Here is a 144179-nt window from a genome sequence, read left to right as displayed (position 1 = left end):
TAAATATTAGCTTAGCTGCTGTTTTATTATTTATTCTATATGGCACTGCTATACTGTGGACTGTTTTAAGAAAATGTATATAAGCCTCTCATGGCGAGTACACTACCCTTATTTAGAACAAAAGCATCTTAGGCGCTTGATCTTTTATGAAGGACAGATCAGGTTAACTCGCTCCTTATTATGGGAGATTTCTGTTGTGTAAGAGCCACTTTCCACATTGCCTTCCCCCAGGCAAAAAGATCTCTGAAAGAGCACAAGATGGTGAGGACCCACAGTTAAATGCTTGCATAACAATTGCCACCCACCTCCTAATGGTCTTGTGTCTCTTCTGAGCAACTACCTTTCCATGTTGGCAGCTTTTCAACCTGCTGATGAGGCCACCCAGGAACAGAGGCATGTATGGACTTCCCAAGGTTGTTTCCCGGGACGTGGTAAGTGGTGTTGGAGTTGGCGAGAGAGGCAGTTCAAGGAATAGGTCTGATCACAGATTCTAGAAAGTCTGGGCACAGGCATAGAAAATTGAGCATAGACCAGATGGAGGGTGTAGGCTAAGTGTGAATGAGAGAAGAGAATGCATCATGAATTAAGTAGACAAAGAAAAGCTGGGATAAATAAAGAATATATTTTTTTTTAATTCCATGGATAGAACTCTCACGTAAAGTACAAGAAATCCAAAAACTTTTCCTCAAGCTAAATAAGACTACAGAAAAGAAAAGATTGAGATTTGAGGAAGATGACATAAAAAGTTGTAGTTATTGTTGCTATTACGTGCCATTGAGTCGGTTCTGACTCATAGCAACCCTGGGTACAACAGAATGAAACACTGCCCAGTCCTGCACCATCCTCACAATTATTGTTATGCTTCAGCCCATTGTTGCAGCCACTGTGTCAATCCACCTCCCTGAGGGTATTCCTCTTCTTCGGTGACACTCTACCAAGCATGATGTCCTTCCAAGGGACTGATCACTCCTGATAACATGTCCAAAGTATGTAGGACACAGTGTTGCCATCCTTGCTTCTAAGGAGCATTCTGGTTGTATATCTTCCAAGACAGATTTGTTCGTTTTTTGGCAGTCAATGGTATATTCAATATTCTTCACCAACACCACAATTCAAAGGCATCAATTCTTCTTCGGTCTTCCTTATTCATTGCATGCATATAAGGCAATTAAAATACCATTGCTTGGGTCAGGCGCACCTTAGTCTTAAAAGTGACATCTTTGCTTTTCAACACTTTAAAGAGGTCTTTTGCAGCAGACTTGCCCCATACAATTCGTCTTTTGACTTCTTGACTGCTGCTTCCATGGGCATTGATTGTGGATTCAAGTAAAATGAAATCCTTGACAACTTCAATCTTTTCTCCATTTATCATGATGTTACTTATTGGTCCAGTTGTGAGGATTTTTTTTTTTTTTTTATGTTGAGGTGTAATCTATACTAAAGGCTGTATAGTCTTTGATCTTTATCAGTAAGGGCTTCAAGTCCTCTTTACTTTCTGCGAGCGTGATTGTGTCATCTGCATAACACAGGTTGTTAATGACTCTTCCTCCAATCCTAATGCCCTGTTCTTCATATAGCCTGGCTTCTCAGATTATTTGTTCAGCATACAGATTGAGTAAGTATGGTGAAAGGATACAACCCTGAGGCATACCTTTCCTGATTTTAAACCACATGGTATCCCCTTGTTCTGTTCGAACAACTACCTCTTGATCTATGTACAGGTTCCTCATGAGCGCAATTAAGTGTTCTGGAATTCCCACTCTTCATAATGTTATCCACAATTTGTTATAATCCACACAGTCGAATGCCTTTGCCTAGTCAATAAAACACAGGTAAACATCTTTCTGGTATTCTCTGTTTTCAGCCAGGATCCATCTGACATCTGCAATGATATCCCTCTTCTGAATCCAGTTTGAATTTCTGGCAGTTTCCTGTCAATATACTGCTGAGCCACTTTTGAATGATCTTCAGCAAAATTTTACTTGCATGTGATATTAATGATATCATTCAATAATTTCCAGATTCGGTTGGATTACCTCTCTTGGGTATAGGCATAAATACTAATCTCCTCCAGTCGGTTGGCCAGGTAGCTGTCTTCCAAATTTCTTGGTATAGACCAGTGAGCACTTTCAGTGCTGCATCCATTTGTTGAAACATCTCAATTGGTATTCCATTAATTCCTGGAGCCTTGTTTTTTGCCAGTGCCTTTTTCAGTGCAGCTTGGACTTCTTCCTTCAGTACCATAGGTTCCTGATCATATGCTACCTACTGAAATGGTTGAACATCAACTGTTTCTTTTTGGTATTATGACTCTGTATATTCCTTCCATCTTCTTTTAATGCTTTCCACGTCGTCTAATATTTTCCCTGTGGAAACCATCAAAATTGCAACTTGAGGCTAGAATATTTTCTTCAGTTCTTTCCTCTTGAGAAACACCGAGTGTGTCTTTCCCTTTTGGTTTTCTACTTCCAGGTCTGTGCACATGTCATTATAATACTTTGTCCTCTTGTGCCACCCTTTGCAATCTTCTATTCAGCTCTTTTACTTCTTCATTTCTCCCTTTCTCTTTAGCTACACTGCATTCAAGAGCAAGTTTCAGAGTATCTCCTGACATCCATTTTGGTCTTTTCTTTCTTGCCTTTTTTTTTTTTTGCTTTCTTCATGTATGATATCCTTGACGTCATTCCACAACTTGTCTGGCCTTCAGTCATTAGTTTTCAAAGCATCAAATCTGTTCTTGAGATGGTCTCTAAATTCAGGTGGGATATGCTCAGTGTCGTACTTTGGCTCTTGTAGGCTTGTTCTAATTTTCTTCAGTTTCAACTTGAACTTGCATATGAGCAGTTGATGGTCTGTTCTGCAGTCGGCCCCTGGCCTTGTTCCGACTGATGATGTTGAGCTTTTCCATTGTCTTTTTCCACAGATGTAGTTGATTTGATTCCTGTGTATTCCATCTGGTGAGGTCTATGTGTATAGTCACCATATTTGCAACATAGAAGTTGTTGGTCTTGCAAAATTCTATTATGTGATCTTTGGCATCTTTTCTATAACCAAGGCCATATTTTCTAACTACCAATCCTTCTTCTTTGTCTCCAACTTTTGCATTCCAATCACCAGTAATTTTCAAAGCATCCTGATTCTGTTTAGCCAATTCCAGACTACAGAAGCTGGTAAAAATCTTCAATTTCTTCACGTTTGGCCTTAGTGGTTGGTGCATAAATTTAAATATTGGTCATATTAACTGGTCTTCCTTGTAGGCGTATGGATATCATCCTATTACTGATAGCATTGTACTTCAGGATAGATCTTGAAATGCTCTCTTTGACGATGAGCACAACGCCATTCCTCTTCAATTTGTCATTACCATCACAGTAGACCATATGATTGTCTGAGACAAAATGGCCAGTACCAGTCCATTTCAGCTCACTAATGAGTAGGATATTGATGTTTATGTGTTGCACTTCATTTTTTGATGATTTCCAATGTTCCTAGATTCATACTTTGTACATTCAACGTTCCGATTATTAATGGAGTGTTTGCAGGTATTTCTTTACATTTTGAGTTGGGCCACATCAGCAAATGAAGGTCCCAAAAGCTTGACTCCATTCACGTCATTAAGGTCGACTCTACTTTGAGGAGGCAGCTCTTCCTCAGTCATCTTTTGAGTGCCTAACAATCTTAGGGTCTCATCCTCTGGCACTGTATCAATGTTCCACTGCTATTAATAAGGTTTGCACTGGCTAATTCTTTTCAGAAGTAGGCTGCCAGGCCCTTCTTCCTACTCTGTCTTGGTCTGGAAGCTCAGCTAAAACCTGTCTGCCATGGGCGACCCTGCTGGTATCTGAATACTGGTGGCATAGCTTCCAGCATCACAGCAACACACAAGCCCCCACAGTACAACAAACTGACAGATGCATGGAAGATGACATAAAATAGATGACATTAAAGTGACAAAATTGAGCAGAAGAAAAAAGAGGAAGGTGTTTAGCTAAGAAACAAGGTTTTTAGAGATTTTCTCTGCCTAACTTTATGCCAGTAACAGTCTGTTTTTTGTAAGTATGTGTTATATATGTGCTATATTCTTATAAGTAGTTTTGAAAACATATTTTTTTGTTGTTGACATCTCTTCATGTGAAAAACAATAAGAACTTAAAGATTTGATTATTCCTCCTTAAGTCACATTCTTTGACTCTAGTCAAGCCTCACAAAGAGTAACAGGCTATAAATTCCAGTCTTTTCCAAGCCAGACTGACTCTGAGGTGGTGGCTGTTTGATTTCCATTAGAAACATTAAGACATATAAATTATTTTAGACTCATGGAAAAAATATCTTCCAATGATCATGATGACACAGATACAAATTTTCCAAATTTGGAAAATATTTAGCGGTCTAACAGCTAAAATAATAAAAAATCTATTGCTTTTCTCAGTTGCTGAGAGAGCATAACTGATTCTTCAAATTTAAACCTCTTAAGAATACAGCCAGTGTGTAACAACTACTGTTAAGAGTTGCATTGTGTCCTGAAAAAGGTATGTTGAAGTTCCAGTCCAACTCCCACTTGTGCATATGACTTTATTTGGAAATACGGTCTTTGCAGATGTAATTAAGTTAACATGAGGTCACAGCAGAGTTGAGTGGGTACTAATCTAATGACCAGTGTTCTTAGAAGAAGGGACAGACCCAGAAGGAAGAGAGCCATGTGAAGACTGAGACAGAGACTGAAATGATGCAACCACTAGCCAAGGAACACCTGGGATCACCAGAAGATGGAAGGGACAAGCAAGGATTCCTGTCATAGAGCCTTCAAGCACAGCTCTGCTGACACTTTGATTTCAGATTTCTAAACTCCAGAACTGTGAAATAATAAATTTCTGTTGTTTTAAGCTACCCAGTTTGTGATACTTTGTTGCAGCAGTCCTAGGAAACCAACACAAATGCCATTGCAATTTGTTTTTAACAGACTTGGCCTTCCAGTCAGGTAATAACAGTAAACATTAACCAGTGTCCAAGATGACTCATCAAAAACAGCACTTCTCAGCACTGGCTGCACACTGGAAGCAACTGAGCAGCTTTAAAAATGTCTGACACCTAGCTCCCAGCCCTAGAGATTCTGATTTAATTTTGATGAAATGCAGCTTGGGCATTGGGAATTTTAAAAGCTCCCCAGGTGATTTTAATATGCAGCAAAGTTTGAGAAACACTGTAACCCTTGCTACTGAAAAGTGTGGCTCTTGGACCAGCCACATGGGTATCACCTGGGAACTTGTTGGGAATGTACAATGTCAGGCCCCAACCCAGATCTACCTGTCGTTGTTGTTGTTAAACAAAAAAAAAACCCGAGTGCCATCAATTCAATCCGACTCATAGCCCCATCAAGTCAGCTCTGACTCATAGATCTATCCACTGAATCAGAATATGGATTTTCCCAAGACCTCCAGGGAGTTCATATGCACATTAAGTACTGAGAAGTGCTGCTCTAAAGTAATTCTTGTCTTTGATAATTTTTTCTTTCTCTGATGTTAAAACCAAAAAAAAAAAAAAAACCCTTTGCAGTCCAGTCGATTCCAATTCATAGTGACCACACAGGGCAGAGGGGAACTGCCTTATTGGGTTTCTAAAGCTGTAAATATTTAGAGAAGTCAACTACCACATCTTTCTTCCGCAGAGCAGCTGGTGAGTTCAAACTGCCAACCTTTCAGTTATCAGCCAGGTGCTTAACCACTGCACCAGCAGGGCTCCTTTCTCTGACATTAGACAGTAATTACATGGTTAATAAAAGACGAAAAGAAAAAAAAAAAGACTCAACTTTTGTACTTCTCTAAAATTGAGGAAAAGAGACTTTCATTTCTATAACATTCTGCACAATAGTAAAAAGTGGATGAAATGAAGTGAGAGTTATATATTTAGGGTTGCCAGATAAAATATAGGAGACATGGTTAAATTTTAATTACAGATAAACAATGAATTTTTTTTAGTAAAAGTATGTCCCCAAGTATTGCATGGGACATTCTTATGCTAAAAAAAAAAAAATTCATTGTTTACATGAAATTCAAATTTAACTGAGTATTCTAGCTTTTTATTTGGTAAATCTGGCAACCCTACACATATTCCCAGAAGGCTCTCTTTCTTCTCTAAGCTCTCTCACTAAAGAAAGGGAAAAAGAGACCATAAATGGCCAAGTGGCTGCCCCCTAAGCTGTCTAGACTAATTGACTGTACTATTGTTTCATATCCAGCCCAGACAGCCATGACTCTGGGTTACTTCCGTAAGCTGGGTTGATGACTCATCTAGCTAAGAGAGTAATGGGAAATTTACTTGCTGACTCAGGAATGCACAAACCTTGGCAAACGTTTCCTTCATTTTAAACCAAAAGTAAAAAATTTCCAAAGTGAATGTTAAATACAATAAAATATATTAAAAAACTTTAACTTGAAAAAAACAGACAAATTCAAGGGCTGGTAAACTCATGCTTCCTTTTTGTTGACTAAAAGACATTTTCATGGTTTATTCGGCTATTACACTCTGAGGTTGGTATTTTTCTTATAAATTACTGTTATTTAATCTCCCTCAGAGGCCACTTTCCAAGAATACATTTTAAATCACTTTCTAGATACTGCATGTAGTTTACAGTGGCAAATTCTTGGAGCAGAGATGTAGGTGTGGATTGGATGGTGGCCCTGCCTTTGTCACTGGCTCACAGCAAGCTTTGCAACCATGGGCAAGCCTGATATCTCAGTCCTTACTTCTGAAACAAGTGTTTAATTTTATATTCCAGACCTAACTTCTCAGGTCGACTTCAATCCTTCTTTATTCTCTCTCACCATTTTACCATTTTAAAATTAGGCCTTTGCTGTTATCAAAATCACTAAAGGATAAGCTCTGGTAGAAGAGGAAACTAAATTCACATTAACCAATTCTGGCTTTTTTTCTTTTTTTGCATTTGGAAAGTTTTTCATGGGAAAAACCTGAATAAGATATTTGTGAAAAATATGCAATTCTATTATATTAATGATTTTTCTTAAATGATTCCACAGTTGTTTTTGAGTAGGTTCAAAATGGGGGTATAGGTACCAGCTCTTCTTTTTGAGCTTCTGAATCTTTTCTGTGGAGGTTGGACCCTTATATTTAATGAGACTGTTGTTGTTGTCAGGTGCCGTAGAGTCAGTTTGGACTCAGTGACCCTATAGGACAGAGTAGAACTGCCCCATAGGGTTTCCAAGGAGCAGCTGGTGGGTTTGAACTGCTGACCTTTTGGTTAACAGCTGAACTCTCAACCACTATGCCGCCAGAGCTCCTTTAATGAGACATTAGCCATGATATTGACATCCCAGTTTCAGAACCTGAAAGCAAACCAACCTGTTTCTCTAACAAATATAGGCAGAAACTTCCATTTGAAAGCAAAGTCCCCAAATATCATATTCTAGAAGTTTCATAACCATTTCAATCCTTGCAAACATGAAGTTGAAAGCTAAATGTATTAAGTACCATATTTAGCAATACAATGTGGTGTGTGGGGAAAATAAATACAACCACAAATTCTTTGCAGCTGCCTCTATCAAGAGATGGAGTCTATTTTCCCATCCTTTGAATCTGGTCTGGCCTTGTAACTTATTTTGACAAACAGAATATGGTGAAAACGATGTTATGCAAACAAGCCTATGCATCAGGAGAGCTTGCACTTCTACCTTTCTGTCTTGGAACACTGCTCCTAGAACACCATGTACATTCTCCCAAAAGATATGATTAAGTCCTAATCCCTGAAATTTGTGAATGTTATGTTATTTGAAGAAAGGGTCTTTAAGGATGTTATTAGCTGACATGAGGTCATATAAGAGTAGGATGGGCCTTAATCCAATATGACTGGTTTCCTTATTAAAAAAGAGGAGACATAGGCCCAGGGAAGACAGCCACTTAAAGACTGAGGCAGAGATTAGAATGATGTAATGATAAGCCAAGGAACACCTGGGACCACCAGAAGCTAGAAGAAGCAAGGAAGGAGTCCTTCCCCAGAGCCTTCAAAGAGAACATGGTTCTGCTGACACAATGGACTTCTACCCTCCAGATAGTGAGAGAATACATTTCTGTTGTGTTAACCCACCTAGTTGTGGAACTGTCTTAGGCTGGGTTCTCTAGAGAAGCAAAACCAGTAAAATGTATAAGTATACATATAGAGAGATTTATCTCAAGGAAGTGGCTCATGCAGTTGTAGAGGCTGGAACATTCCAAGTCTGTGGATTAGGATAGAGGATTCTCCTGCTTCACATAGCCACAGGGGCTGGCAAATCCAAGATTGGCAGGTTGGAGAGCAGGGCTCTTGCTCACAGGCTGTGAAGATTGACAAATCCCAAGATCGGCAGGCAAGACCGCAAGGCTTCTCCTGATTAACATAGCTACAGGGGCTAGGCAACCCAAGATGGGCAGGTAAGAGAACAGGGTTCTTGCTCACAGTCTGTGAAGACTGAGGAATCCCAAGATTGGCAGGCAAGACCACAGGTAAGCTGCTAGCTCAAGTCCCAAGAACCAGAGGTGAGACAAACAGGAGCCAGCTGCAGGATCCTGCGCAGGCAAAAGCTAGAATGTCTGCTTATATTCAGATGCAGGCCACATGCCCAAGGAAGCTCCCTTTCAACTGATTGGTTACTCACAGCAGATTCCATCATGGGGGTGATTACATACCAAATCTCAACAAGGAAGTGATCACAACATTATACAACTGCCAAAACACTGAGAATCATGGCCCAGCCAAGTTGACACACAATCTTAACCATCACAGGTACCTTGTTACAGCAGCCTTAGGAGACTACTACTAAGAAAACCACTTCAGGCAGCTGAAGGATGAGAAGCCACGGAAGGAGAACTGGGGGACTCTGTTGACAGCAGCATCAACTACCAGACACATGAGTGAGGCTATTTTGGACCTCCAGTCTAGCCTGCCTCCACCTGAATGATGCCGTTTGAGTGAGCCCAGGAGAGACCAGAGGAGAAATGGCCCAGTCAACCCACATAGAATTATGACAAATATGACACATCATTGCTGTAAACCACTACGTTTTTGGTGGTGGTGGTGTTAGTGGTCTCATGTAGTGCCTTAGTTATCTAGTACTGCTATAACAGAAATACTGTAATGGGTGGCTTTAACAAAAGGAAACTTATTTTCTCAGTTTAGGAGGCCAGAAGTCTGAATTTAGGCTGCTGACTGTAAGGGAAGTCTCTCTCTCTTTCCCAGCTCTGGAGGAAGGTCCTTGTCTCTTTGAGCTTCAGCTTCTGGGTGATCTTCACGTTGCTTGGCATCTCTCTTTTCCCATCTCTGCTTCATTCACTTGCTTGTTTAATCTCTTTTATATCTCAAAAGAAATTGATTCAAGACATACCCTATGCTAATCCTATCCATTAACATAACAAAGATAACCCACTCCCAAATGGGATTATATACAATGCATAGTTTGGGGGGACACAAATCAATTCATAACAAGCAGCAACAGGTAACTAAAAAGGGGTATACTCAGACTTCAGTGTGCATAACAATCACCAAAGAAAATTATTACAAAGGCAGATTCCTAGTCCCCACTCTCAGAAATTCTGATTTAGTGCTGCAATTTCCTTCAGCACAGTTTTTTTTTTTTTGCAGAGTAGGTGTGAGGTATGAGCCACCTAATCTTGCATCTCCGCGCTTGTGCATTGCCCCTGCTAATGGTGGTCCTGGAGTTGTGCAATGCACATTTGTATCACCATATGCAGTGTCCCAGGTACAGAGAGAGTTTTTTTTTATGTTGGTATGAAAAGATAGAGCCAACAAAAAAACAATTTTTTTTTAACTTTAGAAAAGTTTATTTCTATTCTTCTCTACCTAAAACCAAAGAAACCCATTGCCATGGAGTCGATTCCAACTCATAGCAACCCTATAGGACAGAGTAGAACTGCCCCATAGGGTTTCCAAGGTTGAAACCTTTATGGAATAGGAGCCCTGGTCGTGTAGTAGTTAAAGTACTCAGCTTTAACAGTGGAAGAAAGATGTGGCGGTTTCTGCTTCAGTAAAGATTACAGCCTTGGTCATAGAAGCTTGTTAGATACATCCAAACACCCTGAGTGACCAAGTTGCTGGGGCTGAGGGCTGGAGACCATGGTCTCTGGAGACATGTAGGTCAACTGGCATAACATAGTTCATAAAGAAAACGTTCTACATCCTACTTTGGTGAGTAGTGTCTGAGGTCTTAATAGGTTGAGAGCAGCCACCTAAGACACATCTATTGGTCCCGTCCCACCCAGAGCAAAGGAGGATGAAGAGAACCAAAGACACAAGGAAAATACTAGTCCAAAGGACTAAAAGACCACATGAACCACAGCCTCCACCAGCCTGAGCCCACAACTAGATGGTGTCCGGCTACCGCCACTGACCACTCTAACAGGGACCACAATAGAGGATCCTGGGCAGAGCAGAAGAAAAATGTAGAACAAAATCCAAATTCACAAAAAGACCAGACTTACTGGTCTGGCAGAGACTGTAGGAATGCCCAAGATTACGACCCCCAGACATCTTGCTAACTCAGAACTGAAGCCACTCCCAAAGCCCACCTTTCAGCCAAGATAAGACAGGCCTATGAAATAAATGGTAACACACTTGAGGAACATGATTCTTAGTTCAGTCAAGTACACAAGATCCAATGGGCAACTCCTTCCCAAAGGCAAGACAAGAAGGCAGGAAGGGACAGGAAAAATGGACAAACGGACAAGGAGAACCCAGGGTGGAAAGGCAAAAGGGGCGAGTACGGACACAATGCAAGGATTGCAAGAAATGTCACAAAACAATTTACATACAAATTTTTGAAAGAGAAAAGTACTTTGTGCTGTAAACTTTTACCTAAAACACAATAATTTTTTTTTTTTTTTTAAAAGGTTACAGCCTTGGAAACCCTATGGGGCAGTTCTATTCTGTTCTATAGGGTCGCTGAATTGGAATCAACTCAGCGCAACAGGTTTGGTTTCGTTCTAGAATCTTTATGGAAGCAGACTGCCACATCTTTGTCTTGTGGAGCTGCTGGTGGGTTCGAACCGCCGACCTTTCTGTTAGCAGCTGAGCACTTAACCTGTGCATCACTAGGGTTCCTTTCCACTTACCGAATATGGGTTAATTGGGGAAGGAATGGGATGGGGGGACAGAAATAGCACAGGCCTCCTAGAGAAACAAAGATTTGATGGGAGATTTTGAAAGAAATTTATATGTCTGAAGTCTTAAAGTAAGAGGTTAAGTGTAAAAAATGCAACACAGTTAAGGCAGAGGTGGAAGAGAAGTGTGCAGAGTTCCTTGACACCCTAAAGTGAGGAGACAGGAGAACAGGGACGGAACATGTTCAGGGCATTTTATTTTAGTGGAGAATCATATAATCTGTAGGTGAGTATTCTGAAAACACTAAAGAAAGATGAAGGTGAATCTGCTTGAGAGAAAAGATTAGATCTTTTATCTGTTTGTACACCCTCATCATATCTGTATGTAATAGGTGGTTTATAAAACTAAGCTGGTTTGAAGTTTTTAAAGCCCTGATTTTCAGTTATGCTCAATGTTGGTACTTTGGGAGAAGCTGGATCCTGCTTTTTATCTGTCTTATATATCTGAGGTTTGCTAACATGTCATTTGAAGAGAGCTCCATTGCTAAGAAACATTTGAAAACCAATGCTGTAAAGTATTAAGAAAATGTTATTTAATCAAAGAGAAGATTTAATTATTAGACAAGTGATATTTTAGTTTCCGAGATGGCTATTTTTCAGTGATAGATGAAAGATTCAAACTTAGTCTTCTCAGAGTTTTCTTTTGCTCTCAAGAGGTGATGAAAACCAGAAAACCCTCAACAATTGCCACGGCCTCGTGTGATAGAGAACAGGACCCCCAAGCCCTTTGGTAAGGTTTACCTGCATTTTCTTTGCCAAAATGAAAGTCAAATACCCAGTGTTTGGTATAGTAGCCTAACTTCTTCTCAGTCATCTCATTTTTCAGGAGCCACTGTGAAACTTTACTTGCTGAAATAAGGAGTAAGAGAGAATCATAGATATGTACACATAGTTGGCACAGAAGATCCTTCCCGGAAAAGTCCTCTTTTATGGGCTTGAAGACTCTCTGACACTTACCAAATAATAAATGATTTTTTCCCTTTCTCTTGGGGGAAAAAAAAATGCAACTAACAAACTGTCACTCTCAGGGAAGTTATACAATATTTGTGTTTTTGCCCAGAAGATAAATTATACATATTATAATAAAGGAAAATAATATAGAATGTTCATATAATTACTTTGAGAATATTTTTGTTTATAAATTCAATATATCTGTATTAGTATTATATTGTAGGTTATATTATAGTATCAATTTAACTGACAAATCTTAGTGGCTTAACACAACAAAAGCTTGTATTTTACTCTTTTACACATGAGACATATTTAGTAGAAATATGTGCTGCAAATATCAGGTGTTTTCTATACATATGCCTATATAGCATGAGTAGAAAATAACACAAATTATGCTTTCTAGAGAATAAAATTTCTATAAAAATAAAGATAAGTTATGCTGTCAAGGCTAAAATAAATGTCTCTAAATATAGTATCAACCAGAGTGTGGTGAGCAAATACAATTTTTAAAAAAATAAAGATAAGATATGCTGTCGAGGCTAAAGCAAATGTCTCTAAATATAGTATCAACCAAAGTGTGGTGAGCCTGGGGAACAAACTTCAAACCATCACAACCACAGAACTAGGGTTAACTGAGGAAATAGCCTGGCAGAGTTCCCACAATATCCAAAGATACATTTTTACTTTATACAAAACCAAACCATACCATAGCGATCTTATAGAACAGAGTAGAATTGCCCTGTAGGGTTTCCAAGGCTGTAGTCTTTACAGGGAAACCCTGGTGGCATAGTAGTTAAGTGCTACGGCTGGTAACCAAAGAGTTGGCAGTTTGAATCTGCCAGGCGCTCCTTGGAAACACTATGGGAGAGTTCTACTCTGTCCTATAGGGTGGCTATGAGTCGGAATTGACTTGACGGCACTGGGTTTGGTTTGGTTTTGGAGTCGTTACAGAGGAGTCCTGGTCATGCAGCGGTTAAGTGCTGGGCTGCTAACCAAAAGGTCTGCAGTTCCAATCCCGCAGCTGCTCCATGGAGAAAGACGTGGCAGCCTGTTTCCTTAACAAGGCAGTTCTACTCTGCTTTATAGGGTCAATCTTAGTTAGACAGAATATACTTGATGGCAATGGGGTTTTTTTTTTTTTTTTTTAATCTTTACAGAAGTAGACTGCCACATCTTTCTCCTGCAGAACGGCTGGTAGGTTCAAACTGCCAACCTTTTGATTAGCAGCCCAGTGCTTAACGACTGTGCCACCAGGGCTCCCTTTTTACTTTATAGTAGTGAGAGAAACATTTTGAGCCAACATTGCATTTGACCACAAAAATATTATGCCAGTGATCATATAATTCTCACACTTCGTTTGAAACTAACAAAAATAGATTTAAGTAACAGGAAAAGTGGGGGGCAGGGATATTCCAAAAAACTTCATAATAAAAATAACTGTTTAATGTTGACATTACAATTTTTGGACACGATTGGGTTTATTTATTTTTCCCCTAGATAGGTTCAAAAAGTTATGCTGGGAAAACTTCTTGAGGACAAGACATATTATCAGTCTGTAGTGGACGTATGTTGTATTGTATGCCTGGCTGCATCTTTTCCTTTGTGGAACCATTTCGCCTCCATCCTAATGTTATAATTATCTGCCAACCACTGTGCTATGCCACATCCTGGCCACAGGAGTAATCACCTGACTTCAGCCTGGCCAACCATAGCACCTCACTCTCCTGAACACAGTAATTGGCCCAGGAATGGGCAGTTATTATAAACACAGCCCATAAAAATCATTGCCTGAATTGGTATACTGATTTGAGAAGACAGCAGCTTTTTTTCACCTAGGATAAGATTGTTAAACTAGGACATGTCACCTAAGATTAAAGGTAAACATCTTCCCTGCTCAACTGGGAACCTGAAACAGTAGGAGAGAGTAAGACCAACAGAAAGAAGGAAGCAGAGCTGGGGAAGGAAGTGGGAAAAAGTGGGAAGGAGGGAGAACAAACTGCATTTCCTTGGAATCATTCTATATTTGAAGCCAGTACCTCCTGGTTTTGTGAATCAATCTATTCTCTTTTTGCTTTAGCTAATGTGGATTGGCTAATTGTCATTTGTAATTCAAATAATCCTGACAAACACTTCCTTCCTGAAAGTCCTGTAGAATCTGCCAAAATGCCATAGTATCTAGTATGCAGTACTGAGTCAGTATTTAAATGTTTTTAACTCAGTGAAAGCATAGATGAATCTATCTGGCATCACTGAAAGGTTTGGGTATTATAGTTGTCCATGGCATAATTTTGTTAAAATAATAATTATCTACTTGTTTCTGTAACTCAACTCCAAGGAAAAAATTACATTATTTTTTCCTTCAAGTAACATTTCCTATATTTCATATTGGATCATCACAACATTGGCTGAATTCTTAATTATTAATGTACCCATGTGAAATATCTCAAGACAATCTATATGTATTTAAATATCAAGCTATTTTCATTCACCCTTTTTTATCCTTACATTTTAAATTTTTATATGATTTATTTTCCAAATGCTTGTTAAGTCATTTTTTTCTGAAACTTATGAAATACTTCCCAGTGGAAACATTTTTATAAATGGTGGTTGTGAGATCCTCAGACAAGTACACAAAATCCTTTTTAACTCATAATGGTTATGGCTGTAATATAACAGAAAAATGTTTTTCAGGAGACCTGACTTACAGCCTGAGTAATGCCTTTTATTAATTTTTGTGATGATGGCCAAGTCCTCTCTGAAATGCATTTTTCTTATAGTTACATATTTAAGACACAGGTCCCCAGGCTGTTGAAAATTCCACCGCCTCGAGGAGAGGAGCTTGCTCGCCCTGCCCTGCAACTTAGCATTAGAATCCTAGCTCTTTTGCTTGGCCTGCCTCACAAGTTTGCATTGGAAACCTAGTTCCTTTGCTCGGCCTGCCCCATAAAAATTTTGGGGATGCATGAAGTTACATGTAAACCCCACTGCGCCTGCATAGTATGATTAAGAATGTTGCTGATGTAACCTGTACGAACTCCCAACTTGTAAACACCTTAAAGTAACCTTTCCCCTTGCCCTCAATGAGCAGTCTTCACAGCAGCAGCTCCCATTGACTCCTTTCCTTGGGCAATAAAATAATAGCACCTTTCTGCTCTCCCACCGTGGTTTTTCACTTATTGGCCCATACAAGTCATACCGACCAGAACCTGGGGTTTCTACCCGGTAACACAGTTATGACAGACATCATAAAGTTGGAAACAAAGAAGAAGGATCAGTAGTTGGAAAATACGGCCTTGGTGATAGAAACAATGCCGGAGATGAAATGATAGAATTGTGCAAGACCAACGACTTCTTCATTGCAAATACCTTCTTTCACCAACATAAACGGTGACTATACACATGGACCTTGCCAGATGGAACACACAGAAATCAAATTGACTACATCTGTGGAAAGAGATGATGGAAAAGCTCAATACCATCAGTCAGAACAAGGCCAGGGGTCGACTGTGGAATAGACCATCAATTGCTCATATACAAGTTCACGCTGAAACTGAAGAAAATCAGAGCAAGTCCTCGAGAGCCAAAATATGACCTTGAGTATATCCCACCTGAATTTAGAGACCATCTGAAGAACAGATTTGACACATAGAACACTAGTGACCGAAGACCAGAGGAGTTGTGGAATGACTTCAAGAACATCATCCATGAAGAAAGCAAGAGGTCATTGAAAAGACAAGGAAAAAAAGAAAAGACCAAGATGGATGTCAGGGACTCTGAAACTTGCTTTTGAGTGTCGAGTGGCTAAAGCAAAAGGAAGAATTGATGAAGTAAAAGAACTGAACAGAAGATTTCAGAGGGTGGCTCGAGAAGACAAAGTAAAGTATTATAATGACATGTGCAAAGAGCTGGAGATGGAAAACCAAAAGGGAGGAACACGCTCGGCATTTCTCAAGCTGAAAGAACTGAAGAAAAAATTCAAGCCTCTAGTTGCAATAGTGAAGGATTCTATGGGGAAAATATTAAATGACACAGGAAGCATCAAAAGAAGATGGAAGGAATACACAGAGTCATTATACCAAAAAGAATTAGTCAATATTGAACCATTTCAAGAGCTGGCATATGATCAGGAACCGATGGTACTGAAGGAAGAAGTCCAAGTTGCTCTGAAGGCATTGGCGAAAAACAAGGCTCCAGGAATTGATGGAATATCAATTGAGATGTTTCAACAAACAGATGCAACGCTGGAGGTGCTCATTCATCTATGACAAGAAATATGGAAGACAGCTTTCTGGCCAACTGACTGGAAGAGATCCATATTTATCCCTATCCCCAAGAAAGGTGATCCAGCCAAATGTGGAAATTATAGAACAATATTATTAATATCACACGCAAGCAAAATTTTGCTGAAGATCATTCAAAAATGGCTGCAGCAGTATATCAACAGAGAACTGCCAGAAATTCGGGCCAGTTTCAGAAGAGGATGTGGAACCAGGGATATCATTGCTGATGTCAGATGGATCCTGGCTGAAAGCAGAAAATACCAGAAGGATGTTTACCTGTGTTTTATTGACCATGCAAGGGCATTCGACTGTGTGGATCATAACAAACTATGGATAACATTGCGAACAATGGGAATTCCAGAACACTTAATTGTGCTCATGAGGAACTTTTACATAGATCAAGAGGCAGTTGTTCAGACAGAACAAGGGGATACTGATTGGTTTAAAGTCAGGAAAGGTGTGAATCAGGGTTGTATTCTTTCACCATACGTATTCAATCTGTATGCTGAACAAATAATCCAACAAGCTGGACTATATGGAGAAGAACGGGGCATCAGGATTGGAGGAAGACTGATTAACAACCTGCGGTATGCAGATGACACAACCTTGCTTGCTGAAAGTGCATAGGACTTGAAACACCTACTAATGAAGATCAAAGACCACAGCCTTCGGTATGGACTGCACCTCAACATAAAGAAAACAAAAATCCTCACAACTGGACCAATGAGCAACATCATGATAAACAGAGAAAAGATCGAAGTTGTCAAGGATTTCATTTTACTTGGATCCACAATCAACAGCCATGGAAGCAGCAGTCAAGAAATCAAAAGACGCCTTGCATTGGATAAATCTGCTGCAAAGGACCTCTTCAGAGTCTTGAAGAGCAAAGATGTCACCCTGAAGACTAAGGTGTGCCTGACCCAAGCCATGGTATTTTCAATCACATCACATGCATGTGAAAGCTGGGCAATGAATAAGGAAGACCGAAGAAGGTCTTTTGAATTGTGGTGTTGGCGAAGAACATTGAATATACCATGGACTGCCAAAAGAATGAACAAATCTGTCTTGGAAGAAGTGTGACCAGAATGCTTCTTAGAGGCAAGGATGGCGAAACTGTGTCTTACATACTTTGGACATGTCAGGAGGGATCAGTCCCTGGAGAAGGGCATCATGCTTGGCAGAGTACAGGGTCAGCAGAAAAGAGGAAGACCCTCAACGAGGTGGATTGACACAGGGCCTGCAACAATGAGCTCAAGCATAACAATGATTGTAAGGATGGTGCAGGACTAGGCAGTGTTTCGTTCTGTTGTGCATAGGGTTGCTGTGAGTCGGAACCGACTCGACAGCACCTAATAACAACAACAAAACAACATAGTTATAATCATATAGTATACATAATTAAATGATAAAGGGAATTTTTTTTTTTTCAAAGTCTGGAGTCGGAATCCTTATTAGGGTAAAAATACGTTTTACTTTATTTTTTATTTGAAATTTGAGTTTGAAATATAAGTCCCAAGCATGATCTGAAAAAATAAGGCAAAACAAAGAGAGGCCTGAATTGCTGTGCATAAAAAATGAGAGGGATTTAGACATGGCCTTGGTCCAGATGGATGAAATGGGAGCCTGGAAGTGAGGAGAAAAGAAAGTCTGGTATAAGTGGATGTGAACGATATGATGGGAAGTCAAGAGTCTGAGAAGACACAGCCAGTGAAAAGTTCCCACTGCAGGAATGCCGAGGTCTTTAAAGAATATGGATGTCTAATATTCAACTGTCAGTGGTTAGTTTGCCTGGGCTGCAATGTAACCCCCTCTGTCATTACCCTCAAACTTTCTGTAGAATTCTGTTACCTGTAACTACTTTGCATTTTGGATTATTTTGTGGAATCAAAGTAAAAGGAACTGTTTTATATTTGGGATCACGTGGGATAGGGTAAATGAGTGAACAGCTGAGAGGCAGAAAGTGAGGTGCAAAGGATATTGAGAACTCAGTGTAGACTTAAGCACCTTTGAGAATCTTTGGAAACATCAGGAAGGATGCTGGGAATAATGGGAATTACTTACAGCTCACAATCTCAGATGTACAAGTAATATCACATTATTTTCCCTAAAACAACTTGAATCTGACTCATAACTCTTATTTCTCAAGCACGATGCCATCAGTTTCTGAGGCTTCTTCCAACCGGATAAATCTCTAGTGAATCCGAGAGCCTCTGCATTTAGGGTGCAATCTCCACAGCCTGCTACAGTCATCACCTTAAAAGATGAGAGGGGTGTTCCAGAGGAGAAGGACTGTTGAAGACAGTAAAAGGACCAGTAAGAAAGTTAGAAATGTTGATGTCGGAGCAGCTTCTGTTCTTCCCACTGTCTTTGGCACATTGTAGTTCTGTGATGATGAAATTAATGAAGGACAAAGCAAAGATGCCACTTTGATGACTAAAATGTGCCTGACCCAAGCCATGGTCTTTTCAGTCACCTTGTATGCAATGTAAGCTGAGCAATGAAAAAGGAAGACAGAAGAAGAATTGATGTGTTCAAATTGTGGTGCTGGTGAAGAATATCGAATATACCATGGATTGCCAGGAGCATGAACAAATCAGTCTTAGAAGAAACACAACCAGAATGCTCCTTAGAACTGAGGATAGTAAAACTTCAGCTTACTCCTTTAGACAAATCATCAGGAAAGACCAATTGCTAGAAAACATCATATTTGGTAAAGTAGAGGGTCAGCAAAAATGAAGGAAACCTTCCATGAGATGGACTGACACAGTGGCTGTAATAACAGGCTCAAACATACCAAAGATAGTGAGGATGGGGCAAGACCAGGCAATGTTTCATTCTGTTATACAAAAGGTTGCCATGAGTTGTAACAAACTCTATGGCAACTATTATGGATTGAATTGTGTCCCCTCAAAATGTGTGTCAACTTGGCTAGGCCACAATTCCCAGTATTATGTGGTTGTCCACTGTTTTGTGATCTGATATGATTATCCTATGTGTTGTAAATCCTAACCTCTATGATGTTAATGAGGCAAGACTCAATCTACAGGATTAAGCTGTATCTTGAGTCAATCTCTTTTGTGATATAAAAGAGAGAATCAAGCAGGAAGGAGTGAGACCTCATACCACCAAGAAAGAAGCACCAAGAGTGGAACATGTCCTTTGGACCTGTGATCCCTGTGCTGAGAAGTTCCTAGACTGAGGGAAGACTGAGGACAAGGACTTTCCCCCAGAACTGACAGAGAGATAAAGTCTTCCCCTGGAGCTGGTGCCCTGAATTCGGACATGCAGCCCCCTGGACTGTGAGACAATAAACTTCTGTTTGTTAAGGCCATCTACTTGTGGTATTTCTGTTACAGCAGCACTAGGATAACTAAGACAGCAGCTAACGACAACAGCAAATGAGAAACATGGAAAAATTTGGTGTAGAATGGAACAGAATATGAAGAAAAAAGCTCATTTTTACAGCTGTGGCAATTTAGAGTTAGAAGAGAATTTAGAAGGTGTCAATTCTTAATCTAATTTTTAAACTCTGTATGAATACCATCTATAACTATGCTGTCCAATTTGGGAGCCACTAGCCTCATGTGGCTGTTAAAATTATATAACATTTGAAATTTATTTTATCAGTTTTACTACCCACATTTCAAGCACTCAACAGCCACATGTGGCTGATGCAAGTATTTAGACAGTATAGATGGAGAATATGTCTATAACTGCAGAAAGTTCTATCAGATAGCACTGATCTACTACATCCTTATCAAATGATCATCCAACCTTAGCTTAAATTCTTCTTAACGAATGTCATGAAAGAAACTATTGCATTTGGGGCCAACTGTAATTGTTACTTTACTCTTGAACCTTTCTTCCTTATTTTCTTCAATATACTCACCCTAGATTTTTTTTTCCACATGTATGAAAAGATTTATTTTTTATAGGGAACATTTCATTACAGTAAATGTTTTAAAAAACTGTTAATGATAAAGATATTCTAAACTGGAATACTTAGACTAGGTAAACTTACATAGAATTAAAGTTAGCTTCCTGAAGAGCCTCATTTATGCCTAAAGAATAACATTAATTAATGTAACCATCTCCGTAATAATTATTTTTCAAAGCTCAAAAAATCTAACTGTAGAAATAAATACCTTTGTGCCTCATAAAATTGCTGAAGATAAGCAAAACTTTTCATTCTTTTGTTTCTATGTGCTAAATCTAATGCAATCATGTGATTAAGGGCTCTGTATCAAATTCCTAAGTAAGCATAATCATTTCCTATTAAATCCAAATACTAAACACTTCATGAAAATTCCGTTGCATATTACCATAATGACTGAAAGGTGGAAATCCTCAATTTATCTTTAAGTTTCTAGAGGAAGTAAGAGTAGAGATTTTCAAAAACCCCCAAAATGAATCATTTCAAAGGAACAAACTTGGTGAAGGTATCGGCCCCTGTAAAAATTAGAATATTGCTCACAAGAACTTAATTCATACTTGTTTTATTAATAACAAAAACTGGTTGAGTTTCCCATGGCACACAAAACTCTCTTAGGCATTAAAAAGTAAACTAACTCTGCTTTCTGTAAATAATAATAACCTGTATTGTCAAGAAACTGCCAGATAATGCTTCTGTTTTATTGATTTAAAAAAGTAGGGAGAATGATCAATTCTATCAAAATAGGGAGAGAATAAAAAAAGCATTTGCTACTCCAAAAATTAAGACTGTTGTTTGCAGAATTAAGATGGGGTATCAGTTAGTATTAGATTAGTCAGGATATAACTGAAAACACAAGTAAAAGTAGCTTAAAACAATAGAGTTATTTTCCTCTCACATAATACAGTCTGTAGGTAGGCAGTCGAGTACTGGAATGATGGGTCTGTAGGCACCAGGAACCAGATTTTCTGCTCTTCAATTCTTAGATCATGATCTCTATCCCCCAGTATAACTTATGTTTGTAATAAGGCTGCTGCGGACCCAGTCATCCATGTCCCAAGCAGCAGCCATAAAGGAATTGCAGAGAAAAAAGTGCTCCTGATAGGAGTCCTGGTGGCACAGTGGTTAAGAGATCAGGCTGCGAACCAAAAGGTTGGCAGTTCGAATCTACCAGCTGCTCCTTGGAAACCCTATGGAGCAGTTTTACTATGTCCTATAGGGTTGCTATGAGTCAGAATTGACTTGATAGCAATGGGTTTGGTTTTTTGGTTTTTGATAGTTAAGATAGCACCCTTGAAAGAGCTTTTCTAGAAGCTTCGTATGGTATATGTGTGTATGTTCTCCAATAAACAATATCAACTCTAAATAGCCTCTCTGACACCAACTGCAAAAGTAGTTCTTCTTCTGACCTTAGTCACCAGGATCTAGGTCAAGTCTGCCAAATCTGCCAACTCTGTGCAGGAATTCAGACACTAGCCACAAACTTGTGGGTCTTCAGGGCCCCCTCACTTCTGGCCTGATGGCTACAAATTTGGAGGCTTCCACTACCCCCTTGGGTTTGGTAATTCTCAAGAATGACTCAGAAATAACTCAGGAAAGCACTATACTTACCATTACAGTTTTATTAGAGCAAAAAAGATACAAACTAGGACAGTGTAAAGAAGGGACAAATAGGGCAAGGTCTGGGAGGGTTCCCAAAGTTGAACTTCAGTGTCCCAAGGGATAAATCACTCTCCTGTGCGTTGATGTCTTTCACCAACCAGGAAGCTGACCCAAGTTTCAGCATGCAGTTTTTATTCAGTTTTCATTATAAAGGCATATTTGAGTGGATCACTGCCCACGGGGTCGAACCCAAAGTCCTCACCATATGGACGTCTCCACAGTGCAGCTTGTGTGTTCTCACAGTGTAGCAACTGGCTTCCAATGCGAGAGAGAGAGCAAGAAGGAAGCCTCGGTGCCTTTTATGAACTAGTCAATAAAGCCACACAGTCACTTCTGCTTTATTCTATTCATTAAAAGCAATTCACTAAGTCCAGGCCACACCCAAGAGGCAGAGAATTATGCCCCATCTCTTGAAAGGAGCATATTTTAAAATCACCACATTTATTTTTCTCATATGTTAGGTGGGGTAGAATTACCCACATATGCTAATTGTATTGTTATTAAAAGGCATAATCCATATAAAGCATTTTAATAAAGTAGGTAACACATGATTAATTTGTGTCTGCTTCATAAGCTCCCAATTTTAATTCAAAGTTACAACAAGATAGGAACAACCACAAAATCTTAGATGAAGTTCGTTAGTTTGATACTAATCTTTCCTAGTTATTAAATGAGCCTGCTAGATATTCTTGGGCTTTTGTACTTCTTGAAAGATGCATTCATTCATTCATTCATTTATGCAAGAATATTTGAGTTATTACCTTCATGTACTTAATTTATGCAGGTGTCATTTTTTTTTTAATTCATACATTCATTCATTTATCCTTCAATAAATTTCTTGCTATTCAATAAGAACTGTGTTAGGTAATATATATTAATGACGAATAAGATCAATATGTTTGTTTCCCTCATGGCACTTACAGACAATTCATCAGCAAGTTCTTAGTGAATTTTAAAAATATAAATTTGGCATTGTATTCAATGTAATGGGAAAATATATAAAATTAAGAAAACAGCTCATATTTGTAAGGAACTGATAACTTCATTAGAGAAAAAATACTAAGATTGCTGAAAACATCGAGTTAATACAAAAGAGAATGAATTCAAATGCTGTCAAAAAACACCAAGAAATAAATACAAGAAATTAAATTAAATGCAAGTTGTGATTGGGTTAGACTTAGAAATACAAGGCATTTTAAAGAAAAGGGAGAAAACAAAGCCATATAAAGCTACCTGGATATAAGTCTTGAGCTGAATGCTGAACACTTGCAGGAATTGAGATACGACAGGGAGAAAAAGAATGGTGTTCTAGGATGAAGAGAAAAGAACCTCTGAAACAGAGGCACAGAACACTTAATTGTGCTCATTCGGAACCTGTATATAGACCAAGAGGCAGTCCTTCAAACAGAACAAGGGATACTGTGTGGCTTAAAATCAGGAAAGGTGTGCATTAGGGTTGTATCCTTTCGCCACACTTATTCAATCTATATGCTGAGCAAATAATCCGAGGATCTGGACTATATGAAGAACGGGGTATCAGGATTGGAGGAAGACTCATTAACAACCTTTGTGATGCAGGTGATACAACCTTGCTTACTAGAAGTGAAGAGGACTTGAAGCACTTATTGATGAAGATCTAAGACTACAGCTTTCACTATGGATTACACCTCAGCATAAAGAAAACAAAAATCTTCACAACTGGACCAATAAGCAACATAATGATAAATGGAGAAAAGATTGAAGTTGTCTTGGATTTCCTTTTACTTGGATCCACAATCAATGCCCAAGGAAGCAGCAGTCAAGAAATCAAAAGACATATTACATTGGGCAAATCTGCTGCAAAAGACCTCTTTAAAGCATTAAAATGCAAAGATGTCACTTTGAGGACTAAGGTGTGGATGACTCAAGTCACGGGATTTTCAATCATCTTATATGCATGCTAAAGCTGGACTATGAATAAATAAGATTGAAGAAAAATTGATGCCTTTGAATTATGGTGTTGGCGAAGAATATTGACAGTACCATGGACTGCCAGAAGAACGAACAAATCTGTCTTAGAAGAAGTATAGCCAGAATGCTCATTAGAAGCAAGGATGGCGAGACTATGTCTCACATACTTTGGACATGTTATCCAGAGGGATCAGTCCCTGAAGAAGGACATTATGCTTGGTAAAGTTGAGGGTCAGTGAAAAAGAGGAAGACCCTCAACAAGATGGAATGACACAGTGGCTGCAACAATGGGATCAAACACAGCAACGATTGTGAGGATGGTGCAGGACCAGGCAGTGTTTTGTTTTGTTGTACACTGGGTCACTATGAGTCAGATGGACCCAATGGTACTGAATAACAACATCTAGAAATTGGAAGAAGGGACTGGCAATCTATTTCCAAAAAATCAGCCACTGAAAACCCTATGGAGCACAGTTCTACTGTGACACAGATGAGGTTGCCATGAGTCAGAAAAGACTCGACAGCAATGTTTTTTCTTTTTTTTAGGGTACCTATAGATTTGACTATGAGTCGGAATCAACTCGACAGCAACAGGCTTATACAGGTTATAGGTTAGAATGAAAAACATTTCTCCATTTCATTCCCAATATTCATGGATGTGAGCCAGTTTATCCTCAGTGAACATCATTATTTTGTCCAGTGTGGGAGAAAGGCATTTGATAGAGGTCCAGATAATTTTCCATTTCATGGGGGGCTGTCAACAACCCCTGCCCCAGTCATTCTTGGGGGTTCCCTGAGATCTCAGACTCTAGGGGCTGGGTAAGACCTTGGAGTCATCACCAGCTTCCTTCACTGTCCACAAGGATATAGAGTTAGGAAGAGGTTTAGCAGAGGGAACGTACATATACAATTGCCTCCTCTCTTTCATATCAGCCCCACAAAATATTCACTAAAGATTATTTTCTTTATAGTAAAACTTCAGTAGATCAAGACCACATTTTTGTTCTACCATAAAACCACTGCTCAGTTACACTTTCATAATTTCTTCTTTAACATATCTTGCCAAGTTAATGGTACTTATTTGATGAATACAACTGTCTTAGGTGCTGCTGTAAGAGAAATACCATAACTGGGCAGCTTCAAAAAATGGAAATTTATTTTCTCAAAGTTTGGGAGGCTAGAAATATGGATTCAGGGTGCCAGCTCTAGGGGAAAGTCCTTGTCGCTTTTTGGCTTCTGTTCCTTGATGTGGCATCTATCTTCCCTCATCTCTGCTTGCTTGCTTAATCTGCTCTTGTATATCTCAAACACGATCAGCTCAAAATACACCCTACACTGGTAAGGCCTCTTAATATAACAAAGAAAACCCATTCTCAAATGGGATTATAACCACAAGTATAGGGGTTAGGATTTGCAATACATATTTTCGGGGCACAAGATTCAATCCATAAAAATCAATGATAAAAACTTGATTAAAGTATCTCATAGGTAAACCTTAAAAAAAACCAAACCCAGTGCCATCGAGTTGATTCCAACTCTTAGCAACCCTATAGGACAGAGTAGAACTACCCCATAGAGTTTCCAAAGGGCGCCTGGCGGATTCGAACTGCCAACCCTTTGGTTAGGAGCTGTAGCATTTAACCACTATGCCACCAGGGTTTTCTTATGTGGTAAAAACTTCAGGCAGATTGAGGATAAAGATAATTTGTTAAGTAAATTATTAGATTGCTTTGGATATATTGTATACCTTTTATCTTTATTCCTATATTGTTCTACTATGTAGTTTTATGTTGTAAAAGCCAGCCTAGTGGTAATGAGCGTCCTTAGACCCAGGCTACCCTGTGTTCAAAATCTGACTCTGCCACACTAGCTTCATGATCTTGGAAAAATGATTCAATCTCATGTTGTCATTGGCTGCCATAGAGTGAGTCCCCACCCAACCCTATTCCCATCCCTTTTTCATGGTGACTCCATGCTGCAAAGAACAAAAGTTACACATGAGGTGCATTAGTTGTGAATTAAACCCAGGTCATCCACTTGGAAGGCAAGAATTGTACTACTGAGCCACCGCTGCTCCATATTCAATCTCATAGAATATCAGTTTCCTCATCTTTAATTTGAGAATATGAACAGAATTTATCTTATAGAGATTTGTGACTAATATGTGACTTAATAAATACACAAAGTGCACAGCACAGCACATTATGAGTAAGCTTAATAAAGATGTTATAGTCAAGTCTTTGGACAATGGAATTAATTCCTAAGACCCTGTGTTGAACTGAAAGGACACAAAGACAATAAGGCATGGTTTCCTGTAGAAGGCTTCATAAAGCTGATGATGATGCTGTATTTTAATACAAGTCTTGGAAGAAGAGTAGGAATTAATTAGCCAGGTAGAGGATATTGTGAAAGCTTGTATGTGGCAAAAAGATGAAAGTTGGTAAAAGTGGTTAAGGTAGAAGGCTTATGTTTTCTAGTACAATGAGTCCTATGAACAAAGGCTGCATGACATACTAGTGAAAATGCATTTAATTAAGTACAGCTATTAAAGGGACATTGTGAGGATGGGAGTGGTAAGAGGTAATACTTGAGAGAGTGACAATGAAAATGTTGCCCTGGGGACAGGTTGAATGAAAAAATCAGTAAATCAAGGATAGAAACCTGGGGAATTCTAGCAGTCATAAGGTTGACCAGGAAACAAGGCCTAGAAAGGAGACAAGCTTCCAGGCTTCCTTCTGTTCTCTTCCACCCACCAAGGGACAAGTGATGCTAGCTGGGGATTTTTTCTATACAAATGAGATAGAAAAAGGGAAGGGGAGAATAAAGGCAGAGAGGCCAAGTCAGTTTCCCTAACAAAGTGTTAGGAAGGGAGAGGTAGGAGAGACTAAGACAAACAACAGCAACAAAAACTGTTGGCTGAGTTTGGTGGATTAAAGGCTCTGGAGAAATGGAGAATAGAAGAGGATTTTGAAGGGTTTCCTTGGGTTATTAATTGGATCCCCTTGATGTTCTTCGAGAGGTAAAAATTTGAAAATCCTCTTAAAATTATTTTAGGGTAATAGACTAAGCTCCTTTGTGTATAGAGACAAACCCAAGTGGAGCCCTGGTTTGATTATGGCTGTAGAAGGAATAGTTGGAAAAGTACCATGAGAACTAAGAGAGTATACTAACATAACGGTTACTACTACCACCACCACGACACTAAATTACTATTAGGAGAATTATTAATGTCAACAAAGACTATTCAATTCTATGAGTTAGGTACTATTGTTATTCCAATTTGATAGATTAGAAAACTGAGGTACAGAGTGGTTAAAATGATTTGCCCAGTCTCAGAACTAGTACTCTGTGAAGCCAGGAATTTGATGGCCAGGAATTGAACAAAGCCAGACAGACGATCTGTTTCCAGAGGCTGAAATTACAGAATCCAAAGAAGTCAGGATTTAAACTAAAGGACAGAGGAGTAGAGGTAAAATTTAAAGTAAAAAATTTAACTGTCTAGTATTTTGGGGTTTGTGGGTTGCTATGATCCTGAACAAGTTTCAGTGAGCTTCCAGATTAAGATGAACCGGGAAGAAAAGCCTGCTGATCCACTTCGAAAAATTAGCCAATGAAAACTCTATGGATCACAACAGTGTGATTGACCTAACAGATCATGGGGATGTACAGAACTGGGCAGTGTTACATTCTGTTATGTATGGGGTTGCCATGAGTTGGGGCCGACCTCAGAGCAGCTAACGACATCAGTATTTTATTTGCCTCTGCTAGAAAATGATTATACTTAATGTAGATATATTATGCAGTTCTGCTTTAAGTTGAAAATCATTATAACGTAACTTAAGAATAATGCCATAGGCATGCAGGAGGGGCATAGCTTTCCCTCCATAGAACAAAGAATGCTTTCCCCTCTCCCATGAACACAGTACCTGACACATAGCGGATTCTGGACAAGTGTTGGCTGAATTAATACACACTATAAAAACTCCCTTAATTTGCAAGGCAAATTGCATAGAAAAAAATGGCTGCTCAAGCATGGCTGCCCTGGTAAGAAAGGTTTCAAAAATTTCTACGTTTATAACCCACAGATCCTCAAGTCCCTGGCTGAGCCCAGTTCATTGTCTAACAGAAATGTTTTGTTATAGATCCTGTTTGCAAGATTGCTCACTTGAAATAAAGCAAAGAAGGAAAACAGCAGTAGCTCAAGAATAAAGGCATTTAGTAGCTGTTTTCAGGCCTATTTGTGGGGTATGGTCCTGAGTTCACTCAAGGTTCTGTGGGTATACCTGTGTTCCTATTCCTTTGACGTCTTCCTTTACCTGGTTCTCTCATATTTTCCCCTCCCCTTCCCTAGTCTGTTGGACCTCTGTTCTGGGATTAGGAGTTGAGGTGTGGGTGGGCTTGCTAGGTCTGGCCAAAGTTTAAACCTCTATACTCTCTGCCCTTCTTAACTGGATAGATTTTCTTGGGGATTTTTTCTCAGGCTTTTAAGGCATAAAAGACCCTTTGGGTTTATAGATACACACCCATGGCCTCTGCAGTGTACCCAGCAACATAGCAAGTAGAAGGGTATATTTGTATGTGTCTAAGAATATAAGAAGGTCGCTGGGTGGCACAGACAGTTTGCACTCAACTATTAACCTAGAAGTTGGTGGTCTGAACCCACCCAGTGGCGCTATATAAGAAAGGCCTGGCAATCTGCTTCCAAGAAAGCCCTACAGAGCAGCTCTATTCTGTAACACATGGAGTCATCATGAGTTGGAATCGACTGGACAGCAATGGGTTTATTCTTATAGGATTTCCAGCCAAAATACCGTCTTACTTGGCATTTCTTTTAGGCAAATCCTGGACCACAGCTTGTAAAACATGCCCAGAGTTTTGCTGTATAGGTAGTCCCCAACTTACAATACGGTACCATTCTGACAACTCTGTTGAAGGTTGGTTCTGATGTAAGTTGAATACTTCATTTTTTTATTTTCTTTTTCTTTATTGCTGCTTTTTATTATCAGTATCCTTATAAATCCAATCTTTATTTTTGTCTTTGGGGGTTGGAAATATTACATATACACTTACAGATATATTTTAATACACACATACATTAAAATATACACAAATCATAATCCAATAATGAAAAAGAGTTGGACAATGTTGGTATTTTGTCAGTTGCAGGAATAACTCTACTTGTGGAAGGTTCTGAATCCTCTGGATTATCCCTGGGAACAGGGATGGTATTTCTAGTCAGAAAATTAGTGAGAGTTGTCTGTACGGTCCTTTTCTTTTTTCTTCATGTATTTTGCAGTAACATCTCACTGCTTCTGGAATCTGCCTATCCAGTACAGCAAAGCGATTAGCATTTGGGTCCATGTTTTCAAGCAAGTGAAGCCCCTGATTTAATTTAGAAAAAACCTCAGCTAATCCTTTCATTGTAAATTTTTTTGATAATTTCTCTCCTTCTTTCTAATTATTTCTTTCTTCTTCAGCATTTTGTTCCTCTTCAAAATCCATTAAGTTCTGATCTGTCAGTTCCCCTTCTAGAGCTGTTCCACATTGGCCATTTCAAGTTTTAAATTTAGCAGTCTTGCCATATGGACGATTTTTCCACCGATCTCTTCCATCACATTATCCCGATCAAGTGCTTGGAGTGTGTTCACATAACGCAGCAATTTTTCCATATCTCCTGCATGCATTTTCCTGAAACTTCCTTCCAGGAAGATGCAGTGTTCTGGATACATTGAATATATAATTCTTCCAGAAATCACGTAATGTTACCATACCTCCATCTGTTGCAGCTATTGCCAGAGTAAATGTAGCCTCTAGGCAATTGTACCTTGATCGGTAGGCTGAATCACAGCTGTCATATTGGGAGGTAAATAGACCACTTTCATGATTTGGATCATCTAGGTGAGGAGGATGTCCTGGGGCATTATCAAGTAATGGCTGTGCAGCACCTTTGCAGTTCAATTGTTTTATGTCATATGAGTAGAACATTGCCCAACTTTCTATCAGTTACGACTCCGGACACCAACTTCTTTGTAGACCAGGCCATAGCCTGCTGTATTACAGTGTTTTGAACAGTAAATCATAACACTAAACATCTGCAATTGAACCTCAGAATGGTAACGTTAGCAAATTACATGCTGCAACACAGTATGTAGTATATACTACTAACAGTATATACTACTAACAATAAGATGTATTAAAAAAAAAAAGAGTTGTTAAGTGCAGTCGTCCTAACTTGAATACATTCTAAGCACGGGAATATGTTTATATCTTTTAGTTAAATTGAAAAATCAAAATATTTAGTGTAATTAAATACTATAAATACGAATGAGGCATTTCACTTTAATTTCTATGCATATCCCTTCACAGGATTATTTAATAGCACTGTGATTGAATTTGAATAATCACTTTCGGAAAAAAATCCAAAATTACTGATCCGGTACTTATAAGTTTTTTAAATCCACACAGTACATTTATACTTTCAGTCTTACTCTCCAAGTTCTTTAGCAGCAAATACACAATATAGCCAAGTCACTTCTCTAGGCAAAGCTTACTCACCATTTCATCTGCCATTCATTCATTTATCATTTTATTGATTGCTTATTGTGTGCCCCACAAGGTGCTGGAAATTGGAAATACAAAGAAAACGGTCAAGGTTCATGCCCTCTTGGAAGTCTCTCAGTCTAGTGTTTTCAGGGTGTGGTGGAACATACCACACTCACCATAAACCCTCAGAGGCCTTATTTTAATAGTGCATACCTAAACCAACAAAACCTGTTGCCATCTAGTCGACCCATAGCCACCTTACAGGACAGAGCAGAACTGCCCCAAAGGGTTTCCAAGAGTGTCACAGTGGTTAAAGAGCTACGGCTGCTTATCAAGTGGTCAGCAGTTGGAATCTACTCTGTCCTATAGGGCCGCTATGAGTTGGAATCGACTCAACAGCAACGGTTTGGACTTGGAATCTTTACAGGAGCAGACTGCACATTAGACTGCACATCTTTATCCCTCGGAACGGCTGGCGGATCAGAGCCACCGACTTTTCGGTTAGCAGCTGAGCGCTTTAACCACTGGGCCACCAGGGCTCCTTATGTCTAAGTGTCATAAATCAATGAGTTATTTACCCGATATCATACAATTACAGCTAATAATACACTGGGATTAAAGTTTTGACTAGTCTATGAATTTAAAACTACTGCCAATTCTTTGCCTAGCCAATCCGTTCGTCGACCACTAAATTCAGTTTTGTCTGTAAGAGGCTGTGCTAGCATTCTGAAGCTTATAATTAAGTTCAGTGTTTGTGTGTGGGATGCGGCGGGGAGGGAAACGACCATTAATTATAGAGTTTCGTTTGTGAGAGCCTGCCAGGCTTTTAAGTAGCAAAAACATTAGAAGCGGATAAAGCTTTCCTCATTTTTAAACAAAAGTCGCAAGGGAGTTCCCGGCGGAGCCTGGTGACATGCGGGGCCCTCAGCTCTCCCATGGATGCGGGCTGGGACGCCTGACTATCCCTGACCCCACCGCCTCCTGCCCCTAGGGATCGGTCTGAGGCCCTCGTCTGGGAGCGCTGCCACTGGCGGGATTTCTGCCAGTTCTGGGCCACCGCACAGGCGCCTTGGGCTCGGAACAGGCGGTGACAGCGCGCACGGAAGTGCGCTCGGCTCGCCCTAGTCGGAGGCCAACTCTCCTCCTCCACTTCCTCCTCTCGGCAGTTCAGCCTCCCGGCCGGCTCCTCCTCCTCCACTGCCTCCTCCCCCTGCCCATCGCAGCCCTCAGGCCGGGATGTGCGGCTCTCACCCCGGCAGTCCCGAGCCCGAAACGCGGCGGTGACCGGCTGAGACAGAGGGAGACAAGGGCCGCCCCCTCTGCCGCCACTGCCCCGCGCGCACAGCGCCTCACTTCCCGGGCAGCCTCTCCGAAGTTCAGCCCTCCTGCTTCCCTCGGCGTAGTCCCTACCTCGCTGGGAAGCGAGCGGCCGGCAAGTTTCGGCGCGCACAGGAGGCGGGCCGTGGGCACCGTGCGCGCGGGAGGGGTAGCCGCGGCTTCGGGCTCGGCGTCCCCCGCGCACTTCGGCGATGGCTTCTCAGTCGCGAAGGCGGTGGTTCCTCTGCCTTCGTCGTCTCCTGTTCCTTCTCCCCGGACTTTTACTGCCTCTTTGCGGCGCCTTCAACCTAGATGTGGACAGTCCTGCTGAGTACTCTGGCCCCGAGGGAAGTTACTTTGGTTTCGCGGTGGATTTTTTCGTGCCCAGCGCGTCTTCGTAAGTAGTCGCACTTGGAAGGGGCGTCTCCCCCCCCCCAACCGCGCGCACCCACCGTGTGTTTCCCCCCTCTGAAAAGATCCCCAGGTGGGATCCCGGTGTTTGTGCCCCGGCTGGATGAAATGTGGGAAGATGAACGACCTCAGTACTCGCTTCCCGGTTCCGCAGTCCTCCCCTTTTTAGATTGGTTAGGGGTAGAGGGAGAGCTTTGAAACAGACCTGAGCTTAAAATTCAAAATTCGGGACAAGTGGTAAATCAACAAAGGGTGGTCTTGCCCCACTCTCCGTCGCCTCTGCGCGTGTCAGGGACTTGGTCAATTTGATCTCCTGTCTTCTTTCTTTCCTGTACCAGTTAGCTTTCCTAGTGGTCTTTTTCTGCTTCACACACACTCGGCGGCCGTCCCTTTTCCTCTCCCTAAACAAACCCTCCCCCACTCTTTTCCCCTCTCAGTCTCATTCTGTTTCTCCTCGCTTACCTCTTTTTCAGACATTCACATGACTAAAATGACCATATAGTCGTCTTAAAATACATTGTGTCTTATCTCTGGAAGTATCAGACCTTTGCACATTTGACGTTGAATAGACAGTTTGAATGTGTCGTCTCTTCTCTTTATACTGATTAACTATTTAGGTCATTGTTCAGAAAGAACAGTGTTTGCTGAGTTTCCACTCACAGCAGGTCATTTGAATACCACTGCGTTTAAGAATTCGGTTATGTTTTCAAATTGTCAACGTTCCGCGTTGCAAGGACCGTCAGGATTTGTAACAGTTATTGTCATTATTGGATTAAAAGTTGTCGCTGACTTTACAAAACGCGGACATCACTCACACCGCGCCACCCCCTTATTAGCGTTAGAAATGCTGATTTAATGGACATTTAAGTACATGCATAGCTTCTTTAAATCTTGTTTTCAAGAGGGAGAACTGTGCTTAGGGCTCTTTCTAAGCTTTAGAAATTACAACAACATGCTTTCGTTTCTATTTTTTCTTTAAATTTTTAAGCATTGCTTTTTTGAGGGGAGGAGGGAGGTAATCTTCATGTTTAGTACTTGGATAGGCTCCTTTCTCCAATACATACATGCCTAATTTGAGGGTAGTGTAAATATTTTCCCCTGGTAATAGAGCAACTCAGCAGGATTTAGTCTTCTCGGTTTTTTTTTTTTTTTTTTTGCATGTTGCTGAATATCATTCATTTTGGTGGCAGCCTTTGCAGCAATAGGTAGATTGGATACAGTTAGTGGAAATTAGACATTGTTTTCTGTAACAAACGCAATTTTGTTTGTTGTTTCCAGTTTCAATTCTTTCTGTGTGGCCAGAGCACAGATTTTCCAAAATGATAACATAATCATTAACTTTAGGCAATATTTACCACATTCTTATTTAATTTAATCATCTTAAGTCATCCTTGTCCTTTATGTTTAAAAAAAATTATTTCAAAGTATTTTTAAGTTTATGCCTTTATGGTGCAAAGGATTTTAGTTGTTTCCAATGGTGCTCTTCTAGATTTATTTTATACAGAAATTCTAATAATTTTTTAAAAATTTATCTGTCTTACATCAGAAGTTAAATTACTTAAATTAGAATTAAAATACTTAAATACTTCAAAGTTGATAGAGTATTTTCAAATGTTACTGTTAATTCTCCACAGTACTCTGACAAGCTGATGAACTTTAAGTGTTACTACCATGGAATGATGGCAACAGGCGAAGACCATGGAAGATGCCTTAATATTGAACTGTTGGCATGAGATACTTATTATTGGTTACAGGCATAGTGGCTAATCTTTGACTGGTCATTATAGTCATTGAATATACTGTGACCTCACATGTTTATATGGCTTTGTACGTGGGTCCTTCAATAGTAAGGTAAAATTGAACTGGTTTTGACTTCATACAATGTTTTGAAATTCATCGGGCAACTTTATTACTGACGGACTATAAGTATAGCCTAACTTCAGAAAAGAAAAAAAAGAGTAACACTGGGTTTTTTTAAACTCAGTATTTAAAAACAAGTTTCCAATTACTGAGCTTTTCAAATTTAACAAAAGATTAATGTAAAATTATACTTAATTTTAAAAAGGCACTCATATTTAGCAAGCATTGGAATCCAAAGGTACGTGGGGATTTCATTTATAATACTGCCAGCTGGGTTTATTGTTATTTGATATGATCATAAGTTCCAAAAGGAAAAAAAAAAAAATCCATGTAATAAAAACGCATTTGCTAGTAAAAGGATTTCTTTCTTCTGAGGAAAGGATGTCTGGATTAGTGAGGAAGCAACAGTTATGAAGTGAACTTCTGCCACTACTTCTGGTTTCTCTAAGTGTCCAGATACCTTGGGAGGGTGATTAAATCATGTTATGTCTCATTTTTCTTGTTATAGACTAGTATTATTGAACTATGTCCACATTGTGAAAACTAATGAATCAATTTTAATGAACATGATGGAAAAATAAAGTACTAAGCAAAAATGTTAAGGTAGCCCTCTAAAAAATTCCTCCAGAAGTGAACTTAGCTTTGAAATGAAAATTCACAGAAATAGTGATTAAAACAATAATGAAAAAATAAAAAAATAGCATTCCATGGGGATTGTTTTTTCTTTCAAGCATTAATTTATGGTGACTGATTGCCAAACTTACTTAAAATACTTAACGATCGTATGCGGGCCAAGAATTAAAGTCTTGTTTTTCTTGTGGGGAATAATTGGCGAAATTAAAAATTACATCCTAGATTTAATTACAATATAGTTATAATATTTTACACTGCTAAACCTATTTTTTAATTTACAAAGCACCATCACTTATGTTATCTCATTTCATTCTACAGCAAAAACCACCAGGGGAAGTAGGGAAGCAGATAAAATTATTACTTTTACAGATGAGGAGACTGAGGCACAGAGGAGATTGCAGTGTTTAGTTGTTGTTTGGGCAGGTTGGTGGCTTGTGAGGGGCAAGAGCAGGCTCAAAAGACAGGTTGTAGAATTCGAAGTTAATTTACTTTTTATATTCAAATTTTGTATTTTTAAAGAAAATAATTGGACAATTTCCTTATTTATTCTTAAAATATGGTTACATCATACAGTTTCATTCTACATATACACCCAGACATGTATGTATTGTATGTATTGTTATATGTATAATGAATAACATTAAGCCTTGTTTACTCTCTATAACTCTATCAGAGTTTTTTTAGGCTTTGTGTCCCCTTTTTACCAACGACAAGGTGTGGATGATTGTGCCCTGGTAGCAGAAGGTCCTGTGGAATATTCTGTGGTTCTCAGCCCTGAATTAATATTAGAATCGCCTGTTGAGCTTTTTAAACTACAACTTCTGCCCCAGCTGTATCTTATATGTCAAAGTAGAGCTCTGACTTGGTATTCTAACAGCCTATGGGTCATTTCTCCTCGACTCCAAAACTAAACCAAACCCACTGCCATCGAGTGGATCCCGACTCATAGTGAACCTGTAGGATAGAGTAAAGCTGCCTCATAGGGTTCCCAAGGCTGTAAATCTTTTTTTTAATTTATTTGTTGTGCTTTAGGGGAAAGTTCACAGATCAAGTCAGTCTCCCATACAAAAAGCCATATGCACCCTGCCATGCACTCCTAGCTGCTCTCCCCTTAATGAGAGAGCACATTCCCCCTCTCCACCCTGTATTCCCCAGGTCCATTCATCCTGCTCCTGTTGCCTTCTTCCTTCTCATCTCACCACCAGACAGAAGTCACCCACACAGTCTCAAGTGTCTACTTGAGCCACAAAGTTCAATCCTTAATAGCCATTCCCTGTCTGTAGAGTTGGTTTTGGGAATGATTCCAATCTTGGGCCATAAAAGGGTCCGGGGACCATGACTGTCAGGGTCCCTCTGGTCTCAGTCAGATCATTAAGCCTGGTCTTTATACGAGAATTTAAGATGTGCATCCCACTGCTCCATCAGGGATTCTCTGTTGTGTTCCCTGTCAGGGCAGTGATCGGTGATAGCCAAGGCTGTAAATCTTTAGGGAAGCAGACTGTTAAAACATCTGTCTCCCCCAGAGCAGCTGGTGGGTTCATACAGCTTTCCTTTTGATTAACAGGTGAGTGCTTTAACAACTGTGCCACCAGGGCTCCTAAATAAAAGCCAAAGGATAGTAAAAGATGCTATATGAAGAAATTAAGGAACATAAAAGCAACACATACTACCAAAAAAAACTTGTTGAAGAAAACACTGCAAAAATTACTTGAATAACTTACTTGAAACTTAGAATATCTACAGTAGCTTAATTAGAGTAAGGGACTATCTCCTCTTTATTCAGTTTGACCAAAAATGAACTCATTTTCACCAAGAGATATGAGTGGCACCTCCCTGCTTCTATTAATGGGGCCATCTTTTCTCTGTTGGAAATAATTTTGTATTCCTCCCTCTCATTTTCTATTTTTCTTTGTTTTTCCTCCCGTACTCCCCCAGTATTAGTCACTGGTTACAGTAGTCATCAGGCAGAAAGTCCTAGAAATTCTTCCTTAATGTTTCTTTCATCCATCTCTGCTTTCTACTTCTGTTTGCCCTTTGTCATCGAGTTGACTCCAACTCATGGTGAACCCATGATAAGTCACAGTAGAACTGTGCTCAATATGATTTTCTTTCTTTCTTTTTTTTTTTTAATTGTTTTATTGCGGTAAAAAATATATATGCTCGATAAGATTTTCAGTGGCTGATTTTTGGGAAGTAGAGTGCCAGGACTTTCTTCTGATGCACCTCTAGGTAGACTTAAACTTCCTAACTTTTGGCTAACAACCGAGTGCATTAACTGTTTGCACCACCCAGGGACTTCCTCTTCTGTTGTCTACTGCTGTTCGTTTGGCCCCTGACTCGTGGCAACCATATGTACAGTGGTGGTGAACCCGTGCACAAAGGATCCAAACAGTGCCTGGTCTTGTGCCATCCCCATGATCGGTTGCAGATAGGACTGTTATGATCCATAGTGCTATTTTAAATAATATTTTATTGTGTTTTCAGTGGAAGTTTACATGGTAAATTAGGCTCCCATTTGACAATTTCTATACAAATTGTGCAGTGACATTAGGTATATTTTTCACAATGTGTTGACATTCTCTTTAATATTGTTCTGTTTGTTCCATTTCTGGTACTCTAGTTTCCCTGCCGTCTGATCTGTAGAGTTTTCATTACCTGATTTTTGAAAGTGGATTTCCAGGCCTTTCTTTATTGTCTCTCAGTCTAAAGCTCCACTGAAACCTCTTTAGCATCATAGCAACACATAAGCCTTGACTGACAGATGGGTGGTGGCTGTACATGAGGTATATTGGCTGAGAATTGAACTAGGGTCTCCTTCCTGGAAGGTGAGAGTTCTACCACTGAACCACCAATGTCCCCCTCCACTTCTGTTGTTGTTATTATTGTATGCCATTGAGTCTGTTCCGCCTAATAGTGACCCTATAGGACAGGGTAGAACTGGCCCATAGGTTTTCCTAGGTTGTTATCTCTAGAGAAGATTGCCACGTCTTTTTTCCTGTAGAGTGGAGCAGCTGGTGGGTTTAAACCACAGATCTTTTGGTTAACAATGAAGTGCTTCACCGTTGTACCACCAGGCCTCCTCTACTTCCATTCCCCTCAGAGAAACAAACCCGGTATTAATGAGTCAATTCCAACTCACAGCAGGCCTATGGGACAGAGTAGAACTGCCCCATAGGGTTTCCAGGGCTGTTAATCTTTACCTGCAGAGCAGCTAGTAGCTTTGAACCACCAACCTTTTGGTTCGCAGCTGAGCGCTTTAACTACTTCACCACCAAGGCTCCTCCCACTTGTATTAGAAAAGCTTAAAAAAAAAACCCAAATCCATTATGTGGAGTCGCTTCTGACTCATAGTGACCCTGTAGGACAGAGCAGAACTGCCCCATAGGGTTTCCAAGCTGTAAATCTTTATGGAAGCAGACTGCCACATCTTTCTCCCACACAGCGGCTGGTGGGTTCAAACCGCTGACCTTTTGGTTAGCAGATGAGCACTTTAACCGCTGTGTCACCAGGGCTTCTCTCCACTTCTCTTACTACTCTCTTATTTCAGCTCCAGTCATCACAAATGTGGTCTGTAGCACTCAGGTCCTCATCCCTACACCCGTCATTTGGCTCTTAGACCTGCAAAACATCTTGTGATATATTTTTTTTACTAGTTTTATCTTTCTGAAAAAGCTCTTTGATCCTGGTATTCTGCTGCTAAAATTTCTATAACAGTGCTTTTATGGCCAGAAAGCCCAAACTGTTTAACCCAGATTAAAGCCCTTTACAGTCTGCCCCAATTTGTATGCCCCTTTTTTTTTAACTTTATATCCCATTTCTCCTTTCACCATTGTAACCATCTTCAAAATTCTTTACAAAATGACACCAGCCCATTTTTATGAATTTGTGTGTGACTTTTTTCTGGCTGTACTGGTTGATTTTTTTCTGATCATGACAGTACATATATATACATATATATATATATATATCTCCATAGATTACTCTTAGGTGCCGTCGACTCGGTTCTGACTCATAGCGGCCCTGTGTACAGCAGAATGAAACACTGCGCAGTCCTGCGCCATCATCGTGATCTTTGTTATGCTTGAGCACATTGTTGCAGCGACTGTGTGACTGTGTCAGTCCACCCCATTGAGGGCCTTCCTCTTTTTCGCTGACCCTCTACTTTACCAAGCATGATGTCCTTCTCCAGGGACTGGTCCCTCCTGATAACGTGTCCAAAGTATGTGAGATGAAGTCTCACCATCCTCCCTTCTGAGGAGCATTCTGGCTGTGCTTCTTTCAAGACAGATTTGTTCGTTCTTTTGGCAGTCCATGGTGTATTCAATATTCTTCCCCAACACATTATTCAAAGGCATCAATTCTTTGGTCTTCCTTATTCATCATTCAACTTTTGCATGCATATGAGGCTATTGAAAACACCATGGCTTGGGTCAGGTGCACCTTAGTCCTCAAAGTGACATCTTTGCTTTTTAACATTTGAAAGAAGTCTTTCGCAGATTTGGCCAATGCAGTGTGTTTTCTCATTTCTTGACTGCTGCGTCCATCGGTCTTGATTGTGGACCTAAGTAAAATGAAATCCTTAAGAACTTCGTTCTTTTCTCTGTTTATCATGATGTTGCTTATTCGTCCAGTTGTGAGGATTTTTGTTTTAAGTTGAGGTGTAATCCATAGATTATAATCTTATTATTTAGGAGGTAAATTTGTTGACATTTATGGATCTTATGTGGATTACTCCTGATTAAGGCTAGAGGTTTACTGGACATTTATTATAAAAAAAGAAAGAAAAACAGAATTTATAGTTGCTACTTCTGTTTTACAACATATAATTTTTGACTCTGTAGCATCTTTTTAAATTGAAAAGTAAATCTGAAACTGGATTTATAGCTCTGAAATAATAACCACTGCTATTTTATAAACACTTCTTCCTATATATGTATGTAATAATTTTCCAGGATTTCCTTTTGGTTAAGGTTTATTGGCCAACCCAGACTCAGCTAAGTATATTAAACATGCTTTATCTTGGAAATGTCAGTGCTGAAAGCAGCCAAATAACTTAGTTCATTTGGAGGGTTTGAAAAATGCACTTGTCATTGTTTGGCAAGTTGCCCCTTCTGGGCAGTCAAGGTCACGTTCCCTGAAGCAACTGCCCTTAAATTACACTTTGGATAGGAAGTACATCCAAAGGGTATCTTCCCAGTTGGTTTCTCTAATCCTCTTATCTTTCTCTCACTCTTCTCCTTTCCCTCCCACCACCTCTTTCTCCCTATTTATTTCCTTCCTTCTATCTCTCCCTTTTTCCTTCCTTCTCTCTCTCTTTCTCTTCTCTTCCCACCCTTCTGTCTTTTCTTCTTGATGTGACATTAATAGCCTTATCTTGGATGTCGGCCTTAATTCTGGAGTCCTTTTTAAAAAATGATGAGGATGGGGAACATGATCATAGTCTTGGGCAAACTTTTTGGAGGGAGATGGTCTGCCAGGAGAAAGGTCCAGGCACATGCAACTAAGGTGTTCAGTTTCAGATTTTCACTGATAATCAATGAAATTTCTTGTCAACCTCACCTAATCCTGAGTATACTCCCCAGCTCCACTATTTTCAGAAAATGTTACAAGCCAGCTATTTCCTACTCATCCTTCTTCTTTTCCTTGTGATTTGCATTTGAATTTATGGGTTGTTGTTACTGTGTGCCATGAGTTGATCCCCTCCTGCGTGATAGAGTTGAACTGCCCCATAGAGTTTCCTAGGCTGAGCAGGTTGCCAGGTCTTTTCTTCTGTGTAGCTGCTGGTGGGTTCTAGCCAGTAACCACCCTTAATGACCCTTAGAGTAAACTGAGGAAAGAAAAGTCTTTTTTAATCATATTTAACTTTTTTTTGTCTACTTTATTATTTTATTAATTGTTGTGTTTAGTTCCAGTGCCATCATCTTGTATTTTTATGTTGCTTTCAGATTTCCTAAATTGCTTCTATCTACTGTCCATCTCCAGAAAAAAATTTTTTTGTAGTAATTGCCGTTGACATTATGTCCATTCAGTAGAAGAGGAATTGGAGGCTCAGTGATTAATAGTGACTTTCTTAACTGATTCATGGTATTTGTAACTAAGTAGAATCTTCTATTCCCAAACTGTTTCCATTAGACAGAGTTGCCTATATTGCCAATTTTTTTTTTTTTCTGTTCTGTATCACTTCTCTTATCCTAATTAAGCTGTTGTAGACATTCATTAGACCCTCTTAGATGAGCTTCAAGTGACAATTATTTTTTTTGCAGTGTTTTCTTCAACAGGCTTTTTTGGGATAATTTTTGTTTCTTTTATATTCCTTAAGTTTCTCATAGAGAATCTTTTACCATTCTTTGCCCTTTATTTAGGAGCCCTGATGGCACAGTGGTTAAAGCGCTCAGCTGTTAACCGAAAGGTCGGTGGATTCAAACTCACCAGCTGCTCTTCGGGAGAAAGATGTGGTGGTCTACTTCCCTAAAGATTTATAGCCTTGGAGACCCTATGGGGTAGTGCTACTCCATCACAGGCTTACTATGAGTCAAAATCAACTTGACAGCTGTGGGTTTTTGTTTGCCCTTTGTTTTACACAAATATTTAATTTTTCTCTAAACCCTAAGACTTTAACATTTGTTTAAGGCAATTTTCCTTTTTTCAGCTCTCCAGTTTTCTCTTTTCAAAACTTTTTATAATACTCTGAAAAGTAACTCAAGCATGACTTTGCCATTTTGGATGAAGAATTTTATTTCTCAGCCTATACCCCTCTTATCCTGGCATCTGGAAATTGGCATGCTCACACATTCCTACCATTTCTGTGGCATTTTACCAGTATGTTCATGAAGATACGAAACTCTGGTGGCATAGTGGTTAAGAGCTACAGCTGCTAACCAAAAGGTCAGCAGTTAAGATCCACCAGGCGCTCCTCGGAAACCACATGGGGCAGTTCTACTCTGTCTTATAGGGTCGCTATGAGTCAGAATTGACTTGATGGCGATGGGTTTGGTTTTACATGAAGATATGCTCAGGAAAATTTTGCGAACATCTGTATTAGTATATCTAATTACCCTCATTTCATGCCTATAATGTGTAGATGGTCTGATGAAAAGCAGCAGCGTTGTCCCTGGTCTTATGCAAGGAACTTGAGCTATGTGCTGCCAATAGAGTGCAGTTTTCAATAGAAGAATTCTCCTACTGTGCCCTTTCTTCTCTGTCTTTGCTGAAGGCTGTTTCCCCCTAATGACTTCCCAGCCCTCTGTCTTACGGTGCCAAGTAAAGAAAGGATCTGAAACCCAAAATTAAGTACTGAATTAGAGATACTATGTTGTTGAGATGTGTTACATAAAAAAATTATTTTAAGGATAATTTAAATACTTAATTGAATGTTTAATGGAGGATAATTTCTGCATTCTGTAGGGATGGGAGATAGTGGAAAAGACTTATTTATAGACGTGGTTCTTTTAAGATTATTTGAGACCTATAGCTATGGAATTTATGTGCTACTCAGCCTCCAATTTAACAAATTTTTCTTGAGTGCTTATTATGTGGCAGGCATAAAGATGATTTAGAGCCCCTACATTCAGGGAACCAGTTTATTGTAAAATGAGAAGGATAGCTTTGCAAAAAAGTGTTTTGAAGATTTTGTAAAGTGTTATGTGGTGACAGCCTAGAAATGAGTTTTGCTCATAGGGTTCTAGGCAAATTCTGAGAACCAACTCTCCTGTCCTGATCTGGAATCCTGGCCACTTCCCACCAAATGAACACACATAAACCTTTGCTTGTATTACCCTTATAGGTAATGTTCATTTTCTCCCATCAAACACTTACAAAGAATTTAATTCAGATGAAGACGGGTAGTTTTATGTTTTTTTGTGTGTGTGTGTGGGGGGGGGTCACATTTTTGACCTGTTGAAATTTTTCTTTTCGAAGAAAAAATAATTTTCTTTTACAAAGAAGTTTGTAAATTATTTTGCTGTGTGAACCAGATCTGCTCTGGAAAAAGAAATGGGACTAGGTGAAGGAAGGGAAAGGTATTTGATAAGAAAGAGCTACTCTCTTACTCATGGGAAGTGGGAGTTCTCTTACTTGTAATCCTTTTTTTTTTTCCCCCCTTAATAAAAACGAAGTTAATTTTCAACCCAAAATCATGTTGCTGTGATGAGAGAACACCAGCATTGGTTTACTCATGCCAAATATGACTGCATAAAGCTTTATTAATCAGGGTGTGGCTTGGTTGGGATTTTTATCTTTATTTTGAATGTTTTGGTTTTAAATGTCAGAAAGCAAGACTCCTATAGTCCAGTAATTCATGTAGCTAGCTTTTGACCAGTCTGAATGGGAATTGGCAAATACTATGGGAAACCCTGGTGACATAGTGGTTAAGTGCTACAGCTGCTAACCAAAAGGTCGGCAGTTTGAATCCACCAGGCGCTTCTTGGAAACTCTGTTGGGCATTTCTGCTCTGTCCTGTAGGGCTGCTGTGAGTCAGAAATGACTTGATGGCAATGAGTTTGGTTTGGTTTTTTGACCCAGAACTAATGAAATGGAAACTGGTAAATAAAAGTTAAAATGAGTGCATTCTATATTTAAGATGTAGGCTTAAATGAGTGCGTTCTATAAGATGTAGGTTTGTCCATAATTTCACATAAAGGTGAAAAACACTTGTAAATGTTTCCTTTGCCAGAAAAATTGAAGCGACAGTGTTTAATGATAGTAATGGAATAATAATGGCAGGAACATTTATTGAGGATTTATGATGCTTTTGAATTATGCTGTTGGTGAAGAATATTGAATATACCGTGGAGTGCCAGAAGAATGAACAATTCTGTCTTGGAAGAAATATAGCCAGAATGCTCCGAGGATGGCAAGACTTTGTCTCATGTACTTTGGACATGTTATCAGGAGGGACCAGTTCCTGGAGAAGGACATCATGCTTGGTAAAGTACAGGGTCAGCGAAAGAAAGGAAGTCCTCAGCAAGGTGGATTGGCACAATGGCTGCAAAACGGGCACAAAGTATAGCAATGATTGTGAGGATCGCACAGGACCAGGCAGTGTTTCGTTCTGTTGTACATAGGGTTGCTATTAGTCGGAACCGACAGCACCTAACCACGATAACAACATGATGTCTGTGTCTGTTTTTCCTGCTGTATTTCAGTTTCTTCTCAGTCTCCTTTACTATATTCTCTTCTTTGTTGTTTTGCTGTTGAGTTGATTCCAACTCACAGTGACCCTATAGGCCAGAGTAGAATTGCCCCATAGGGTTTCCTGGGCTGTAGTCTTTATGGGAGCAGATGGCCAGCTCTTTTCTCACTTGGAGCTGCTGGTGGATTGGAACTACCAATCTATCATTTAGCTTAACCTTTGCACAATCAGGCCTCCTTTTATCCTCTTCTACCTAGCTCCTAAAAGTTGTTGCTCCTTAGAGCTTACTCTTTGGGCCTCTTTTTTCTCTGTAGCCTCTCGCTGGGTCAGCTCATCCATTCCATGTTCTGATACTCTCAATACCTTATCTCTAAAGCAGACCTTAAACCAAAACCAAGTCCATAGCATTGGACTCAAGACTAAATCTTTACAGAAACAGACTGCCACATCTTTCTCCTGCAGAGCAGCTGGTAGGTTCAAACCACCAACCTTTCAGTTAACAGCCAAGTACTCAACCACCACGCCACGAGGGCTCCAATTTGGTGTCTCACAGACATCTCATACTAATACATTGAGAGCTGAATTCTTGCTTTTCCCCTCAAACCCTAATCTGCCTTCTGCTTTCCCACCTCTAGGGTTTTCTAGCTCGGTAAATGGTTCTGTCACCCATGTATTTGCTCAAGAATCCTAAGTGGTGCTCTTTAATCTTCTCTTTCTCCCACATTGGAGCCACCAACGACTTCTATTCGTTCTACTCCATTTCTCCTGTCTGCCTGCCCATCTTTTTCTACTCACCCTTCTTCTAGATCTCTGTCTCTTCCTCCCTGAGCGCTGTAACAGTATCCTGCTTTTCTTGGTCCATTTTTGCCTTCCTCTAATACTTTCCCCTTAGGTTAGCAAATTTAGTTTTATTAGGTTGCCATCCTTCTGCTTAAAAAAAAAAGAAGATTTTACATTGCCCTTTGGGTACTTCCTTCTAATCTTGTTTTAATCTCTTGGTGAGTTCCTTTGAAATAACCTCCCCAGATTCTTTTATCTAAAGAAGGTCTCTCCTCCCCATTCCTTAAAGATTACTTTCTTAGAAAGACTTCCATTTATCTAAAGAAAGTCTCTCCTCTCCATTCCTTGGAGATAACTCCTTTATCTGAAGATCTCCCCTCCCCATTCTCAAAGTTGCTTTCTCAACCCTTGTTTTGTTTGCTTCACAGCACTGGTAACAGTGAGTAATTTTTTTTTTTTTTGCCTTCTCTCCTAACAGAATATAAACTCCCCTGAGAGCATGAGTCAGAATTGACTTGATGGCGATTGGTTTGGGTTTTTTTATGGAGAGCAGAGACCAAGGTTGTCTTATTCATGATGGTATCTGTAGTGCCCAGACTATGTTTTATGTAGAGGAGGCACTCAGTCCATATCTATACACAACCAAGGAAAAGACCTCTTTATACTTAAATTAGATCTCTAATTATTTTGTCCTTAGTTTATTTTATCCTGATGAGAAATTGAATAATGGTCCTATTCTTTGATCAGGATGATTAATCTTATTAAAATAAATTTATTAGTCACTATTTTAAAAATAGTAGTTCTAAAACAGTAGCCCTAGTGGTGCAGTTTTTAAAGCACTTATTAACTGAAGTGTTGCTAACTGAAAGGTCGGCAGTTTGAACCAACCAGCTGCTCCATAGGAGAAAGATGTGGCAGTCGGCTTCGGTAAAGATTACAGCCTTGGGAACCCAATGGGGCAACTCTACTCTGTCCTATAGAGTCTGTGTTAGTCAGAATTGATTCAATAGCAACAGGTTAATTCTAAAACAAGATTAGTTTTCTAAATGGAAAATAATACCATCTAAAACTACCTGACTTTAGAATACAGTAATTTTTTTTAATCCGTCAGTGTATAGGAAATGGGTGATGAATAATGTCATTGCCACCATTTTTTATTTCCTGTGGCTAATACAGAATTTCATACAGTGTTCCCATTGCCATTCATAAGGTTTTCACTGGCTAATTTTTTTTTTTTTTTAGAAATAGATCCCTGGGTCCTTCCTCCCAGTCTGTCTTAATATAGAAGTTCAGCTGAAACCTGTCCATCATGGGTGACACTTGCTATGCTGGTATTTGAGATATCGGTGGCTTAACTTTCAACATCATAGCAACACGAAAGCCACCATAGTACAACAAACTGACAGACAAGTTGCGTGCATCAGGGTTGTATCTCCTTTCACCATACTTATTCAAACTGTATGCTGAGCAAATAATCTGAGATGTTGGACTATATGAAGAAGAATGCAGCATTAGGATTGGAGGAAGACTCGTTAACAATCTGCGATATGCAAATGACACAACCTTGCTTGCAGACAGTGAAGACGATTTGAAGCACTTACTGATGAAGATCAAAGACCATAACCTTCAGTATGGATTAAAACTCAACATAAAAAAAAAAAAAAATCCTCACAACTGGACCAATAAGCAACATCATGGTAAACAGAGAAAAGATTGAAGTTGCCAAGGGTTTCATTTTACTTGGATGCACAATCAACATCCATGGAAGCAGAAGTCAAGAACTCAAATGGTATATTGCATTGGGCAAATCTGTGGCAAAAGACCTCTTTAAACTGTTAAGAAGCAAAGATACCACTTTGAGGACCAAGGCAAGCCTGACCCAAGCCATGGTATTTTCAGTCATCTCATATGCCTATAAAACCTGGAAAATGTATAAGGAAGACTGAAGAAGAATTGATGTCTTTGAATTATGGTGTTGGTGAAGAATATTGAATATAGCATATACTGCTAGAAGATTAAACAAATCTGTCTTGGAAGAAGTGCGGCCAAAATGCTCCCTAGAAGTGAGGATGGAGAAACTTTGTCTCATGTACTTTGGATATGTTATCGGGAGGGATCAGTCCATGAAGAAAGACATCATGCTTGGTAAAGTAGAGGGTCTGCCAAAAAGAGGAAGACCCTCAACAAGATGGATTGACACAGTGGCTGCAACAATGGGCTCAAACATAGCAATGATTGTGATAATGGTGCACGACTGGGCAGTGTTTTCTTCTGTTGTACATAGGGTCACTATAAATCGGAATCGACTCGGTGTCACCTAACAACAACAACAACCATATGGAATATGCAAGCTGGTGGGGTGGGGGGAGTATTACCATGGATTAGTTATTCCTAACATATGTCAGCTCTTCACTTTCAGCCTACTTGCTTATTATTTAGTGTCTTTTTGCTTGTATCACCTCCCTCATTTCTTCCTCTCTTGCTATGCTTCCATTATTAAAGTCCAGAAAGTCAGTCCCTGAATCCTACATTGTTTTACATTGTTTTCCCCTTCATTCACATCTATGTTGGACAGCTTTAGAAGAGATGCAGCAATGTATCATGATGAAGAGTTTTCTTCTTTTCAGAGACTCTAACTATATTTCAGTACCTTTAGCTCTCCCATACCATCTCCTGCAGGGGGCCTGGTTGTTTGGAGAAGAGAATCTTTGTCCTTGCCATTCTTCTACTTTGTACAGCAAACCACACACATACACAAAGACAAAAAAACCAAAAGCAGAATAAAACTTCCCTGACTCTAGCCAAAATACGTTTTTTAAACAGTTTTATTGAGGTATAATTGACATGGAACAAACTTCACATATTTAAAGTGTACAATTTGACCAGCATAAATTTTTAAATAACATGAAATACTGAAGTTGCCAAGTTCTATGTTATTAAGATGAATAAACTACTGAATAATGTATGTAAGAGAGTACCTTGTGAATAGTGAAGACTGTGCCCTCAGTGAATGGTTTTAAAAAGATAATATTTGTGGGTAATATCAAGAGCATAATTGTTTCTCATAAATCATAAGATCTTGCTTATAGTTTTTGCCATTTAAAATATTGCCTCCTTCTTTTGTATTTTAGTAGGATGTTTCTTCTGGTGGGAGCTCCCAAAGCAAACACTACTCAGCCTGGGATTGTAGAAGGAGGGCAAGTCCTCAAATGTGACTGGTCTTCTAACCGCCGGTGCCAGCCAATTGAATTTGACGCAACAGGTAAATAAATGTTCATGCAGTAGTCTTTTCCCTTAATTTAATACCATTTGATTTTTCTTAACTTTAGTTTAAATGTAGCAGTTTAATAAAGCCATGTATATAAGTACTTTAGATTCCCAGACAAAGTTACATATGACAAATGAGTTATGTGATTTTTTTCTGTACTATTATGAGGCCCTGGTGGCACACTGGTTAAAAGCTACAACTTCTAACAAAAGGTTGGCAGTTTGAATCCACTAGCAGTTCCTTGGAGACCATATGGGACAGTTCTACGCTGTCCTATAGGATCACTGTGAGTCAGAATTGACTCAACAGCAATATGTTTGGTTTGGTTTTCGATTGTGTGTCATATAAAAAGCATTAACAATATATTGTGTTTCCATTGCTTCAGGTATCTTCAGCATTAAACTAATAGTGTCAATCTGTACACATATGGGGAAGATCTATTAAGATGTTTTTGCGTCTCTTCTGAGAAAAGGGAGCTCAAAGGCACAGCAAGACTTTTGTCGTGTCACTGTCTGCTAAATTGAAGTATGACTCATTGGCTACTATAGATAATCAACTCCTAATCACGAATATATCCAAGCCTTGGGTAGTGCTACCAAAACCAGTTTAGGAAATCTTTTGTATTCAAATAGATTTGGGTGACTTAAAAAAAAAAAAAAAACCTTGCCCAAAATTTATTGGGAAAATGATATGTTATGGTTCTGATACCATTAGATTCTTATCTAACGAGGACGAAATTTTATTGTCAGTCTGGATTGTGGTAGTAAGGAGAAAAATAGCGTAAAGAAGACGAGAAATAAGTTTTATACACTTATACGTGTTGTCGTTTGGTGCCATCGACTCAGTTCCAACTCATAGCGACCCTGTATACCACAGAATGAAATAACTGCCTTTTTTTTTTTTTTAGCATGATGATGTTTATTGGTCCAGTTGTGAGGATTTTTGTTTTCTTTGTCGAGTTGTAATCCGTACCAAAGGCTGTAACCTTTGATCTTCATCAGTAAGTGCTTCAAGTCCTCTTAACTGTCTGCAAGCAAGATTGTGTCATCTGTATAACGCAGGTTGTTAATGAGTCTTCCTCTGATCCTGATGCCCCGTTCTTCTTCATATAGTCCAGATTCTTGGATTATTTGCTCAGCATACAGATTGAATAAAAATGGTGAAAGGATACAACTCTGACACACACCCTTCCTGACTGTAAACCATGTAATATCCCCTTGTTCTGTTCCCATGACTGCCTCCTGATCTATGTACAGGCTCTTCATAAGCACAGTTAAATGTTCTGGAATTCCAGTCCTTTGTGATGTTATCCATAATTTGTTATGATCCACATAGTCAGATGCCTTTGCACTGTCAATAAAACACAGGTAAACATCCTTCTGGTAGTCTCTGCTTTCAGCCAGGATCCATCTGACATCAGCAATAATGCCCTACAGGGTTTCCAAGGCATGTCTGGAACCGAACTGCCGACCTTTTACGTTAGCAGCTATAGCTGTTAACCACTAGGCCACCAGGGTTTCCGCGTAGAATCCATCAGTATTTCCACTCACAGCTTGAGTTTTTTCTTCGGTTCTTTCAGCTTGAGAAATGACGAGCGTGTTCTTCCCTTTTGATCTATCTCCAGGTCTTTGTACGTATCATTATAATACTTTACTTTGTCTTCTCAAGCCGCCCTTTGAAATCTTCTGTTCAGCTCTTTATTTCATCATTTTCTTCCTTTCATTTTAACTACTTGACATTCAAGATCAAGTTTCAGAGTCTCTTGTGACATCCATTTTGGTCTTTTTTTCTTCCCTGTCTTTTAAATGACCTCTTGCTTTCTTCATGTATGATGTCCTTCCACAACTCGTCTGATCTTCAGTCATTAATGTTCAATGTGTCGTATCTATTCTTGAGATGGCCTCTGAATTCAAGTGGGATATACTCAGGGACATACTTTGGCTCTCATGGACTTGTTCTAATTTTCTTCAGCTTCAACTTGGACTTGCACAGGAGTAAGTCAACCCCTGGCCTTGTTCTGGCTGATGATATTGAGCTCTCCCATCGTCACTTTCCACAGATGTAGTCAGTCTGATTCCTGTGTATACCATCTGGTAAGGTACACGTGTATAGTTGCCATTTATGTTGTTGAAAAAAGGTATTTGTAATGAAGAAGTCATTGGTCTTGCAAAATTCTGTCATGTGATCTCCGGCGTCGTTTCTATCACCAAGGCCACATTTTCCGACTACCAATTCTTTTTCTTTGTTTTCAACTCTTGCATTCCAATCACCAGTAATTACCAGTGCATCCTGATTGCATGTTTGATCAATTTCAGACTGCAGAAGTTGGTAAAAACCTTCAGTTTCTTCATCTTTGGCCTTAGTTGTTGGTATGTAAATTTGAGTAATAGTCGTATTAACTGGTCTTCCTGGTAGGCATGTGGATATTATCCTATCACCGACAGCATTGTACTTGAGAATAAATCTTGAAATGTTCTCTTTGATGATGAATGCAGCACCATTCCTCTTCACTTTGTCATTCCTGGCATAATACCAAACCCAAACCAAACCCAGTGCCGTCGAGTTGATTCCGACTCATAGCAACTCTATAGGACAGGGTAGAACTGCCCCATAGAGTTTCCAAGGAGCGCCTGGCGGATTTGAACTGCCGACCCTTTGGTTAGCAGCCGTAGCACTTAACCACTATGCCACCAGGGTTTCCATTCCTGGCATAATAGATCATATAATTGTCCCATTCAAAATGGCCAATACCAGTCCATTTAAGCTCACTAATGCCTAGAATATCCATGTTTCTGCGTTCCATTTCATTTTTGATGATTTCTAATTTTCCTAGATTCATAATTCATACAGTCCACATTCTAAATTATTAATGGATGTTTGTGGCTATTTCTTCTCATTTTGAGTTGTGCCACATCAGCAAATGAAGGTCCCAAAGGCTTGACTCCATCCGTGACATTAAGATAGACTCTACTGTGAGAAGGCAGCTCTTCCCCAGTTGTCTTTTGAGTACCTTCCAACCTGAGGGGCTCATCTGCCAGCACTATATCAGACAATGATCCGCTGCTATTCATAAGGTTTTCAATGGCTAATTCTTTTCAGAAGTAGACTGCCAGGTCCTTCCTCGTAGCCTGTCTTAGTCTGGAAGCACAGCTGAAACCTGTCTGCCATGGGTGAACCTGCTGGTGTTTGAATACTGGTGGCATAACTTCCAACATCATAGCAACACTCAAGACCTGACATATGACAAACTAACAAATGCATATCCACTTATACTTAATCATATATATTTGTAAAAGCATAGTGAAACTTCAAAGAAATAGCGTGACATTCTTCTGGTATAATTTTTTTTTTTTAGTAATTTTTATTGTGCTTTATGTGAAAGTTTACAAATCAAGTCAGCCTCTCACATAAAAACTTATGTACACCTTATTACATCCTCCCAGTTACTCTCCCCACAATGAGACAGCCCGCTCCCTCCTTCCAGTCTCTCTTTTCGTGACCATTTTGTCAACTTCTAACCCCCTCTACCCTCTCATCTCCCCTCCAGACAGGAGATGCCAACATAGGCTCAAGTGACCACCTGATGCAAGTAGCTCACTCCTCATCAGCATCTCTCGCCAACCCATTGTCCAGTCCAATCCATGTCTGATGGGTTGGCTTTGGGAATGGTCCCCATCCTGGGCCAACAGAAGGTTTGGGGACCATGACCGCTGGGGTCTTTCTAGTCTCAGTCAGACCATTATGTCTGGTCTTTTTATGAGAATTTGGGATCTGCGCCCCACTGTTTTCCTGCTCCCTCAGGGGTTCTCTGTTGTGTTCCCTGTCAGGGCAGTCATCGGTTGTGGCTGGGCACCATGTAGTTCTTCTGATCTCAGGCTGATGTAGTCTCTGGTTCATGTAGCCCTTTCTGTCTCTTGGACTCGTAATTACCTTGTGTCCTTGATGTTCTTCATTCTCCTTTGATCCAGGTGGGTTGAGACTGATTGATGCATCTTAGATGGCCGCTTGTTAGTGTTTAAGACCCCATACGCTACTCTTCAAAGTGGGATGCGGAATGTTTTCGTAATAGATTTTATTTTGCCAATTGAAACTGTGGTCCCCAAACCCCTGCCCCTGCTTTGCTTACCTTCAAAGCATTGAGTTTATTCAGGAAACTTCTTTGTTTTTGGTTTAGTCCAGTTGTGCTGACCTCCCCTGTATTGAGTGTTGTCCTTCCCTTCACCTAAAGTAGTTCTTATCTGCTATCTCATTAGTAAATACCACCTCCCACCCTCTTTACCTCCACCCTGTTGTAACCACAAAAGAATGTGTTCTTCTCCGTTTAAACTATTTCTCAAGATCTTATAATAGTGGTCTTATAAAATATTTGTCCTTTTGCAACTGACTAGTTTCACTCAGCATGATGCCTTCCAGGTTCCTCCATGTTATGAAATGTTTCACAGATTCATCACTCTTGTTTATTGATGGATAGTATTCCATTGTGTGAATATACCATAATTTATCCATTCATCTGTTGATGGGCACCTTGGTTGCTTCCATCTTTTTGCTATTGTAAACAGTGCTGCAGTGAACATGGTTGTGCATGTATATCTGTTCGTGTAAAGGCCCTTATTTCTCTAGGATATATTCCAAGGAGTGGGATTGCTGGATCGTATGGTAGTTCTATTTCTAGCTTTTTAAGGAAGCACCAAATCGATTTCCAAAGTGGTTGTACCATTTGACATTCCCACAAGCAGTGTATAAGTGTTCCAGTCTCTCCACAACCACCCCAACATTTATTATTTTGTGTTTTTTGGATTAATGTCAGCCTTGTTGGAGTGAGATGGAATCTCATTGTAGTTTTAATTTGCATTTCTCTAATGGCTAATGATCGAGCGCATTTCCTCTGTATCTGTTAGCCACCTGAATGTCTTCTTTAGTGAAGTGCCTGTTCATTTCCTTTGTCCATTTTTTAATTGGGTTGTTTGTCTTTTTTGGTTGACTTTTAGCAGAGTCATGTAGATTTTAGAGATCAGGTGCTGGTCTGAGATGTTGTAGCTGAAAATTTTTTCCCAGTCTGTAGGTGGTCTTTAAATGAGCATAGGTGCTTGATTTTTAGGAGCTCCTGGATATCTGGTTTCTCTTCGGCATGTTTAGTAATGTTTTGTATTCTGTTTATGCCTTGTATTAAGGCTCCTAACATTGTCCCTATTTTTTCTTCCATGATATTTATCGTTTTAGACTTTTTGTTTAGGTCTTTGATCCATTTGGAGTTAGTTTTTGTGCATGGTGTGAGGTATGGGTCCTGTTTCATTTTTTTGCAGATGGATATCCAGTTATGCCAGCACTATTTGTTAAAAAGACTATCTTTTCCCCAATTAACCGACACTGGGCCTTTGTCAAATATCAGCTGCTCATATGTGGATGGGTTTATATCTGGATTCTTAATTTTGTTCCATTGGTCTATGTGTCTGTTGTTGTACCAGTACCAGGCTGTTTTGACTACTGTGGCTGAACAATAGGCTCTAAAATCAGGTACAGTGAAGCCTCCCACTTTGTTCTTCTTTTTCAGTAATGGGCTTCTTTCCCTTGTATATGAAGTTCGTGATTTGTTTCTCCATCACATTAAAAAATGTCATTGGAATTTGGATCGGAAGTGCATTGTATGTATAGATGGCTTTTGGTAGAATGGACATTTTTACAATGTTAAGTCTTCTTATCCATGAGCAAGGCATGTTTTTCCACTTCTGTAGGTCCCTTTTGGTTTCTTGCAGTAGTACCTTGTAGTTTTCTTTGTATAGGTCTTTTACATCTTTGGTAAGATTTATTCCTAAGTATTTTATCTTCTTGGTGGCTACTGTGAATGGTATTAATTTGGTGATTTCCTCTTCGATGTTCTTTTTGTTGATGTAGAGGAATCCAAGTGATTTTCGTATGTTTATCTTGTAACCTGAGACTCTGCCGAACTCTTCTATTAGTTTCAGTAGTTTTCTGGAGGATTCCTTAGGGTTTCTGTGTATAAGATCATGTCATCTGCAAATAGAGATAATTTTACTTCTTCCTTGCCAATCCGGATGCCCTTTATTTCTTTATCTAGCCTAATTGCTCTGGCTAGGACCTCCAGCAAAATGTTGAATAAGAGCGGTGATAAAGGGCATCCTTGTCTGGTTCTCATTTTCAAGGGAAATGGTTTCAGGCTCTCTCCGTTTAGGATGATGTTGGCTGTTGACTTTGTATAAATGCCCTTTATTATGTTGAGAAATTTTCCTTCTATTCCTATTTTGCTGAGAATTTTTATCATGAATGAATGTTGAACTTTGTCAAATGCCTCTTCTGCATCAATTGATAGGATCATGTGGTTTTTGTCTTTTGTTTTACTTATGTGGTGAAAAAAAAATAAAGATTACATTAATTGTTTTTCTAGTATTGAACCAACCTTGCATACCTGGTATAAATCCCACTTGATCGTGGTGGATTATTTTTTTGATATGTTGTTGAATTCTATTGGCTAGAATTTTGTTGAGGATTTTTGCATCTAAGTTCATGAGGGATATAGGTCTGTAATTTTCTTTTTTTTGTGGTGTCTTTACCTGGCTTTGGTATCAGGGATATGCTGACTTTTTTTTTTCATTTTTAATGGTTCTGATTTGTAGCCTTTGACAAAGTGCTTTAAGATAAGCCTGAGCAAAATTAATCTATTTTTCCATACTGTTTTTTCCTAGTAGGTTGATTCAGGGAATTATAGTAATAACATGAAACAGGAATCATGAAGTGGACTGTTCCATTAGACATCATGATTACTGCCAAAAATGACTGTTATCCATTAAGCCAACTCTTAATGGGTCGCAGGTTGCTTGTTATTATTATTTTTCTGTTTGAAACATTGCCATTAAACTCTGTCATCCCTCCCTCCCCCCACATATGATTGACATTGGAAAACTCCAAAACTGTACAAATAGACTTTGTTTTACCACAAATGGAGAAACACCTGTGATTCAGAGCATATGGGTCAGAGCATTTGTATCTTCTGACAAAACATGTCAGGTCAGTTTTGATAGATTGAACTCATGTGATATGTGTGTGTATTCAGCACCATAGGTTGTAGTGCATTAAAAGATAATTCAGTGCTGGGCCTGTTTGAAATTGGGCTTAATATAATTTTTTGTTTTTGAAAAAGTAATATGTAAAACATGGTAAAAAAAAAAAAAAAAATTCTAGCAATCCAAAAGGGTGTATGAAGAAAAATAGGACTCTCTTTCACATCAGACTTCTCAGAGGCAACCGTTCTTGACAGTTTCTTTTATCCTTCCAGAACTTTCTTGTTCCTGTACTTGTATATATCTTTTAATTAAAAAAACCTCACAAATAGGAATGTACTAAATATACCACTGGGCACCTGAACCCCCGCCCTCCCAACAATATAAATCTCTTGGAGATCTTTTCATATTAATATTTGTGTATTTACCTTATTTTTTGTAGGTTGCTCATAGTATTCTAATGTATATATGTACCCTAATTTATTTAACTCATATTTCCTGTTGATGGACATTTAGGATGTTTCCAGTCCTTTGCTATTATAAACGATGGTGTAATGTAAGGCGTATATGCAGGTATTTGTGCAAATTTTGGAGTATGTCTATAGGATAAAGTCCTAGTGGTGGACTTGCTGGATCGAAGCGCATATATATTTAAAGTTTTGATAGAAACCAAAAAACCAAACCCAGTGCCATCAAGTCCATTCCAACTCATAGCAAACCTATAGGACAGGGTAGAACTGCCCCACAGAGTTTCCAAGGAGCACCTGGCAGGTTTGAACTGCTGACCCTTTGGTTAGCAGCCGTAGCACTTAACCACTACGCCGCCAGGGTTACCAAAGTTTTGATAGATGTTACAAATTACTCTTTACAGAGGTTTAAACCCCCAGTTATGTTTTCTGATATCCATACTAACACCTTGTATCACCATACCTTTTTTATCTTTGGCAATTTTATAGGAGAAAATAGTATCTGTTATTAAATGTTAAATTGCATTCCTTTACTAAGACTGAACATTTTTGTATTTGTTTGTAAACCATTAAGTATTCCTTTTCCTTTAAAAAAAATCCTTTTAATATATTTTTACATATTTTCTATTGATTTGTAATTTCTAAAAAATGAATCTCGGTTGATAGCCCTCCATCCTTTCCATTGCTTAGGCCAAAACCTGGAGTCATGCTTGACGTCAAATCTGTCATCGGGTCAAAATCCAATTGTTTCTCGCCACTTCCGCTGCTAGCATCCTGGTCCAAGCTTTCATTGTTTCTCACCTGGATGATTGCCCTAGACTCTTGAACTAGGCAGGGAGCTGCCAAGAGAGAGATTGCATACTTACATTCAGATAGTTAGAGGGGTTTTTAATAAAGGAGCTATTTACAAAGGTTTGGGCAGGATGTTGGGATAGTTAGCACCCTGGAACTAGTTATAATTTGGCCTCAGTGCTGAAGTGAGAGAGGGAAGGGAGCAGTTTCCAGAAACCAAAGACAAAAGGACTAGGTGGAGAGAGCCACGTGATAGGAGCTGTAGTTTTTGCAGTATCCAGCCCATAATGATGGGTAGGGAGGATCAGAGGGATAAAATTTGGATCTCACGCTTTTTCCTCCCTTTGATCTTCCAGGGCTCCTCCTTGGCTAAATCCAATGGACAGCCAGAGGGCACAGGCAATCTGTTTGGCAAAGAGCTGGTAGAGAATAGACATGGAGGGGCAATTGAAAGATAGTCCTTCCTGCTTCTGTCCTGGATACTGCCCACCCCCCCACCCCACAGTTCATTTTCCACAGGGAACCACTGTGATTCTTTAAAATAGCATTCAGATCATAACACTCCAGCTTAAAATCCGCCAATATCTTCCACCTCTCTCACAGTAGACAGAGTCCTAGAGGACTGCGTATTCTAGCCTAGTGTTTATATTTTTAACCTCATCTTCTACTGTTTGTCCCTCATCCACTCTCTTCCAGCCTCACTGGGTCTCTTAGCTGTGCCTCACAAACACTAGACACGTACCCACCACATCCTTGTAAGGGCTGTTTCCTCTGTCTGGAAAATTGTCTCCTCAGGTGTCCATTGGGTCCCCCAACTAAGAGCACTCAAGAATTGCATAGATGCCATCTCTTCAGCAATTCCTTGACCATCCTATTTAAAATTGTAATTCCTGCCTCCCTGCCTTGTTCTTCCATCCTCTTCTCTGCTTTATTTTTCCCTTTAGTGCTGGCATTTGTTGTTGTTATTAGGTGCCTTTGAGTCGGTTCTGACTCATAGCAACCCTCTGTACAACTGAACAAAACACTACCTGGTCCTACACCATCCTCACAATCATTGATACATTTGAGCCCATTATTGAGGGGCAGATCTTCTGCCACAATATGAAACAGTGTTCTGCTGCTATTCATAAGGTTTTCACTGGCCAGTTTTTTTAGAAGTAGACTACCAGGTCCTTCTTCCTAATCTGTCTTAGTCTTGGAGCTCTGCTGAAACCCGTCCACCATGGGTGACTCTGCTGGTGTTTGAAATACAAGTGGCATAGCTTCCAGCATCATAGCAACACCCAAGCCACCACAGTATGGCAGACTGACAGATGTGTGGGGTTGATATTACTATATGTTATTTATTTTTAATGTCTCTTTCGCTCATTTAGGAAACCCTGGTGGCGTAGTGGTTAGGAGCTACAGCTGCTAACCCAAGGGTCGGCAGTTTGAATCTGCCAGGCGCTCCTTGGAAACTCTATGGGGCAGTTCTACTCTGTCCTAAAGGGTCGCTCTGAGTCGGAATCGACTTGACGGCACTGGGTTTGGTTTTGATTTGGTCTCTCATTTAAGATGTATGTTCCCTGAGGACAGTTTTCATCTTTTAATATGTTTTGTTGACTGCTGTAACCTTAGGGCCTAGAACAATATCTGGTGCCTGATGTAAACTGATGCCCAATAAATTGAATAGATGAGCAAGTGAATGAATGAATGAGTCGTAAGAGATTTTTATATAGTGAGAAAATAACTAACATCTTTTAGTTATCATACATGTACAACTGTATATTTTTGTTCTGTTCTTGTCCGTTGTTCTTGTTTGTTATATTTCTGTAGTCTTTTTTTGTAGCTTCTGAGTTTTTTTGTTCCAGCCTTACCCTATGACAAAAATATGCAAACTAAGACTTCATTTTTTATGTTAGAAATTTTGATCCAAATGGTGTTTATTTGGATTAGCTTTCTATTGCTGCTATAACAAATTACTCCAAACTTGATGACTTAAAATAATACAAATTTATTATCTTTAGTTCTGGAGGGTAGCAGTCCAAAATGGGTCTCACTGGGCTAAATTCACGGTTCTAGCAAAGATTTATGTCTTCTGGAGGCTCTAGGGGAGAATCTATTTCTTTGCTGTTTCCAGCTTCTAGAGGTCTGTCAGTGAAGGCTTGCATGTTGTGACGCTCAGCAGGTTTCAGCGGAGCTTCCAGACTAAGGCAAACTAGGAAGAAAGACCTGTTGATCCACTTTTGAAAATCAGCCAATGAAAACCCTATGGATCAAAATGGTCCGGCCTGCAACTGATCACAGGGATGGTGCAGGAATGGGCAGTATTTTGTTTCATTGTGCATGGGATCATGAGTCAGGGGCTGATTCACCAGCAGCTAACAATAGAAGTTGCCTACATTCCTGGGCTTGTGGTCCCTTCCTTCATCTTAAAAGTCAGCAATGGCTAGTTAAGTCTTTCTCACACTGCATCACTCTGACACTGACTCTTCTGCCTCCCTCCTATAATGGCCCTTGTGATTTCATTGGGCCCACCAGGGTAATCTCAAGACTCATTTAATCACATCTTTAAAGTCCCCTTTGCCATGTAAGTTAACATAGCCACAGGTTCTGGGGATTAGGACTCAGACTTATTTGGGAGGCCATTATTCTGCCTACCACGACGCCCTTTTACATATTTGGTTATTTGATACTGGTTGTACTGCAAACTACTTCAGGGCAGGAACTGTGCTTTTATAAGTAGGCGTTGTTCCCCATCTCTTACTCTTTTTACTTTGGCAGCTGTGGTTGTAAGAAATGTAAACTAGACTTAGAAGATACAAGGTTCAGATTCAGGCTCTGACACTTACTAGATGTAACCTTGGACAAGTGACTTCAGTTTACCAGCCTCTGTTTTCCCATTTATCAAGTAACAATAACCCTGTCCATCAAGGTAGTTATGTAGATCAAATAAGATAATGTGTGTGAAGGTACTTCATAAGCAATGAAGCACTATACAAGTGAAGAGAGGTTTGTTTATATCATGTCTACACTGGAGCAGTGGGGAAGTGAATAATTGTGGAAAAGGCAGTAAATAAAGATAAAGTATGGATGGATGTCACCTCTCATTAACAATATATATTATATATCTAGACCTATATATATAGTATTATACTGTACTGTACCATACTATACTGTATAGGGTTGCTATGAGTTGGAATCAACTTGATGGCAGTGGAGTTTTTTTTGGTGCATATAAAGCCCAAATCAAACCCGTTTCTGACAAGTCAGTTCGGACTCATAGCGACCCTGTAGGACAGAGTAGAATTGCCCCATAGGGTTTCCAAGGAGCAGCTAGTGGATTTGAACTGCTGACCTTTTTGGTCAACAGTCAAGTTCTTAAACTGCTCCAACAGGGCTCCATATGTACATATATTTATTATGTAATAAAAGTTATTAAAGAGAGCCTTAAATGGATTATACCTTGGTCATTGAGACCACACCGATTTGCATTTCAACCTCTGTAATGGTAACACTTGGGAAAATCATCTCCTTGCTGCAACATGTTTTCACTTTGTAAGGAAGCAGATGGTACTAACAAACTGATGATTGCCCAGCTTTCTCAATAATATGTCATTTCCAAAAAGATAGACTGCTGATCTGCATTGAGGAAGAACGTGTATCTCCTTGCCATGCCAAAGCTTCTTTGTTTAAAACTATGGCTTACCTGCATGATTGTTAACTATGTCCCTTAAAAAAAGGAGAAGATCCTACCTTTATTTTTCAAATACAGTAATTGATTATCACCTCCCACCAACAGTGTCCTAGACAAGGTCAGAGGTCAGATTATTCTATCTATATCTTTTTCTATATCTATATCTATCTGTAACAACTTACTGGAACAAGTTCCCAGAGCCTGCTCCCGGAAGGGCTTGGCTCTAGGCTGTGGGCAAACCCTGGCCTTGCCAGTTCTTTGTGTAATTTCTAGATGACTAGGCTTTGCATTTAATAGAGAATGTACAACTTTTAGCTATTCTCTGGCCTCTCTGCCGTAAAATTTCCATCTCATTACAATTAAAACAATCAGACTCTAAAGCTCCCAGGTTTGACTTCCTCATCTTCGTGAATTTTCTGTCTAGATAGTTCTACACTTGTGACCATAAGAGGAAAAAAAGCCCATTGCCATTGAATCAATTCCAACTCATAGCGACCCTATACGACAGAGTAGAGCAGCCCCATAGAGTTTCCAAGGAGCACCTGGTGGATTTGAACTGCCGACCTTTTGATTAGCAGCTGTAGCACTTAACCACTACGTCCCCAGGGTTTCCACACTTGTGACAGTCCTATTAATTAATTAAATTAATTAGAAAGTTAAAAAACAAGAAAAATCGTTTGTTAATAAAAACTAAACTTATACTTCAGGGATTTTTCTTTTAATTGAAAATGTTTTCCCTGATATAATCTGTCATCCCTGGCACAGAATTATACAATTAGAGAACCTGTAGACACTATAGAAATCAATATAAATCCCGTATATGAGAAATCAGTTAGTCCAGTTCCCTTATTGCTTCTTGACTAAGACTCATGCAGTTAGGTGGTATTTTAACACTTTTTAAATGTTTTACTGAAACTAAACTCACATGATTTTTTAAAGCTCATCCCCTTTTTTTAAAGCTCATCCTCTTCCCTGCCCTTTTTAACGGGACTGATAACCATTCTTTTAAGACTTAAACACTGGCATGGCTTTTTTTTTTTAATCTTTAGTAAAGAGTTTTTGTTTTAAAATGTTACACGCTTTCAGGATCATTTCCCTCTCGTCCTTAGGGGAAAACAAACCCTCATTGATCAAGCAGTGAGTGTTTTCAAAAGGCCTGTATTCTTTGTACTGGGCTCCAGCAGAACCATCTGAATCACTGGTAGGAGGAGACAGAGATTTTGACTCTATGTTCACTGTGGTTGTAATCAGTGAATCCACCAGGCGCTCCTTGGAAACTCTCTGGGGCGATTCTACTCTGTGCCACTGAATAGAGCTTCATCCTGCTTTCTTTTGTTTACTTTGGTGACTCTTCTTTCTTGCTTTTGGAAAACAGATGTATTTTATTTTATTTAAAAGATGTTTCTGGACAGTCCTGTGTAAATTAACAGGACTTTCTTATGTTCATGGTTCACGATTTCAGAACTGATTTTTGTATTACAAATGATTGATTTTTGAGTATCCTGTGACTCCAAATACTTCGAGGTTTAGGGATGTTTATCTCTTGCTATTTTAAGCTAATATAATTATGTTTCTAGAGGCATTTGAAGACAGTTTGGAAACTGGTAAAGCACATAATCCTTTCATTGACACTAGTATCTCACTACTTATTATTTATCAGAGTTTCTTAAATGAGCACTCACCTGTGTTTTATTACTAAGTCAAATAAATCATTAACCTTCATTTTCATCTTCAGTAATATCTGGAATTTTAAAAAATGAGTTATTTTTTGTTATACTTTACTCCAAGAGGGAGACTGTATGACATAGAATAGAGGTTTCTATGAAGGGTAATGCTTATAAATGCTAGGAAGAGCTTGTTTAACAAAAACTCCTTTATGAGATGGAAATGGAAAAAAGTTAATTAAGAGAGCATGTGGGAACTTCTAACTAAGCTTTTGTATAAGAAGATTAATGGATAAACATCCCCAATACTTTTTTTTAACCCTTTAAAACATCAGTAAAGCATGTTCACTGATGAAAAAATGAGAAAATACTGAGAGGCAAAAAGAATATTAAAAACACCTAAATCTTGCCATACAGAGAAAACCAAATCATTGGCCATAGTTTATCTATGTATGTATGTGTATAAATTTATATTACTATAATTTACTCAGCCTACATCATACCATTTGGAGATTTTGTTGTTTTTATTTTGTATTATTATAACACTACTTTGAACATGCTTTTTAAGTGTTTGTTCCTATTTTTAATTTTTTTGAGATTCATTTCTCAAATGAAATTTAGAAGTCAAAGGAATGTGTGTTTTCAATACTTTTGATACATATTTGCCAGATAGGAAAACACTGATACAATCTATCTGTAAACCAAACTTGAATAATAGATAAAAAATGTATCTTGTAATTTGCATTTCTGTGAGGATGAGTCTTTTCTCATATGGTTAATAGCTGTTTCTATATTTTATTCTGTATTATCTATTCTTTGGAAACCCTGGTGATGTAGTGGTTAAGTGCTACGGCTGCTAACGAAACGATTGGCAGTTCGAATCCACCAGGCGCTCCTTGGAAACTCTCTGGGGCGATTCTACTCTGTCCTATAGGGTTGCTATGAGTCGGAATCGACTCGACAGCACTGGGTCTGGTTTGGTTTTTTATCTATTCTTTTGGTCTGCTACTCTACTGAAGCCTTTGTTTATTTTGAAAGGGAATATTTATTATATACATACATTTCTACTTAATGTTGCAGCTACCTTTTCTCTTGACAAGTTTGCCATCTTTTTTTTAAACAGCTTTATTGAGATAGAATTTACCCAAAAAACCAAACCCACTGCCGTCGAGTCGATTCCGACTCATAGTGACCCTATAGAACAGAGTAGAACTGCCCCATAGAGTTTCCAAGGAGCGCCTGGCGGATTTGAACTGCTGACCTTTTGGTTAGCAGCTGTAGCACTTAACCACTATGCCACCAAGGTTTCCATAGAATTTACAGACCATGAAATTCACCTGTTTATGACCATAATCTAACTTTATAGCATTTCTATCACTCTAAAAAGAAACCTGGTGTCCATTTATAGTTACTCCCCATTCACACCCCAACCCAATCTGCTTTCCGCTTCTATTAATTTCTGTTCCCATATAAATGGAATTATATAGTATGTCATCTTTTGGGTCTGGCTTCTTTCACTGAGTATACACACATATGGTAGCATGTATCAGCACTCGTCTTTTTGTTCCTGAGTGGTATTCCATTGAATGGACTACAAATAGTGTTTATGCATTCACCAGTAGATGCACATTTGAGTTTTTTTCACTTTTTTTCATGCAGTTATTGGCCACAGTGACATTAATTTAAAATACAACAGAACACCAGCAGCTGTCAATCATGCCATCATCATTTTCTCTCAGATTATTTCCTGTTTTATTTCATAGCATTTGTGACTCTTTGAAGTTATAAAATAGTTTGCCTATTATTTCCCCTTGAAAGTAGGGACCTTGTCTTCCTCATTTAATTATTATGTTCCTAACATTTAGATGTAGGAAGTGCCTGTGCTTTTTTATTTTTAATGAATGCTCAAAAAGATTTTGTCCTGTGACCTGTCAATTTTCACACAAAGAAGTAAGCAACGTTGGGAGGTATTTCTTAGGAAGTGTGGCTGAGCGAATGTGTAATGTTTGAGGTGAAAAGCTGTTTAAGGAAGCCTGCAAATTATCTTTTTTTAATTGAAGGTTGAATGTGGGGCGGCATTATTTTAATAGCCACTTTTTTGAGCAAAAAGCTAAGTTCTCTAGAGTCTTAAATAATTTCATTATTCACTGAAGTAATATAATAATGAATGAGAACCAAATGACTGAACACATATTTTTCTTCTAAACAGTTCACTGTTTTCCTTTTCTAACGCTCTGGCATTCTTCTTGACTTTGGACTTTTCAAAAAAGCTGACATAACCTTGTTGTTCCAAACAATATATTTTAGACATGAAAAGAAGAACAAAAAAATTTAGCTGTAGGGTGATAAGGTAACTTTATCTCATAAAAATAAGCATACCTTGTAACTCTCCAACGGGTTGAATATTGAATATTCAAATCAGAGGAAATGAAAAGAGTTGGCTATTATTAAGGGGGCAGAGTCTAACTAAAGGTGTGATAATCTGCCGTGTTCACTTTGCCCCTTTCCTGAAGCATTCAACCACAGGAGTCTGATAAAATGCTGGCAAAAATAGACATTACATTTTCAAGTCTCTAGTGATTTACTTGCTAATTAGCTTCAAGTTTCACTAGCAACATTTTCGTCTTTATGTATTTTTCAAAGTGATACTGTAGAGCCTTTTGTTAATATATATCATGCAGAGCAGTTTCTTCTAATTTTTCACTATTACGTAAAATACTGTTTTTTCCCCTTATTTGGGAGATCAGCACTAATCATCCATCATGTTTTATGGATTTATTGATAGAAATCTTTGTTCACTTGGTGGCTGTCTGAGGAAGCATTTCCTCCTGCACTGGAATTTCTGCAGTTGTCTGCCCTATCTCCTTTTCAAGGGTGACATCATAGCCCAAACAGCCTATAAAGTTCTAGCATCTCTTGAAGTTTTGACCTTAGGGCTGTGACTCAAAATATTTAGACTTCAGGGCTATGACTCAAAATATTTACTTCATTCCTTTGCCCAGGAATGGTTTCAGCCAGGTCGTGAATGAACTTCTTGTCACTGTTTGGAGAGCTGCCTTTCTTTTTCATTCTCCCCACTCACCCTCTATTCACACTCTGAGTGAAACTTTTGCCAGACGTTGAATTAAGTGTCTTAAGACGTGGGATCTGGAGAAAAGTTCTGATGGGCAAAGAAGAACTTCCTATTGAGTACATTTCTTGAGGAGATGGTACTTTGAGGTTATAACTGTTGCAGCTGAAGGCATTCAAGGGAGTGAATGATTTTTATTTTATTGAAGATCACTGACTAAGTTTTGGATGCCAGTGTATGCCAATGCAGTATATCCAGTTATATGTGGCTTCTCTTGTTTGGTAACGTGATTGAAAACACATGGTGCTGTAAGACATGGTTGTAGTAGTTCTTGAACAAGGGAGTGGTGTGAATAAAGTGTCTTAAGAGAGTTAGTCCAGTGGGAACAGATGAGATGTATGGAATGGAGATATATATGATTAGGAGAAAAGATACTAAGATGGTGGAATAGTAAGCTAGGAAGAGAAACCAAGAGTGTGGATTGGGTGTTGGCATAGAAATGATCTTTTATAGTCAAATAGAATTAAAAGACATTTAGTGGAATATAGAGGAAAAGGAAACTCTTACATATGAAATACACATTGGGGCCTTGAAAAAAATGTATTTGTCAGAATAAAATTCTGTATTGATGTCGTTTTCCAGAGGATTTATCACCTTAACTTAGCAATGAAGCTAGTATACCTCAGACCCCGAAGATAGCCTTATGCTGAGATTCTTGTGCATTTAGAAGAGGAAGTAGATGTGATTTTGAGAGAATATGAAGGTATCTTAAACCAGAATAGAAATATTCCTAAATATGAAACCGAAGGAGAGGTAGGGGATTGGTTAAATAAAATTTTCTGTGGCTGTGTAATGATGTACTATGCAAAATAGGAAACGACAGTGTAGATCTACATTTGTCATGTTGTTAAAGGGGCAAAAAAGTACATAAACTTATATATAGTAACAATTTTAATGTTATTTTAAATACTGGCTTAAAATATTCATTTTACAAATAAGATATATTCGTATGTATGAAACATGTCTAGACACCAAAATCGGTCATTTCTTTATGGTGGAGCTATGGTGATATTTAGATTCATCTTTACATATGTCTTACTTTATGTTTAAATTTGTTTTACAAGGAGTAAGACTTATAATTAGAATAAATACAATAAAGAGTTTAAGTAAAAAGAAATAGAAGATATCCTGTTGCTGGCCTTAAAGTACATGCAGTTGATTGCTATACTTTTAAAACTTATTTAGAAAATTTTCAAACCTATGGAAAATTTGATAAAGTAATACAGTGAACAATATGCCGTTCAGCGAGATTCACCCAATGTTGTAGATACTGTGACACTTTATCCCTAAATATTTCAGCGTGTATCTCCTAAGAACTAAGACATTCCCATACATGACTACAAAACCATTGTCACACTAGAAACATATCCTTACTGTGATACTATTATCTACTCTACAGTCCGTATTCAAATTTCCACAATTCTACTAATAAAGTCCTTTGTACCCTTTTTTTTTTTTTTGGACACAAATTCCAATCAAGGGTCACATCTTATAATAGGTTGCTGTGTCTCATTGGTCACTTTTAATCTAGAATGGTTCCCCAGTTTTTTGTCTTTCATGATATCACCGTTTTTGAGGAATCTTTACCAAGTGTCCTGTAGGCAGGAAGGCTTTTACTGGGAAGAACAGTGATGTCTGTCCCATTGCATCATTTTGTTTTTGAAATTGGAAGTTACAGAGAGTATGAGAAAACTGACGGAACTTTAAGCTATATCTCTCTGATACGGCACTTCTGTTCAGTCTAGGATTTCCTCTAACATAGAAAAGCTCCACTTTTGCTTGGACATCTTTAGGGTCTTGCTGAAAAGGTCATGTTTTAAATGAAAGCAGACACAGGAGGTAGCAGTTGTGAGAATGCTGTATTTTTTTGTTCAAATATATTAGCTTATAAACTTAGCTTCGTTTTTGGACTGGTTAAGATTACCTGAGTTTATCATGATGCTTATGGTCTCAAGGGACAGTGCGTAAAGGTGAATCTTTCCAAGTACCAGCTGTTTCTTTCACAGTTACACTGTATTTCTTCTGTTTCATTAATGCACAGGGGGAAAAATGCCTTCATTTGCTTTGTAGAAAGAAATAGATTAGAAAGCCAGCCACACACTAAGAGACCATAGGTAGCTGGCAGTGGAGTAAAAAAAAAATCCAGTAAATAACTTCTAACTGTAAATTTTTTGGTTATAAAATACTTGAAAAACTATTAAATGAACCCCATTCTTCAAGGGGTAAGCTTCTTTGTGGTTGTAGAAAAAGCATTATGTTTTTGGAATATATATATTATTCAGGATGTGATAGGCTATGTTTTGATAACAGCATGCTTCAATTACAAGCAAATCCCCAAATCTCAATGACTCCTTAAGAAAAAAAAAAGATTACTTCTTGTTCATGTCACCATTTAGTGTGAGTCATTTAGTTCTTGGTGGCTTAGAGACTTGGGCTGCTTCCCTCCAGTGATTCTGTCATCTGTTTGCCCAGCCTCGTGGGTGGGAGGTAGAACACATGAACTCACAATCTACTCTTAATTGACTTGAACTGGAAGTGACAGATGCTACTTTTGCTCTTATCTTATTGGCAAGAACTAGTTACATGCCTCAAACTAAGTATGGGAGAATAGGAAATGTAGGGAAGTGCATGGACCTTTGGTGAGCTGTAGTTCATTGTCATGTGGTATTTCCAGTAAGACCAACATAGTGAATGTGGACTTCAGAGGCAAGCTGACTATCATCGGACTTGGTTCTTATGGTGAAGAACATATACTAGCTAGTTCCATTTCTCCTTCTTCCTTCTCTCTTCTTATAAAGAAGATGCTTTTGTGGTCACTGACAAAGAACAGTGATGTTGAGACTGGATATAGAGGCCTTTGAAGGTTGACAAATTTTTTTATTAAAAAAATTTTTTAAAACAGTGGAAAAGTTGAGAGAATAATAGGAAACAACGTTTTGCTTTTCACTTTGCCTACTAGACACCTGGCATTATTAAAATCTTATTAAGTATTTTTTAGAACTATTCAATTGGTCTTAAGTCTTCAGAATAGAATTGACTAGCCATAGGTACTACCTTAAATGGGATGGGGTTTAGGGAACAGATTTAATCAAACCTTTTGGTGATATTTACATATTGGCTGGCATTCTTAAATTTGACAGTTATCTATTGCATTTGTTCAATATATTATGCAATACATGTTTGCTAAGAATGATTATTATAGACAGATTATAAGAGGAACTAACTGGACTTTGAAAATAATTAGCCTCTCCTTCCCAAAATAGGAGCCTTGATGGTGCAGTGATTAAGCACTTGGCTGCTAACTGATAGGTCATCAGTTTGAACCCACCCACTGCTACAAGGGAGAAAGTTGTGGCAGTCTGCTTCTGTAAGGATTTACAGCCTTGGAAACCCTATAGGACAGTTCTATTCTGTCCTGTGGTCACTATGAGTTGAAATCTCAATGGCAGTGGGTTTGGTTTTTGGTTTTCCCAAAATGTTTTCTGCATATGGTGTATAATTTTCTCCTTAGAGACTTTTCAAGGGAAAGGATTTTTATCTTTTTTTTTTTTTTTTTAATCTACAATGCTTTACATGAGTGCCTGGTACACAGGGAGTAATTTTCTCAATAGTGTAGACTCTCTATAAATGTTTAAATGTAGTGTGCCAAATCTAATCATTTCTAGCTACCAGTCAAATCATATCTCCTGCATTCTAACTCTTGTGTTATAGTGTCACAGCAGAAGTCTTAGTCCTTTACTACCACTGTTATACAATGAGGTTTTATAACCATTTATTATCATTGACAACTTTATACTGCAAAAAGAGCTTCTGAGGATACAGTGGGTAATCAATAAGTATTTGTTGCTTATCTAATAATTTAGCAACTGGAAAACTTTACAATTACTTTTTCACATCTGCATTATGACAATTGATGGAATTAATAACAACCCTGAGGCGCTTCTAAGTTGTTGTGTTTTATTTTTCAGATTTGTTGAAAATCCCTAATGCATATAAAGTATGTGAAATAAATGGCCAATGTAGTATTTGATTAATCAAAGTACACTATTTCTAAACCCAGCTGGATAAAGGAAATCCTGTTATACCAAGATAATATGTGTTTTTTTCTCACTATTCACAATATTCTTTTTTTAGGCAACAGAGATTATGCCAAGAATGATCCATTGGAGTTTAAGTCCCACCAGTGGTTTGGAGCATCTGTGAGGTCAAAGCAGGATAAAATTTTGGTAAGCTTTTTTAATATTTGCTCATTAAGTTTAGTTCATTTAGATGGAGATGTAGGAAGTTCTGTATTTTAAAGCTGATACTAAAATTCAGTGTACCCAGGGTGTAGGACATAAAGAAATAAGATACCTCTCATCTAAGACCATGCATCAATGAATACCAACTCTAATGTCCTTCAAAGACTTGGCTTCAGCTCCTTTCCACCTTCATTCCTACTTTGTTAATTTTTCCCCACCCCACTTGACAGCTCCTGTTATGGACTGAATTGTATCCCCCCAAAATGTGTGTTGTAAATCCTAACCTCTATGCCTGTGGTTAGAATCCCATTTGAGAATAGGTTGTCTTTGTTATGTTAATAGACAAGATTAGTAGAGGGTGTGTCTTAAGTCAATTTCTTTTGAGATATAAAAGAGATTAAACAAGCAAGCAGAAGAAGCAAAGATGAGAGAAGAGAGATGTCAAGTCACATGAAGGTTGCCCAGTAGTTGAAGCTCAGAAGAGATAAGAACCTTCCTCCAGAGCTAATAGAGAGAAAAAGCCTTCCCCCCTACACCTGGTACCCTAAATTTGGACTTCCAGCCTACTAAACTGTGAGAAGGCAAGTCTGTGTTTGTTAAAACCACCCACTTGTGGTTTTTCTTTTATTGTAGCGCTAGATAACTAAGACAGTTCCCTTCAGTTTTTTCTTCCCAGTCAGGCTTAGGAATAGTGTGCTTTTGATTAGTCAATACTCTAGTACCTCTTCTCTTCAAAAATACAGAAACAACCTTTTCTTTACCCCATCTTCACCTCTCTTACTGCCCCTATTCCTCTACTCCTTATCTCTGAAACACTTTTTTATAGTATGTAGTCATCTCCACTTTTTCACATTCTCTCTTCAGCCACTGCAGTCAGGTTTAGGTAGGCAAAGTCAAGGTCATCATTGACTTTCAGGTCACTAATCCACCTGTATTTATTCTTACCTTTCTTGCCCTGTCAACACCATTAACAAGGGGGATCCATCCACCCCCCCCCCCCAATTATGGGATTTATTGGGGAAGTAACAGAATCAGGATCAACACTGAAGTAACAGGAACAACGCAGAGTACAGTTCTTCAATCAGGACAGCTACTTCTTGGCCGTGCCTGCAGGCAAGCGTCTGCCACCAGGACCTGTTTGGGCCTGGTCTTTGCCCTGCTTTTGCAAATGTTACAGCTCTTTAGTACCCCCAAAAGTGCCCAGAGGCACCCAGTTCCTCTAGGAAGACTCCTGGCTGAAGACACTCATCTCTATTGCTTTAGTCTTCATCCACCATAGCCATCTGCCAGTCCCGTGCCACTGCCATCTCTCGCAGTGTCATGCTGCCTCCAGTGTTACAGCTTTCTCTGTGTCCTGGGTCTAGTCAGTTCTCAGCACAGGGACCCTGGGCCTAAAGGATGCACTCCACTCCTGGCTCTTCTTCTTCTTTTTTTTTTTTTGTTTTTATTCTACTTTAGATGAAGGTTTACAGAACAAACTAGGTTCTCATTAAACATTTAATACAAATATTGTTTTATGACATTGGTTAACAGCCCCACGAGATGTCAGCACTCTCCTTTCTTGACCTTGGGCTCCCTATTACGAGCTTTCCTGTCCCCTTTTGCCTTCTAGTCATTGCCCCTGGGCTGGTGTGCCCCTTTAGTCTCATTTTGTTTTATGGGCCTGTCTATCTTTGGATGAAGGGCATCCATTCTTTTTGAAATACTCTCTTCTTTTGGCTTGTGGACATTACACCCTCCTGGTTTTTCTCCTTTGTCACTGACTGCTCCTTTGCAGTCTTCTTCAATGGCTCCTCTTCTGCTCAAGGAGCCCTGGTGGTACAGTTGTCAAGAGCTCGGAAGCTAATCAAAAGGTTGACAGTTCAAGTCCACCAGCCACTCCCTGAAAACCCTGTGGGACAGTTCTACTCTGTCTTCCAGGTTTGCTATGAGTCGGAATCGACTCAATGGCAATGGATTTTTCTTCTCCTCAAATGGTGGGATTCCTATAGTTCTGTTCTGGACCCCTCTGTCTCCTCTACCTGTGTCTTTTATATAAGACTTTGGACGTATCCCGTGGCTTTAAATATAGCCTATAGGTTATTAGCGCCAAAATCTGTATGTCTAGCTCTTAATTCTCCCTGGAATTTTAAGTTACATTTCCAAACTGCTTATTGGACATTTCCATTTGGAGATCTAATAGATTACTCAAAAGAAACATGGCTGGAATAGGACTCTTGTTACCCTCCATCAAAATGCAAAAATGAATCTTCCTACCACTTATTAAGAGGCACAAATCTCCACTTCATCTACCAGCAAGTCCTGTCAGTTCTGCCTCCAGAATACATCCAAAACCATCAATAAACCTTCTTTTCCACTCTTTCTATCCTGCACCAAGCTACCATCATTACTCCCCTGGGCCAGTTTAATGATTCTCCTCATCTCTCCGCTTCCTGTCTTGCTCCAACTGCCCTCCATTCTCCATAGAAAGACCAGAGTACTTATTATTGTCCATTTTTTAAATATATATTTTATTATGTCTTACCCCATCAAAATCTAAGCTTTACGAGAACAGGGACCTATTTAGCTTTTCCCACAGCTATCTTTGCCAGTGCTTGGAATAGTATCCATCACATAATAGGAACTCAGCAAATATTTTTTGTATAAATGAAAGTTGCCTCATGAGAAAACTTAAAGTTCTCTTATTTCCCTTAAAATGTATATTTGCTTCATTGTTGGATGTAATAACATTGCCCTGGACAGGAGTAGAATTGGAAAGATACTAGGTGAAACCATATGAAATTGTAGTTTCCATAGTTCCAGAACAGTCACGTGTTGGCAATTTCGTATGGTTCCTCTTAGTATAATTTAATATAAGGTGGAGGTACATTTGCAGTTTGACAATAACATCTAATTAATATTTTCTGTGTATAGAACTACCATGTGATGAAGAAGAAAGGACTGTTTGACTGGGGAGGAATTCAGTGATAGTGACCATCTGGTTATTTGGTCTCCTATTGCTTTTTTCTCAGCCACAGGCCAATTCTGGGGATGGATGAGGAAGATTGATGTTCCCGGGGTCTCCGGGGGAGGGCTAGACCACTTGGTAGTCACAGTCTGGATTTTTTAAATTCTTTTATCCATTCAAAAATTTTTAGGCAGCATACTTTGTGCCAAGCTCTACATTCGGCATTTTGGAATCAAATGGAATCAAACAGACAGTGTTGTAGTGAAGAGCAGGAACCTCAGAGTCAGGCTGGGAGGATTCATCCCCCGTCCCTGCGCTGACAAGCCATGTGATCACGCTCTGCTTCTGTTTCCTCACCTGCAAAGTGGGCTTAATAACTGTACCTACCTCTAGGGTGGTTGTGAGGATAGATGAGATAATCCACACCAAGTGGATGCCCAGTGCTTGGCACGTTAGTAAGCCTTGGCAAAGCTTAGCTGTTATTGTTGTATTATTATGGTGTGTCATGAAGATAGATGAACAACTGTAACGTACTGTGGATTGGCAGTGTGCTGGATGACAACTGAAGAGGACACCTAAACCAGTCTGAGGAGAGGGGGAATTTTGCTTCCTGGAGCTAGCCAGATGATGGGGAGGGGCTGGGGACAAAGAACAATCTAGGCAGAGGTAGGGACTGGCTTTAGAAAAGGTGTCCAGAAAAAAAACAGTTTGGTGTATCCACAGAGTAAATTCCACTGTTGCTGGAATGTTCTGTTGGAATCATGGGTGGTGAGTAGTAATGGGGGAGATCAGAGAATGACAATGCAGCTGGCCTGGTCTGGTCTGTGGTTGTTCTTCAGGCATAATTATTTACAGTTCTGCTTTCACTCAGCATTTTCCCAGTTTGGACCATAAATGATATGCTCATTCTATTTGTAGGCCATGCTAAGGGGCTTTGACTGTTTTCTATATAGATCTGAGAGTCTTTGAAGTTTCTTATTAATTCATTTTTTATGTTGAAATATTTTGAAATAAATGATAACGTGAAGCTTATAAAAAAGATCATTTTCCTGCATAATCAGAAAATCAGCTACAATGAGCAACTGTTTATCTCTAATACCAAACCCAAAACCAAACCCGCTGCCCTGGAGTCGATTCCGACTCATAGCGACCCTATAGGACAGAGTAGAACTGCCCCATAGAGTTTCCAAGGAGCGCCTGGTGGATTCGAACCGCCAACCTCTTGGTTTGCAGCCCTAGCACTTAACCATTATGCCACCAGGATTTCCTTATCTGTAATAACCAGTCCATATTCAGATTCTCCCAATTGTCCCCAAAGTGCCATTTGAAGAGTTTATTTTAAATAGAGATTTGCATTTCAAACGGATCTTTTGGACACTAATCCCCTGGCCAGTTCCCAGACTGCTGATAGGTCCATGATTTCCATGAGTGCTCTTTCTCTTCCTCAGAATTCACAGGCAGATCCCTCTGGAATCTGGAGTCTAGATCTCAGACTACTCGTCCTTTCACCACATAGCAGTTGCCCGTTGGCCTCTATTGGTTTCAGGGCATAGTTGTAACCCTATGCAAAACTGTCCACTTTAGTATAAGGCCTAGAATACATAACTTGCTGTTCTTACTTATTATTTGTTTTGTCAGAGCTTGTAAGTGAGCCTGAAAACAATTACTACTTTTTTTTTAAAACTTCCTAACTATAGGACTAATATCGATTGCTTACACTGGGATTTGATTGAATACAGTAGACTCATTTTCTGTTATTTATATGCAAAGCTCTTTGATTCTTTTTTTTTTTTATTATTGTGCTTTAAGTGAAAGTCAGTCTCTCACACAAAAACTTATATACACCTTGCAACATACTCCCAATTGCTCTGTCCCTAATGAGACAGCTCGTTCCCTCCCTCCACTCTCTCTTTTCGTGTCCATTCTGCCAGCTTCTAACCCCCACTACCCTCTCATCTCCCCTCCAGGCAGGAGATACCAACATAGTCTCAAGTATCCACCTGATCCAAGAATCTCATTCCTCACCAGCATCCCTCTCCATCCCTTTGTCCGGTCCAATCCCTATCTGAAGAGTTGGCTATGGGAATGGTCCCCATGCTGGGCCAACAGAAGGTCTGGGGGCCATGACCACTGGGGTCCTTCCAGTCTCAGTCAGCCTATTAAGTGTGATCTTTTCACGAGAATTTAGGTCTGCATCCCACTGCTCTCCTGCTCCCTCAGGGGTTCCCTGTTGTGTTCCCTGTCAGGGCATTCATCGGTTGTAGCTGGGCACCATCTAGTTCTTCCAGTCTCAGGCTGATGTAGTCTCTGGTTTATGTGGCCCTTTCTGTCTCTTGGGCTTGTAATTACCTTGTGTCCTTGGGGTTCTTCATTTTCCTTTGGTCCGGGTGGGTTGAGACCAATTGATACGTCTTAGATGGCTGCTTGCTAGTGTTTAGACCCCAGACGCCACTCTCCAAAGTGGGATGCAGAATGTTTTCTTAATAGATTTTATTATGCCAGTTGACTTAGATGTCCCCTGAAACCATGGTCCCCATACCCCTGCCCCTATTACGCTAGCCTTTGAAGCATTCAGTTTATTCAGGAAACTTCTTTGCTTTCGGTTTAGTCCAATTGTGCTGACCTCCCCTGTATTGCGTGTTGTCTTTCCTTTCACCTAAAGTAGTTCTTATCTAGTATCTAATTAGTGAATACTCCTCTTCCACTCTCCCTGCCTTCCCCCCTCTTGTAACCATCAAAAAGTATTTTCTTCTCTGTTTAAACTCTTTCTCGAGTTCTTATAATAGTGGTCTTATACAATTTGTCCCTTTGCAACTGACTAATTTCACCCAGCATAATGCCTTCCAGGTTCCTCCATGTTATGAAATGTTTCACAGATTCATCACTGTTCTTTATTAATGTGTAGTATTCCATTGTGTGAATATACCATAATTTTTTTATCCATTCACCTGTTGATGGGCATCTTGGTTGCTACCATCTTTTTGCTATTGTAAACAGTGCTGCAGTGAACATGGGTGTGCATATATATCTGTTCGTGTAAAGGCCCTTATTTCTCTAGGATATATTCCAAGGAGTGGGATTGCTGGATCGTATGGTAGTTCTATTTCTAGCTTTTTAAGAAAGCACCAAATCGATTTCCAAAGTGGTTGTACCATTTGACATTCCCACCAGCAGTGTATAAGTGTTCCACAGCCTCTCCAACATTTATTATTTTGTGTTTTTTGGGTTAATGTCAGCCTTTTTGTTGGAGTGAGATGGAATCTCATTGTAGTTTTGATTTGCATTTGAAAACCCTAGTAGCATAGTGGTTAAGAGCCATGGCTGCTAACCAAAAGGTTGGCGGTTCAAATCCACCCGGCACTATTTGGAAACCATATGGGGCAGCTCTACTCTGTCCCGTCGGGTCTCTGTGAGTCAGAATTGACTCAATGGCAACGGGTTTGGTGTTTTGATGGCTAATAATTATGAGCATTTCCTCATGTATCTCTTAGCTACCTGAATGTCTTCTTTAGTGAAGTGTTTGTTCATATCTTTTGCCCATTTTTTAATTGGGTTGTGTTTTTGTAGTTGAATTTTTGCTGTATCACGTAGATTTTAGAGATCAGGCACTGATCAGAAATGTCATAGCTAAAAACTTTTTCCCAGTCTGTAGGTAATCTTTTTACTCTTTTGGTGAAGTCTTTGGATGAGCAAAGGCGTTTGATTTTTAGGAGCTCCCAGTTATCTAGTTTTTCTTCTGTATTGTTAGTAATGTTTTGTATACCGTTTATGCCATGTATTAGGGCTCCTAACATTGTCCCTATTTTTTCTTTCATGATCTTTATGATTTTAGATTTTATATTTAGGCCTTTGATCCATTTTGAGCTCGTTTTTGTGCATGGTTTGAGTTATGGGTCTTGTTTCATTTTTTTGCAGGTGAATACCAATTCTGCCAGTACCATTTGTTAAAATGACTGTCTTTTCCCCATTTAACTGACTTTGGGCCTTGGCCAAATATCAGTTGCTCATATGTGAATGGACTTAAGTCTGGACTCTCAATTCTATTCCATTGGTCCGTGTATCTGTTATTTTACCAGTACCAGGCTGTTTTGACTACTGTGGTGGTATAATGTTGTCGTTGCTAGGTGCCATCGAGTTGGTTCTGACTCATAGCGACCCTGTGCACAACAGAACGAAACACTGCCTGGTCCTGCGCCATCCTTACAATCATTGTTATGCTTGAGCTCATTGTTGCAGCCACTGTGTCATTCCACCTCGTTGAGGGTCTTCCTCTTTTCCGCTGACCCTGTACTCTGCCAAGCATGATGTCCTTCTCCAGGGACTGATCCCTTCTGACAACATGTCCAAAGTATGTAAGACACAGTTTCACCATCCTTGCCTTAAAGGAGCATTCTGGTCGCACTTCTTCCAAGATAGATTTGTTTGTTCTTTTGGCAGTCCACGGTATATTCAATGTTCTTCGCCAACACCACAATTCAAAGACGTCAATTCTTCTTTGGTCTTCCTTATTCATTGTCCAGCTTTCACATGCATGTGATGTGATTGAAAATACCATGGCTTGGGTCAGGCACACCTTAGTCTTCAGGGTGACATCTTTGCTCTTCAAGACTCTGAAGAGGTCCTTTGCAGCAGATTTACCCAATGCAAGGCGTCTTTTGATTTCTTGACTGCTGCTTCCATGACTGTTGATTGTGGATCCAAGTAAAATGAAATCCTTGACAACTTCCATCTTTTCTCCGTTTATCATGATGTTGCTCATTGGTCCAGTTGTGAGGATTTTTGTTTTCTTTTTTTTTATGTTGAGGTGTAGTCCATACTGAAGGCTGTGGTCTTTGATCTTCATTAGTAAGTGCTTCAGGTCCTCTTCACTTTCAGTAAGCAAGGTTGTGTCATCTGCATAACGCAGGTTGTTAATGAGTCTTCCTCCAATCTTGATGCCCCGTTCTTCTTCATATAGTCCAGCTTCTCATATTATTTGTTCAGCATACAGATTGAATACGTATGGTGAAAGAATACAACCCTGATTCACACCTTTCCTGACTTTAAACCAATCAGTATCCCCTTGTTCTGTCCAAACAACTGCCTCTTGATCTATGTAAAGGTTCCTCATGAGCACAATTAAGTGTTCGGGAATTCCCATTGTTCGCAATGTTATCCATAGTTTGTTATGATCCACACAGTCGAATGCCTTTGCATAGTCAATAAAACACAGGTAAACATCCTTCTGGTATTCTCTGCTTTCAGCCAGGATCCGTTTGACATCAGCAATGATATCCTTGGTTCCACATCCTCTTCTGAAACTGGCCTGAATTTCTGGCAGTTCCCTGTCGATATACTGCTGCAGCCATTTTTGAATGATCTTTAGCAAAATTTTGCTTGTGTGTGATATTAATGATATTGTTCTATAATTTCCACATTCGGTTGGATCACCTTTCTTGGGAATAGGCATAAATATGGATCTCTTCCAGTCAGTTGGCCAGGAAGCTGTCTTCCGTATTTCTTGGCATAGACAAGTGAGCACCTCCAGCGTTGCATCTGTTTGTTGAAACATCTCAATGGATATTCCCCCACATGTCTGTCAGTTTGTTGTACTGTGGGGGCTTGTGTGTTGCTGTGATGCTGGAAGCTGTGCCACCGGTATTCAGATACCAGCAGGGTCACCCATGGAGAACAGGTTTCAGCTGAGCTTCCAGACTAAGTCAGACTAGGAAGAAGAACCCAGCAGTCTTCTTCTGAAAAGCATTAGCCAGTGAAATCCTTATGAATAGCAGCGGAACATTGTCTGATGTAGTGTTGGAAGATGAGTCCCCCAGGGTGGAAGGCATTCCAAATATGACTGGGAAAGAGCTGCCTCCTCAAAGTAGAGTCGACCTTAATGACTTGGATGGAGTAAAGCTTTCAGCACGTTCATTTGCCAATGTGGCATGACTCAAAATGAGAAGAAACAGCTGCAAACATCCGTTAAGATTCAGAACCTGGAATGTATGAAGTATGAATCTAGGAAAATTGGAAATCGTCAAAAATGAAATGGAATGCATAAACATCGATATCCTAGGCATTAGTGAGCTGAAATGGACTGGTATTGGCCATTTTGAATCAGAGAATCATACAGTCTACTATGCTGGGAATGACAACTCGAAGAGGAATGGTGTTGCATTCATCATCAAAAAGAACGTTTTAAGATCTATCCTGAAGTACAAAGCTTTCAGTGGTAGGATAATATCCATACACCTACAAGTTAATATGACTATTATTCAAATTTATGCACCAACCACTAGGGCCAAAGATGAAGAAATAGAAGATTTTTGTCAGCTGCTGCAGTCTGAAATTGATCGGACAGGCAATCAAGATGCATTGATAATTACTGGCAACTGGAATGCAAAAGTTAGAAACAAAGAAGAAGGATCAGTAGTTGGAAAATATGGCCTTGGTGATAGAAACAATGCCGGAGATCAAAAGATAGAATTGTGCAAGAGCAACGACTTCTTCATTGCAAATACCTTCTTTCACCAACATAAACGGCGACTATCTCACATGGACCTCACCAGATGGAACACACAGAAATCAAATTGACTACGTCTGTGGAAAGAGATGATGGAAAAGCTCAATATCATCAGTCAGAACAAGGCCAGGGGCTGACTGTGGAACAGACCATCAATTGCTCATCTGCAAGTTCAAGCTGATACTGAAGAAAATCAGAACAAGTCCAGGAGTGCCAAAATATGACCTTGAGTATATCCCACCTGAATTTAGAGACCATCTCAAGAATAATTACTAATGACTGAAGACCAGACGAGTTGTGGAATGCCATCAAGGACATCATCCATAAAGAAAGCAAGAGGTCACTGAAAAGACAGGAAAGAAAAGACCAAGATGGACATCAGAGGAGACTCTGAAACTTGCTCTTGAGCATCTAGCAGCTAAAGCAAAAGGAAGAATTGATGAAGTAAAAGAACTGAACAGAAGATTTCAAAGGGCGGCTCGAGAAGACAAAGTAAAGTATTATAATCACATGTGCAATGAGCTGGAGTTGGAAAACCAAAAGCAAAGAACATGCTTGGAGTTTCTCAAGCTGAAAGAACTGAAGAAAAAATTCAAACCTCGAGTTGCAATAGTGATGGATTCCATGGGGAAAATATTAATCAACGCAGGAAGCATCAAAAGAAGATGGAAGGAATACACAGAGTCATTATACCAAAAAGAATTAGTCGATATTGAACCATTTCAAGAGGTGGCATATGATCGGGAACCAATGGTACTGAAGGAAGAAGTTCAAGCTGCTCTGAAGGCATTGGTGAAAAACAAGGCTTCAGGAATTGATGGAATATCAATTGAGATGGCGGTATAAGAGGTTCTAAAATCAGGTAGAATGAGGTCTCCCACTTTGTTCTTCTTTTTCGGTAGCCCTTTGATTCTTAATGATGCTTATGTAATAAGAATAACGACGATAGGTAACACTTATTGAGGACTTATATTCCAGGTACTAAACATTTTACGTGAATTGTCTCATTTAATCCTCACTACAACTCTTGGAGATAGGTACAACAAACTGGTCCATTTATAGAAAAAGAAACTGAGATTTGGAGGTTAAGTAACTTGTCCAAAAGGCCACTTGTGTAGTAATCGGTGGAGCTGAAATTCATATGCAGGCAATCTGATGCCCATAGCCCGTACTGCTTGCCACTGCTTGTACTTTATCATTGAGAAGATGGTCTGGGACTTCATTACACATTTTTACTTTTTTGTCTTAATATTCTTAGAGTGTCTTAAAGTTTCTCAATAAAGCAACACCCCTCTTCCTCCATTGATGAATCAGAGTGAAAGCAAATAACCAGAGTCTGGAGTACAACCCTTAGCAGTTTCCTTCACGCTGACTTTTGCATTGTCTAAATATATCCATGTGTGTGTTTAACATAAAAATAATGCTTAGAAATACTTACCATCAGTTAAAATTAACAGCTCCAAGGTGACGAGCCATATTTATGCTATAGTTCCATATAGCTTACCTGGCAGAGTACTGATCGGCATTAGAAATAATAAATTTTTAGCACTTGGGGTGGTACCTGACACATGGTAGATACTCAGTGAGTGATAGCTCTTTCCTCTGCAGCAAACAACAAAAACAGCAATAAAATCCCTTATCTGTACGTGAACTGCCTTGTAGCCGTTCTTCATAACCTCCCTTTTCTTTGAATTATTATGTCCATAAGCCAGGGCACTAAGTCAGCTTGCCGTCCTGCTGACTCACTTCTGAACTGTGTATCTTCCTTAGACTTTCCCTTCTCGGTTCCCTTGCTCTGTACTGTCATTCATTCAACAAACCCTTATCCAGTGACCTTTCAGGTTCCACACTGTGCTATCATCTCATGGCCCCACTACCAGCCTCTTATCACTCCGTACTATTCCAAAGTATCTCACATGCGCGCGCGCACACACACACACACACACACACACACTGCACGTAAGTTCAGCTTGGCCTTCAGATAGTGTGTTGATGATTGCAGCATATCTGTGGTCCAGACTGGCTAACTAGAATGCTGATGGATTACAGACGTGTGCTTATTTGTCATGGGATTTTTCTGCACTGCATGGAATGACTGGAACCAGTTAGGCTTAGTCATGAAGAAGGGAGCTACTGAATACTGCTTAGAGTGAAGGGGAAATGATTGCGTAAGAAGTAAGGGTCCAGACATTTTGCTGTGGGTAGGATAAAATCAAATAGACAATTCTCCATGGTTATGAAAATGTTATAGTTTATTTGTAAAGCTGATTGAACCTAATTTTTTAGTCTTTCACTAAGAAATTTTATTTTACTTTTTTTTTTATTGTGTGGAGCCCTGGTGGCTCAGTGGTTAAAGAGTTTGGTACTAACCAAAAGGCTGGCAGTTTGAACTCAGCAGTGCTTCACGGGAGAAAGATGTGGCAGTCTGCTTCTGTAAAGATTTATAGTCTTGGAAGCCCTATGGGGCAGTTCTACTCTGACCTATGGGGTCTCTGTGAGTCAGAATCAATGGCAATGAGTGCTTTTTTTTTTTTTGTCATGTAAAGTTTTACCTTCTTAGGCCCTGAAAGAAACTACAGTAGGAGTACAGGTTGGAGGAAGGGAGAAGAGACTAAAGAGCTGTAAGAAGCTTTCTAGGAATAGGGGACAGTGCCCTTGGCTACTAATTGTCATGGTCTCTAGGGACATATCACTATGACCTTACTACTGTACTTTAGTACTTGTTAGATGAGCTCATGGTCCATACCTACAGTACGCCCAAACCAAAAACCAAACCCATTGCCGTCGAGTCAATTCCAACTCATAGTGACCCTATAGGATAGAATACACCTGATCCGTAGGGTTTCCAAGACTGTAGTGTTGACTGGAATAAACTATCTCTTCTTTCCCATGTAGCCTGTAGTAAAATAAGCATAATTTAAAACCCCTGGTTTTAAGGGATGTTTATCACCATTAAAGGAAGATGCCATTGCACAACTAATTCAAGAAAAAGTCGACTTCCCTGTAATTTCAACCTCTTATCAGAAGCACCTAACTTCACTTCCTTTTTCTTTTTTTAATTGTGGTAAATATATATAACAAAGGAAACCCTGGTGGCATAGTGGTTAAGTGCTAGATCTGCTGACCAAAAGGTTGGCAGTTCAGATCCGCCAGGCACTCCTCGGAAACTCTATGGGGCAGTTTTACACTGTCCTATGTGGTCACTATGAGTCAGAATCAACTCCGTAGCAACGGGTTATATATAACAAAACATTTGTCAATTTAAGTCTTCACGTGTACAGTTCAGTGACATTTATTATATTCATCGTGTTGTTCAACCATTACCCTTATCCATTCTTTACTTTCTTCTTACATGTCATCCTTCTTTCCTTATGCTTAGTGAGGACTTACTTTGTGTAAGGAACTGGACTAGGGAAACAGAAAAATGAGTAAGATACTGGCCTGCCCTTGGAAAACGTATAGACTAAAAGATGGAGTGGAGGGTGGATGAGTTCACAAATACCTCTAATACAAATTAGAATGCACGTGCTGTAAAGGGTACAGAGTGCTATGAGGAGTCAGAGAGGGAGACAGTACATCTGATTGTGGGGCATTAGGGGAGAATTTGCCTAGGAGATGAAATTTCAGCAGGTCTTTAAAGAATTAGAGGTGGTGGATGGGGTTGAGAAATGGGAACATTCTAGAAAGAGAGAGATGCAAAGAAGCAGAAACAAGAAGATGGAGGAAATAATCCATTCTGGAGCATTGATTATGTGTAGAGAAGTAGGAACAATAGCCTGTTTTCAGTTTTTTTCAGAGTGAATATAAACCAGGTGTTGATGTTTGCGATGTTTGTGTTAGTGTTTTGCTTCAAAAAGTATTATAGGAAATCCACTGAAATGTTTTCAGTAAATTAAATTGCTGTACTCTTGGTTGATTACTATGTTACTAAAACGTGTGCTGTTCTCCTGCATATACATTGTGTTGGAATCTGTAACTCTGAAAACAAAGAAGTCTTTGGTTATTTCCTAAGTGAATAAAAGAAGTGCTCTTCTTACATAATAAATTAAATGCTTTATAATGTAAGGGGGTCCCCTTTGTACATGAGAGTGTTATTTAGTTCAAGAGTCAGTTCAGTCTGTTACTTTCAACTGAGCATGTAACATCAAAATGTGCTACCCAAAATAATTATTTTACAAACTGTTTTGGAAAAAAAAAATTGTATTTGGACTACAAATTACAGTATTCAGAAAAATATGAGAAAAGTACTTCTTTTTATATCTTTATCCAATACCATGATGAGCAATTTAAGGTATAGGTATTATTTTTATTAATGCTTAGAAAGTGATGTTATATCCTGAGGTAGTATAGATTGTATGAAGTGCTATTTTTTTTTCAGAATTTTTATGTCATGAACTGTGCCCTTTGATTTTAGGCCTGTGCCCCACTGTACCACTGGAGGACTGAAATGAAACAGGAGAGAGAGCCTGTTGGAACATGCTTCCTGCAGGATGGAACAAAGACTGTTGAGTATGCTCCATGCAGATCAAGTATGTATAAGAAGTTGTACTAACTTTTAGGGGGAATGGAAAGCCTCGTTGGTTAAAAATGTGTGTGTGTGTTCCCTGTAAGCTTGCTGTGGAATGAACGTTTGTGTGTGAGATTTGTAGACATATGTGATGTTTGATGAGGGCAAAATGAAAACAGTCCTATTAAGGTAAAGAAATTACATATGTGCAGTAAACAGGTTTACTTTGTCTCCTTAAGAACTAATTTTCATCTTCCTTGGTTAGCAATAATTAATGTGTATTTTAGAAACCGGTATTTTTGATCACTTTTAGTCAAAAGATGCTCAACTAAGTCTCTTTCAGTAGAGATGTTGGAACCCCCACACCTAAAGAATCTGACTCATTAGGTCTAAGACTCGGGCATCTGCATGTTGAACGAGTTCTATAAGGTAACTCTGATGAATATCAAAGTTTGAGAATGCACTGCTTTATATCAGTAATGATAAAGAGCCAGACTTTGTATCAGAAGGTGAAAAAGCAAGCTCAAGAATTTGAGTCTCCTATTTCTTGCTCTTAATCAGAGTTTATTAGTTTATCACCATGCTCATCCCTCTTTTGATGATCCAGAAAACCCCATGCTCTTCTCAAGTATTTTTTAAAATGTTGTAACTAAAAATGATTTTGGGCACTTACGGTTTTGATTTTATCATTTCAAACTCTGTACACCCCTTTTCCCTTGGAGATTCAGATCCTTTCGCCGATCACTACTCCAGATTGTCTTTATTCTAGAAGCGTAAAAGTAGATTATTAAAATGCATTATGGTGTTTATACCTAGAACACTTTTTTTTTTTTCTGGAACACTTTTTTTAAAAAAAATATTGTGGTAAATATATATGTAACAAAACATTTGACATTTCAATAATCTTCATACCTGGAGCACTTTTTATGCTATTCTCCCCCCTCCCCCACTGGTCATCAAATAGTTTTTTAAAGCTTAGTAACAAAAGTCTAAAATTTAAGACAATTACTAAATGCTTGATAAAATAGAGGGTCAGTGAAAAAGACAACCTTCAACAAGAGGGATTGACACGGTGGCTGCAGGTATGGGCTCAAACAAAGTAGTGATTATGTGGATGGAGCCAGACCAGGCAGCATTTCATTCTGTTTTACAAAGGTCGCTATGAGTTGGAACTGACTCGACGGCACCTAATAAAAATAACAACAAATGCTAGATTCTTTTTTCCCATGTTAGGCAACTTGTGACGCCAGGTCAAAGAAAATACCCGGTCTACAATATTTTAGGCAGCTGAACCTCTGAGAAATTGCAAATGATTTTATAAAACACTTATTTTCTTAGCCTAGCACCTTTTTTTTTTTTTGGCAGCTTGACCCCATTTTTATAAGTAGGAAATAAACATCGAAAGAATGGTGCCTACCAGGAACCGCAATGCTTACTGGGATATAGTAAAAACAACATCAGAAAGCATAGCCTACACTGGGTGGGGGAAGTTGGCAGCTTTATCTCCAGTTCATGATGCCATCTCCATCTCCACCTTTACATTGGCATTTTGTTTGTGGAACTGTAGTCTTTGAGAGTGTGTTGAAAATTTAAGGACTAAATTTGTGTTGTTAATGCCTGCATTGCAAAAATATTCTTATGGTGAGAAGATAATTTATAGCCATGAACAATGAACTAACCCTTGTGTACCAGGCTTGTAACTTATCATCACCCCCTTTCTCACTTGATAGACATGGAAACTAAGATTCAGACAGTAGAAATCGTTTTTTTTTTCCCACATCTAATGCTAGCAAGTAGGTTGAATGAGGATTTGAACTCAGGTCTGTCTTATTCCAAAGAAATCTTTTCCCTTCATTGCTAACAATAGAGCATGTTTGCTATTCTAATTATATAAGGGTACAAGGAAACCTAAACATATGCACTCGAACAATGATCCCTTGTCACATTAGGCAAGTAGTTTTCATCATTTTGCATCTTCAGTGACCACTAGTTCTTTTCTAAACATGTTTTTAAAGGAATAAGGCAGTGTTTGTATGATGTGTCTGTCATATAATGTTTTCACTTATTTGGTTTAGACACAGAAATTATAAAAATCATTTTAAACCTTATTTTCTTAGGTCAGACTGAGATCAGGACAGCAAACTATGGGCTGTGGATCTGTTTATGTAAATAAAGTTTTATTGGTACACAGCCACACCCATTTGTTTACATGTTGTCTGTAATGGGAGTGTCCAATAATGAAAGTCTAATAGTTAACGTAGACATTGTATGGTCACTGAAGCTTAATATATTTACTATCTGGCTCCTTTACAGAAAAAGTGTGCTGTTATCTGATCTCAGTATTGAAACCTCAAATCTTAGAAAAAGCTCAAAGAACAACCTCACTAAAAGCAAAGTGCCTTTCTTTCTAATAGCCATGCTTTCAGTATTCCATAATCATTCTACACAGTTTTGGACTCAGCCTTGGAAATATTAAGCTACCTACCAGCCCATATTGTAGTCTTAGGGTGGTGCCATTGGATAATGTGCTTGATTGCTAACAAAAAGGGTGGAGATTCCGGTTCACTCAGAGGCACCTCAGAAGAAAGGCCTGATGATTTACTTCTGAAAAATCAGCCATTGAAAATCCTAGGGAGCACAGTTCTACTCTGACACACATGCAGCCGCCATGGGTCAGAATGGACTCCATAGTAACGGGGTCTTTTTTAACAGCCCCAAATTATATGGATAGCCTGCCCAGAGAAAAGGTGCTCAGAAGTAGGAATTTGAAAAGCTGGATTATATTCTCCCATCTGCTGATGACCTGCCTATAGCTGCGAATGATTCACTTAACCATTCAAGGCCTTTGTTTATTATTGGTAAAATGCTGATTTGGACTAAAGACTTTAGAGGTACCAATTGTAGTATTTTGCACCCTCTCCATATTTCAGTAAATTATAAAATCCAATGAATGATTTTACATGGTGATGCCAGTTTTGTACGGCTACACTGCCAACTTCTTGATGTATTTACTTGTCTTGATGTGGTGTTGGTGGTAGTAGTTTGTGTATGTTTTTGTTTGTTTTCTCTTTTTCTTATTTTATTGTTATTGTTAAGAATATGCACAGCAAAACATATACCAATTCAACCGTTTCTACACATACAGTTCAGCAACATTGCTTACGTTCTTCAAGTTGTGCAACCATTGTCACCCTCCTTTTCTGAGTTGTTCCTCCTCCGTTAACGTAAACTCACTGTCCCCTAAAGTTCCTATATAAACTTTCATGTTTGCTGTTGTCAGTTTGATCCCTAGATAAAAAAAAAAAAAAAAAATAGATCTTAAAAAAGCATAATGTTCAAGCAGAGGCAGACATTTTTTTCCTAGTTAGGCTAATAGTTTATATTTTTGGTTTAATGTTTAAAGATTATTTCAGGGCAATAGTTTCAGGGGTTCCTCCAGCCTCCATGGCTCCAGAAAGTCTGGAATCCATGGGAACTTGAAATTCTATTTTGCATTTTCCTCCAGTTGGTTTGGTTTTTAACATTATGGGGATAACTCGGACAGGAAACTTTACTGTGTATCACCAACTTACCTTACTGCAGATTATATTTGCTTTCGGTTTTCCTAATTATATCTATGTCCATTCTTGGCCTTACACAATAGGCCAGGTGTATTTCTGTTCTGAGTGCCTGTGCCACAAATCTTATGACTTAAATATTCTTTCAACTCTGTGTTCAGACTAAGCTTTTGTTCTCTCTTACTTTCTGATAATATTATTTGTACATAGATTTTCCCAGTTAGGGTTTCTAGGTGGCTTTTTCTTCTGTTTATTACTTAAAAAAAAGTATTATAAAATGCATTGTTGTTTTGAGATTGTGTGGCAGAGTGCTGTGGACAGGCCTGTGTTTAGGTCACACTCTTGTAATTACTAGCTGCTTGATCATGGTCAAGTTACTTAATATCCCTGAGCCATAGCTTCCTCATCTGCAAATTATGAATAACAATAGTATCTCTCAGAATATTGCACTCAAGATTTAAAAAGATAATGCTACATAAAATGCTTAGCCTAGTACCTGGCTCACAGGTGCTTTTGCTGTCATAATCAATATTACTATTTATAATAGCATTGTCAGACATGAAAAATGTGAGAAGTCATTAGTTGTCTGTAGAAATAAACATCAGAGCCCTCATTGAAATAGGTTCTATTCGACATGAAGCTCTTTAAATTGGCATAAACACTCAGTTAATATGTTCCTATTAAAAACATTTTAAAGGACAGTCATGTTTTTTAGCTGAACATTCTGGGAAACCAAGTAAAGCAGATAATTGTACAGTATGATAATCAAAAAAGAATGTCTTTATAAACAGCCTGAAATAGTTCCCCAGATGCAACTTGAAGGAAATAAATGGTTGACTTGAGGTCAGAGCAAGAATTCCTTAGTATGATTCATTAGACTCTGGAAACCCCAGACCCACATTTTCCCACTCCCTCTTGGTTAGAAAAATTTACGTTGGGTTAGGATTACACTCTTGAGGCTATTTTCTAAAACATATTCTAAATTTGGATATTAAGCATGTAATCTTGGGCAGTTACCAAGTTTTTCAAATGGGTTCAGAGTTTTTGATGGGATTATTTGACAAAAATTCTTGGAAGTTTGTCTTCTTTATGACTGAAAATAGATATTTTTTGGTTCCTGTATTTCGGTGGCAAGTGCAGTAAAAATATAAAATAGCTTTTTATTTACATTCTGTGACAGTGGCTACAAGAATTCTTTGATGACTAAAGGATATTTTCCTTTGTTCTTGTTATCCTCAAAACAATAGCAGAGTCGTCTCCTTGCCTCTGTTTCTAGGTATACAGTATTGCTTATGATTAAAGTTAATATAAATTAATTGGCTAATATTCAGAATTAATCCTCTTTGGTGAGAACTACAGAAAAGCGGGGTAACTACAAAAAAGCCAACTATTGAGTCTACTATCAGTTGGAAAATATTTGAAAGTTTTGGTTTTAAAGGTGTCCTCTTTAATTAGGCCTCAGTGCTAAACATGTTGAAGGAGCCCTGGTGGCGCAGTGGGTAAGCTCTTGGCTGCAAACCAGAAGGTCAGAGTTGAGAACGCATCAGCTGCTCCGCAGGAAAAAAAGACCTGGCGATCTCCTCCTGTAAAGATAACATCCTAGGCAACACTATGGGCCAGTTTTATTCTGTCATATAAATTCACTATATATCATGTGAGTCGGAACTGACATGACGGTACAAAACAACAACATCTGAACATGTTGAGAGAATAATTTCATATTTTGCTCTTCACTAAACATTCAGTTAGGGTTTCGCCGTTTCCTGAAATTCTGAGCTACTTTTTAGAAATAGTTTTTCTTTGTTAGGTATAATATTTTTAATGTATGTACAGGAAAATGTATATGTTAGGAATGGATATATCTCTTTTCTGATACTCATAATAATTTAGCAAAAACTGTAGGGTAATAGAGAGGAATTTCCAATTGGAGTTTTTAACTTGCAGATTGCAACTCATTAGTGTTTTGTGAAATCAATATAGTGGGTCCTCTAATAATTTTAAAAAAAAGAATGAAACAAGGTATCAGAGTTTGTTGTCTGTATTGTATATAGTATTAGTGATACTGTTTTATGAAATTTTATTTCAGTGATATATATCATATATACATTGAAGTCCCTGGATAGCTAAAATGGTTAAGTGCCTGGCTACTAACCAAAAGATTGGCGGTTCAAATCCACCCAGGGGTGCCACAAAATAAAAGCCTAGAGATCTACTATTGTAAAATTACAGCCATTGAAAACCCTATGGAGTGCATTTCTACTCTGACACATATGGGGTTACTATGAGTTAGAATCAACTCGATGGCAATGAGTTTTTTTTTTAATTATACACACACACATATATATGTTGTGCATGTGTGTGCGTGAGTTGTGATATAAAATCCAGTCTCGCTGTTGGTTGTGGTTAAAAAAAATGCTTAAAACTTAGTCTCTTAGGTGAACTTTCTGTTGTCTGGTATCTGGTCCAGGTACTTTAATCTCTCTCCGTGTCCATATCTTAGAAAATGATGCTGGTAAACATGCATACTAACTTTATTAGAATGTGGTAATAATTCTTTAAGTGCCTGCGTGAATGAACATCCCCAGAAACTAATACACTATCTTATGACTGTAGTGATACCAGATTTTTCTCATGTTTTGTTTTGTGTTGTTTGTTTTTGGGTTTGTGTATATTTCCAATCTTTTTATTTTAGGAAATATTGATGCTGATGGACAGGGATTTTGTCAAGGAGGATTCAGCATTGATTTTACTAAAGTAAGTTCTCATTTAAGATTGAATGAGATTCAGATCTACCTTGTCCAAACCGTGGTTAAAAGTGTATCGCTCAGTTCTTCAGCTTCTGTATAACTATTACCTGTTTTATGAAAACTACTAATAAAGATGACCCATGTAATTTAATATTCTTCACTTTCTATCAGTCCCTCCCTCCATAGCAGACATTGTTTATTTGGAATAGGGAGAAATCAGAATGGGAATGAAGGAAAGTAGAGAATCTCCTCAGTAAATGATGGATAACTATTAATTTGTAGGATATTAAGATTTTCTATTTTGGACTGAAATTGTTTCCCACAAAAGCAATCAATGGGAGCTCTATTGCTAAATTAGATTTAGTTACATAAAAGCCGAGAAATATGCATCCTAGGCATCTGTTACAGGCCTACAGGCACCAAGTGATGCTGAAGCAATTTAATAATTACAAGAAATCTCAAGTGCAGGGCTCAATGTATTTTTAGCTATAATAATGTACTTTTCAGAGTAGATACTTTTTATCTATTTTTCTAAAGTAAGAATTCCTTTTATATTTTCAAAAGCAAATTTTCTTAAGTATTTTTCTTTATGTAAATTTTTGTGTATGGGGGCACATGAACATTTTGAATAGTTTCTGTCAAATTGAGACTATTAATTCCTCCTAGAAAAGCCTCAAGAATATATTGATTGATTAAAAATAGAGCCCCTTAGGTATAGCTTTCTTAGGAAATATGGGCACAAAGGAGCATCTTAAATTTATAAAAACAACAGAAACTATGATCTTGTGATATGGAAAAATTAATAAAGCATTTTATTTTTTAAAAATTCATATTTCATTTTATTTAGCTTTTATCAATTTTTTTTACTAGACTAAAAATAATTATAGTAACTCCCAGTACCAAGTCACTGATTTTTAATTCACTGAATTTGATGTTGCATTATTCATAATTCTAAAACTTAAGGAAGTCAGAGATAAAGTATATTGATAATATTAGATTAAAAGTTACATGTTATATTTTAAAAGAGGAATTATATTTTAAAAAGAAGTGTCCTTGTTTTCTATACTAAGGACTGTAAACTATAATCTCAGAACTATTCTCATACCATGAAGTAATTGCTAAATTGACTGTTCACTTTCTTAAACCCATTCCCGAAAAAAAGATGTCATTAAAGTGTCATTAAGACAACTTAGAAGTAGCTTTTATATAGCCATGGGCAAGAGTTTGTTGAAAGCTTGAAAACAGATGTATGTTTGGAGGAAAAAAAAATTCTTACCTCCAACAATAAGAAACTGTTAAAATATTGTACTTAAACACTAAATGGAAAACCCTGGTGGCATAGTGGTTAAGAGCTATGGCTGCTAACCAAAAAGTCGGCAGTTCAAATCCACCAGGTGCTCCTTGGAAACTCCATGGGGTGGTTCTACTCTGTCCTATGGAGTCGCTATGAGTTGGAGTCAACTCCGCGGCAGGGGGTGTTAAACACTAAATACTTTGTATTATTAGTTTGTTACAGATGTAAGAAATGCTTGGCAAGTATAATTTGTATATACGATATACCCTGAAAAAGTTACCCTCTAACTTCACTCCTGTTTTGAACTGTCAGACACTAGAAATAATTTTCCTTTAACAGAAGAGAAAGTTCTTTAATGATTATTAAAGACAAGTTGCCTATACAGTCACAAGCCTAATGGAGGAAATTAAGAAGTGATCTTTTTTTCCCTGTTGTAACCCCATATACTTTGTAATAAACCCACAGATGCTTCTATATCTGTATCTCTCTATATATTAGCATGTTTTCCATATATTAAATGAACACATCATAACTTTCCTTTTTTATTTTTATTGTGTTTTAAAAAAGGTACAGTGAAAATGGCTGCAACTCACTATTTTTAAACATGCATTTTTTTGTTTGATTCAACCTAGGCTGACAGAGTACTTCTTGGAGGTCCTGGTAGCTTTTATTGGCAAGGTAAGTTAATTTTTTTTTTTAATTACTCAGTGACTGTCATCTTTGACTCACCCGATTTACCATGTGCCTGTGAGATTTTCCAATTATTTTAAAGAAAAGGGGGGTGGGGAATAGAATTTAGGTATATAAATACTATCTATTACACAATATTTTTTTAAAGGGAATATAGTATCTCGTGTGTGTGTTCCTAGTAGAAAATAAACTGAATATTTTTAAAGTAAATTTGTACAGTAATTGAAAATAGTTTTATTTGCAGTGTGCACTTTGTAGTTCAGCTTATCATTTCCTCACAGGTAACTTCTCTTCCATCTCTGTACTCTGGAGGCCATGATGTAGGCATTAGAAGTATATGGAATTGACCTGTAATAGGCAATTGTGGCATTCTGAAAGCGCACGGTACTTTGAAGTTTCTCATTAGAATATTTAAGTGTTTATTTACTGACTAATCTCTGACAGGAAGGGTAATCTCTTTAAATGTTCGGGACCTTTTCTTTAATAGACGATCTTATTATGTTTGTTAAAAAATGTAATTAAGTTAGCATTGATGTAAAGATAAAATGCTGCTTTTTTCAGTCATTGTGGGAGGCCTAGTTATTACCATTAAAAAAGTGTATGACAGATTATTTGCTGACACCTTGAAAATAAGTAACTGCTCCTTTGTTTCACTTACCATTAAAGAGACACAATTATTTATTTAGTTAATATTTTGACATTATTTTCTGCCAAAAAGTGCTACTTACAAGGTCAGAACTGTTTATTAGCATTCTGACATTCCAGCATTGTCAGTATTTGGAAGATTGGAAAACCTATGCCTATACTGATTTGCTAGAACTTTCTAGTTCTGGATTTTACTTCTGTATTCTACACTGTGCTCTCCTGACTTGCATCTTTGTAGGAGAACCTTTGCTTGTTTCTGCTTTATAGAAAGAGAAGCTATAAAAAGATTTGCTCAAGGAAAGTAGGCGGGAAGCTGAATGAGAAAGAATGAGAGATGGGAATAGGTGAAAGTTGAAAGAGAAGGGCAAAACAGGACATGATGAAAAGAGAAAAATCAGGCGAAGTCAGAGGCGTACTAACTAAAACTGAAAACTTTGAATTTCCCAAGAGGGAAATGAAATGATTTAGGTAAAATTACGCTTGAAGTTTATATTTTTAAAATGAAAACAAAACCCAGCATTTCTAAGGTGTATAAGAGATGAGAGGGTATATGAATACTTTCTAATGAGATACGGACTGTTTTTTTCTCCTTTACTGCTGGGTGTGTCATTGTGTGGAGGAAAGGGAAGTGTCTGACCTCTGTGCCTGGGAACCAAGACCACCAGGCAAGGATTTTCAATCAAGACTGCTGGTTAACTCCGCCTTTTTAAGAAACACAGCTGTGAACGTGTTTAAATGACTTGTTCTTTTACAGCTTGAGTGTTACATAAGGTCTGTAGGTACTCCTATTATAGATTAGTACAGATACAGATATTGTTGATGGTATGTTCATTGGAATTTTATTGTAAGTAGCCTGTAATATGTAACTAAAGGGCTTGGTGAATGGGCAGAGAATATTTTAGTTTAATACGATTAAAGTCAGAAAGTTTCAACCTGGATAAGTATGCTACAATGAATTTTTCCATAGATCTCAGAATTGTCCCTGGAAGAAAATTATACTGATACTGTTTTTCTGTTACAAAAAGATGATGAATTTTTCCGTGTTCTTTGATTCAAGGAATATTTCCTGACTGGCTATTATGTGTTAGGCAGTGTTTAGGCACAGAGGATAAAGCAGTAAACCAGATGGAAAGTGTTTCTACCCTATAATCTCAACCTATGGACTGGACAGATTGGAACAGGACTGAAAACTTCAGCTATTATGAATTTCTTCTTAAAGCAGCAGAAATAAAGAGACTGTTTTTACGACGTTATAGACATGACATTTGATAAATCAACCAATCTTTTTCGGGGGCATGGGAAAGGCCAGTCTGATTTTTGTGTAATCATCTAGATTTCTTGTCCACATAATAACTTAGGTTGTGAAGAAAGGTGTATTTAGCCCAGGCAGACTGCTTCATAAAGGTGTCCAAGTAACTTGTTCAAGAAAATCAATTGAATCTCTTATTCTCATTATAAAGTTACCATTATTTAATTGTTTCAGCAGATGTTTCATGTTTTAGCAGATTAGGTTGGGAAATTGCCATTGATTTTATTATTCTACTTATATCACATCAATTTTTGGTAAATTAAGACAAATCCTGTCATTCTCAAATATCTGCTTATTGGCAGAGACTAATTTTAAGTACTGTCAGAATAGAAAGAATTGTAAATAATAATAATAGCAAATTGCAGAGTTTGTATCAAAAGGAGAGTTATATAAGGTTAATATTTAGAAATACTAATGTGTAAAATTTTTTTTTTAATGCTATTGTTTCCTTTTATACAGGAGCCATTAATTATTTGCATAATAAAGTTCCCATTAGAAGGTTATTATTAATATATATCTATCTTCTATCTGGAGTCCTGGGGGTGCAGTGGCTAAGAGCTCAGCTGCTAACTAAAATGTCAGCAGTATGAATCCACCAGGTGCTCCTTGGAAACCCTATGGAGCAGCTCTACCCTGTCCTATAGGATTGCTGTGAGTCTAAATCGACCTGATGGCAACAGGTTTGGTTTTTTAATATCTTCTATCTACTTTTTTTTTTTCAGGTCAGCTCATTTCAGATCAAGTGGCAGAAATTGTATCTAAATATGACCCCAAAGTTTATAGCATCAAGTATAATAACCAGTTAGCAACTCGGACTGCACAAGCTATTTTTGATGACAGTTATTTGGGTAAGCAATACCAAAATACAGACTCTTTTTACAAAGCCGTGGTGTGTGTGTCCTATATTTGGCATGCTAAAAACTACTTTATAAAAATCTTTAATGTGTAACATATTAGGATTTTAAAAAATATAGTGAACATACAATTGTAAATTGTTATTGAGTGCTTAGGTTATGTTACATTTTAGTAATTTAAATTTATGAGAGTGATTATTTTCATCATAATAATAGCAGCTAACATTTAAAATATGATTACTGTGTTGTCAACATTGTTCTAAGGGTTTTATCTGTGTTAATTCATTTAATCCTCACAGCAAGTCTAATCAAAGTGTACTCTTATTATTTCCATTGTATAGATGAGGAAACTGAAGCACAGAGTGGCGAATTAATTTGCCCAAGGTCACTCACTCATAACTTGCCGATTTTAGATGCAAACCCAGGAAGCCTGTCTCCTGAACTTTTATCCACTATGTTAAGCAGTTTTGGTCTTTAGAATTTATTAATCTGGTTTTCTTTTCTCTTTTTAAATTTTTCTTTTATTAAATCAAATCATACACTGCAGAAATAGTACTTTACTGATTGAATCTGTTAGTGTTTGTTGCTCTTTTATGATGAATTACATATTTACTTTGTTTTTAACTCACTCATTTGTAAAATTAATAAAAGTCTTGTTTTTCTAGTAGAGATATGCTACTTGAGTCAATTATTTTCTTTAAGACTTAGTTTGTCACATACGTATGAATCTGTTATCCCTAAAGGACAAAATATTCCATAATTAAAGGAATTGCTTGAAAATATTTTCAAGGAAAGCTGACTCAGCAAGTACACTGAAGGTCACTATCCTGGCTTGATGATGTTTACTTTTGCTTGCCTATTTAGGTTACTCAGTGGCTGTTGGAGATTTCAATGGTGATGGCATAGACGGTATGATTCTCTTGAATTATATTAAACCCTTTTTTCAATTTTAAATTAAACATTTGAAACATGTTACATTGAAATATTTCAGCGGTTATATAGTTTTGAAACCATTGTTATGGAATATAACATGGGAAATGAGGGAGACATTAGTGCATTACAGGACTCTGAGCTCAGTTGATGTTGATCACCCTCTAGTGGCCATTAAAATTGAGGCAGCTCTCTGCCTCAACCTCTTCCCCTTCTCCTACTCCTTTCTAGCCCCCAGCACTAGCAGTTATTCCTCCAGCTCCTTCCTTCTTGCTTTCAACAAAATGGCTCCTCTTGGAGAGGCTTCATTTCTTCTTTCTTTAGGCATAATTTCTAGCCTTCTGCCTCCAGGGCTGTGTCTGTAATACCTATCAGTCTTCCTTCAGAGCTCAAAGTAGGAATGATGGACTACACCTAATTTTTATCACATTTCTGTGCTACAGCCCCCATCGCTCCTCTTTCAGTTTGCTCTGTATTATTTTTCAATAGTGTAAATACAACTTTTCTTCATTCTTAGGTCACTTTATCTTATTCTCTGTTAACGGGATTACAAGTGCCTTGAGGACGAGTATGCCTTTATTTGAAAGTCCTAGATAATCTTTCTATATTTTGTAAAGATTTGATCTTGTGGTTAAATCATGCTGGGACCATTTATTATGGGTTACCAGTTTTTAAAAATCACGTGTTTATTTTCTACTGAAATAATAAAAACAAAAGCTTTCTGACACATCTACTTCCTCCTGTAATTTCCAGTCTTGGTCTTCAAATAAATGATCAAGTTTTTTCTTTTCCTTTCAGATTTTGTTTCAGGAGTTCCACGAGCAGCAAGGACTTTGGGAATGGTAGGAAAGTTGAAGAGTGTTTTTTTTAAAAATTGTTATGGCTTCTTACATTTTACTGTATTTCATATATATTTGTTTTTCCTGTGCAGGTTTATATTTATGATGGGAAAAACATGTCTTCCTTACATAATTTTACTGGTGAGCAGGTATGCTTTCAAAATAATATTTTTTTCTTACTGATTGGAAGACCACTATATATTCGTGGGAGAAAATTTGGAAAATAAAATTATAAAAGCCAACTACAATTCCATCAAACAGAGATAACCATTCTCATTTTGGTGTATTTCTTTCTCTTTTATGTGTATGAGTACATGCATAGAAAACAAAAATCAGTGTAGACTGTTATTTTTAATTTTTTTTTTTTTTACTTAACATTTTATAATTGGCATTTCCTAATTTCTGAAAACTTTTGCCAACATCGTAATGGTTGAATGATCTCATAATATTCAATATTATAAATACAAGGTAGGCTTTAAATATTTCACCTTTGTCTTAAAAAGGTTTTAGATTTCGTATTATGGATGGGGTTTTGTTTGTTTATTTGGTTTGGGTTTTTTTTAAGGAAATACAAAATCAGATTGTGTACATACATGTCACATACATAGAACCACAAAAACTTTTTCTTTGATGATGAAATTCTAATTTAATGCATGTCTTTTAATTTTAGTAGATGCATAACAAAGAATGACACAGATATGTATGCTACAGATACTAAAAGCAAACTTCACTTATTTGAACTATTTGAAATAACATATTCATCTGTTAAAAAGTAATAGTTTTAAGTACTAGGCATTCTGTATAAGTGCAGGCATTTTATAATATTCTGTATTGTATGTCTTAGAGAATTAAACCATAAGTTAGTAATGAGGAAGGAAAAATTAAACGGTAGATAGAAAAATGAATCATACGCTGCAGATTGTTGGCTTTGGGAGAAGACTGACAGGATGGAGAACTAGACTCATGGCCTCCAGAGGCCCCATCCCACTTTTTTCACAGTCAGTTGATGAGCAACGTGGAGTGGTCAGCAGCTGGCAGGCAGGTTATGGCTGCCGCAATGGTGGTTATCCCTTTGTGTCATTGTGTCTTCTTCATCTCGAACGACCCCTGTCAGTTGCCTATGTGCAAGCCTCTGGATCATTTATATGCTTTCTTTATTTTTCCTTAGCCATTTTGTGGGAAAAAGACATGGGCTTTGGATTAGGACAGACCTGGGCTTTCTGTATTCAGTCTGTTATTGCAAGGGACAAGGCGTTTACACCGTAGATCTGGTTCCTCATTTATAAAAATAGGGATATTGTTTAACTTCCTCGTGGGCATGTTGTGAGAATCAAATGAAAACACTTCAGTCATAGAGCCCAGGACAAAACTTGTCCCAGTAAATACCATCTTTTCTTTACCCTTTCAGGGCAAATACCCTGTAAGACTAAGGCTTGAGAATATTATTCTGTTAAATTCCAGTCACCCGGTACTGTAGACACAGTATATGTTATTACACATGGTCCGATCTTGTGATTGAGTACAGAACATGCCTTTCATTTTCTCAATTACACTGTACCTACCAAAATAGATAATGTAGGAATCTCCCTTATTATTCCCTCCTAATATCTCTACTAATCAAATTTTGGAAGCGTTACTAACTTTCCTTTTGGGGTTTTTTGACTCATTCTTTGCCTTGGTTCAACTTTAATTTGTCATCTTTGCTGGTTTTATTTTGCTTGTTGGATTCTCTTTAGAACTTCCCTTTTCACATTTATTTCTAGCCAAACTGCTCTGTTTCTGATGGCCAGCAGTCTGCTGTGGTGGGGGAGAGGACATCTCTTCTTTCTATCCACAATAAACCTGTAATAAACCCAAACACATTTGTACACAAAGGATCAGGTAGTGTTTCATTGTGTCATACATAGGGTTACTATGAGTCGGGACCGACTTGACGGCACCTAACGACAACAAAAACTGTTGTATAACTCAAAAGCAAAATGACCTGGCCAGTGATCGATTGAGCTATAGGACAAGAACTACCTTCTTTCCATGTGTTTTCAAACAGTAGTTTCTTTAGGGTAGTAGTAGTTCCACTTAGGAAAGCCAACTTTTCAGTTCATTAATAATTGTTATCTATTATCCTTGTGATGTAGTGGTTAAGAGTTCCGCTGCTAAGCAAAAGGTCGACAGTTTGAATCTACCGGGCGCTCCTTGGAAACCCTGTGGGGCAGTTGTACTCTGTCTGTCCTATACGGTTGCTATGAGTTGGAATCGACTCAACAGTAATGGGTTTGGTTTTTTTGGTATCCTCGCTGCATACATGTTGATACAATTCAATTAAAATATTTGTCTCCAACTGTATGTCTGTTTGATCTGGAGTGTGTCTGCTGGTGTCTCGAGTATTTGGAGTAATGGAGAAGAAGGAGATAATAGGTTCGGCCTGCGAAGGAAAGTTGATTTTATTTTGCCTTTAAATGGCATATGTTGAAGACATTGAGAAGACATCGGATTGATGTATATGGAATATGCTTTGCCCATGAATCTAGTGAAATAAACAGGCCTCATTACCTGATTGTCATTGTGTTGGTAGACTAATCCAAAGAGAAGAACTTTAGATTGATAGACTAATGCAGAGGGGAAAAAAGCCCCTAAAAATTTATTTGATAAGTATACTACAAATGTTAATTTTCCAAACTTGTTGGATGAAATGTAAACATTTCATTTTCATCTTGTTATCCAGATGGCTGCATATTTCGGATTTTCCGTTGCTGCCACTGACATTAATGGGGATGAGTAAGTTTGCAAAAATGCTCCCAGAAACTGTTTTCTCTCATGTTTATGAACATTTTACTAAAACCAAATAATTTTTCTTCTGTTTCTCTGTCCTCTTCTTGCCAATCTTTCTGTTTAAGAAACCAATTTGAAGCAGCCTTAATCGTGAATATTAGATAACTTCTATGTTGGCCATAATTTCAGCTTTTATGCCATCAAAGAGTAAAGTAATTTTATGAATGACTCTTAGTTTCTAAAAAGAGTTGAAGGAAGTCTTGAATTTGAAATAATTGCTGTGTTATAACTAACCACTTTATACCTCAGTGTGGCTGTGAGAGATACGGAAAGATGGAAACTGAGTTTTAATACGAAAGAACATGATTACTAATAATCAGGTGGAATTTCATCTTGCTTTAGTGAAATTATATGAAATTATTTTGTTCTTTTAGCTATGCAGATGTGTTTATTGGAGCACCCCTCTTCATGGATCGTGGCTCTGATGGCAAACTCCAAGAGATGGGTCAGGTCTCAGTGTCTCTGCAAAGAGCTTCAGGAGACTTCCAGACAACAAAGCTGAATGGGTTTGAGGTCTTTGCGAGGTTCGGCAGCGCTATAGCACCTTTGGGAGATCTGGACCAGGATGGCTACAATGGTAAGATTGAAGTTCAGCAACTGTGGGTCCCTAATTCTCTGTGCCTGCCTGGAAAAGTCCTATAATCTTGTTTGTGGAATTTTACTAGAGGCAGCCTTCCTAGAAAGAAGGATTGAGTGACACACCTGTTAAAAGGCATCACTGCAAAGTTTTCTGAAATGGACCCTATGAATTATTATCCGTGCACTTCTAAATTAGAGTGTTGAAATGCTAGGTAGTGATTTTCTGAGTCTCTGTGTCCTCTGGAAACCCTGGTGGCGTAGTGGTTAAGTGCTACGGCTGCTAACCAAAGGGTCAGCAGTTTGAATCCGCCAGGTGCTCCTTGGAAACTCTATGGGGCAGCTCTTCTCTGTCCTGTAGGGTCCCTATGAGTCAGAATCAACTCGACAACATTGGGTTTGGCTTTTTTTTTTTTTTTTTTTTTGGCTGTGTCCCGCTTAGCAGCAGTGCCCTCTGCTGTCCCCAGTTGGCTACAGTGTGAAAAATGCTCCTAGCTCATTGTCTAGGCAGCACGGACTCTAATGCAAACCTCACTCATACCTCAAAGGCAGTGGGTTGATTTGTGATTAATATTTTTAAAGTTTTAACTTGGCTCTGGTTACCTAAAATATTCTGAGGGAGTTCATATCCCTTATGTCTCCCTTCATGCAGGACATGTTAAAGGTGTAAGCCCATTGTTCCCTTTCAATAACAGTAGACATCTTTAAAAACAAAGTCAAATTTTATTATAAAACATTTTTCTGAAACATGAAATATAGATTATTAATCATCGAGATTTTTTTAAAAGAATGCTATTATAAACTTTTCTAGAGATCACAGAATGAAGATCTTGGTTTATTCATGTAATCAGTAATACATAAGGATATGCCCTTAAAATATAAAGAAAGTTATATATTAAGAAGAGAAGTTCAAAAATAGAGATGACTCTTACGTTTCTTAAATAGTAGTGAAAAACAATATATTTTTCTGGCCTCAAGACTCCACTCTTGTCCAGTAGGTAGTTTTATGTCATGTACTAAAAATGTCTAAGATAAAAGTTCTTCGGTTTTAGAGAAAAACTACTCAAAGGTACATTTTTCTTTCTAAAATAGAGTCTTAAAATTTTTTACAACCAAGAGAACTTAACATAAATTGAGTGGATCAGTGGTATAAAGGTAACAATAGAAATTCAAAAGAATACTATGGAACAGACCAAACCATTACTCATTAATAACTAAAGCAACCTAGAAAATAGAGGGTCGGATTTGAATAAAGTTAATGAGTTCTCTACAATAGCTTGGCCTCTGTCTTCCAGGTTTTTTCTGGGAGAGGTTTTCCGGCATGTTGGCTGTCATCTTATCTTTAGGGTGTTTTATCCACTTTAAAGAAATTTTCCTCACTATTGTGGCAATAGTGCTTTTTATTATTTTTTTTGTTAAAATGTGTTATTTGCCATCACAACGAATATAAATAACAACAACAGAAAACTTGAGGTTTTACAGAGATTTTACAAAGATGTACATTAGGGATAGATAACATAGAGGCCGATTATGTTCTTCCATTGTTTCTCCTTAGATCTTATTGTCCAAATAGTAGATTCTGAAAGATCATGTCTTTAGTGGAAAGTGTTCTGAGTTGTTTTTATGTAACTATGGATAAGGAACTCTTTGTTGTAATCTGTACCTTTTCTTGTTCATACCTGAAGACCATAACCCTTTGTTGCTCCTGTGTTTTGCCCTTTCTACCTCCTGCCATCACAAAAACACTAGGTGTTATTAAGTAGGATACCAAGCTATATGTAGCTTTTACATAACCTTGAGGTAATTACGTACATTTTTGGTCAGTACCCCTCAAGAAAAATAGAGGAAAAAAAGAAGAAAGAAAAGACAACAACCAGAAAATGGTACCTAAGATGATCACAGGAAGAACTAGATTGCCTGAAGAAATAGAACTCTTCCTACTATAGATGACAGCGTCAAGAGAGAGAATTAGAATTCACAAAAGAATGAAGGGTTTAGAAAAGATACAGATAATTTTCGTTAAACAGTCTCTCAATGCTAGAGCCATCTTCTGTTGAGGAGTTGTATTTTAAGAAATACATTCTTATTGCACGTATCAATTTAGAAGTTATACTTATCTTTTGAAACTTAAAAAAGGGCAAAAGAAGGATACTTTTATATAACTTAAATACTACTTTTTCTTTAAGGGTAATAAACTTGCTCATTCAACAAATTTAGTTGGTGCCAACTGCAGACAGATCACTGTTCTAGGTGCTGAAAATGAGAGGCTAAATCAGAGCCCATTTGTGTCCTTAAGGAACCCAGCATTCAATAAGGCAATGTATATGTAAGCAAACAAACACTAGAATTTGATCATCTGAGTGTTAACAATATTCCTGGGCATAATGGTCTCATAAAGGATGAGTGATCAAGATGTCTTTGATGTTTCAGGGGATGTGTCATCGAGGAGGCATAAAACAGTTTGGGTACAGTAAGGAAATTGAGGCATTTTGATATGGCTGGTACATAAACTTATTTGTTTGTTACTTCCATACACATTAAGCAAGATCAAAATGAAATTATAACTTGCAAATTTCTGAGCCAGGTGGACTTCTGCTCCAAAGAAACTAAAAACCATACTTAATTAGAATTTTGGTAAATCTTTTAAAACCCTCCCCCAACTGCAGTTTTAAAGATGAGGTAGTTGAGGTCCAGAAAAGTCAGACCCAGAATATGTGGCTCCAAATTAATGTCATTTCTATGTGGTTTCTCTTGAATATCCTTGGATTAGATTTTTGCTTTTGAATGAAGAGTACCTTACTGAACTTTGAATTACCATTTGTTATGAGAAGTGAATTCTCCAAATATTAGGATTTTCTTCATTTTAATAATTATCAGTTCTAAGGCTTTCTTACCCTCTTCTCCTTTTTCTCCCCTTCTTTTTTCTATTCCTTCCCCATCTCTTTTTTCCCCTTCTTTACCCCTTCTTCTTCCCTTCTCCTCCCTCTCCCCCTCCTCTTTTTTCCGCCACAGATATTGCAATTGCTGCTCCATATGGAGGTGAAGATAAAAAAGGAGTTGTTTATATCTTCAATGGAAGATCTACAGGCTTGCATGTGGTACCATCTCAGATCCTTGAAGGGCAGTGGGCTGCTCGGAGCATGCCACCAAGCTTTGGCTATTCAATGAAAGGAGCCACAGATATAGACAGAAATGGATATCCAGGTACTTTCCTATAAATAGTATATTTATAGTTATTGGATTTTTTCAGTCCTAATAGCAAATAATATTAGTTGCTCCTCTCTTGATTGGTATTTTAAATCATCTCAATTCAATATTTCAAGTATTGGTCAAGCCCCTAATATATTTAAGGTCCTGTTCTCATCACTAAAGGGGATACAAAAGAAAGACAGCTCTATTTCCTGAATGTTTACAATAGGGAGCACATACTCTACTGAGTTTCTTCTTCTTTTGTCTTGAAGTCTATTATGAAATGAAAAACAGAAGTCTTGAAGTCTATTATGAAAAATGTAGAAACTATAAATAAAAACTTAAATGCTCATCCCAAGTTTTTAAATTGTTAGCCATCATTTTTGAGAGACCTAGCATGTGTGTGGCCCTGACTGATCATTGTGGCTTTTTAAAATATAAATGCAATATACTTATTGAACTTTTAAAAAACACCGCAAAGCTTATCTTTTCAGTTTTTTTTCCTGTGCATTCATAACACACTTTTTTACAAAATAAAATTGTGCTTTATGCACTATTCATAGCGTATTTTAATCAAAGTATCAAACATTTCTGCGTTACTAGTTTTCTAAAACATGGATTTTATGTTTCCCATTCTGTTACCTGGGATATCATATCCTGTTTAGCCTTGTTGGATGTTTATATCCTTGTATAAAATTCTAGTGCATACCTCTGATAATTTCATTAGGACAAAATTCTAGAATTGCTATGTCAAAAGTCTATACATTTTTTAAAAGCTGTTGATACACACTGTCAAATTACAACCCCACTCCCTCCAAAAGAAGGTTTTATCAGCTTTTTTTTAGCACTAATTGACGGTAAGTGAGAATGATCATCTTCCCATGCTTGTGCCTACACTGGGTGTCATCTTCTCTTTCTTTTAGAATAATTTTTGCCTGTTTGATAGGTGAAAAATGTTATTTTGTTTTAACTTATTTATTTTTTAATTATTAGTGAGATTAAGCATTTTTGTTTATTTGCGTGCATTTTTATTTTCGTGAATTTCATTTTTATCTTTTTTTCCTCCTTTTCTATCAGAATGTTTTTCTTTTATTGATTAATTAATTTTTTTTTTTCGTTTTCTTTAAAGCACTGTGGCAGTGCTTTATTTTGAGGATATTATTAACTCTTTAACTCTCATATATGCTTCTCAGTTTGTCACATTTACATTTTGGGCATAAGAAGCTTTTAATTTTTACGTAATCCAGTCTGCCTGTCTTTAGAGTTTCTTGGGTGCTTTTCTGCTTAGGGAGGGCTTTTTCAAGTTTAGCTTGAGCTAGTGCTCAGAGTTGATTTTTTCAATTGTGAACTGGTTGTTCTGATGTGTTCTGTTCTTGCTGATTTGAATGATATCTCCTGTCATTCTAAGTATATGTATTGTGCTTTTTTGGTTTTGTTTTATGTTTTAAAATTGTAAAATTCATAGGCATCTATAACGCTTTTTTCTACTGGGGTTATATATGTTTGGGGGAGTGTGTATTTCCTTATTGTTGCTGATTTTTATTAAATAGCCATAAAAAAAAAACTTGTCTATTGGATGAAAGTCTAGTTTTATGCTGAGCATTTGTCGTTGATGATAACTTGTTTATAGTTTTCATTTATTTTAGCCTTTTAGATGTTCTCTTGCAACCACTTGGAAACCCTGGTGGCGTAATGGTTAAGTGCTACAGCTGCTAAACAAGAGGTCAGCAGTTCGAATCTGCCAGGCGTTCCTTGGAAACTCTAGGGGCAGTTCTACTCTGTCCTATAGGGTCGCTATGAGTCGGAATCGACTCTACGGCAGTGAGTTTTTTGTTTTGTTTTGCAACCACTTAATGAAGAATAGTTTTAAGACTGTGTCTAAATCTTTTTTATGCATTGGAGGTTTTGTAGAATGGTATATGAATTTAGGAACCATTATTATTATTAATGTATTTTTGTATTATCTCTTAAGATTTGATTGTAGGAGCTTTTGGTGTGGACCGAGCTGTCTTATACAGGTGAGCATATTTCTGTATCCTGTAATATAGGGGTATTCTGAATTATTTGAAAACTTTATAGTTAAGAACCAGTATTTCAGTTTTAGTCTCTTCCTCTTGAAGTATTAATTAAACTTTTTTGGTCTTTCGAGTCAAGATTTGTTGGTTAGTGGTTGTCATCGAGTCAATTTTCAACTCATAGCAGCCCCGTGTGACAGAGTAGAACTGCACCATAGGGTTTTCTAGGCTGTTATCTTTATGGCAGATCACTTTATGGCAAGTCTTTCTCCTGCAGAGCCTTTGGATGGATTCAAATCACCAGTCTTTTGGTTAGCAGCCACGCACTTAACCATTGCTCCACCAGGGCTCCTTTTTCAAGATTTACTGTAGGCAAATAGTATTTATACGAAGAGGACCCAAGGAAGAGAAAGCTGTAGATTTTTTTATTTAGAAAAGCATTCAAGATTTTTCCTCTTCTTTAAATTATGTACAAGGATATTCTATGTTTTTAATTGCTTTTTAAAAATTCTCTGAGTTTACATTTTCTTACAAGAGACAAGAGATTAACTTGGTGCCTCTGACACAGTATTCTGTGACCACAGGGGCAGTATGTAGTGAATCTGAAAATGAATATTCTTATTAGAGAAACATGATGAAGCTCACATATTCCTGTTCTAATTTTATATATATTCCAGCTATTCACTGTATTTCATCAGTTTATTATGCCTTAGAATATCATCTGACCTCCCAAGTAGATTAAGATGTTTTCACTTTATGGGCCGTGTTTACACATGGTAGGAAAACTAACAGAGTTAGTGACAGATCAACTTAATTGTTGTTATAGAGGCAACATATGTACTTACAAATCCCTGAGATTTATGGCTTTTAAAAAAAGCACACTGACTTGAGCCCAGTGTAATTTTGTACAGGTTTTGAACCTGTGCACTGAACATTTGCAAACTGGATTTTAATTTGCTGTTTTAGTTTTTTAAATGAATGTTAACGAAATAATACATGCAGATGGTAAAAATTCAGACAATACAAAAGTGGCATAACAATTTTAAAAAATACATTTTCTTCTGTATCAGTCACTAGTTTATTTGTGTATTCTACCAGAAATATTCTACGAATAAAAAAAATCGTGTAAACGTGCATATATCCTTTATACTTAGTTTTTTTTTTTTTTTCTCTCCTACTAAAATCGTATCTTGGATATATCTTAGAGACCATTGCCTGTCAGCATAGATGGATTTACAGCACTCATTTTTCTCATGGTATTGTTTGGAGTTAGGTATCCCACAACTTATTTAGCTAATCTACTTTAGTATTTAGCTAGGGTAACCAGTTGTCCCAGTTCGCCTAGCGGTTTCCGTGGACACAAGGACTTTCAGTGCTAAAATCAGAAAAATCAAGACAGTCCCGACCAAACCAGAATGGCTGTGCATCCTACATTCAGGCTTTTTTTTTTTTTTCTTTTTCTTTATTAGACATTGTACTGTTTATGCTGTGAATCTAAACCTAAAATGCTTGGAACAGTATAATATTTATTTTAAATAACTTTCTTCTACCTTTTCTTTCTTATCAGGGCCAGACCAGTTATCACTGTAAACGCTGGCCTTGAAGTATACCCTAGCATTTTAAATCAAGATAATAAAACCTGCCCACTGCCTGGCACATCTCTCAAAGTTTCCTGGTAAGGGTATTTGTTGAATGGAAGTTATTTTGTGATCATTGGTTCAACAATCATTAAAAGAAAAAAAAATCATTGGAAATTATTGAAAATGAAAAGGGTACTAAAATATTGCTAAAGCAGTTTCTATACGTACACTCTCTTTTTATGTCATAGATTGCATTATGGAAGTATTGCTCCAAAGAAATCATCCAGAAGCCTCCAGAAATATTTTATAAACTAGAATAAAATTATATGTAAAAAAAATGCATGCTCCATGAATATATTCAGAAAGAAGAAATAGCTAACAAGATCTTGGAACTCATTTAATTCTAAATAGGTCCATGGACATTTTAATTTTTAAAAGAGAAGTCATTTTTCAGATTTAGTATCTGTGAATCACTAGGTGTGAAGAAATTTTGTTTTACTCTAATTTATTGTTCTTCTACTTGTTCCTGTACTCATTTCTAAAGAAAAAATATATTATTCTTTTGAAAGTCCAGTGTCTGAATTCTCTGTTATCAAGTATATATCATTTGTATGCTATTTTCATAACTTTTGCTACATTTTCATTCTACCCGTAGAATTATTATTACTATTTTCTTTAAAAATTTGAAAAGTGATTCACTATCTCCTTTAAAATATTTAAAAATAAAATGAAGAAACCAGAATTTTTCTGATAAATATCAAAATAAATGTAAAACTAATGTAATAAAAAATTTGACCCATGTGCCGTTAAAATCACCTTCGATAACCTACTTTTAGAAATATTGCTCCAGTTGTTTGCTCACACAGAGAAATTAGAATTTTTAGATGAAAGTTAGAATGATTGAAAGCTGGGAAAAATTTTTAAAAGCTAATAAAATATTTCTGATTTTTGCTTTAGATTTATTGTAGTTATTAAAATCACTTTTCAAAATTTTATTTTTTCATTGAATTATATTGGAAATTCAGTAATATTTGCTCTTCATTTTTATTGATTGGCAGTGGACTTGTTTTTAGGACTTTGGCTTTAAGTTCCACTGCCTTTCTTCCCTTCATTCACCCTTCATTTTCCTCTGAAGTTGCTAATAATATGCTAATAATTCAAAGGCTTCAAATTCAGTAGGGTAGGAGCTTTCAAATGTTTTTGACCAAGGCACATAGAAGAAATACATTTTGCATCATAACCCAGTAGACACACATAACTGAATCAAAAGTTTAATGAAATAATACCCTTAATATTTATATCAGTTTTATTTTTTAAAATGCTGGCTACAACCCGTTAAATTTTGATTTCATGAGCCATTAATAAATTGTGAAAAACACTCCCCTAGAAGAACTTGTTAATTGTTAGGTCCTTTAATTAAATGATACATTATTTTAAATCTGAACTGTCATTTTTCTCATTCAGAGTTAACAACAGGTTTTATAAACTTGAAAGAAGATTAGAAGATTCTTTTTCTTCTTTCTTCTCATCAAGCTACTGTGAAAGGAAATGTGCTTATATTACTGAAGGATGAGTTAGGATTATTCTGTATAGTTTCATGTTTCAGGAATGATGTTAGGATTTCACTTTTGACTTGAGACCAGAACTGGGTAATGCCTGGCTAGCATTACTGAACTTTCTGATCAAGGGTTCTGTAGCAGAATCCTGATCAAAAGGGGTGAAATGCGGAACAGAATGTCAAATTCTTACAGATGACAGACTTTCTGGAGCTATGGAGGCTAGATAAACCCCTAAAACTATTGCCCTGAGATAATCTTTAAACCTTAAACCAAAAACATCCCCTGAAGTCATTGTAAAACCAAATGGTAGTTTAGCTTAACTGGTAAAGCCTTGTCTGCCTTTAGCATTATGCTGTGTTAAGGACTGTCTATATAGGATCAAATTGACAACAGCATCTTGAAAGCTTAGGTAGGAATCTCAGGGGGCAGTGAGTTTATGTTAATGAGGGAGGAACAACTCAGGACGGTGAGAATGTTTGCTCAACTTGAAGAATGTAATCAACGCCACTGCATTGTACACATAGAAATGGTTGAATTGCTGTATGTTTTGTCGTACGTATTCTCAACATTACAGAATGAATAAAATTAAATAAAAAATGCTAAGGCATTAAGGCTTCACGATGTCAACTATAAACTAGATTATAGAATTTATATATGTATTTTTTGTTTTTGCACAGTTTTAATGTCAGATTCTGCTTAAAGGCTGATGGCAAAGGAGCACTTCCCAGGATGCTTAGTAAGTTGAACTATAAGAAAATGATACTATTCTAATGATGCTGCATGCACAGTGCTTAATGTTTTGGGGTATATAAATAGTCACTCTAATTATTGTTGGTGTATTTTATTCGAATGTTTGTGTGTAAAGATACTCAAAATCTCACTGTAATTACTTCATTTGTTTGGAAACCCTTAAGCCAGTTCAGAAATAATTGGCATGTATTGGCATTCTGGGAACAAAATGGCCCACTCAGTGATTAGCCTTCAGAAAGCTAAGCATTTACCACTGTGAGATAAATGAACTCTGTGGGAAATAAATATCGTTTGCTTATAAGTGAAGGGCCTACTGAGAAGTTTATATTTTGTGCCTTAGAGAAATTATCTCCTAATTCCCCCGGGTTAATTTAATCCACGCAGCAAATTCTTAACTCCACTTTTTTTTTCCTAAAAATGGTTTTATGTGACCCTGAGAGCAAGGTAGAGGGTTCAATAATTGTTGCCAATATTTGTCAGTATGTTAGTCACAAGTGCTAAGGAGCATTAATAAATGGGAAGAGAACTGAAACTGTTGGGTGTGTGTCTATGCGTGAAAGTTTACATAGGGTAGCTAGGTAAGCTCTCACTGGAAGATAACGCTTCATAAAGACCTGAATGGGATGAGAGAGCTAACAGATGTCTGGAAGAATATTTCATGCAGACGAAATGATGATTTCAAGAGGCCTGAGGTGTGTTTAAGGAGCCCTGGTGGCACGGAGGTTAAGCACTTGGCTGCTAACTAAAAGCTTGGCAGTTTGAACCCACGAGCTGCTCTGCAGGAGAAAGATGTGACGGTTTGCTTCTGCAAAGATTTACAGCCTTGGAAATCCTATGGGGCAGTTCTACTCTGTCTTACGGGGTCGCTATGAGTCAGAATCAATTAGACAGCAGTGGGTTTTGGAGGTGTGTTTGGTATGTTTGAGGAATAGTAAGGAGGGCAATGTGGCTGGGTAGAACAGAATTGGAACCAAATCAGAACCAAAATGACCCACAGTTTTCACCTAAATTTGAAACAAAGTTCAACATTTAGAGAAATTTTGGAAGAAGCTGTGGTTTTAAGGTCTGTACTCATCTCCTTTGAAGAAACTACTTAAAGAAATCATTTTTTGAAGGTAGTCATCCTAACAGTTACATGCTTCAAACTTTTGGCCACATGTTCATTAATGAGTGTCTGGGTGGTGAAAAGGTTAACATGCTCGGCTTGCTAACTGAAAGGCTGGAGGTTTGAGAATTCTCAAAGGTGCCTTGGAAGAAAGTCCTGGTGATTTACTTTCAAAAACTCAGCCACTGAAAACCCTGTGGCACACAATTCTACTCTGACATACCTGGGGTCACCGTGAGTTGGGATTGGCTTGACGGCAACTGTTTGTTAACTACCGTTCTCATTAAACTGTATTTGGTCACTTGCTTCATGAGAGACATACTTGCCTGACACTTTGATGTGTTGGAATCAACTTGGTGGCAATTTAAAACAAAAAAGCTTCATTGGAAGCAGGAGTTACAAATGTTACAAGCTATTCATCACATAGAGTTTAATATAACAATATGGGTACATATTAGTAAATATTTCTTAATCACCAGCAACAGTAGTCCTGCTATTAACAGTATTGGTGGAGTCATAATTACATATATTTCATATTCTGAACTTTTTTCTTTTAGCTTAAAGGAAAAAAAAATCCTATATCTAATATTTGTTTTAGTATTCAATATTATCTATTGTGTAGAATTAATATATGGCATTACTTTGGATTAAAATTAATGATCAAATACTCGGAATGACTGTATTGGTAGTTTTGCTACAATATGTAGACTTTTTTTTAACCAGTTAGAAGCAAACTACTTCTTAAGTAATAAATGTTTTTGTTTACATGAAAACTCTAGATATCTAGGTCAGATAGGTGTCTGTAAAGAACACGTTAGTTATGTGTTCTTTGGTTTGTATAGATTTCCAGGTGGAGCTTCTTTTGGATAAACTCAAGCAAAAGGGGGCAATTCGGCGAGCACTGTTTCTCCATAACAGGTCCCCAGGTCACTCCAAGAACATGACCATTTCCAGGGGGGGACAGATGCAGTGTGAGGAACTGATAGCATATTTGCGGGTAAGATACTATCTGGCTCCGCTATCTTTTCTTTTTAGTCAGTAATTCTTTTCTTTTTCATCTAATTATTTTCACTTTCTCCAAATTCTTTTTTTGGTGTTAAACCAAAAGGAAAAACAGAAAAATGTACTTGTTGAAATTTGGCTTTTTTAAGGGTCGGACCTGAGCAATGGATCTATTCCTGGCAGCCTAGATATTCCAAATGATCTTTCCACAACAATACTACTGAATAAATCATGATAAACATACTTCTGAAGTATTGCTGGACTCTCCAGAAAGTAAAAAAAAAACCTTCTTCAGACATGGATTAGACTGAACAATGGGTTGGAGAGGGATGCTGGTGAGGAGTGAGCTCCCTGGACACTTGAGACTATGTTGGCATCTCCTGCCTGGAGGGGGAATGAGAGGGTGGAGGGCGTTAGAAGCTGGCGAAAGGGACACGAAAAGAGAGAGTGGAGGGAGAGAGTGGGCTGTCTCATTAGGGGGAGGAGAGTAATTGGGAGTGTGTAGCAAGGTGTATATGGGTTTTTGTGTGAGAGACTGACTTGATTTGTAAACTTTCACTTAAAGCACAATAAAAATTATTAAAAAAAAAAAATCTTTGGAGTCCAAAAAACAATCCATCAACTAAAAAACTCCAGTGGCTAAATCTAAACTGTGAGTTGTGAGGAAATGTGTGAGCCAGGCTGCTGTGAGGGGCGAGGCTAGGAGGGTGAGTTTAATTGCAGACACCAGAAGCAGGATTCAGACTCACTTGGGGCCTTCTGTAACCCAGGGGTGCCTGAATCTGAGATTCCTGCATCTAGCCCAGGGACTAGAATAAGATTAATGGGTTCCCACAACAGAGGAGCACCCTGGCCCCAGCAGGAGCAAGTGCAAAGCCTCTGTGGAGGAGAACAATCCAAAATAGACCCCATGATTTCCATGAGTTAAGTTCAGTCAAATATGAATTCGTTAAAAAAAAAAAAAAAAAGCACCAAACACACAAGCAAACAAGCCACTAGAAGAAACAACAGGCTTTAGGCCTGCAGAGACTAGAGATGCTGCAATTATCCGCTACAGAATATAAATTTGTATTAAATGTTTAAAGCAATAAAAGGTGGAATTTTTTTTTAATGTGGTAAAGAAATGTATAGAATGTTTGCCATTTCAACATTTTTTACATATACAGTTCGTTGACATAAATAATGTTCATCATGTTGTACAGCCAAAGAATGGAATTTTTTAAAAAGAAGATAAAAACATCAATAAATATTTTGGGGACACAGAATTAGCAAGCTTGATTTAACAGATGTATATAGAACCTTGCACTTACCCAACAATTAGAGAGTATAAAAACTGACTGTATGTAAGTCATAAAGGAAGTCTATACAAATTTCAAAAAATTAGTGTCATGGAGAACATGCTCTCTGATCACAATCCAGTTTTAGAAATCAATAACAAAAAGATAAACTGAGAATTAAATATTCTTTTAAATAACTTATGTGTCAAAAAATAATTATTATGGAATTTACTTGGAACTGAATCAAAGAAATAGTGTATATCAAAATGTGCAAGATGTCAAAGAAATAGCATGTGAAGGTGAACGTATAGCCTAAAATGATTTTTTTTTTTAAAGAACAAAGACTGCAAATTAGTGAGCTAAATGAGCTAACTTAAGAGGTTAGAAAAGAATCAATAGAATAAGCCCAAAGGAAAAATGGGATAAGAGCTAAAATTAATGAATTTTTTTAAAAAAGATAGAACAAAGAGGATTAACTTTTTGAATGATTGACCAAGAAACAATGAAGTAAAGAAGAAAAACCTCACAAAAGTAGGAATTGAAGAGGAACATACTACAGAGAGTTTTGGTAGATTTGAAGGACCAAAGATAATTATTACTGGCTTTGTGTTGTGCAGCTATGCATTTCTCTAGATAGTTTAAGTTCACATCATCATTAATTTGAAGCTGTTTCATTTCTAGGATGAATCTGAATTCAGGGACAAGCTCACTCCAATTACTATTTTTATGGAGTATCGGTTAGATTATCGAATGGCTGCTGATACAACAGGCTTGCAACCTATTCTTAACCAGTTCACTCCTGCCAATATTAGTCGACAGGTACTGTACTTTCTCAATTTATTGTGATTTTCACGCTTTGGCCTTTTTTAAAGGTCTTAAAATTTATATTTTTAAATGTATGGCATTGTGTTTTACATTGTGTATGTTTTTAGAGAAGAGCAGTGCTAGCCATAAAACATATTGTTGGTTTTTAATTTATGTATGTCTGGCACAAACGTGGATCATTTAGTACAGATGTGCATTCGCACTCTATATTGGTGTTATTCACGTATAAAACAATGAAATGTTTTTTCTAGGCTCATATTCTACTTGACTGTGGTGAAGACAATGTTTGTAAACCCAAGCTAGAAGTTTCTGTAGATAGGTAAGTTTTGTTCCAAATAATAAACACTATAATAATGATCTTCAGTAAGAAATTTAAATGGAAGAACATATTTTTCTGTTTGAAATACCAATATATTTTAGTGAGAATTAATTATTTTGGAGGACAATGCAAGATTATCTAGGAGTAAAACTAATCAGCACTAAGCTTCAAAAAAAAAATCCACTGTGTTTTCAGTAGTAACCTACTTGATAGATCTATTTCTACTCATCATTGTGCACTGTCATGAAGTAACGTTATATCCTCTAAAGAAAATATACTTCATTGTAGATAATACTCTTATACTCCAAGGAATATTATCGTTTTATATAATATGTAAATTAAAAAGAACTGTGAGAATCATTGCAAATGATTAATTTGGCTTTTATATTTAGAAGAAACATCAAGGAATTAATAAGTATATACAAAGAGGTATGATATTACTTCAGTAATAGATATGTGCGGAGCCCTGGTGGCTCAGGTGATTCAAGCACTCGGCTGCTAACTAAAAGTTCATTGATTTGAACCCACCAGCTGCTCTGTGGGAGAAAGATGTGGCAGTCTGCTTCCACAGATATTTACAGCCTTGCAAACCCTATGGGGCAGTTCTACTCTGCCCTATATGGTCACTATGAATTGGAATTCACTCAACGACAATGGGTTTAAGTTCTAGGTTTTTAATAGATATATGAATAATGGTGATATACTAGTGGCATCAATGTGTTCTTTCACTGAGAGAGGCACTAGGTTTGCACTCAGTGTGCTATTTTCAGTTTTCTATTAAGCTGTGAACCAAACTCACTGCCGCTGAGCTGATGAGGACTCATCGTGACCCTCTAGGATAGAATAGAACTGCCCCATGAGGATTCCAAGGCTGTAAATTTTTATGGAAGCAGACCGCCACATCTTTCTCCTGCAGAGCGACTGGTGGTTTCGAACTGCCAACCTTTCGAATAGCAGCTGAGTGCTTAACCACTCTACCACCAGGGCTACTTACTGAGCTGTGAAGTAGTCTTAAAATATCTTGAGACACTGTTGAACACGTTGGTGCTGTCTTTGTATTTGTCTCTCATCTCTTTGAACAGTTATGCTCTCCCCATGCAGTTTTTTTTCACTGTCTAGATTTGTATTAACTTGTAGTGATCAAAAGAAGATCTATATTGGGGACGACAACCCTCTGACATTGATTGTTAAGGCTCAGAATCAAGGAGAAGGCGCCTATGAAGCTGAGCTCATTGTCTCCATTCCACCGCAAGCTGATTTCATTGGGGTTGTCCGCAACAGTGAAGTAAGAAAGCTGCTGCTTTAAAAATCAAAATGCACTCATAGGCATTACTAATATTAATGTGCTGCCTCCTCTATTTAGTGAAGCATTAGCTTAGCCATTCTACCTAAAGTGAAATTGCTAGACAATAAAGTGCCTATCTTACATAATCCCTTTCAAGCCTAATACTTTCATAATGCATTGGTATGACATTTTTAGAATTGCTAGCTAAGTGCCTGAAAACGAGGTCAGGTAGATGAAGTGTCTAAGCCTGTCCATCAAATTATTTGCATATGTATCTAAATCCTTTAGGGATCTTTCAGAAACACTTATATGTGTATGTGGCAGTTGGATATAATCTTGGCTTCTCCCTCATCTGCATTTGCTCAAATAGATCTATTTGCTTTTTAAAACAAAAAATTTGATTATTCAACTACTTGGTAAACCAGTATTGCCCAGAAACATTATAGTCTTGTGTTTTTTTTCTTCCTTTCCCCATCAGTCATTTATATTTCTTTAACATCTTTGTCTGTCAAAGGCCTTAGCAAGACTTTCCTGTGCATTTAAAACAGAAAACCAAACCCGCCAGGTGGTTTGTGACCTTGGAAATCCGATGAAGGCTGGAACTCAAGTAAGGCATTTTAATTAATGGATTTTCTTTTTTCTTTAAAGAGAATAATATAGTTTTCTCTGGGTATATCCCTAGTAATTTTTTATAAACACTTCCGATTGATATCATTAAGTTGGTTTTGATTTAGAGGTTAGTGATAAGCAGAGTTTTATTTAATTTTGACCAAGATACTAAAATAGTAGATTGTGCTGTAACACTATGTTTAACAAATTGCTCTTTACACTGTGTTCGGTTTGATAAATGGATGAGAACATGGTTTAAACTAAGGACCGAAGTGACCATTTTTCTGTTTCAAATGTATGCTGTCTCTCATGGATCCTCAAAAACGCAACTCTGGAAAATACTAAGCCTGTCATTCTTGGATGATTTATCCCATTTATCCCATTAAGTTGAAACACTGTATGGTCCCAGAGGATCAAAGAAGAGCTTAGTTTGATCAGGCTCCCCTTCAGGTGATAGAGAACGGAACCCAGGAGCTTGAGAAGAAGCCCCAGCAGATCTCTTCTCAAATCCTCTAAAAAGTAAACAGAATACAAACCAGTAAACCAGTTGCTGTCAAGTCGATTCCAACTCTTGGCAACCCCATGTGTCTCAGAGCAGGACTATGCTCCCTAGGGTTTTCAGTGGCTAATTTTTCAATAGATATCCAGTCTGTTTTTTCAAGGCACCTCTGGATGGACTCAAACCTACATCTTTTGAGGTAGCAACTGAGCGCATTAACCATTTGCCCCACCCAGGGATTCTATTTTGTGTTGCTTTTTCAGTAGCATTTAACAGTAAATATTGGTAATTTGAAAATTTGTGATAATTTGGGGCTCAATATTTCATTTTATTCAAGTATATTTTCAAATAAAAGTCACTATTTCTAGATATCTTAGGGAAGAAGGCTTGTACAAATACCTTGAATTCTATTTTTTCACATGTATTTAACCCAATGTTTCATTAACAAGTAATCATGCTTTTTATTTTCTCACATCCTCATCTTCATTTGCTCTGTCACTCATTGCCCATGCATCCTAGACAGTTCATGGTTATGCCAAATGGCCAACTCCAGGGTTTGTAAAGTGGGAGACAGTATGGTGAAATATCTAAGAACTGCCATTTGTGTATATCATTAATATAATCCCCAAGAAACTTGCTTTGTCTCACCTTTCTGCTTAATTGTCATCTTTATAATTTATCAATTTTCCACCTGCAGGAGTTAGGATGTTTGGTTGTAGTGGGGTTGCAAGAGATGTAGAGAAATTCTGGTTCTGGCCCCACCTATGCATTTTTTTTTTTTTTAGCTAAATTCTCTTTTTCTTCTAAATTACCAATTTCCTCTTCTCAGTTTCCTTCCTGACCCGTTAGTACTGGTTCAGTTGTTGGCTTTCTGTTAACCAAATCATTGTGCATAATGGCTGTACTTTCATTGAATCAACAAATACTTATTACTGCATTTTACTAGTTAGTGGTTTAATAGCTAATCTCGTAAGGAGGTATGATTAATAATTGTTGTTAAATAGGCTCCATTATGGATTGGCCCAAGTATCTTAAATAAGAGACTTGATCAAAAATTAGATTTAATCATCTTTGTTAGAGTACATTCTGTTTTATTTGTAAGTTTAGAAAAAATCAATTTTAGAAGATTCTTTTTTATTTGAACATTTGATGTGAAATTTCATTAATTAGATATTGTTTTGATTAACATTACCATCTTTTTTTCCCATTTTAGCTTTTAGCTGGTCTTCGGTTCAGTGTGCACCAACAGTCAGAGATGGATACTTCTGTGAAATTTGATCTGCAGATCCAAAGGCATGCAAACAAATTTTATTGGCTTTTGATAACTATTGAGGAAATACTATTATAAACTTATGACGTAATATAATTTAAATATCATGGAATAGAAGAGACTAAAATTTTAGTATGTGGTTATAACATCGTTAAAGTCAATATTTACGTTATAAGAATAATTATAATGGTGGTTTTGAGTTTGTAAAACAAAATTTCTATGTGCCATTAAACACGAAGATTAGACCAAATAGATAGATGGCTTTAAAAAGAAGCGAAACCTTAAAATTCAGTGCTAATGAAAATAATTATTTTAATTTATAAGTTTTTCATTTCTTTGTCATCTGGTGTCATAGTGGTTAATAGCTCTGCTGCTAACTGAAATATCAGCCGTTCCTTGGAAGCTCTATGGGGCAGTTCTGTTCTGTCGTAGGGTCTACTGGTAGGGTTGCTATGAGTTGGAATTGACTCAATGGCAATGGGTTTGGTTCCCCCCCACCCCCGCTTTGGTTGTTGCTTTTAATTTGTTCATTTTTAGTTTCACTGAATTTGATGATGATAGTGTTCGATTCAGTTCTAATTTTTTTTTTTTTTCCTTTTTCAGCTCCAATCTTTTTGACAAAGTAAGCCCAATGGTATCTTACAAAGCTGATCTTGCTGTTTTAGCTGCTGTTGAGATAAGAGGGTCAGTATGGTTACTAAGTTGAATATTTCATCCCTGTGTTTTTTTTTTTTTTTTTAATTGAACTTTAGATGAAGGTTTACGGAATAAACTGGTTTCTTATTAAACGGTACACATATTGTTTTATGACATGGTTTAACAACCTCAGAGCATGTCAACACTCTCCCTTCTCAACCTTGGATTCCCTATTACCAGCTTTCCTATTCCCCTCCAGCCTTCTAGTCCTTACCCCTGGGCTGGTGTGCCTTTAGCCTCATTTTGTTTTATGGGCCTCTCTAATATTTGGCTGAAGGGCGAGCCTCGGGAGTGACTTCATTACTGAGCTAAAAGGGTGTCTGGGGGCCATATTCTCAGGGTTTCTCCAGCCTCTGTCAGGCCAGTAAGTCTGGGTTTTTTTTTTTTTTTTGGTCAGTTAGAACTTTGTTCTACATCTTTCTCCAGCTGCCTGGGACCCTCCGTTGTGATCCCTGTCACAGCAGTCAGTGCTAGTAGCCAGGTACCATCTAGTTGTACTAGACTGAGTCTGGTAGAGGCTGTGATAGATGTGGTCCATTAGTCCTTTGGACTACTCTGTCTCCTGTATCTTTAGTTTTCTTCATTCTCCCTTGCTCCTGAAGGGGTGAGACCAGGGAAACATCTTAGATGGCCACTCATAGGCTTTTAGGATCCCAGACTCTACTCACCAAAGTAGAGTGTAGAACATTTTCTTTATAAACTATATTACGCCAGTTGAGCTAGGTATTCCCTGAGACCATGGTTCCCACATCCCTCAGCCCAGTAATTCGGCCCCTTAGTGAGTTTGGATATGTCTGTGGAGCTTACATGACCTTGCCTCATACAAGTTGTGCTGGCTTCCCCAGTATTGTGTACTGTCTTATCCTTCACCAAAGTTACCACTTATTTGTTGTCTATTTAGTGTTTTCCGATCCCCACCCCTCCCTTCCCTCATAACCATCAAAGATTGTTTCTTTTTGTGTGTAAACCTTTTCATGAGTTTTTACAGTAGTGGTCTCGTACGATACTTGTCCTTTTGTGATTGACTTATTTCAGTCAGCATAATGCCCTCCAGATTCATCCATGTTATGAGTTGCTTCACAGATTTATCATTGTTCTTTATCACTGCATAATATGTCATTGTGAGTATGTACCATGATTTGTTTATCCATTTATTTGTTAATGGGCATCTAGGTTGTTTCCATATTTTTGCTGTTGTGAGCAGTGCTGCAGTGAACATGGGTGTGCATATGTCTATTCATGTGATGACTCTTTTTTCTCTAAGATATATTCCTAGGAGTGGGATTGCTGCATCGTATGGTATTTCTATTTCTAGCTTTCTAAGGAAGCGCCATATCGTTTTCCAAAATGGTTGTATCATTTTGCATTCCCACCAGCAGTACATAAGAGTACCAACCTCCCCAAAGCCTCTCCAACATTTGTTATTTCCTGTTTTTTTGATTCGTGCCAGTAATGCTGGGACAAAATGGTATTTCAGTGTGGTTTTGATTTGCATTTCTCTGTTGGCTAGTGATTGGGAGCATTTCCTCATGTGTCTGTTGGCCGCTTGAATGTCTTTTTTGGTGAAGTGTCTGATTATTTTTTTTGCCCATTTTTTAATTGGATAATTTGTCTTTTCATTGTAGAGGGGTTGGATTTTCTTGTCGATTTTAGAGATTAGACCTTTGTCTGATTTCTGATGGATAAAATTTCTTACCAGTCTGTAGGTACTCTTTTTGCTCTTTTGGTGAAGTCTTTTGATGAGTATAAGTTTTTAATTTTTAGAAGATCCCAGTTATCTAGCTTATCTTCTGGAGTTTGTGTGTTGTTGGTTATTGTTTGTATTCTGTTAATGCCATGTATTAGGGCCTCTAGCATTGATGCTGTTTTTTCTTCTGTGAACTTCATAGTTTTGGGCTTTATATATTTAGGTCTTTGATCCATTTTGAATTAGTTTTTGTTTATGGCATGAGGTATGGGTCCTGTTTCATTTTTTTGCAGATGGACATCTAGTGTTGCCAGCACCATTTGTTAAAAAGACTTGTCTTTTCCACATTTGAGGAACTTTGGGCCCTTGTGGAAGATTAGGTGACTGTAGGTGGATGGATTTACATCTAGGTTCTCAATTCTGTTCCATTGGTCAGTGTACCTGTCATTGAACCAGTACCAGGATGTTTTGACTACTGTAGCTGTACAGTAGGTTCTGAGGTCAGGTAATGTGAGTCCTACTTTCTTTTTCTTCGTCAATAGTGCTTTACTTATCTGGGGCTTCTTCCCTTTCCATATAAAGTTAATGATTAGTTTTTCCATCTCTTTAAAGAATGGTGTTGGTATTTGGGTTGGGATTGCGTTGTATTCATAAATTCCTTTGTGTAGAATTATCTTCAAAATGTTGAGTCTACATATCTATGAGAATGGTAGGTTTTTTCCATTTACGTAGATCTCTTTTGGTTTCTTGCAGTAGTGTTTTGTAGTTTTCTTTGTATTTTTCTTTTACATCCCTAGTTAGATTTATTCCTAAATATTTCATTTTTTTAGGGGCTATTATAAATGGCATTGTTTTCCTGATTTCCCTTTCATCGTTCTCTTTTTTGGTGTACAGGAATCCAAGTGAGTTTTGTATGTTTATCTTGTATCCTGCCACTCTCCTGAATATATTAGTTCGGTAGTTTTCTCGTGGAGTCTTCTGGGTTTTCCATGTATAGTCTATCATCCGCAAATAGGGACAGTTTAAATTCTTTGTTATCAATTAAAAAAAAAAAAAGATGCCCTTTATTCCTTACCTTACTGCTTTAGCTAGAACTTCCAGCACAATCTTAAATAGGAGTGGTGATAAAGGATATCCTTGTCTTGTTTCTGTTCTCAAGGGGAATGTTTTCAGCCTCTCTCTGTTAAGAATGATGTTGGCCATTGGTTTTGCATAGATGCCCTTTATTATGTTGAGAAATTTCCCTTTTATACCTATTTTACTGAGAGTTTTTATCAGGAATGAGTGTTGGACTTTGTCATTGCCTTTTCTGTGTCGATTGAGATGATCATGTGATTCTTTTCTTTCCTTCTATTTATGTGGTGGATTATGTTGATTGATTTTCTAATGTTGCACCATTCTTGCATACCTGGTATGAAGCTTACTTGGTCGTGGTGTATTATTTTTTTGATATGATGCTGAATTTTGTTGGCTAGAATTTTGATGAGAATTTTTACATCTATATTCATGAGAGGTATTGGCCTGTAATTCTCTTTTCTTGTGGTGTCTTTGTCTGATTTTGGTATCAGGGTCATGCCAGCTTCATAGAATGAATTCAGAAGTGTCACTTCCTTTTCTATGTTCTGAAATAGTTTGAGTAGTACTGGTGTAAGCTCTTCTCTGAACGTTTGGTAGAATTCTCCAATGAAAGTATCTAGGCCAGGGATTCTTTTGTTGGGAGTTTTTTTTTTTTTTTTTTTTTGGCTTTTCAATCTCTTCTCTTGTTATGGGTCTGTTCAGATTTTCAACATCGTTATGTGTTAGTTTGGGTAGGTAGTGTGTTTCTAGAAATTTGTCCATTCCCACTAGGTTTTCAAATTTGTTGGAGTATAGATTTTCATAACACTCTGTTGTGATCCTTTTTATTTCCATTGGGACTGTTGTTATCTCCCATTTCATTTCTTATATGGGTTATTTGCATCCTCTCCTGTTTTTCTTTTGTCAGTGCGGCAAGTGCTTTGTCAATTTTGTTGATCCTTTCAAAGAACCAACTTTTGGTTTTGTTGATTCTTTCTATTGTTTTTCTATTCTCTATTTCATTTATTTCTGCTCTGATCTTTGCTATTTCCTTTCTTCTGGTAGCTGGGGGCTTCTTTCACTCTTTTCTTTCTCTTTGTTCGAGTTATGTAGCTAATGTTTTGATTTTGTCCCTGTCTTCTTTTTTCAAGTGTGCATCTATTGCTATAAATTGAGCTCTGAGGACTGCCTTTGCTATGTCCCAAAGGTTTTGGTATGTGTTTTCATTCTCATTTGATTCTAGGAATTTTTTTTTTATCCCATCTCTGATTTCTTCTATTACCAGGTGGTTTTTAAGCAGGGTGTATTCAGTTTTCATATAATTGAATTTTTTTCCTTGCCCTTCCTGTTGTTAATTTCTTCATTGGTGGTGGTGTCATCAGAGAAGATACTTTGTATTACCTCAATGTTTTGGATTTTGTTGAGGGTTGCTCTGTGACCTAAGATGTGGTCTGTTTTGGAGAACATTCCATATGTATTGGAAAAGAACATGTACTTTGCAGCTGTTGGGTAGAGTGTTCTGTATATGTCTATGAGGTCAAGTTGGCCGATTGTGCCCTTTAGCTCTTCTGTATCTTTCTAGATGTTGCATCCTTTACCAAGAGTAGTGTGTTGAAGTCTCCTACTATTATTGTGGAACTGTCAGTCTTTCTTTTCAGTGCTGTTAGAGGTTGTTTAATATATTTTGGAGCCCTGTCATTGAGTATGTAATGTTTACTATATTTATGTCTTCATGATGGATCGTCCCTGTAATCATTATATAGTGCCTTTATTTGTCTTTTATGGTGGATTTTGTTTTAAAGTCTGTCTTACCTGAGATTAGCATTGCCACTCTTGCTCTTTGTTGGTAGCTGTTTGCTTGATGTATTTTTTTCCATCCTTTGATTTATAATAAATTTATGTCTTTGTTTCTAAGGTGTGTCTCTTGTAGACAGCATATTGATGGATCCTGTTTTTTTAATCATTCTGTCACTTTGTGTCTCTTATGGGTGCATTTAGGCCATTTACATTCAGTGTAATTATTGATAGATGTGAGTTTATTGCTGTCATTTTGTAGTGCTTTTTTTGTGGTGCTGAAGTTTTCTTTGTTCCTCTTACTCTGAATATACTGAATTCCTATTATTTATGATTTTTTTTTTATTTCTTTTGTTTTTCTAGATTTTGTTTTTACTGAGACTTTATGTTTTTCTTCTTTATTTTGATGAGTGAGCTTGTTAACTTTCTGTGTGGTTACCTTGAAATTTACCCTTATTTTCCTAGATTTGAACCAGTCTATTATTACTTGGTATCACCTTGTCTTTGTCTCCATTAGAAAGTCTTATACCTACACTGTTTATTCCCTCTTGTATGGTTCTGACGTTGTCATTTAAATATTAACCTCTCTGGTTCCCTGTTGTAATTCATTTCCTAGGTTGGTATCTGGCAGGCACAATCTTGCATCCTAGGTTCAGGGTGTGGTCTGATGTTGTTTGCTCTCAGCCCAAAGGGGCTCCCTTTAATAATTCTTGTAAGTTTGGTTTGGTTTTTACATATTCCCTTAATATCTGTTTATCTGGAAGTGTCCTGATTTCACCATCATATTTGAATGAGAGTTCTGCAGGATGTATTTTTCTTGGTTGGCAATTTTTTTCTTTCAAGGTTTTATATATGTCATCCCATTGCCTTTTTGCCTGCATGGTTTCTCCGAATAATCAGAGCTTGGTCTTATTGTTTCTCCTCTGTATGTGACTTTTCATTTTTCTAGAGCTGCTCTCAGGATTCTTTCTTATTCTGGTTTTAGCGAGTATGATTATGATATGCTTTGGTGATTTCCTTTTGGGGTCTGTCCTGTATGAGGTTCCTTGAGCTGTTTGGATGGTCAGCTTTTCATCTTTCATAATCACAGGGAAATTTTCTATCAGCTGTTCTTCAATGATCCTCTCTGTTTTTTCCATTTTCTCCCCCTGTTCTGGAACTCTGATCACTCACAGATTTTTGCTTTTGATTGTATCCCACATAATTCTCAGGATTTCTTCATTTTTCTTTGTTCTTTTTTCTGATTTTTCCTCAAAGAGGGTTGTTTCTAAGTGTCTTCAATTTTGCTGATCCTGCTTTCCATTGTTTCAAACCTGCCCCTCAGCCTTTTTATTACACTGTCAATTTCTGAAATCTTGTTTATCTTTTGGATTTCTAATTGTTGTTTTTGTGTGATTTCTAGTTGTGTATTTATTTTGGCATTTTTTTCGTGTATTACTTTCCTGAATTATTCCATTTTTTGTCTGTATTTTCCGGGAATTTGTCTGTTTTTTCCTCATTTTTGTCTGCTTTTTGCTTCAACTCTTGGATACCTCTGAATATTGGAGATTTTTATTCCCTATCCAGTAGTTCTAGTACCTTTTCTTCTACTGGAAGTTCATCTGGTGTTTTATTTGGACCTGTACTGGATCCATCCTCTCCTGTTTTTTAATATCTTTTGATATTGTCTGCTGTCTTCAAGACTTTCAACAGTTATTCTCTTTGTTTATTGATTGTAGCGTCTTTGTTTCATCCTGCGTTTTTGTTTTATTTGCTTATGTCTGAGCTAGCAGGCCATATATGTTCTTTGTCATTTGCTTGTCAATACTTTTCACCTCCTTGTCCAGTGGGCAGGGCCAGTTGCTCAGCTATAGTACAGCAGGGCAGGTACAGCAGAAGGGAAGGGGCTGGGACGCATTGTTTCTGGCACGTATTAGGGCCAACAGGTCAGGCCGAGAATCAGTGCAGGGCAGGTTTCTGTGGGCTGCTCCTGTGCTGCTTGGGGGTGTGATGTACAGCTCATGGTGCAGTAGGCGGTGGGGGGGGGGCAGGTTGTGATATGTGGAGCTGAGGTGGGTAGGGGAAAGAAGAGAGAGAAACAGCAGCCAAAAACAAACAAACCAAAAAATGTGCTAAGGGAGCATGCCATTGGAGTGGAAAGATGAGAAACCGAGAAATTGATAAAAACAGAGAGAAAAAAAAAGGGAAAATGAAAACAAATAAATAAATAAAAATTCGAAAGAAAAAATAGTAAAGCCCCCAGGGATCCCACCAATGTAGCTGTGAAGACCGGGGAAGTGGCTCCCTGGCTGCGCAGTACACCCTGGCTAGAAGGGGTAGAGATGTCACACAGTGCTAGGTATCTCAGGAGGCAGGAAAAGGAGGTTAGTATAGAGAGATGAGAAACTGAGAAATGAAGAAAGACAAAAAGGAAAAAAAAAAACAAAGGAAAAAGAAATGCCCCCAGGGATCCCATCAATGCAGCTGCACAGACTGGGGAAGTGGCTCCCAGGCCACATAGTACAGCCTGGCTAGAAAGGGCTCCCAAGCAGTGAAAAGAAAAAACAAAAAAAGTACTGGGGATCCCACCAGCATGGTGGCTTGGGCCAAGGAAGGAGTTCCCCAGTTGAGCAGTGCTTTGCAGCCTTTCAAGAAGAAGCAAAGATTACGCGTGGAGCCAGGTGTTCGAGAGAAAGGAAGGGGAGGCAGTAAGAGGCTGGAAGAAACCCAAAGAAGTGGAAAAAAGCAATACTAGCAACAAAAAAATGGCACTCAGTGAGCCAGCTACTGTGGGTGGGGCAAATCCAAGTGGCACAGACCCTGCACTTCCTGGCCAGCCAAGCTACCACAGCCAGCTAGGAAGCAGCAGAAATAGAGCAGGGGGGAGAAGGATGGGGAGTAAGAAAGCATGTATCGCTGGTTACTGGGTGTCCTGTCTCCTACTGGGAGCTCTGTGAAGCTGCTTTCCCGAGTTCCCTGTCCACCGATCTCTGACAGCAGTCCAAGATGAAAAATCCATACTGTGTTAGCTGATAGGGGACCCCTCTGGATGTGTCTCTCCTCGTTCTCTGTTCTCTCTCAGTTTCTTATTCCATTTGGTGCTTGGCTGAGTTCTTTATTTCTTCATTTGATGCTAGGGTCCCAGGACTGACTTTTGTTTCTGTTTTACTTAATTTTTCAGGTCTTTGCTGTGGAGGGACGGCATGGTGCTTCTGTCTGTAGCACCATGTTGGCTCCACTCTCCTATTATGGTTGCTTTTTAAAAGTAACTGCTAGGCCTGAGCTTCTTTCCAATAGTTGGTATTCCATGTTTGGTTGTGGTTTTGCTAGGGCTGTAGCTTCTGTAGAGAGTAGAAGGTCTCACATGCATTCCAAAGCCCCAAATATTTATCTGGTGAACATCTTGAAGGAATTTTACATGGCAACAGCAGGTATAAAATAAGTTTACTGAACTTTTACACAAACTGACTTATCAATACAGCTGTTAATATGTGCATTTAATAAGGAATAGCTTTTGTGTGTGTGCACATTTGCATATGTAGATATTTTTTCTTTTTGATGCGTTTTTTAAATTAGTTATAATTTTACTCATTTGAATACAGGGTACTTTTGAAAATGAACTGACTATATCATTTTGATATTCATGGTAGGTTTTCTTTGGTCATTGTTTAGAGTCTCAAGTCCTGATCATATCTTTCTTCCAATTCCAAATTGGGAGCTCAAGGAGAACCCTGAGACTGAAGAAGATGTTGGGCCAGTTGTTCAGCACATCTATGAGGTTTGCAGCTGTTGGATACAAAGGAAACCTAGTTAGACAGAGCCACCAAAGAGAGGAACAAGCTAGGCTACTTTTAAAAAAAATAAAAAATTCTATGTAATTTTTATGTAAACTCTGCATATTGCAAATACTTGCCAGGTATTTCTTTGAATTTTGGCCCTATTTATAAGTTCATTTTTATAAGTAGCTTCAAGTGGTTAAAGAAACCAGTATATAAACTGCTTAAAACCAATTAGTTCTCCTTAAATAAAAGTAATATATCATTGAGTATTTTCACATGAATATTTTGCAATTATGACTAAAGTTTGAAAATAATCAAAATTTTATTTTTACTGGAAGAAAATTTTCTTTGCCCATCTTTCATCAATATTTTAAAAATATTTTCCTCTTTTATTTAGCCTTTAATTCTGACACCTTTTTTTAGAGACAGATGTTGCATTTGATCTTTTTTCATAATAATGCTCATGTTGAAACATTAGAGTAACTGGAAAGTCTGCTATTTAATCCCTCTTGCTAATAAGATTACTAAAGTTAATTAGGAGAATGATTATAAAATATATTTTTGTCCAAGGTATTTTATGTTTTCTTTTCCTCATTAGCTGAGAAACAATGGCCCAAGTTCGTTCAGCAAGGCAATGCTAAGTCTTCAGTGGCCTTATAAATACAATAATAACACTTTGTTGTACATCCTTCAATATGATATTGATGGGCCAATGAACTGCACTTCGGATATGGAGATTAACCCTTTGAGAATTAAGGTAATGTGCTTAGTAGCAGCTCCTCATTGTAATATTTTATTTATTTATTTTTTTCTGAACCTATAAAACAAATGCATGAAATAAAAATAGCTCTTTTAATATACAAATCCACTTGGCAAAAATACTTTAGTTCTGAATTAGTACACTAAAGATTAGATTGTTTTTTATAATCGTTTCTTTGTATAATGAGTAAGAATTAATTCTGCGAATGTATTTCTGTATTGTCTAGTAAGCTTTGGGAAGTAGTCTTAAGTGACTAAATTTGACTGTGCCTCCATTACATCAAGGTTTATCCAATGTATAATATTCTGTTAAGGGAGGGCATGATGATTCAGTGGTAGAGCTCTTGACTTCCATGAGTGAGATCTGGGTTCAGTTCCTGGCCAGTGTTCCTCAAGTGCAGCCATCACTCATCTTTCATTCAAGGCTTGCATGTTGCTGTGATGCTGAAAAGGTTTCAGCAGAGCTTGCAGACCAAGACAGACTAGGAAGAAAGGACTGGCAATCTGCTTCCAAAAATCAGCTAGTGAAAACTGTGAATCACAATAGTCCTAGCCCATTGTGCATGGGGTCCCATTGAGCCAAGGACCCACTTAACAGCAGCTAACAACAACAAGGACGTTGTAGAGTTTCTGTCTCTAGGAGAAGATAAAACCTTTACTTCTGACTTTCTTAATTTACAGTACCTAGAAAAATGTCATTATATGTAATTATGTATAACTGGATATACCACGGAAACCCTGGTGGCATAGTGGTTAAAAGGTCGGGAGTTTGAATCCACCGGGTGCTCCTTGGAAACTCTATGGGGCAGTTCTACTCTGTCTATAGGGTCGCTATGAGTTGGGATCGACTCAATGGCAACGGGTTTGGTTTTTTTTTGTTTGGGTATACCATATTTTTACGCAAATAATGTACACCTTCTAGGTTTGCCAACCACACCCTCCCCCTGTGAGGTATTTTCATAAGTGTGCTATGCTAATTTTTTTTTTTACAGCAACATGTAAAAAAGAAATTGGCATAGCGGCGCTTACAAAAATACCTCACGGGGGGAGGATGCAGTTGGCAAACAAACGAAGGTGCTGTTATTTGTGTAAAAATACGATAGTCATCATCCTAGCACACACGTTTGGATAGGAAGCTATTGTACAGTATCGAACAAGAAAAGTTAAGAAAATAAAAAGTAAACTCATGGTTAACGCTCATCACCGATGTAATGTGAAATTTGAGACCGTTTCTGTATGTTTTATCAGTTTCCTCTCCAGCTATGTAAGGGGAGAAAAACTCGATGGCAACCGGTTTTTAACCGGGCAGAGGTAACTTCATCTATATATTAAGGTCTCTAAATTTTGCTTTCTGTCCTTAACTTTTTGCCATATAGTAAGTAGTGAATTTTCTGTCATACCTGAACTTATTTTTATTCACTACTTTTTAACAGATAAATTTATGTCAAACCGTCAATGTAAAAACATTTTCTATTATTATTATTATTAACCACCATTTTATTAATATAATCCTAGGTCTCAACTTCACAAACAACTGAGAAGAATGACACAATTGCTGGGCAAGGTGACCGGAACCATCTTATCACTAAGCGGGATCTCACCCTCAGTGAAGGGGATGTTCACACTTTGGTAAGTGCCATTTTAACTACACACTTGAATCATTTTAAAAATGTGACTGTAAGACTTATGCCAAATAGCATATTTCGGAAATGACAACAGCTGTGCTCGGAAGAACTACATATATCTTTATACCATTCAGTCTTACTTTCCTTGTTCTTAGTAGATTGCTAATAAAAATACTTTATTTTCCAACTGCCCTGTTTTTACTGGCCTCTTGGCCTTACCCTCATAAGCCTGGTGCCCACAGTGGGGAGTAGATTTTGAGAAGAGTGTGTGGCAAGGAGGCTTCTGCCTTCCTTCAAACTAGGGGGCAGTACTAGTTTTTAACAGGTAGGAATAGGCAGAGGGTTCAAGGTGATCTGGAGTTTCAAGAGTTTTGAAAGCAGCAACCCAGATTTCCCCATTTTAAGTGTCAGGGTCCTATTCTTTCACACTTACAGTTACGGTTTTGGTTTTGATCTTAGCAAAGCAGACCTACTAGAATTTGCAATTCAAGCTCTGGTACTTTACAATTAAAATTCCAGATCCCATCCTCAGCTTTTTAAGGCCTTGCCCTGTAAGAGGGTTTTTTCACCTGCCCTAAATTGGTGATTGATCACCCTCAGCCTTTCGTGACCTTTCTTTTTACTTTATTGTGGTGAAAATATATATAACAAAACATATGCTATCTCAACAACCTCACAGGTACAATTCAGTGGTATTGATTACGTTCTTCAAGTTGTGCAACCTTTCTCACTATTCTTTTTTAAATCATTCTTTCACCATTAACATAAACTCAATGTCCCCTAAGGAAAAACCCCCTCTTTCCTTTTTACCTCACTCTGGTAACCACTAATAATCTTTGATTTCTATATATTTGCTTATTTCATATAAATGAAGCTATATAATATTTGTTCTTTTCTGACTGTCTTATTTCACTCAGCATGATATTTTCAAGGTTGATCCATGTAGTGGCATGCATCAGGACTTCCTTTCTCTTTAAGGCTGAGTAGTATTTCATTGTGTATATATATATACCACATTTTCTTTATCTATTCATCTGTTAATGGACATTTGTTACTACCTTTTGGCTGTCGTGAAAAGTGCTTCATTGAACACTGGTGTACAGGTTTTAGTGTTCCTTCGCTTCTTCTGGGTATATACCTAGGATTGGTATTGCTGAGTCATATGGTAGCTTTATGTTCGACTTTTTGAGGAACTACCAAATGGTTTTCCATGTGGCTATACCATTTTACATTCCTACCAGCAGTGGATGAGCGTTCCAGTTTCTCCACAACTTTGCAATCACCTGTTGTTTTCCTTTTTTTTGGATTATTGTCATTCTAATAGGGGCGAGGTGGTGTCTGTTCCTAGTTTTGATTTGCATCTCTGTGATGGCTAATAATGTTCAGCACCTTTGCATGTGCTTGTTGGCCATCTGAATATCCTCTTTGGTGGAATGTCTATTCAAGTGCTTTGCTCATTTTTCGATTGGGTTGTATGTTTTTTTGTTAAGTTGTTTTCTTTTAAATATATTTTGGATATTACACCCTTGTTGGATATATGGTTCCTGAAAACTTTCTCCCAATCTGTAGGTTATCTTTTTAGTTTTTTTTATAAAGTCTTTGAATAAACAAAAATTATTTAATTTTTATGAGGTCCCATTTATCCATTTTTTCTTTTGCTTCTTGTGCTTTTGTTGTTATATCCTACAGCCACGCCTCTGTGTTTTCTTCTAAGAATTTTATGGTTTTAGTATTCATATTTAGGCCCTTGATCCATTTTGGATTGGTTTTTGTGTAAGTTGTGAGGCATGGATCCTTATTCATTCTTCTCTGTGTGGAAATCCAATTTTCCCAGCACTATTTATTGAAGAGACTCTTCCTTCTTCATTGAGAGGACTTAGCACCCTTGTTGAAAATCAGCTGATCATGAAATCAGAAGTGTGAGCCCTCCTACTTTATTCCTCAAGATTGTTTTAGCTATTCAAGGTCCCTTGCCCTTCCATATAAATTTGAGGGTTGGCTTTTCTGTTTCTTAAAAAAGGCTGTTGGAATTTTGTTGGGGATTGCATTGAATTTATAGATTGCTTTGGGGCCTTTCTTGATTATATAGATAGCACTCTGCAAGAGCCATGGGGTTCCATTTTCATTAAAATTATTACATCTCCCCTCCCACCCGTCTACACCCAACAGTGCATTTTGTACTGTCTCTAAGGTTCCCGTGTCCCAGCTTTTGAACTGTGTTAACAGTTGCACCATTACAGCCTGCCTGGGACTCAGTACTTCACCTACCTGGCAGGTAATGCAGCTCTAAAAGGTCTGCTTTCTAGGACCACTCCTAGTAACAGCAGTTTCCTGGGAACAGACTCTGAACCAGGGATTTGCATGCAGGAGATTTACTGTGAAGTATTATTTTTTTTTTATGGGTAAGGGAAAGGAGCCCCAATGGTGTAATGGTTAAGCATTTGGCTACTAACCTAAAGGTCAATGGTTTTAACCCACCAGCCTCTCCACAGGAGAAAAGACCTGGCAATATGCTCCGATAAAGATTACAGCCTAGAAAACCGTGTTAGGATCACTGTGAGTCAAAATTGACTCAATGGCACACAACAACATCCTGAGTGAGGGAAAAAGCAGGAATGGGCAGAGAGAAGTTGAATGTGGTGTAGTTCCAACAAAGGTCTCAGCTGACTCCATGGGGAAGTCTGGAGCTAGGATGGCCCTTCAGAGTTGTCCCAAACTGGGGTATGGGACCCAGGCTTTGGTACCCCCACATCAACCATTCATTAGATGCAGCTGTCTCCAGAGAAGGAGTAACTTTCGGGGAGGCAGCTCACTTTAAGTGAGGACAGTTCCCCACAGGCATTCATCTGTGAGCCCTCAGCAGCCAGTAATTCTGGTAGCCGGGGAATAATTGCTTCCTGCTGAAGGGGAAGTCCAGGAGCAAGGGCTGGCCTGCATTCTCAATATCCAGTCCAGTAAACAAAGCACAAACCTGGCTTATATTATTATACATGTATTTGAATTTTTTCACTATCCTCATCCCTCGATTATTCCATATATATATATATATATATATATATACTACCATATAAGCTATATGAGGGCAGGGATTTTGAATTTTTTGTTCAAATTTTACTGTGGTAAAATTTATATATGAAAACATTTGCCATTTTAACCATTTTTAAGTGTACAATTCAGTAACGTTAATTACATTCACCATATTGTGTAACCATCACCACTATAAATTTCCAAATGATTTTTATCTCCCTAATTTTTTTTTTTTTTAAACAGAAATTCCAAAAAACCAAACCTGTTGCCATCGAGTCAATTCTGACTCATAGCAACCCTATAGCACAAAGTAAAACTACCCTATAGGGTTTCCTATAGATTTGAACTGCAGACCTTTTAGTTAACAGCCGAGCTCTTAAAACAGAAACTTAGTACCCCTTAAGTAATGCCTCTCCATTCCCGCCCGCCGCCACCAGCACCCGGTATCACTAATAAGCATTTTTTCTAGAGGCGGGGACTTCTTTTAGTTAACAACTCTCTCTCCAGCATCTGGAACAATGCCTGGGACTCAATAAACATCTGTGTAATGAATTGATTAAGCACTTATTTTGGGGAAGAATGAACATAAAAGATAGAGTAGACTTCAGAAGCAAGTTATTTAGTCCAACTTACCTAAAAAATAGGTCTGATGAACTGTTAACTGTTGTGTGCGTAGAGTGGATTCCAACTCATAGTAACCCTGTAGGACAAAGTAGAACTTCCCCTTAGGATTTCCAAGGCTGTAATCTCTATGGAAGCAGACTGCCACATCTTTCTCCCTTGGAGCAGCTGGTGGGTTTGAACTGTCGACCCTTCGGTTAGCACCCAAGTGCTTAACCGCTGTGCCACGAAGGCTCCTTAACTGTCAACTAGTATCCACTTAAATACTTCCCAGTGAGAGAGACTTTATACTATATAACCAAGCAACCTGTTCTATTATTACATTGCTCTGAGGTTTAAAATTCCTTATATTTTATATTAGTAGATTTATTGTTAGAGTCCATTGTTTCAGCTTTTTGAGAAGTTGTAATACCTTGATTTTTAAAACAAATTTATTGATTACCACTCTTAGGTTTGTGCTATTTGCAAATTTGATAAAACTCTTATGGTTTTATGGAAATAACACATGCTTTGTCAGACATCTCTGAGTTTCACTCTTTCCCCAGTTTTGTTCTCGATAACACTGATTAATCTGCTAATCTCTCTGAACTTTAATTTTTTCATCAAATGATGGTACCACTTAAAGAATAGCATTGTTGTGAGGTGTTTACATGTGACATGTCTAGTACAGTTTGACTGGCACATAGAAGGTGGTGCACGTTTGTTTCATTTGGTTGCCTGCCTTCAAGTTACTGCAAAAATGTTGAATGTGGCAGAGGCCATCAGCATGCCACTTGATTATTACTATAAGGGCTAACGCGGACCGGTCATTTATCAGTAGTTAAAAATTCACTCTATTTCTTTTGATTTTCCACAGAGATAATTGTGTTCTGCTTTTCATGTCTTATTAAAATTACCATGCTCTGGGTTTGCCTAAAGAATGCTGAGTTCTAGCCATAAAAAGGAATCTTTTAATATTATAAAGATATTATAGATCTACAACAAACCACATTAAAACCAACCCCTTCAGTCTTAAAAGCCTGTGAACGACCATCCAAGGTACTCCACTGGTCTCACCCCTTTGGGAGCAAGGGAAAATGAAGAAAACTAAAGATACAAGGGAAAGATAGTCCAAAGGACTAAAGGACCACAACTACCACGGCCTCCACCAGAGTGAGTCTAGTACGACTAAATGGTACCTGGGTACTACCACTGAGTGTTCTAACAGGAATCACAATAGTGGGTCTTGGACAGAGCTGGATAAAAATGTAGAACAAAATTCTAACTCACACACACAAAAAAAGACTAGGCTTACTGGCCTGGCAGAGACTGGAGAAACCTCAAGAGCATGGCCCCTGGACACCTTTTAGCTCAGCACTAACGTCACTCCGGAGATTCACCCTTCAGCCAAAGACTAGACAGGCCCATAAAAGAGAATGAAACTAAAGGGGCACATCAGCCCAGGGGCAAGGACTAGAAGGCAGGAGGGGACAGGAAAGCTGGTACTAGGAAACCAAGGTCGAGAAGGGAGTGTTGACATGTCATGGAGTTGTTAACCAGTGTCGTGAAACAATATGTGTACTAACTGTTTAATGAGAAACTAGTTTATTCTGTAAACCTTCATCTAAAGTATAATAAAAAAGAATTAAAAAAAAAAAAAACCCAACCCCTTCATAACAAAAAGCATTCATAGTCTCAACTCTTAGCCTGTTTCTTTTAGGCATTATTCTCATAAGACAGGAGAACGCGGAGCATCTCTTTAAATTCCTTTGGCCTTTACATAAAAAGAATTACACGCTTAATTTTGAAACGTTTAAGTCTGAAGAGATGATAGGATGATCTTGTCATGAAAGTAAAAGAATTTATTTTGGAAGGGCTGTGGAATCGCTGAATGCTTGAAGATTGTCTGCCAGGTTGGGCGACTAGATAGAGGAAAGAGTGCTATCCTGTACGTGAAGTCTCTCCTGTGGACCGAGACCTTTATGAATGTAAGTGGACAGAGGCAGCAGGAAAAGCTGATCCACTTTTTCAAAGAAATAAAGTCCTGGCATTTAGGAAATCATCTCATTGTTATTTCCATACAGAAGGAAAACCAGAATCACTCATATTCCCTGAAGTCATCTGCATCATTTAATGTCATAGAGTTTCCTTATAAGAACCTTCCAATTGAGGATATCTTCAATTCCACATTAGTAAGTCCTTCATTTGGGAAAATGAAAGAAATGCACTCAGTTCAAAGACCTTAGATATTTCATTTTTGTTTTTTAAATGGCAGTTTAGCTATTTTGGTAATTTTAAAAATTGAGCTATTTAATAGGATTATAACCTAATTTAGTGTTATTACTATACTTCCACCATGGAATTATTAAAACTTGAGCTTTTGTTTTACCATTGCATCCTGTGTATAGAATTTCTTAGTATATGCTAAAATTTTGTGGGAGAAATTGTAACTTTTTAAAAATTTCCCCGACAAAGTTAGAAAGTTGGAAATGTACTGCAAGTGAAGACATTTTGAAGATCTTGAATTTGAGAATTAAAAATAAGATCAAGACATCACAAACTGGTTTGGATTATTTAAAAATCATTTCAAAGGCAATCAGAAGTTAAGCTACTGTGAGGAGTTTTATGTGTGCATGCTTTTGTTACCATATATATGATCACTAAATTATCATATGTGAGAAAAGAAAATTATGTGAAAACCATTAAAATGCAGGATAGTAGGCACTCAGATACTTGTTGAATAAATGAATGAATAATTTTGAAAACTCAGAAGTGTTTTTCTCCAACAGGTTACCACTAATGTCACCTGGGGGATTCAGCCAGCACCTATGCCTGTGCCTGTGTGGGTGATCATTTTAGCAGTTCTAGCAGGATTGTTATTACTGGCTGTTCTGGTGCTTGTAATGTACAGGGTAAGTAATGGAACCAGGAAAGATGGAAGAAAGGGAAGGAGAAAAGGAGGAGAAGGGAGAAGGATAAGGAAGCAAGGGTCCTATAATGTCGATGTATCATGGGCATTATTACTTGAAGAAAGAGAAATTGTACTGTCAGTGAAGTTTTCTTGGCTATAACGTAGTCACTCAAAAGTACTTTTAATATTCTTTACTGATAAGGCAGTAACGTTTGTTTTTCTTCAACTGACAGATGGGCTTTTTTAAACGTGTTCGGCCACCTCAAGAAGAACAAGAAAGGGAACAGCTTCAACCGCAAGAAAATGGCGAAGGAAACTCTGAAACTTAACTGATTTTTTAACTTATCCTACATCCTGGCCCATTAGAATTACCAACTTCATTACAGATTTAAATTTCCTTCACGAGGAATAAAATTCCAAGGCTGTACTGCTATTGATGATCATTGGCGTTAACCACAAAATCAGAGCAATATTTGTCAACCTTTTCTTTACAAATAAGTTCAGACATACATGTAATGCGCATCAACTGACTAGTGTTTTTAGTTATTTAAATGATAAAATTTCAAGTGATAGTTCTTATTCACTGTATATATGATAGGTAGTGCCTGAGTTACTACTTTGCATAAGATAGGAGCTCTTACAATGACTGTTTCTTATTTAGTATGTTGGATTTTGTTGTTTGTTATTGTCATCGTCATTTTAAAGCAATCCAGATTTGGACCTTAGCATCCATATCTTTTGTGCAGGTACTTAACGTTAGTACACTTTACACTACAATTGACTCTTCAAGCTTCTAAAGACTTTATAGCTGCATGAACGTGGGTTTTAATATCACCTACATGATAGAACTTTTTTTTTTTTAATGCATGATTACATCAAAATTCCTTTCTTAAATAGCAAAGGTACACTGTTTTAATACGGAAATTCGGTACATGCTGTTAAATTTTTATTTATATTTAATCCACAACCTATTTTATTACATATTAACTTATAAAGTTAAACTTCTAGGTGCTTAAAACTTAGTTCTGCTGTCAAAAACACCTCCTTTGTGTAGTAGTATAATTTCAGCTAAACATCAAAACACTTCAAGCCATATGGGGTTGGAAATCACTTCCTAAATAACATCTATTCCATTGTTTTGTTTTGGCTATTAAAAATAGAAAAAAGAAATCATTTTAATTAAAAGACTGTGTTTGTAGTTCTTTGATGTAGTTGCTTGTTAGTAGTACGTTCTTAGATTAGGACAGAGTTTTTAGTTGGGATTAATTTATTTTCCTCCTTTATATGTATTTTTCCTTGTATTTCCAAAACTGTAATTGAGAACGGATCAAGATCAATGAGGAATCTTTACAATTTACAGGAACCCTCCCCTGCAACACTTCATCCTCCCACCCCACGAGAAATGCTTGGAACCAAAACTCTTAAAAGTAGCTCGTTGGTTTACTTCTAGCAATAGCATAATGCTAATCACATAGTTTATTACCTCAGTTTAAGCAAGGTAATGTATAAAACCAATCTCAGCTATCAAAGTGACTTTTAGAAGGTATTTTTATAACCTACTTGTTACTGAAAACTTTTTAAAGCTTTCTTGGGTTTGTTAACACAAACTACTTTTCTCGGATCTTTATTAAAAACAGCCCAATTGGCAAGTTATAATTTTATACACCTGTAGGGTGGCGAATCTTCTAGAGGAACATGTGGTTTATTCGGTTTCTCAAGGTCTGGGGATGACGATCAGTTATACCTATTTTTGTGTAATTACATCATGATGTGCGTTGGAAATTGAGAGTTTAAAAGCTTTTTGATTGCTGTCCTCATTAGGCAATGATAAATATTTCCCTTAAATAATCGACTATTTTTCTGTATTTTAAAAATAATTGAAATTTATCTTGCCATGTCTTATAGTTCCCTGTACAAGTGCATAAACCAATCTTGAGAATTTAATCATAAAACAAAAACACATTTAGGTGAGCTATCCAAGTTAGAACATTAATCAGATTTAGTAGATTTCAAAATTTATGAATTTTGGAGTACAGATTTTATTAGTAGCTTAAAATATCATATGCAATAAGTATTTTTATTACAAATAACTTTATAATTTTTTAAGAAAAAAGTTTTTATCCTAGGGACAAGTGTATACAACCACTAAGTTGGTCTATCACAACTTTCTTCTTACCTATTTTCCTACCTAGTAGCAGTCATTCCTGAAAATGTATGTTTGGTAGGTATTCACTCTCTGACAAAAATGTATGTCTTTGTTTTTCCAGTCTATTCCTTTTAGGACCTGTAGCTCAAGGTATAATCTTGTATTGGGGTCTGAAGGATGTCATAATTGGAAATTAACATGATGTTTTAATTTGCCTTTAGAAAATGTAATTTTAAGCGATGATTTGGATTTTTCTTTCTAAAAAATGAAAAATTATATCTCTGTAAAAAGGTGGTAGAAGTATAATTTGAAAGCCAGCTCTTTGAAGAATATGTTTGGAAAAATGTTGACATAGTTTTTACCTTAAAGTAGCATGTGAATGTATTTCATTAAAAAAAAAAAAAGTCCTATGAAAATATGTATTTACTTTCTCAATATTTAAAATATCAGTTTGTGATTTATTAAGAATTAAAATCCATTTTAAAGTGTAAAATTCTTGTAATCTGAGTTGAACTAGAAAATATAAAAAGTATTTGATATTGATAAGAAATATACTGATTTTTTTTTTTTTTTACTTATATAGGTACTTGAGAATTCATATTTTGAGAAAAATTTGTGTGAGGGTTATTTCCTTCTCTTCCCTTTACCTCTCTTTTATGGTTATTATTGTAATTCTGATTAAATTCTCACTGATTCCAAAGTGTAAAACAATTAATCAAAATATTATTGCCACAATTCTCCCTGTTATAAAACTTCTTATTCACAGTAAATTCTCACTAACATTATTTATATTAACGTGAGGAGAAAATTCAAGTATTAGTAAAAAAAAAAAAAAAGTACACTGGCTTCTGTAAGTTTCTGATAGTGAATCATAAGGAAATTTATGTGGCAAACTATAGAATATAATAGATCATCTGGTTTGTGTGAGTCAAACAGGATTTATAAGTTGATAGACATTCTTATATTGCAGAATGTTGTGCTGAGACGGGGAAGAATGAATCATTCTTGGAATATCTGTGTGTGACCATTGCCTATCTCAGAGTCACCTTGTTTGTACTGTTGGATATCTTGTATATTTAGTAGTTTCATAAATATGAAAAAAATACAAAATTTGCAAGTCAAATGTAGAATTAAAAAAGAAAAGAAATGACCCACATACTCAGTGTTTTGGAGAGCACCCTTTTTAACTTATTGGTAGGCTAGCTTCAAAGGTGAACCTGTGGACGTGCAGCATACAATATGTATTTCATGGTAATTTCTGATATGCAGTGAACTTCTTGGGGTAGGTACGGATCTTTTATTTTTGTTGTCATTGTTCTCAAGTGCAATATAACAACGAAAGGAAACTTAGATAATTTCAAAGTCATTTTATAGTAAACCATAGAGATTATTAGCTTTTTGTTTGTTTTTAGCAGGAGGGAGTGAATCTGCTATGGATATACAAGTGACATCGTTTATCCCTAAAAAGCCAATTCTGCATTTTATTTGAGACTCTATATGAATTCTCCCCTACCAATTTTGAAACACTTTCAGATATCTTAAGGTAACTTGGAAGCTGTGTGTATCAAATTAATATACCCAAGTGACATAGGAAGTAGTTTTCTTTGTTATAGCTTCTCTTGTGATCACCCACATTGGGTGAAACATAAATTGAGTGTATTCTAAAATTTGTCATTTGCTAACTTAATTTGGGTTAGTGAAAACTGGTACAGTGTTCTTCTGACTTTTCAGTGTGTAACTTGTGACTATACAATAAAATGGAGCATATGATGCCACTTTTGTGTATAGTTTTTATACTTTCCCTCTATGATGTTTTGTTTTGCTTTGTAATCACATTAGCCAATAACAATGCTCTAAAAGCATGACCAGAACAAGATGACACACCCCTTCTAATAGTATGAATTCAAGGAAGAAAGCAAATGCTAAAAGATCAAAAAGCCTAACATTTAAATATATCCCTAGAAAGGTCAATATGTACTTGCTTGAAACGTAACAATCCTTGATTCTAAATAAACTGGATTATTCTAAATTTTATTACTCTAACCTTTATTATTTTTACCTTATTCGATTGCTTCAAAAATGAACACTTGTCTTTTATAGCTTTTGTTTTACACCTCTGCAGTTCTAGTACATAATCATATACCTTTAATAATACAAAATGACAGAAAAATAATGTATATACCTCTTATAGTTTATTAAAATAAATTCATAGGTTAAAATATTTGTTCAAATAAAGCATGATGCTTTTCAGGAAAGCATTTCATAACTTCCTACCAAAAGATTGGTGAATTATAGTGTCTTTATGAATAAGATATAAATAGGCTGTCTTTTTCTATGTCTGTTTTATCCAAAGAAAGCTTATACTGTCAATGGTGAGATTTGTTTGTTGAAAAGCAGTCTGATTTTAGTTCCAAATAGAATTTAAAATTAATGATATATGGATAAATATTACTGGGGATATCTATTTTTATTAATGAAAATTTTGAAATAAAATGCTTCTTCATACAAAGTCTAATAGTTGGCTTTCCGTTGAGTAGAAAGTGGTCGTTTTTGTATTGTTGACAGAAGAACTATTCGTTACCAGCAATCTCCTATAAAAGTTACTCTGGAAGGATATGAATTAGCACAAACATGACGTGTTATTAGTATTAGCTTTCTCATTCAATTAATATTAAATTGCAGTTGTTTTTGTTCATTGTCTTTTGAGAGTTTTGAATTTATACTCTTCTTTCCCACCCCTCAATTATGAAAGCATGCTATCCCTTGTTACTTAAAAAAAATAAATGCAAGCATAATCTCCATTTTTATACAAGTTCAGGATTTTAGGCTTCAGTTGAAGGCGTTTTGCCATCACAGAGGGGCCCTCTTTGAGAGAAAAAGACAGTTTAATTTTATCAGCAACAGCATCTTTGTACAGCAGTATTTATACTAACTGAAAATATTTGCCTTTGTCATTTTATTAAAACGAATGGGAAATGGAAAAAAGACAGTGCTGATTGTACTTATAAACAAAGATTGACGGCATTAGGTGTGACAGAAATGGCAAAATTTGATCTTGATCAGGTATTATTGGATGTAAGATGAGTGGATATTTTTCATTGGGGGTGGGGAGAGGGGAAGAAAGGTGTGAAATTAAAAACCTGTAAAAAAAAAATACTGTCAATGCAGTGTTCAAAAGTTTTCTAAAAGACATTGAATAATGGAGGATTTTATAATTTTAATTTCAATAGTAAAGGACAATCTGCTACAACATTCAGACTTTTAGACATTGAACCTTCATGTATTTTTTAAAAATAATTTTTATTGTGCTGTAAGTGAAAGTTTACAAGTCAGTCTGTCACACATAAGCCTATATACACCTTACTACATACTCCCATTTACTCTCCCGCTGATGAGTCAGCCCGCTCCCTCCCTCCAGTCTCTCCTTCCCTGACTGTTTTGCCAGTTTCCAACCCTCTCTACCCTCCCATCTCCCCTCCAGACAGGAGATGCCAATACAGTCTCAAGTGTCCACCTGATACAAGTAGCTCACTCTTCATCAGCATCTCTCTCCAACCCATTGTCCAGTCCCTTCCATGTCTGATGAGTTGTCTTCAGGAATGGTTCCTGTCCTGGGCCAACAGAAGGTTTGGGGACCATAACTGCCGGGATTTTTCTAGTCTCAGTCAGACCATTAAGTATTGGCTTTTTATGAGAATTTGGGGTCTGCTTCCCACTGATCTCCTGCTCCCTCAGGGGTTCTCTGTTGTGCTCCCTGTCAGGGCAGTCATCGGTTGTGGCTGGGCACCATCTAGTTCTTCTGGTCACAGGATGATGTAAGTCTCTAGTTCATGTGGCCCTTTCTGTCTCTTGAGCTCATAATTATCTTGTGACCTTGGTGTTCTTCATTCTCCTTTGCTCCAGGTGGGTTGAGACCAATTGATGCATCTTAGATGGCCGCTTGTTAGCATTTAAGACCCCAGATGCCATACTTCAAAGTGGAATGCAGAATGTTTTCTTAATAGAATTTATTTTGCCAATTGACTTAGAAGTCCCCTTAAGCCATAGTCCCCAAACCCCCGCCCTTCCTCCGCTGACCTTCGAAGCATTCAGTTTATCCCCGAAACTTCTTTGCTTTGGTCCAATCCAGTTGAGCTGACTTTCCCTGTATTAAGTATTGTCCTTCCCTTCACCTAAAGTAGTTCTTATCTACTAACTAATCAGTAAATAACCCTCTCCCACCCTCCCTCGTAACCACAAAAGTATGTGTTCTCAGTTTATACTATTTCTCAAGAACCTACGACAGTGGTCTACTCAATATTTGTCCTTTTCCATCTGACTACTATCACTCAGCGTAATGCCTTCCAGGTTCCTCCATGTTACGAAATGTTTCACAGATTTGTCACTGTTCTTTATGGATACGTAGTATTCCATTGTGTAAATATACCATAATTTATTTAACCATCCATTGATGGACACCTTGGTTGCTTCCAGCTTTTTGCTATTGTAAACAATGCTGCAATAAACATGGGTGTGCATATATCTGTTCATGTAAAGGCTCTTATTTCTCTAGGGTATATTCCGAGGAGTGGGATTTCTGGGTTGTGTGGTAGTTCTATTTCTAACTTTTTAAGAAAACGCCAGATAGATTTCCAAAGTGGTTGTACCATTTTACATTCCCACCAGCATTTATTATTTTGTGTTTTTTGGACTAATGACAGCCTTGTTGGAGTGAGATGGAATCTCATCATAGTTTTAATTGGCATTTCTCTAATGCCTAATGATCGAGAGCATTTTCTCATGTATCTCTTAGCTGCCTGAGTATCTTCTTTAGTGAAGTGCATGTTCATATCCTTTGCCCACTTCTTGATTGGGTTGTTTGTCTTTTTGTGGTTGAGTTTTAACAGAATCATATAGATTTTAGAAATCAGGCGCTGGTCGGAGATGTCATAGCTAAAAATTTTTCCCAATCTGTAGGTGGTCTTTTTACTCTTTTGGTGAAGTCTTTAGATGAGCATAGGTGTTTGATTTTTAGGAGCTCCCAGTTATCGGGTTTCTCTTCATCATTTTTGGTAATGTTTTGTATTCTGTTTATGCCTTGTATTAAGGCTCCTAACGTTGTCCCTATTTTTTCTTCCATGATCTTTATCGTTTTAGTCTTTATGTTTAGGTCTTTGATCCACTTGGAGTTAGTTTTGTGCATGGTGTGAGGTATGGGTCCTGTTTCATTTTTTTGCAAATGGATATCCAGTTATGCCAGCACCATTTGTTAAAAAGACTATCTTTTCCCCAATTAACTGACACTGGGCCTTTGTGAGATATCAGCTGCTCATATGTGGATGGATTTATATCTGGGTTCTCAATTCTGTTCCATTGGTCTATGTGCCTGTTGTACCAATACCAGGCTGTTTTGACTACTGTGGCTGTATAATATGTTCTAAAATCAGGTAGAGTGCGGCCTCCCACTTTCTTCTTCTTTTTCAGTAATGCTTTGCTTATCCGGGGCTTCTTTCCCTTCCATATGGAGTTGGTGATTTGTTTCTCCATTACATTAAAAAATGTCATTGGACAGCGGAGCAAGGGCGGGGGTCTGGGGACCATGGTTTGAGGGGACTTCTAAGTCAATTGGCAAAATAATTCTATTAAGAAAACATTCTGCATCCCACTTTGAAATGTGGCGTCTGGGGTCTTAAATGCTAACAAGCGGCCATCTAAGATGCATCAATTGGTCTCAACCCACCTGGAGCAAAGGAGAATGAAGAACACCAAGGTCACAGGACAACTAAGAGCCCAAGAAACAGAAAGGGCCACATGAACCAGAGACCTACATCATCCTGAGACCAGAAGAACTAGTTGGTGCCCGGCCACAATCGATGACTGCCCTGACAGGGAGCACAACAGAGAACTCCTGAGGGAGCAGGAGATCAGTGGGATGCAGACCCCAAATTCTCATAAAAAGCCCATACTTAATGGTCTGACTGAGACTAGAGGAATCCCGGCGGCCATGGTCCCCAGACCTTCTGTTGGCACAGGACAGGAACCATCCCCGAAGACAACTCATCAGACATGAAAGGGACTGGTCAGTGGGTGGGAGAGAGATGCTGATGAAGAGTGAGCTAATTATATTAGGTGGACACTTGAGATTGTGTTGGCATCTCTTGTCTGGAGGGGGGATGGGAGGATAGAGAGAGAAGGAAGCTGGCAAAATTGTCACAAAAGGAGAGACTGAAAGGGTTGACTCAAGAGGGGGAGAGCAAGTGGGAGTACGGAGTAAGATGTATGTAAACTTATATGTGACAGACTGATTGGATTTGTAAACGTTCACTTGAAGCTTAATAAAAGTTAATAAAAAAAATGTCATTGGAATTTGGATCGGAAGTGCATTGTATGTATAGATGGCTTTTGGTAGAATAGACATTTTTACTATGTTAAATCTTCCTATCCATGAGCAAGGTATGTTTTTCCACTTATGTAGGTCCCTTTTAGTTTCTTGCACTAGCACCTTGTAGTTTTCTTTCTATAGGTCTTTTACATCTTTGGTAAAATTTATTCCTAAGTATTTTATATTCTTGGGGGCTACTGTGAATGGTATTGATTTGGTGATTTCCTCTTCGATGTTCTTTTTGTTGATGTAGAGGAATCCAAGTGATTTTCGTATGTTTATCTTGTAACCTGAGACTCTGCCGAACTCTTCTATTAGTTTCAGTAGTTTTCTGGAGGATTCCTTAGGGTTTTCTGTGTATAAGATCATGTCATCTGCAAATAGAGATAATTTTACTTCTTCCTTGCCAATCCAGATGCCCTTTATTTCTTTGTCTAGCCTAATTGCTCTGGCTAGGACCTCTAGCACAATGTTGAATAAGAGTGGTGATAAAGGGCATCCCTGTCTGGTTCCCATTGTCAAGGGAAATGCTTTCAGGCGCTCTCCATTTAGAATGATGTTGGCTGTTGGCTTGTATAAAAAAAAAGAGTGGTGATAAAGGGCATCCCTGTCTGGTTCCCATTGTCAAGGGAAATGCTTTCAGGCGCTCTCCATTTAGAATGATGTTGGCTGTTGGCTTGTATAGATGCCCTTTATTATGTTGAGGAATTTTCCTTCAATTCCTAGTTTGCTGAGAGTTTTTGTCATGAATGGATGTGGGACTTTGTCAAATGCCTTTTCTGCATCAATTGATAAGATCATGTGGTTTTTGTCTTTTGTTTTATTTATATGTTGGATTACGTTAATGGTTTTTCTAATATTAAACCAGCCTTGCATACCTGGTATAAATCCCACCTGGTCGTGGTGGATTATTTTTTTGATATGTTGTTGAATTCTATTGGCTAGAATTTTTGCATCTATGTTCATGAGGGATATAGGTCTGTAATTTTCTTTTTTTGTGGTGTCTTTACCTGGTTTTGGTATCAGGGATATGGTGGCTTCATAGAATAAGTTAGGTAGTATTCCATCATTTTCTATGCTTTGAAATATCTTTAGTAGTAGTGGTGTTAACTCTTCTCTGAAAGTTTGGTAGAACTCTGCAGTGAAGCCGTCCGGGCCAGGGCTTTTTTTGTTGGGAGTTTTTTGATTACCTTTTCAGTCTCTTTTTTTGTTATGGGTCTATTTAGTTGTTCTACTTCTGATTGTGTTAGTTTAGGTAGGTAGTGTTTTTCTAGGAATTCATCCATTTCTTCTAGGTTTGCAAATTTGTTAGAATACAATTTTTCATAATAATCTGATATGATTCTTTTAATTTCAGTTGGGTCTATTGTGATATGGCCCATCT

General features: G+C 37.8%; 1 protein-coding gene across 2 annotated transcripts; it reads left to right on the top strand.

Moving 5' to 3' along the window:
• Positions 1 to 31832: 31832 nt before the first annotated feature.
• On the top strand, positions 31833 to 138209 carry ITGAV (integrin subunit alpha V). 2 transcript variants are annotated; one of them, XM_010602778.3, is made up of 30 exons: positions 31833 to 32194; positions 47746 to 47873; positions 68759 to 68850; positions 82729 to 82843; positions 89071 to 89132; positions 91052 to 91097; positions 93786 to 93911; positions 94782 to 94826; positions 95646 to 95689; positions 95779 to 95835; positions 98409 to 98461; positions 98890 to 99092; positions 102104 to 102295; positions 104253 to 104298; positions 105863 to 105970; positions 108112 to 108170; positions 110132 to 110286; positions 112250 to 112387; positions 112645 to 112712; positions 113850 to 113997; positions 114512 to 114604; positions 116319 to 116398; positions 116979 to 117059; positions 125260 to 125365; positions 125965 to 126123; positions 127641 to 127754; positions 133252 to 133365; positions 133462 to 133569; positions 134167 to 134289; positions 134522 to 138209. In XM_010602778.3, exons 1-30 carry the CDS (start codon positions 32010 to 32012, stop codon positions 134615 to 134617), a joined length of 3144 nt encoding a protein of 1047 aa, XP_010601080.2. In that variant the 5' UTR covers positions 31833 to 32009; the 3' UTR covers positions 134618 to 138209. The 2 variants fall into 2 exon arrangements, with proteins under 2 accessions (XP_010601080.2, XP_010601079.2); XM_010602777.3 differs by having other exon boundaries at positions 47743 to 47873.
• The last annotated feature ends 5970 nt before the right edge of the window (positions 138210 to 144179 follow it).

This window comes from Loxodonta africana, chromosome 6 (genome assembly GCF_030014295.1).
Source record: "Loxodonta africana isolate mLoxAfr1 chromosome 6, mLoxAfr1.hap2, whole genome shotgun sequence".
Lineage (NCBI taxonomy): Eukaryota > Metazoa > Chordata > Mammalia > Proboscidea > Elephantidae > Loxodonta > Loxodonta africana.
This window is presented reverse-complemented; position numbering and strand designations above follow the sequence as displayed.

Bases quoted from the DNA above. Each gene is read 5' to 3' on its own strand.
- ITGAV (XM_010602777.3), top strand. From the start codon at position 32,010: ATGGCTTCTCAGTCGCGAAGGCGGTGGTTCCTCTGCCTTCGTCGTCTC. The intron at 99,093-102,103 runs GTAAGATTGAAG...TTTCCGCCACAG, and splicing joins GGACCAGGATGGCTACAATG to ATATTGCAATTGCTGCTCCA. The intron at 116,399-116,978 runs GCATGCAAACAA...TTCCTTTTTCAG, and splicing joins TTTGATCTGCAGATCCAAAG to CTCCAATCTTTTTGACAAAG.